The 125,958-nt window shown below is 37.8% G+C and overlaps 14 protein-coding genes across 24 annotated transcripts; 8 read left to right on the top strand and 6 right to left on the bottom strand.

Annotated features, from left to right (window-relative positions):
- Window positions 1-11,299: 11,299 nt before the first annotated feature.
- On the bottom strand, window positions 11,300-19,107 carry LOC105198527 (J domain-containing protein CG6693). Its single transcript, XM_026137170.2, has 4 exons — window positions 18,893-19,107; window positions 18,470-18,784; window positions 18,057-18,223; window positions 11,300-11,901 (listed from the first exon to the last, which is right to left on the bottom strand). Exons 1-4 carry the CDS (start codon window positions 18,984-18,986, stop codon window positions 11,662-11,664), a joined length of 816 nt encoding a protein of 271 aa, XP_025992955.1. The 5' UTR covers window positions 18,987-19,107; the 3' UTR covers window positions 11,300-11,661.
- Window positions 19,097-21,072, top strand: LOC105198518 (60S ribosomal protein L18). The gene is given in 5 exon segments (XM_011165253.3): window positions 19,097-19,261; window positions 19,264-19,293; window positions 19,433-19,519; window positions 20,138-20,344; window positions 20,598-21,072. Coding segments are annotated over 5 exon segments (744 nt in total). The 5' UTR covers window positions 19,097-19,111; the 3' UTR covers window positions 20,868-21,072.
- Window positions 21,073-21,454: 382 nt separating this feature from the next.
- LOC105198515 (cAMP-dependent protein kinase type II regulatory subunit) lies at window positions 21,455-45,246 on the top strand. 2 transcript variants are annotated; one of them, XM_011165250.3, is made up of 8 exons: window positions 21,455-22,322; window positions 29,498-29,589; window positions 35,110-35,193; window positions 35,825-35,931; window positions 36,208-36,469; window positions 36,693-36,851; window positions 36,965-37,067; window positions 37,339-45,246. In XM_011165250.3, exons 1-8 carry the CDS (start codon window positions 22,106-22,108, stop codon window positions 37,467-37,469), a joined length of 1,155 nt encoding a protein of 384 aa, XP_011163552.1. In that variant the 5' UTR covers window positions 21,455-22,105; the 3' UTR covers window positions 37,470-45,246. The 2 variants fall into 2 exon arrangements, with proteins under 2 accessions (XP_011163552.1, XP_025992954.1); XM_026137169.2 differs by lacking the exon at window positions 21,455-22,322 and adding an exon at window positions 25,684-26,677.
- Window positions 45,247-45,498: 252 nt separating this feature from the next.
- LOC105198513 (transcription elongation factor, mitochondrial) lies at window positions 45,499-47,742 on the bottom strand. Its single transcript, XM_011165247.3, has 6 exons — window positions 47,381-47,742; window positions 47,048-47,193; window positions 46,725-46,944; window positions 46,459-46,605; window positions 46,176-46,347; window positions 45,499-45,930 (listed from the first exon to the last, which is right to left on the bottom strand). The coding sequence occupies exons 1-6, from the start codon at window positions 47,438-47,440 to the stop codon at window positions 45,611-45,613; spliced, it is 1,065 nt and encodes a 354-aa protein (XP_011163549.1). The 5' UTR covers window positions 47,441-47,742; the 3' UTR covers window positions 45,499-45,610.
- Window positions 47,743-48,058: 316 nt separating this feature from the next.
- LOC105198514 (kinetochore protein ndc80) lies at window positions 48,059-52,411 on the top strand. The gene is made up of 2 exons (XM_011165249.3): window positions 48,059-48,505; window positions 50,295-52,411. Exons 1-2 carry the CDS (start codon window positions 48,277-48,279, stop codon window positions 52,013-52,015), a joined length of 1,950 nt encoding a protein of 649 aa, XP_011163551.1. The 5' UTR covers window positions 48,059-48,276; the 3' UTR covers window positions 52,016-52,411.
- Window positions 52,412-53,206: 795 nt separating this feature from the next.
- Window positions 53,207-57,818, bottom strand: LOC105198512 (E3 ubiquitin-protein ligase MSL2). Of its 4 annotated transcripts, none has more exons than XM_011165244.3 (4): window positions 57,055-57,818; window positions 56,680-56,918; window positions 55,992-56,192; window positions 53,207-55,914 (listed from the first exon to the last, which is right to left on the bottom strand). In XM_011165244.3, exons 1-4 carry the CDS (start codon window positions 57,638-57,640, stop codon window positions 55,642-55,644), a joined length of 1,299 nt encoding a protein of 432 aa, XP_011163546.1. In that variant the 5' UTR covers window positions 57,641-57,818; the 3' UTR covers window positions 53,207-55,641. The 4 variants fall into 4 exon arrangements, with proteins under 4 accessions (XP_011163546.1, XP_011163547.1, XP_025992936.1 ...); XM_011165245.3 differs by having other exon boundaries at window positions 55,992-56,189; XM_026137151.2 differs by having other exon boundaries at window positions 56,752-56,918.
- A 104-nt stretch (window positions 57,819-57,922) lies between these two features.
- LOC105198509 (laccase-1) lies at window positions 57,923-75,812 on the top strand. 6 transcript variants are annotated; one of them, XM_039456139.1, is made up of 14 exons: window positions 57,923-58,149; window positions 59,574-59,944; window positions 65,213-65,780; window positions 66,475-67,194; window positions 69,501-69,568; window positions 69,838-70,127; window positions 71,041-71,251; window positions 72,225-72,502; window positions 72,880-73,003; window positions 73,104-73,324; window positions 73,437-73,623; window positions 73,866-74,072; window positions 74,147-74,365; window positions 74,454-75,812. In XM_039456139.1, the coding sequence occupies exons 4-14, from the start codon at window positions 67,190-67,192 to the stop codon at window positions 74,816-74,818; spliced, it is 2,175 nt and encodes a 724-aa protein (XP_039312073.1). In that variant the 5' UTR covers window positions 57,923-58,149; window positions 59,574-59,944; window positions 65,213-65,780; window positions 66,475-67,189; the 3' UTR covers window positions 74,819-75,812. The 6 variants fall into 6 exon arrangements, with proteins under 6 accessions (XP_039312073.1, XP_039312076.1, XP_025992935.1 ...); XM_039456142.1 differs by lacking the exon at window positions 65,213-65,780; XM_026137150.2 differs by lacking the exon at window positions 57,923-58,149 and having other exon boundaries at window positions 59,546-59,944.
- On the bottom strand, window positions 70,029-79,526 carry LOC105198511 (BRISC and BRCA1-A complex member 1). Its single transcript, XM_011165243.3, has 2 exons — window positions 78,258-79,526; window positions 70,029-70,226 (listed from the first exon to the last, which is right to left on the bottom strand). Exon 1 carries the CDS (start codon window positions 79,246-79,248, stop codon window positions 78,280-78,282), a length of 969 nt encoding a protein of 322 aa, XP_011163545.1. The 5' UTR covers window positions 79,249-79,526; the 3' UTR covers window positions 70,029-70,226; window positions 78,258-78,279.
- Window positions 75,954-78,247, top strand: LOC105198510 (zinc finger protein Xfin). Its single transcript, XM_011165241.3, has 2 exons — window positions 75,954-76,571; window positions 77,237-78,247. The coding sequence occupies exons 1-2, from the start codon at window positions 76,455-76,457 to the stop codon at window positions 77,813-77,815; spliced, it is 696 nt and encodes a 231-aa protein (XP_011163543.1). The 5' UTR covers window positions 75,954-76,454; the 3' UTR covers window positions 77,816-78,247.
- A 699-nt stretch (window positions 79,527-80,225) lies between the features above and the next one.
- Window positions 80,226-84,186, top strand: LOC105198506 (DNA repair and recombination protein RAD54B). The gene is made up of 10 exons (XM_011165236.3): window positions 80,226-80,998; window positions 81,068-81,167; window positions 81,260-81,352; window positions 81,425-81,554; window positions 81,640-82,193; window positions 82,288-83,041; window positions 83,128-83,287; window positions 83,359-83,485; window positions 83,559-83,786; window positions 83,881-84,186. The coding sequence occupies exons 1-10, from the start codon at window positions 80,685-80,687 to the stop codon at window positions 83,953-83,955; spliced, it is 2,535 nt and encodes an 844-aa protein (XP_011163538.1). The 5' UTR covers window positions 80,226-80,684; the 3' UTR covers window positions 83,956-84,186.
- LOC105198507 (enoyl-CoA delta isomerase 2) lies at window positions 83,828-85,813 on the bottom strand. Its single transcript, XM_011165237.3, has 6 exons — window positions 85,264-85,813; window positions 85,011-85,162; window positions 84,809-84,929; window positions 84,639-84,728; window positions 84,359-84,499; window positions 83,828-84,267 (listed from the first exon to the last, which is right to left on the bottom strand). Exons 1-6 carry the CDS (start codon window positions 85,360-85,362, stop codon window positions 84,112-84,114), a joined length of 759 nt encoding a protein of 252 aa, XP_011163539.1. The 5' UTR covers window positions 85,363-85,813; the 3' UTR covers window positions 83,828-84,111.
- Window positions 85,814-86,799: 986 nt separating this feature from the next.
- On the bottom strand, window positions 86,800-89,796 carry LOC105198505 (acyl-protein thioesterase 1). Of its 2 annotated transcripts, XM_011165235.3 has the most exons (7): window positions 89,617-89,796; window positions 89,209-89,240; window positions 89,063-89,128; window positions 88,930-88,977; window positions 88,595-88,841; window positions 88,368-88,532; window positions 86,800-88,276 (listed from the first exon to the last, which is right to left on the bottom strand). In XM_011165235.3, the coding sequence occupies exons 1-7, from the start codon at window positions 89,662-89,664 to the stop codon at window positions 88,229-88,231; spliced, it is 654 nt and encodes a 217-aa protein (XP_011163537.1). In that variant the 5' UTR covers window positions 89,665-89,796; the 3' UTR covers window positions 86,800-88,228. The 2 variants fall into 2 exon arrangements, with proteins under 2 accessions (XP_011163537.1, XP_039311668.1); XM_039455734.1 differs by having other exon boundaries at window positions 89,209-89,793.
- A 7,880-nt stretch (window positions 89,797-97,676) lies between these two features.
- LOC105198504 (ribokinase) lies at window positions 97,677-102,407 on the top strand. Its single transcript, XM_011165234.3, has 7 exons — window positions 97,677-98,363; window positions 99,842-99,974; window positions 100,131-100,257; window positions 100,564-100,728; window positions 101,218-101,309; window positions 101,438-101,626; window positions 102,080-102,407. The coding sequence occupies exons 1-7, from the start codon at window positions 98,314-98,316 to the stop codon at window positions 102,254-102,256; spliced, it is 933 nt and encodes a 310-aa protein (XP_011163536.1). The 5' UTR covers window positions 97,677-98,313; the 3' UTR covers window positions 102,257-102,407.
- A 30-nt stretch (window positions 102,408-102,437) lies between these two features.
- On the top strand, window positions 102,438-108,586 carry LOC113004280. Its single transcript, XM_026137147.2, has one exon. The coding sequence runs from the start codon at window positions 105,535-105,537 to the stop codon at window positions 106,294-106,296; it is 762 nt and encodes a 253-aa protein (XP_025992932.1). The 5' UTR covers window positions 102,438-105,534; the 3' UTR covers window positions 106,297-108,586.
- Window positions 108,587-125,958: the final 17,372 nt, after the last annotated feature.

Here is a 125,958-nt window from a genome sequence, read left to right as displayed (position 1 = left end):
CTCTACGTCCCTCAATACTCGCGCCACTGTTAGCGTCTCTCGCTCTTCTCTTCTTCGGAACCACCTCATCTTCGCAGCCCAGACCGAGCTAAGAGACGGCACGAACGGAGCGAAGGCAACGGGTTGAAGAGAGAAGAAGGCAAAGAGGAAGAAAGAGAGAAGGAGAGAGAGTGGCGCGCACGTAGCCGTCTCAGGGAGCGAGCATCAAGAAGAGTAGTGAACAGAAGGGTCGGAATGGAGCAAGGGGAAGGGACGGGAAGAGAGCGAGAACCCAAAGGACCACACAGGACGCGGCACGCGCGCGCTCTACCGGGTGGGCCAGCACACGTCGGCTTCGGGCATCCTCGCGCCACCTCGGCTAGGCTCGTGCGTCCTCGGTCGGGCCCCGTGGTCGGATTGCGCCGAGGCCACACAGATCGCGCACGCGCGAACGCTTCCTGGGTGGCATTCGCCTGCCGGCCGGCAGGCCGAGCATAAGGTACTTCTCTTCGTGGGCCGTACAACCTGTTAGTATCGTGCCGTCCACGCATTATGCCTCTCATTCTCCTCGTCTTTCACAGCGCGTCTACCGCCGGGGCCCTCTCCTACTCTCTGTTTCTTCTCACCTTCCTTTTCTCGCAGCCCGTCCGTCGGCACAGACTGGCAGAGCCCCTCCCGTCTCAGTTCTACCGGCATCACGAGCTTCTAATAAGATTCCAATTTGTCAATTAGGGGGAGGACGGGCCCCTGACGCGCATCTCCCGCTACCTTGACGGGCATTCCTCTCCTGTTCTTCTCTCTCCCTTTCCACGTTGGCACCTACCTGCATTAGCAATGCGCAATCACGACGCTTTACACAGCTGTCGCATAAAGGTGCGCTCCATCTTTTTATCTTTACCCATAATCACGCATATCACTCTCTAGCTTCAAGAATAGATGAGAACTCGCTCCCTTATTGATATTGATATACCAAATATACACACCTACGAATCTCGTATGTGACACGAGAATGTGATTGAAAGTTGTAACGACCAAATATACCACGATTTACGAGATACTCAGTCGCAAGCAGTCGTTACAACGTGCATCACGCATTCTTATGTACTCGTTGGACGTAATGAGATGTAACGAGCTTCGACGCTCCGGGAAGCCCGAAGATTTTCACGACGTAAGCCACCCGCCGCGACTCGTCATCTCGTCGATATCGCGCCGTAGCTTCTCCACAGCATTGATTCCTTAACACGTTAAGTATCAGTTTCTTACACAGCATGATCATACGTTGAATTATAAATAATTAATATCCTACTGCGACCGAGAAGTGTATCAACAAATTTAAATTGAAATGTGACCACACCGGTCGCAGTAGATCTTGATGATCAATAATAATTTCCTAAGTGAATTTATATACAAGTTTTCCTAAACTGCGCTCTGCATGTTTGCCAGACTTTAAAGCGCATTTGTTAGGTAGCAACCAGAAATGTAATATCACGAAATTAACTCGCTAATCAATTTGATAATTTTAATATCAATCTCTACGATCCTCCCCTCCCCCAAAGTCCCTACAAAATATAAATGATTATATATCTTAACTTATAAAATGAATTAATGAGACAGCGACAAGGTCCAAAAAACAAAATTTTCGCGGATTTCTCATTAAACGTGCATATATTAGAATATCAAGAATCTTATGACAATCGATACTACCAGGTAACAATAAAAGTATCAAGTATCAAAGCAATTACATAGACTTACGAACCTTTGATATTATTTGTTGTTTCAAACGCCCACCAGTAATATTTTGACGCAAACAATCTTATGATGCATCTGAAAGGTTCATCTGCGTTTTCGTTTTTCTTTTTTTCTTAGACGGTGCCGAACTAGGAGTATAGCTCACGATGCCCACGTGGGTGAATCCTCGCGTACGTGGGTCCTGACGACGTGGGGTCCCTCCTGGCCTGCGGGCGGACTATAAAGTTTCATTTCTGCCAGGCGAATGTCTTCGAATTAGCAATAAAGCAGCGATTCTCTCCCCCTTCGCAACGGACAACGAGGCCGCGCCGCGGTGTTGGCCCCTTCTCGTTTTTTGTTTACTCACCAACGAACTGGTTTTGCGGTATACACCGTCCGTTCTCCTCTTCGTCTTCGTCGCCCTCCTCCACACCGTCCTCTCCCGCTGTCTCAGGGAAGCCCAGAGCTATTTCGGGGTACGCAAATACACCCGGGCCCGTGTATGCGAGGGGTGCCAAAACGAGCGAGCCGTGGCGGGCGGCTCACTCGTGTAATATCATCGACGAAAATCAGCTCGTGATACGAAATCTCGAGTTTTTGTCCACCTGTCGATGGTTCGTCAAGAAAATGTATCGAATTTCGCGCCTAAGGCCAAAAACCTTTGGACATTATTTAAGGACCCGTGGCTGTACTACTTGGCTGTACGAGTCTCTCTCTCTCTTTCTCTCTCCCTCTCTCTCTCTCTTCTCGCCGGACGTTCCACAAGATCCATATCGTGCGGTGAAGAAGAGAAGCCTCTCGGCTCCTCAACTCCTCAAATGATAATTATACCCGTGGGTATAACGTGCGCGAGGCAAATCGAATTAACGCGGACGTAACTCATACCGAGTATATCGTCCGAGACAAGAACCTCCTCGGGATGGCCGGAGGGAATATCGCGGCAGAACCCTTTGAAAGCGCACGTGCACCGTCCGTCTGTGCGCGTTGTTTCACGTGTGCCTCGTCGATGCGGCTCGGGTGTGCACACGCATATCACGCGTCCGTATGCTTGCCTCCGCGCATTATATGCTATATATGATCTAGATCCGTGCGCGCAGAGACAAAGGAATGCTTCCTTCTCGCTCTCGCTCTTTCCCTCCCTCCCTCCCTCCCCCTCTCTCTCTCTCTTTCTCTTTCTCTCTCCGGAACCTCCGGCGTCCTTCCACCGATCCTCCTTGGTACCCTGACCGAAGAGGGTACAAGGAGCTGCGAAGGACGGCGCGAGGAGCGGGGTGCGCCGTGAGGGAGCGTCGAGACGTTGGTGAGGGAGGAGAGGCTCGCAGGAAGAAAGAAGAATAAGAGGAGCGAGAACCAAAGGAGGAATAGGCCATTCTACTTATACGCTGCTCGGATTCAATTAACTCTCCACCTTCTTCCCTCCTTTTTCTTCTCATCTCGCGGCCGGCATGCCTGGCTGCTCCGTCTCGCCCCCTCCCTCCCGCACTCACTCTCACTCTCTCTCTCTTCTACTCCTCCTCCCTTGTCTTATACAGGGTGTTTCTCGGGACGTCTGTACGTCATCACTTAGCGTCTCGATCGGAGACTTTGATTTCAGGATAAGTGGTACTCGCGCAAGCCCCATGGGTATATTCGCAAGCCGCGCGGCGAAAGTCTTCGCACGCCGCCGCGTTTCCTCCAGGGGGATAAAATCGTCTTCGAGCCGAGCGCGAAGAGCCGCGCTCTTCGCGGCGATTCGGTGTGCCCCGCTAATTGCGAAGGTGTTGGATTTCCGCGTGCCAGTTACGGTATCTCTCTCGCGGCCGGCAGGAGATCAGGTGCTTGCGTGTCATCGCGCCGGCACGATATCGCCGTCGTAATTGCCGCGCGCCGTCGACGCGCCGACTCTTACGACACTGGTAATAATAATGAGGCGCTTTATTGCCGTCGTATACGGGCGAGGACCTGTCGTACCTGTCGCGCGCTAAGTGGCCGCGAAGAGATAAGAACATTGTTACCAGAAATTGAATACGTACGCACTCCTCTCACTCGCATAGAAAACGGATACGGATACACGGAAGTATCTCTTTCTCTCTTTCTCTTTCACTTTCTTGTTATTTGTTTCTATGTTTAGTTTCTATACTCGATATCAAATTAGCTTGTCAATGCTTTATATTCTTAGAGAGCTTGCCCTAGAATATCAATAAACGCTCAGTCATCGGTCAGTCAATCAGTCAGGCTCTTTCTCTTAAAATTTCGCGCGCTCGCAACGACTTACACGTAAGAAACGACTGCCGCGACGTATTATCTCAAAATCGTTCTATTTGAGTATGTCAGTACGATGGTGATTAGTTGACAATATTTCACGCTGCTGTCCATTAACGATACGATTTCTTCATAAAGTCGAGAGATTATCGTTCGCATTAAAAGGGTTGAGAAAGACCGAGTGATTGGAGAGTGTCGTAAAACCGATATCCTTCTATGAGAAACAAACGGAATTTGTTGGTCACATCGTGCTTTTTCATTAACTCGTACATGTTTGCGTAAAGAAATTATGTAAAAATGCGAATGGAGCGGTGCTCTTTTCTGCGCCATGTCCCGACTCCAGGACAACCTTTTTATCGCAAACGATGCGACGCAAATAGAGTTTGATTGTCGGTAATGATTCGACGCCTCGTGAACATATCATTATCTCCTCTTGACTCGTTCGTTCTTGACTGAGAAGCAGTTGCCCGAGACCTTGTGCGGATTCGCTCTAAGGGTCGATTCACAGGGCCCGCGGCAGGTTCTCCTCTCGTCCTGGTATCCCTATGCTAAATCGCGTCGCAGCGCGAATAAGAATTTTGTAACGCGACGATGATCACGAAACAATTATCCATCGAATAATAGCGAGCGAACGAGATCGCGAATAAGACTTTTGTAATGTGGCAATAGTAAAAAAAAACCTTGTACAACACAGAATAGTAAAATATTGCTGCAATGTTTCAGCAATATTGCAACAACGATAAAATATCCGCTTTAAAAATATACGTATTGATACGTAATGCTGCAGCAACGTTAATACAATATTATACATGTTGCTGCAACATTACGTATCAATACGTATTGTATATTTCTGAAGCTGATATTTTATCGTTATTGCAAAATTTTTGAAACATTGTAGCAATATTTTGCAAAGCTCTTTCCGTGCTATATCACTGATTGAATAATATCGAGTAAGAAAGATGAAATCGATGCTGGTCGATCGTCATATGTTGTTGCGTCACGTTGCGAGAAATCTTCCGTCATTGGATTACAACCGAGATCATTGTTACCCGATTTGCCTTCGCTAAACGTTTCTTCAAGGGGCGGTTTTCTTTATCGCGACCGCACGAGTTATCGATATTGGCAGCGCGGTAATCGGATTACGCTGAGTTGCATTATTGCCGATGATAACCGTGGCATATGATGCAGCGATTGTTCGCGTGAAACTAAACAAAAGACCAAAGACAAGTGCGAAAGCGATCGTTGCGTCATCGCTTATTGCTGTAAATAGAACGTCCAATATCATTGTCTTGGATTACATTTAATCGCTGACAATTGATTCAATTTGCGAGATTTAGATAGTTTTTCTTTTTTTACAAAATAAAGCACAACGCTGAGAGAAAAAATTACTAAATATTTGTTTGAATAATCGCAACGAAATATTTACTTACGATACATAAATATTTACCGAATGAAGAAAAAGAAAAACAAAATTTAAATAAAAATTACAATTTTTATCAAGTACATTGTAATAATATTTAATATAAACTTTCTTCAATAAAATTTGCTGTTTTAACAGGTATTTAACCCATATTTTAAAAATAACTAAAAATGTAATTCTATCATTGGGAGATAAAAATTTTGAACATTTATTTAGGATTGAATTAAATGACATTGTGATAAACACCATGGAAATAAAATCGTCTAATCTAAACTGCCTGCCGAAGATAATCGAGATCAGTTTGTTTCATAAATCTCTGTACGTAATTAAAAGCATTTCCACTTGACACGCGCACGAAGATCGGCTGCACTTTCCATCTTCCATTTTCCATTGATTTAGCTTTCAATTGTAATTCTATTCGAATTCAAGCTCGTTTCGAGCGGTATATGGAGAAAATGGATTTTAATTAATTTAAACGTTCGATTCTCTCGAAACTGCTTAGAACACGCGAATCGAGGAGCACCGTTCAACTCATAGGGTAGTGCAAGAATAGTAGGAGAAATCACACTCGACTCGAAAGAGATTTATAAATTCGGTGACTCGCCGTCGTGGTAGCGCGCCTCGGCAGAAGCCTCCACGATCTTGTCACACGTCGGGGAGATGAGAACGGTGCCTTAAGGCCCGCAACCTCTCCTCGAGACGAGATCTTTCTCCTCTCTCTCTCTTTGGTTTCCCACGAGAACCACCGCCGCCGCCGCCTTCTGGAATGTCGCTCTCCCCCCCTCCTCCTGCGGCTCTCCTCCACACCATCCTCCTCCTCCTCCTCCTCCTCCTCCTCCTTCTCTTCCTCCTCCTTTTCCTCCTTCTCCACTACCGTCTCTCAGCTACAACCACCGGTCTTTCCCCTTGCTCCACCGACCCTTGTGCAACAGAGTGTCTTCTCTCGCTCTATCACATCGGCGCAACCCCGCCGCCAGCTTTCCCCTTTGTCCTCCGCCCACCTCCTCGTCTTCTCCGCTTATTTTTCGGATGGGGTGAATTTCGCGATGCACCTCTCGATGGGTTAGACATGGTTAGAAATAGAACCGCATTACACGGTACAAAGCGCAAATGGTATTCTACGATCGGTTTCTCCACTCTTTACGAAGCTTCCTCTTCTCCTCTGTCTTTACTGTAGTAAGGGGTGTATCGTGTACGTCACCTATCTAATGACGATTCTCGAGAACATCGAAGATAGGAGCATTGTTCGACACGATCGAAGGCGCGCGAGTTCGCTGTAGCTTCCTCCTCTACTGCGTCCACTTAGCGAGAGAGACGCGCGCGTCATCGACGTATCGCGCTCGCTGAGCCTGCACACACTATCCGATAGTAGATCCTACGAGAAGCGGAAATAGCTTGCAGACACTTTACGCCGTCTTAAATGCGTTTCTGCGTTTCCCATTTCTGCGGCTTAAACGACGTGTGAAAAGGGGATTCCGTTCAACACGCACATGCGACGCGATGATTTACGAGTCGGTCTTTCTGCAACGTTACGTCTACACCCGCGAGCGTGGCCGACGTGTCAACGTTGGGCTCGTTCTTTTTATGCTCGCACGTATTCGCAATCCTCGATCGGCGTTAAATAACAGTAACCACGGATCGTTGCAAAACTCGCTTTTTCGAAACGCCAACGAGTCGGTGCTCGAGCGTAATGTGCAGACGTAGTACATACGCGAGGTCGAAAGAATTCCGCGAAATGTCGGGTTGCAGTGTGTCGCGTTAGATTTCCACGCTCATCCCGCCCGTCCCATCGACGGTGGTTCTATCGACAGATTTATCGATCCATAAATGTATAATAAACATTCCGCGACGGCCTGAGAACTCGAATGCTCGACGCTTCGCTAATCCGATTTCATAATATGGCAAACCGCTTGTCTTCTTGCACAACTTGCGGTTCATCTGTTTCGTTCGCCGGAGCACGAGCACCGGCTTTTCCCCGCGTTCGTTGCGTATAACTGCGAGAACGTTCTGCCAACAATCGCCAACAGGTCGCGATATAATTGCCGCTTAATGAGGCGAAAAAATACGAGCCCGGTAACTCGCCGGCTATTGTGTTACCATTCTTTGGTAAACTTCGATCCGACCTCCTATTACATGTCTGGCTAAAAATAATAATGGTTTACACTTTGCTACCTATGTTTGCACCACATATCCATAATTGCCCGTACGTGATTCCGTCAAAGTGTGCGCCAATCTCGTGTACATGCAACGGGTGACCCGTTTGCCGAGCGGTCCAAGTTTCGTTTGACGTTTGCTTTTCATCGAGGCGTGTCGAAAAACTATAACAACCCGGTGAAAAAAAAAATTACTGACATCATCTCTTGCTTAATAAGGCTTTTTATGAATTTTATAGATTTCACCGTGATGCTTTTGAACCGTTGATTACTACTCTTTGAACTTAATTTTATATCAAAATTAGACTTGTAATTTCACATTATTAAATTGATGTACAATTCAGATACTTTTGATGATAATAAACACCGTGTAATTTACGAGGAATTTATTATAAAAACTATCACTCTAGTTAGAAACCTAGTTTGGAAACCTAGACTTTTCTAATTTTTTAAGACGAACGTTTTGAACCTGAACCTGAACTTTCCCTGAATTCGATCATTCGAAACTCGATGCGATATTTATCGCGACAAATAAATGTTAGAAAGGACAAAAATATTTCTTAATCGATACAGGACATTAAAAGTAAATGTGCCATGTACGGCAACGTGCGCGCCCGGACAACATGCGCATCTCGCTGATCTCGTGTGAAAAGAAAGGGGTATCGACTGGAAATTGTGTCACCCGATGTGCACCGTGTTGTCGCACCGGCCAGCCCAGACGTAACACGAGACTGACCACTGCGAGGCGGCCACTTGCCTTAGTGTACATACCATCTCTACTAACACCGATTTGAGAGCACCATAACACTGTGGTCACCATGATCACCAGCTCGAGCCGCACGAAGTACGAGGGACGCGCAAGCGAGAAAGAATAGATGCTCGGCAGGAGTCTGTGTCCCTCTGTCTTTCCCTTTTTCTTTTGCCATCTCGGCCTTTTCCCTTCGTTCCATCCCTCGCGAGCTATGTGACCAACGGTGTGACTGACACATTGCCTGTACTTATCGATGACCGTGACACTAATGATCCGGTGCTATCTAGACCACCGAAGAATTTGCATGCAGTGCGAAGACAGTGCATTTTTTCCTAACTATTAGTTTAGAAATTTTCAAATGTTTATTAGTGACATTTAATGTATTTTGCAAATATATTAAATACGATCTTAAGTATGACAAAAATTAAAACTATGGGCACCACAACTATAAAACAAAAAATAAAAAAGCTATTAAAAATATAATTATAATTATGTTGCACTAATAACATTCTGACCAATTTATTTAAATATTTTTCTGTCCTCAAAGTATTACAGAAAATATTTGTACTTTTTTAATGAATCTTTGTTGCAATCATACCGTTTGAACTTTGATACCATTTAACCATTATTATTATAATAACAGATTACCAAAAGAAAATTTCTTTTTAACTTTTTAATTCTGAGGAATGTGAAATATTTAATGATCAAATTAAATATTCTTTATATTTATTTATATGTTAAACAAATATTATATGGAAACCATTTATCATAAGAAAATAATTAATTTTAGGAACTTTTAAATTTTTATTTTGTCGTACAACGGTAAGTTAGTACTTGCGAAAGTAGATCGCAAATGTGACGAGAAAATACTTCTAGCGCAATCTTTTGGAAGTTATAGCAATCTATCTGATCCTTTCCTCAGCAATATCGATATGGAAGAATTACTGTAACTACTTTATTAAAATACAAGTATAACGTATATTTTTATTCAAAAATTATCATTAAAATATCTAATTTTATTAAAAAATATATAAATGAAATATACATATATACATATGTATATACATATATGTATATAATTCGAAATTCCATATTCTTGTTTGATAAAATTAAAAATTATTTACATGTTATTTTATTTTCAAGATATTTTTTCAGAATTATCAAACGTCAATGAAATATACACATAATGCCGCGAATGACGAGAATGACGAGATGTTTTCGAAATGTACAGTTAATTTTAAAGGCAGGTCATCGATTCTATCGATATCCGGAAGACAAATGAGTTGTTTATAAGCACGTTGGTTTCAAGATCGCAAACATGGCATAGCGCCAGAATGCGGCGCACCGATTAAATTGCCTACACCTAGACTACGAAAAAGCTGTGATCCAACATTCTATTAATAAGAAGGTACCTTCCCGAAATTTGTGATTTTCATGAAGTTTTGCATGTTTGTTTACGTGAAACTACATAAATAAATTTAAACGCTTTTGATCATAATAAAAAGAAGAAAGAAAATTGCTTCTTTCAATATTTGAGATATTAAAACTTTTTTTATAAGATTTTTTTATTTATTATTTACTATTATTATTAATAATTATTTATTGTAATTATTTACTATAGGAGACCCAGCTCCGATTATCTTGACATATTATGTTGTCAAGGTCATCATCCTGAGAAACCTTCAAAGAGTTTTAGTCGGCGCTCGTTATGTTCATTAAAAAGTTATTAACAAATAAAGTTGACAATGTAAATGTGTATTTTATGCAAAGTTATATACAGTTTATTCGAAAGATCTGTTGCAAGGAAAATAAATGCTTGAGTGGGGAGGAGAAACAAAGTCCTGGTGAGTGTTCGGAAAAATTCGGACACAGATTTCGAACAAAAATGGATTCAGGCGGATAAAAAAAAGAGGAAAAAAAGAAAGAAATGTAGTTAGTATTTTTCGGAATGTTATCGGATTGTTCATTCCGATTAAAACTCGAGAACGGCATGGAATAAGGATTGAAAACCTTGTCTGGACGAGCCTCGGATTCGATTGGATTGGGCTCACGGATTGAGAGGGATTGAAAAAAATTATCAGAATAAATTTTGGGTTCATTCGGATTGGACTCCGAGGATTAAAGGGATTGAATAACTGTTTCGGATTCGTTCGGATAAAATATGGAGTTGATGCACGGATACAAAGGGTTACAAATTTGATTCGGTTTAGAATGGGCACAGATTTCGGAACTGTTCGTAAAAGTCCGGAAAAGTTTGTATTAAAATCCTATCAGAAATAATTTAATAAATACATTCATTTATCATTGAAATCATAAATGATGCATTTACAGGAGGGAGAGGGAAGGAGTGAACTTCGCTTCGCGTAAAAAGTCGCAAATCCATATGAAATAATATACCCCCTCTGTTTAGTTATAATAAACATTATATTGTTAAACTTATTTTGTTAATAACTTTTTAACAAATCATAAGCGCCAGCTAAAATCTTTTGAAGGTCATTCAAGGTGATGACTTTGACAACATATGTCAAGGTCAGAATGATTGAAACTGGGTTCCCTATAGTAAATAATTACTCTTTTCTTAAAAAATCGGAAGAACTCACATCTCGCAGGATACATTGACATTCCAATTACTCATTAAATTGTTAATTTTTTTTTAAATCAAAAGTAACATTTCTTTTTATAAAATATTTGTATCTAATGCAGAAAAAGTTAATGTTTAAAAAGTCATTTTTCATATGTAAGAACAAATGTCGTGAGAGAAAAAAGTATCGTTTACAAGTGTAGCTAAATCAACTGTGGGAATCATCACTCAATTAAATTATAACAGCAGTGTATGGCCCATATATAATTCAGCGGATCTACACTGCTAAAGTGTACTTACCGTACTAAAATATTTACCTCTTAGTTTATGTTTGATCTCTCGCCCTTGACTAAACTAGACTTTAAAATAATTGGAAAAAAAGATATTAAAGAAATTCTGTATTTCTATTTCACATATCTTAGACGGAAAATAATTAGAGAGGCATCTTGGTTTCTCGAAGGTATCATTTATATTATAAAACTCAAATACGGCATTTGTTTTTTATATAAAGTGTACAATAATTCTACGCCGTTGTGCATACTTATGAGAAAATGTTTAATTCGATACAGCGGTTTAATTTGCATTACGCGCGATTAATTGACGACATTTATATTGGACCATGCATTGTTAGTCCATTCGATCAACGCTTTGATCAGCATTTAGAACTTATATAAAAACTAAACACAACCGTCCACATTACGCAAATCTATAGCGAGTCCGTGCTTTGCGATTTAATGTTAACGAGAGGATGAAACTTTCGAAGATGCGGAGCGGACGCGCAGCAGTTCCGGCACAGCCGTTTATCTCTCTACGTCTTCTTTTTGGTCTTCTTCGTAATCTTTGAAGGCGAAGCTTTCTTCTTAGTCGGTTTTTCGGTCTTCTTGGCATATTTGTCGATCAGAGAGTCGAAGAAACTATCCGACTGATTGGCGCGTGCCTTGTTGCGATTCTGTATCACTAGCGCGAGATCGTTTGCAGCTGCGTTTTCCTCGTTCTCGATCTTCAACATCTTCTCCAGGCGCTCGGCTTCCGCCGCTTCCTTGGCCCACTGTAATCAGAGATGCCAATCAGGCCAATTAACATGAAAAGTCGATGGCTGTTTACTGTCCGACTGGAGAGCGGCTTAGTCAGCGCGTTTAAGTCTAAATTGATAATTCGATCCAGACTCACCGCCGAGAAGGGGATAGATTTTTCAGAACAGATAGCAAGCTGCTCGCGAGGCGTACAAGCACGTTCCCTGTTAACAAGATTGATTGCAGTCCGCTCGTAATAAGAGCGAGAGGCGCGGACTACGTATTTCTATGCGCGTTACGTATTTCTATTTCCGAAACGCGCCACGCGCCGTCGTTCCGCGCGAGCATCAGGCGCACGCGACTTCGCGTTCGAGCGGAATGAGGCAGGCTCTTTTCTTTTCTTTTTTTTTCTCGAGAAACAGCGCAGTTTAACTTCAACGAGGTCATCGATTTTATCGATGGTCGAAGCGGCGGGATGTGCATCGCTTATAAGCGCGACTCACGGTCGGGCGCAACGAAGACGCAGTACCAGCGTGTGTAGGTGGGTCTACGGCATCCAATCTACTTGGGCTGTGATACTATGAATCGCGTCTTGGCGCGTTATTCGTACTATTCAAAGTTTCCGCGGATGAGAAACTTTGGATTTACTTTTCGGCAACCTCCGCGCGATCAGGCTACCTCCGAGGTATACATAAGCGTCGATGACGCGTCATATCGCGCGTGACCTACTCCATAATCCGCTGCTGAAGAAATTCCGTTATTTATAATTTCTGGCAAGTACGTCTAACTGGCTGCCTAATGTTGGTGCATTGCACAACGCCACGCGGCATTCTGACTGTACCGAGACGGCGGATTCGTCATTCGGTTAAAAACGAAAGAGAGAGATCTTATGTTACTTTGTCAATAGCGATAGTCTTGTAACGAGTTGGGACCTTATTTGTCGAACAAGACTTCCTTCATCACCCGTCTCGCGTGAAACGCGCGATTGACGAACGACAAAGTGCACCCTGTCATTACAATTGATATTTTTCTGTTTTTTTTTTTCTCGGTCGTTTCTCGAATTTCGTCGATCTCGAGGAGTGACAGGAACATTACTCGGACACGCGGACAAGGAGGATGCTGCTTTTGCGTAAATACAATATTTCGAGGGAGATCTTTGTGCCAAGTATCTCCCGAGGCCGTCAACACGTGCACACGTACGTCTACCCGAGTTGAAGGCGAAAACTTTTTTTCCCGCGACCTTGCAGCGTGGTCTGAAGTCTATATTGATCGAAATATCGCGTGACGGCTCCAAGGAAATCGCGTTAAATAATTGACAGCTATCGAAGTAGGGATGGCGCGAAGTTTAACGCGATGATCGTGTCATCGGTATGGAATCCCACGGATAATTGAACTGCGACGCGCATGGCCCCCCTCGAGCCTCGGGAGGGAGGAAACTCTTGGAAAACATGTGCGCGGAAATGCACTACGCGCCTAACGAAGAGATCATATAGGAGATAGATCTCACGGACATAAACGCCGCTACTCGTTACAACGGATCGCTTTATTAACGCTTTGTTCAAGGCTGCTCGACGCGATTTCCACGCGAGAGAATTCTCGCTTTCTCTTCCTCGTTCGCGTTTTCCCTCTCGTTCCGTCTCGCGTCTGGCGCGACCGACCTCGGCGGATTCTCCTACACGGCGAGATGCACCTGTTGCACGAAGAATGACGGAAGCTGCCGTGTGCGAACTTGACTCCCAACGGCGACGCCTTTGAGCGTATATTTAACGCGTTTCGCGCGGAGCAGCATCGAATGACTCGGTTGCAAGGTCGTTACGTAACGCGTGACCGCAAGAATGGGCGATGACACTTGATAATTATTTCATTACCACGCGACGACCGAGTCGCCGCTTAATTGCAATTAAAATCATTTCCCGACACCGCACGCTGCGTATACCCGCGCTCCATTGGCTTTTTCACTTGGCAAACGTTTCACGACGTTACAACATGTTACCGCGCCCCGAACGATTCCGAGAAGCAAAGTCGCGTTCGATCGAGATCAAAAGATTCGCTAAGTTTAGTAGTAGCTAATAAACTTTGGCAACCCTTTCGATTTTCCTCGAAAATCGATTAAATTCAACCCAAGTTCGAGGCTCCATCGAAAAAGTTACATCATCAGCTCTCGCGATTCCCGCTCTGCAGAATATGAAAACGCGACGGCAAAGTTTAGAAAAGAGCTTTCGCGTATACGCACATCTAGACGAATCGTTGGAAGTGGGCAACAAAATAGATTAGAGAAAAATATCAGAATCAATTTTTTCTAAAATTATTTTTTTTTTCCGTGATATCTACACGAGCAATATACCTACGCATCAGGTTAAGCTGGCTCTGCCATTTCCGGAGAAGAAAGTTTTTTTTCAATTCCGAAGAAAGCTTCACCCCGCCTCGACCACTCTCGTTAAATTATCTGCATCTGGTTAATGATCCTATGAAGCGTCTTTGGGGAAATGCCCGGTAGCTATGAGAAAAAGTTACGACGAGTTAAATACGTAAATGCGCGCTCAGAAGTCCAGGTCACAACACGGTGTTTGGATGCGTTCCTTAGATCGGCGAGACGTCAGTTCGATTCCTTCCTACGTGGCCTAATGTTAGAATTTATCTCGCCGATCCAGGTGAGGCGCGCTCGGGACTAAAATCTCTCCACGACGTGCCCGAGGACAGCGATGACGACGCACGTCACTAGTACGGCGGTCGATCGGGTCGTTGATGCTGAACCTGGACATTCCGTATATGGACTCTCCGTCGTCAACTTTTGATAATTTTGCGGTGGATGCGTGTTCGTCGATGGTGAGTATGATGACAAAGGTCTAACGTAATGTTCGCTGGATGCCGTCATAATCTGCGATCGATCGTGCTCAGCAGGACGATCCGTGGCGACCAAGACGTCGTTGTCGATCTTTAACGGCGATTCTTCGACGATCATTTTACGGGGATCGTGTCCGTAATACGGCGTTTCCGTCGACGCTCTGTCGTTCTCCCCGGCAGGACGGCGAGATTGCTCGTGCCGTTCCTGTGTCCAGGACGAATCGACCGAATGTTCGACCGAGTCGTCTGTGCCCCAAAGAATCATTTCTGAAACATCGGACGACAGGTGCGTGCCTCGAACGGATTCATGCGGCACTCTTTCCAGATCGTCGAATGTTGTAAGCGGATACGTTATGGTATATCCATGCGATGGTCTCTCGGATTGTCTCATCGTTTCGTATTCTGAAGATCCTACGACTCGCGGTCTGTCCGATGTGGGATACGATGAATAAGGTATCGTTTCGTGCGTGGGAATGTACGGCGGCCTGTCGGTTCCCCTGATGTCCTCCGATATCGTGGGTGGTGTTCGCGATCTTTCCGGCGTTGAATATGACCAATGGGGGGGAGTCGTTTCGTGTGTTGGATGTGGCGAATAAGTTAAGGTGTGCTCCGTTCGCGATGATTCGTCAGCTTCTGACATCTTGATGTCCTCCGAGGGCAATGCTGGTGGCGTCAACTCCTCCGAGGGTTTCGGAAAAATCGGTTCCATTTGAGGAATGGGTGACTCCTGTTGCCTCGGTCGCACAGTCGTGGTCGGTGGTCTCCTGTGACGTGGACGGCCATGCTCCGAATGGCTCGGATAAAAGGACTTGTCTCTCGACAAGTAAGGTCCTTCCGACTCCTCCGGACGTGGTTTCCTATCAGGATGCAACCTTTCGCGATGCGCCGGCACAGTCTCCCTGTCTTCCTCCACGTGGCTCGGTGGAACGTGAACGTCAACCGTGTCACTGGCGAGTTTTCTCCACTCGGGATCCTGTTCAAAAGTAACGCCCTGGTTCTCGAGAAATTTGCTGACGGCGTGTGGACAGGCGAATTCGGAATTCTCACCGAGGAATATGCGCTTCAGTTCCCCGAGGTGTGACATCTCGTCGAGGTTCAGGCACCGCAGTCGATTTCCCGAGATCCTGAGGTCCACGAGATTGGGTAGATTCTTGTAAACACCGTCTTCAATGTCGCGTATATCATTGTAATTGAGATCGAGATACGTCAGATAGTCGAGGCCTTCGAACCACGATGCTTTGACAGTAGTTAAGCGATTGCTGTCCAAGCTGAGTTGTTGAAGATTGACGAGGCGTCGAAAAGCGTCCGCGTCGATATCGGTAATCTCACAGTCCGAACAACTCAATACCCAAAGGTTCCTGCTGAATCTCGCGAATGTATCAGCGGTTATTCTGCGAAGTGGCATTCTAATGATCCGTAGTTTCTCGGTTGTCTCGGGTATGGTGGTCAAATCAGCGGGGTGACCACCCTCGCAAGTATATTCCAGCATCTCCTCATTCGCCACCTTTCTGCACGATGCCGTGGCATCGGGGACGAATGAGATTAGCAAGGCGAATAACACTAAAGTTGCGGCACTATCCATTTCTTTTTATCGGCGTGAAAAGGAGATTACAGACGAGGTAAAGCAAATCGTTTCGATTAATAGTAATAATGATCGCCGTGAGAAGAATAGACCTCAATTGTATTCATTTCGACGCTCAAGCGGAACGAAACATGACAGTCATCACGAGAGGGATTTTTCGTTCGAGAGAGCTTTACGATTAACGGCAAACGGTCGAACTAATTGTAACGCGGACTGAAGCGGTTCTCGCATTCGTAGGTTACTTATTTACTAGACCTTCCCCTCCTATCGGTGCCTCTATTTCTCCTACCACCCATCCACCCATCAAGCTGTACAGTCGATCGGTAAAAATAGAGAAGCTTGAAAATAGAGCGGCGGGGCGTTAAAAGGCTGTTGAAGTGACATTTAGCAAGAATGTGCTAACGTGATTTAAAATTCGCGCTATGGCTGCACGCGGTCGATCACGATTCAAGATCGATATACACGAGTAGTATTTGAACACGGGAAAAATCGCAACGGGTGACAAAATAATGTTTCACAATCAATGCCTTCCTTACATTACAATTCAATTGTCTCACCAACTAATTTTTAGTTTGAACGTTTTAGAAAAATTCCAAATTAATAGAAATATAATAAAAATACAATAGGTATAGAAATGCAAATTTAAATAGTTGTGTTAGATAGACAGAAAAATCATTGATGACAAGATTCTTTAAACGTTGAAATAATATTAGAAAAGCAAGCTATAAACATTCAGTGATAACAAATAATTTTGAAAATTTTGCAAATATATTAAGAACTTTAAAACTCCTTGAAGAATCAAAATTCTATCAATAACATCAAAACTTGAAAATATGGAATGCTATCTCTATAACACATCTTTATAGCTATATAATTTATTTTTTGTCTTTAATAATAGCGTAGCTAACGTAATAGTCTAATAAGTTTTATTTTAATTATTTTAATTAAATAGTACTTTATTTATTTTAAAATTAAACTAGGAAAAACTCTGAAGAAGTGAATCAAAATATGAATTAATATCATGACAGCCAACATGAGATGTTCATGTGTGAATTAATGTAATTAGCAAGCAATTATTATCACAGTACAGACGTTTCGATCCTCAGTTTTGGATCGTCTTCAGTGTAAAATTATTACCATTCCACATGCGATGGTTGATAATCAAGCTTGTATAGCGCAGGTACAAAAAATTGGTATGTCCAGAGCCAAAAATGATGCAGTACAATTGTGTAGACAATGTGAGTTTTTGTTGATACATTACGGTCCGCGTCATTGCATAAAAAGTTTTTTGAATAGTTATAACGGTAAAGACCGTTGTTTAACAAGTAGAAGCGGATGAACAAACAGCAATGTGGATGGAACGAAAGGTCACAGAAAACCTATTTATTTTACTTTGATGTCTCTTATAGTAGCAAAATATTTAGAGTTCTGTTATTCTTTTATGTTATTTTACTTTTTATTTGTTTCACTTTCTTTCATTTTGTGCTCACTTTTATACTGTTTTTGTCTACTGGTAAGCCTTATAGCAGCAGTGTTGCTGACGCCTAGCCAATTCTTTATGTTGCCTTATATTGTTATTTAACTCAATATATTTTAAAGTATACTATTTTACACAATAAAATTTATTAAATTAAAATATATCTCATTTTAATTGTTTTTTTTTTTTAGTTATGCTGCAATTTTGAAACTTATATTTCTGCAGCAATTTTTTTTTAAATGTTTTTTTTATGATATAAATCGAAGACATTGAATTTGATATCTTACCTTTCTTCTCCTGCGCTGCTTTTTCTTATCATTTTCATTAGTAAATGCTGTATATTCTGGAACTTCACCTCTCTTTATCAGATCTTCAATTATAGCATGCAGTCTGGGTTCTTCGTCACAATTTGTGAATGGAACAGCTTCCAAAATATAATCCATATCCCCTTCACCTAGAAAAATATAAATATTTATAAACTATGTACAAACACATATATGCACATATATAAAAGCACACACAAAATATAAAAAAAAAATGTCAATTTAATTTTATATCCGAGTCAATTTTAAACTAAATCTACTTGTCTTTAGAGAAATGCCTTAATCATTAGTGTTAAACAATTATTTTTAAGCCAATGAATACGACAGAATGATTCTAAAATTAATGCTTCTAAAATTATTTATAGTGCAAGACTTACTGTCTGTGTATGCTCTCTTGAGATCTTTGATCTCAGTCTCTGATCCCTTGTAATTCTTCTCATAATTATTAATATCTTCGACAGTGATTTCCTTAAACAATGACCGCCAATAATCTGCCCAATTGCGCATTATGACCTCCTCGCTTTCCTCGTCATACTCGCCGGACTCATCGTAAATCTTGCGCTTATCGTTGTCACTGAGGATGGAATGTATCCTACCGAGAACCTTGAATTTCTCCGTAGCCTCCGCCTTGACGTCTTCCTCGACACGATCCGGATGCACAAGCAACGATAGTTTGTGATAAGCCTTTTTAACTGATGACAAAAATAAGTGTTATTATTATTAAAAAAAAAAAGATTCGAAAATCGAAATTTGCAGAGAGGTTATGACGCGTCGCCAGTCAACGACATCGGTTCACTTACCTTGCTTGTCGTTTGCAGTCTTCGGTATTTTCAACACGTCGTAAAAGTTACGGGCGCCGAAGTACTGCTCACATAGATCCAGTAGGCTCGCCATACTGATGAATCTTCAAATAAATACTGGAAATTTGAATCAGTCGATTGAAAACACAAGCGAACGTGATAACGACCCGGTCAGCTGCCCCAGCGGGTTTATACACAATTTGATCAAAAGCGACATCTATGCCAAGGCGCATCAATATAGGACTCTTTGCTTCGTCGATAACAATAACCTCAACGTTACCCGAACGCGTCGCCTCTAGCGCCAGTACCAGTTGCGTCCTCTGTTATTTCCGCTGTTTTCGTCCGCACGACTCTTTCGCGTGTAGTTTCTCTCGTGGTTTCTCTTCCGGTTTGTCAAAATGGTGAGATAGTTTAGCGGTGTCTGATTTTATTGAAAAATCGAAATTTGTTGTGTCGCTGCTTTTCAATCACAACGAACGAACGCGACCTTTGGGTATTAAATCGTTTGAATTTAATTAACGACGCTATATTTCTTTTCAGGGCATCGATATTAATCATAAGCATGATCGGAAAGTGCGGCGAACGGAGCCCAAGTCGCAGGACGTGTATTTACGGCTCCTCGTCAAGGTAAATGTCTTGCCTTTCGTATTATTCGCCAGCAAAATTGTGTCGGACACTCGTAATTCCGTTTCACACAAATTCTGTTAGAGATAACGCACGCACACAATAGTCTCTCAAGATGGTTTCTCATTGAGGTTATGTTACATACGCTTACACATGACGAAGTTTCGCGTTACACTTTTCTTTAATCTTTACCCACTAAACGAATGAAATGAGACTTGGTAATCGTATGTGGCGTTTATCTACTTTAAACTGTCAAGATAGCGAGCTGCACTCTGTGTCAGGTCTTGCATAGACTGATTCAATTTGAAAGTTCGCTAGAAAAACATTCGTCAACTATCCTATCTCGCTTATTTGCAACATAAAAGGGCGATTATTATAGTTGATACATGTATTAAACAATATCTTTATAGTTTTCAAACCTTTGTGAATCTCTTTTTGCGAGAACAAAATTTTATTACAGAATTTTCATGAGATGCTTGTAGATATTTTTGATATTAAACTTCTTTAAATAAGTTTTATAATAAATTGTGTACTTTTGTGAAATTCCTGAGATGAAACTACAGGTTTGAAAATTATTGAGTTTATTGGAATTACAGTTAGATCATAGAAACTTTGTTGCAGCTATATCGGTTCCTGGCAAGACGAACAAATTCAAAGTTCAACAAAATCATCTTGAAACGATTGTTCATGAGTAGAATACACCGACCACCGATTTCAGTGGCACGAATCGTGAGGTTCATGAAGAAACCTGGAAGGGAGAATTGCGTCGCCGTGATCGTCGGTAGCGTCACTGACGATGCCAGGATCTTTCAAATCCCGAAATTAACGGTAATTAATGTCCATTTCCACTAACGTAAATAAATTGATCTCAGTTTAACTTGCTCTTTGTCTTTTTCCAGTTCTAAAACTTGGAAAAAGTTAAACTCAGATTAAAATTTACATTGATGGAAATGAGGATGAGAATTAGAAAAAGATAAAGAGTACGTTAAATGGAGATCAAAGTCAATTTGCATCGATGAGAATGAACATAAGTGTACATCTAAAATTTAGATTTGCATTACATGGCAATTGTTATTTCTAGGTATGCGCTTTACGCGTAACCGAGAAAGCTCGGGCACGTATCCTGAAAGCTGGCGGCGAGATCATCACGTTCGATCAGCTGGCGTTACGCGCCCCGACTGGGAAAAAGACGATCTTGATGCAGGGACGGCGTAACGCTCGCGAGAGCGTCAAACATTTCGGTCTGGCGCCTGGCGTTCCGCATTCCCACACGAAACCTTACGTGAGGTCTAAGGGCAGAAAGTTCGAACGGGCGAGAGGCCGTAGACGCAGCTGCGGTTATAAGAAATAAGATGTATCACGCACTTGGACAGAGAGATTATCTGTCAGTCGTAATATTTTTTTTTTCACGCAGTCAAGTGGCTGAAAAATAAAAACATTGGCTTCACAACAACTTCCCAATTTTCCTTTCTCGTCGTGCTACACACGTCTAGATTTTGTAATTAGAAACTGTGTATTTCATAATTTACACATTAAACTTGTAATTTTGCATTTAAAATGGTTTATTCAAAGTTTAATGCGTGCAAATGTAGAGTACATGTCAAACATCGAGTTAAAAAATAAATAAACGCGGGTGACGTGAAATTTAACAAAATATAATTTCTTAAAATCAACAATAAAATTTAACGATTGACGCGCAGCCCGGATGTGCGCCCAATTTGGCGAGACGAGACGAGAGGCGCATTCGGCATTGGTTCGTTCGTTTCATTCTCGAATCGAACTCTACCGAGAATAATCGAATCCGACTCGATTTGAAGTTCGCGTGAGTACCCGCACATCCCGTCGTGCGATTCGCGGCGCGATGAGGTGCGGGTGCGGGTGAGTGAGGTGAGTGCTATCAGTCGCCATCTTAGCGACCGCGATCGGTTCATTCTCCGTGTCCTCGGGATCCCCCGATCCCCGTCGTACGTTCGGCGCGACTGTGCGCAGCGCAGCAGCGTCGTCACGGTAGCCAGCTAGCCCCACCGTGTCGATAGTCAGCGTGGTGCACCGGGAAGCGAGCGCGGAGCTTGCCAACGGCGCGGGTGGCAGCGACGACGGTTCGCCGGTGCACGAACGGCCGGCGGTGTGGTGCGGTACGGTGTGCGGCGCGGCGCGGTGCGACGACGACGACGACGACGGGAGAGCGGGCCATCGGCGGCAACGGCGGCGGCGGCGAAGGTGGTGGCGGAGGCGGCGACGAAGCAGCAGCGCGCCGAAAGTGGGCGGCGGTACGACGACGCGTCGAGCGTTTCTCGCTCTCCTCTCCTGGTCTCGTCCCAGGCCCCGGCTTTAAAACTCAGCTTCGACTCCGGATTCCAGCTCCGGCTCTAGCCTGAGGATTCCGCGCGACTTTATCACTCTTTCTTCTTCGATCTTTGATCCACGCGAGAACCCGTGAGGCGCCCCGAGAGGTGTGTGTGTGTGTGTGCGCGGCGCGCGTGACTGTGCGCGGCGTTACGGAGGTGCGGAAGCTGCTCCGCTGCGGTGGGCGAGCTCCGTCGAGCCCCGTCGAGATTCGACGATCGTCTTTCTGGGGAACGAGAGAAGATGAGCTGCCAACGTAACGCCGGCAAGATCACGGTGCCGGACGACCTGCGCGACGTCCTCCTCGAGTTCACGATCAGCTACCTGCTGGAGCAGCCCGGCGACATTATCGACTACGCCGTGGACTTTTTCACGCGGCTACGCGACGCACGGCGTACGCAGCTGATCCAGACGGACGGTCAGACCTGCTCGTCCACGCCGGACGAATCTGTCGATGAGGGTGAGTCTCTCTGTCTCTCGCTTTTTTTTCTTCCTTCCTGTCTTCGCCTCCCTCCCTCCCTCCATTTTCCTGTTTCCTTCTCCGGTGACATGTCACAGTTTGTCGATTCTGTCAATGACGATTATCCACAGCTAACCGAAAGGTCTAAAAACAAGATGGATAAGCAACGTAAATCCACGATCGAGGTCCATTCTAAATGCAGCTGCATGATCGAAACGGATTTTACGAATTGTGACCTTGTTACATTTTTCAAGTGGAAGACCTTTCATTTTTAGTATTCTCTCTATGCGAGAGCATAGATTGTTTCCTGGGAAATCTCAATCTCGAAAAGTCTTACGCATCACGTCGTATTCGATAACTACCGAGTTTTTACGAAGAAAGAAATAAGAAGAACGATATCAGTCAAATTGATTCCTCAAAATCTCATTAACTCACGAGCCATCGACTGCGCGTTCGCTATCGTCTCGATTAGATGAATAAATGAAAAAAAAAGGGGGCTAATCGGCGGAAAAGATCGCGCAAAAGGACCGATAGCGAGCGTTTGATTGTCCCCTCGAGTAGTCGAGAGATCACAAGTGGTTCTCTCTGCGTCTCTCTTTCCGAATTGTGAAAAGGGATCGGGCATTGTTTGTGCAGGCCTAAGCTCTCTCTCTCTCTCTCTCTATCTCTCTATAGAGTGACGGATAGCTCGGTTAACTGGTCTTGATTGCTATCAATCATAATGTTAGTAGAGTTTAAGCTTGCGAGCTAGTCGAGAATTGCACGGATCGATATCGGTTGTAAGTTAAGTGTGCAGTGGGTCGATTCTCCACCAACGTCAATTGACTCGTCACCGCGGTTTCGAGTCTCACTTTCCTTCCGGGGTTGGGGGCGGGTAACGGACACCGAGGCAGGCAGGCAGGAGGGAAGAAGGTTCGTGTAATTCCGGGTGTATAACACGGAATAAAACCGTAATGTCGGTGATTTATGTAGCAGCGGCGTGATAGACGGCGACGGATAATAATTTAACAATACCGAGCAATCCGTCATTCATTCCGTTTGTCCCACGTATTTTCTGCTTCTTTTTCCTCTCATTGATTAATTAAACAGCGCTTGCTATTATCTGTGTAAAATTATCTAGATGAAGAAATGGTTGCATATTGTCTTTATCTAGGGTATTATAAAATGTCTTCATTTTATATCTTTATCTCATTGTTAGATAAGTGTTAGTCCTGGTGAAAAATTCTGTTAGAATTTCTGTATAATTTTATAACTTTTTTAAATTTTTTTATACGAATTAGAACACTCCAAAAATGCCCAGACAGTTTTTTCAGAATTTTTCAAATATGTTAATTATAAAATATCCTAAGATTTCCCAGATTTGTTTCTGATAAAATGTTATAAAATCTAAAAAAGTTAAAAGTACTTTTTTTTAGAAATCGTGGGATGAGAAATCTCAGAAATTCAGAATTCACATGTATGAAAAATTCTAAGAAAAAATGTAGACTCCGAGGAGTATTTCTGAAAAATGTTTCAATTTAATGAAAATCATGAGAAATATTGTATTTTTTTCCAGGGATCTTTGCCAAATTATTTAAGCTAATGTCAACAATAACGAGAGAGAAGCATTTTCCTCAACTCGCAAATTACCATTTAGTAATTATTGCCACTTAAAAATATTCTCCTAACAGGAGAATATTTTTAAGTGGCAATAACAGGATTACGTTACGAAATTCACTGTCAGTACTGAAAATCTGTAGTGTACGTAACGTAAACTATAAACTTTTAGTACTGGCAGTGTATATCGGAACGCAGCCTAGATTGCACAGATCGATAATAGTGCAATATAAAAATTGTCCCGAAACTATAAAACGTACGAAGAAAAATTGTAAACTGCTGAGATTGAATGCTAACTTTTACAAGAAATTTTGTAAATCGTTGTATAATGCGCATTTTATATTCCCTTTACTTTTACTTTGGATTTTTATTGATTTGCGTATTGATTCCAATTCAAAGCGGGATATTTTTTGTTAGATTAAACTCTATTTTGAAGAACTTTTATTTTTAAGAAATAAAGATTAAAAAATAAAAATACGAACATATTTTTACATTCTAAATTGCTTTATTCAATAACGATATTATCTGAAAATTATCTAGATAAAATCATGCATAATTCTATTTTGTATTTAAATAAATTAAAGTTAAATAATTTTTACCTTATCTAGGACACATTTACGTGTAAATTTATTTTCACATATTTCAATAGATAATTTGAAGTTGACGATGATTCAGTGAACGTCGACGTGTGTCGATCGATCGCCTGAATTTCACCACCGACGTGCCGACGAATTCTGACATTAGTCGAACCGATTTTCCATTTTCCGAAATGAGAGCATAACATCGATGACGTAATATAAGCCATTACGTTAGATTAGCGCTGAACGATTAATGGTGAAATCGCCAATTTCCCAAGCAAACCGCGCGCGTAATGCGAAAATGTGCATTTATAATGTCTGAACAAGCGTCGGGATGTTCCACTGAAAAATGCACGGCGCGACATCGAGCGCTTCTATTAGCACGCAATTTTGAGTCGATAGTCGAATTCGATGAGGCTCGGAGCTCCTCTTTCCCACTCTTCTCCCTTCTTTTTCTCCTTCTGTGACACCGATATCCGTTCTTCTATGAAAAACAATACCGCTCTCCTTTCTCCCCTCTTGCCCGGATTAATTCGATTTTTCCTTCTCTTATCTGCTCAGGAAAGAAAATCCCTCGAATCTCCTGTGGAAGAGACTCGCGATCGCAAGATAAATACCTTTAGGATATTATTGGATTTTCCCCCGCGACAAGAGAGATCTTTCCGATCTCTGCCCGAGTCACGCAAAGTTCCTTTTTTTCTTCTTTTTTTCTTTCATTTTTGCAGAATTGCATGGATTACCGAATCCTCCCTCATCCATCTCTCAGTTGAGATGTCTCGGCATTTCGAGGAACAACTCCGCGCTCCGAAGTGACAAAAATAGACGTTCGAACTAATATTTCTTCTTCCTCATCAATATGTATCTGGAGGAATCCCGTTCCTATTTCTTCCAGCTGCCTTTCCCCATCGCAGCAGCACTGCCGCAAACAAACTTGTTCACGAGTTATCTCCAGCCTTGCGAAGTTGGTCCGTCGTTGGTGCGTCAGCGCGCGGGGGTCCGTCGAAAACTAATAAATCATTCCGGACTCGCGTGTTTCCTGGTCTCTCTCTCTCTCCCTCTCGCTCGGAGAATCGCGATTCGGAGAATCGGTCGCGGTGGTAGTAATCGATCGAGATCCCCTCGGAAATTCTTTCACGTGGGGTTTCCGCGCGCGAGAGGCGGTGGAGAGCACCATCCCCTCTATCTCGAACCCCCTACACACGTCGAAAGCGGGACTTCCACATACGCCGCGATGGTCGCGTGGGGTTGAAGGGGGGGAGGAAAGGGCTGTGCTTCGGCCTTGTCGAAGATGCGCGTCCGAGGAGGCTCTTTGCGATAGCGGATAGAGGAAAACGAGCGTGCGAAGCGGGACGACGTTGTTGTTTCTCGTCTGGTTCGAAGTTTTATCGAGAGTCCGAGCGAACGCCGTCGCCGCCGCACCGGCTTGGCTCGTACGTCTCTTTTCGAGACCTGCGCGCGATTTGGGAAATCCAATCGTTCTCTTTCACTCCTCTTGCCGCGCTCTCAGTCGCGCTACAAGTGCTACAACGCGGTCCAGTCCGATCCGGTCAGGCGCTCGTCAGTCGCGAGACGTGATTCTCGACTGATGCGGCGCGGTGCTTTCGATAGTTCCTCCAGCCCAGTGCAGCGCGCTTAGCCGGCACAACGACACCGCGACACTCGGATACGTGATTCCTCTTCCTCGTCGAAAGCGAAGCGAGCGTGATATCAGTGGGTGTAATCTCCGTGCGCGGCTTTTTTTTTCTCGTCCAACAACCGAACGAGTCTGTAACTGAGGGGAAAAAAAAAAGCAGAGCCCCTTCGGGAACATCGGTGTGTCCCCCTTTCGACTGTTCAGTTTCTGGCCCGATCGTCGGCTAAAGTGAAGTCGTAGAGAGCAAAGTGCAGGGGGGGAAGAGAAGCGTCGCATCTACGATTGTGCTTTATTGATGTTACGGAGTTTCGGAGTTGCTTGCCAGGCTTACTCACCTTTCTTCTCGTCGTAGCGTAGCGTTGTGACAAATTTGTGTCTGCGAATCACGTACTTGCGACTGGATATACTTGTTTCGTGTCAAGTGTGCGTGTCAAGTGAACGTGCTGCCAAGGAGGAACGTGTCCTCGTGCACGTCTCTGCCGCGTGTTTCTCTCCACCCGCGGACCAAATGTCGCTCATCTCCGTCCTCGAGCCAGTGGATGACAGAGGTGCGAAAGAATGAAACGCCGCGGAGCTTCCGTTGTCCGAATTAGTAGCGAGTGACCTTGTAATGAATGCAATAGGAACGCGGATTGTAACTATAATTACGATAGGATCCCTCTCTGATCCCTTTTTTTTGTTTGCCTTTTGCGATACGAGTTTTGCACAGAAAAAAAATTAGTATCAAATCAACGATTCATTGTTTCATATATAAGCAGGAATATAAAATCTTCTTGGAAGAATTTATAATCTTAAACAGACTTAATTTGCTCGCGTGAAGAAAATTTTTCTCTTCACGTAAGCAAATTGTCTGTTTAAGATTATAAATTTTTCCCACAAGATCATATATTCTTGCTTATATATGAAACAAGGAATTGTTGATTTAATATTAATTTTTTTACGTGTATAGATACAGGATACGTAGATTTAGGCCTTGGGTGTGAGTCGGATGGATGAGTGAATTAATTAGAATGTGTATCACATCTCAAAGTATTAAAAATTTTAAAGTTTCATAGATTATTCTGTTATTACGATTCATTATCTGTAAAAATTTCAGCGTAACTCTTTTTATTGATTTAAAAGTTGCTGCATTTTTTATTTGCTTCTAAAATAAAATCGTATTTCATATTGTCGCAAAACTTGTTTGCAAATTTAATGAGGAAGTGGCATTACGAATTAAATCAACTTTTTTACATATAGGCTAATGAAACTCTAATAAATGTTCGAGCAAAAATTCATTTGGATCCTTACTAGCTTTTTATCTAAAACTGCAACAGAATATGTCATTTTCGCTGCGTAAGTCATTGTAAACTAAAGTTTTTTGTTTTTTTTTACCGTCAGTTTCAGAACTAAAATTCAGGTATTTTTTGTCGTTAAGAAAAGAAAGAAAGAATAAATCCAAGTCCCTGCGCACAATAGAGAAATATTAGATACTAGGAATGGGAATTAAAATCAGTTTTCTTAATGAATATTAAACGTAACGCGCAGTAGATACGAATAAGACGTGAGACATAAATGTATTTCGTACAATATACAACATAATTTATTATTTATGTATAGTGTTCATTGAGGAAGCTGTGATTCTAATCTCAATTCTTATTCCTAATATTTAATATTCCTTTGTTGTACGTAGGGCTTAAAGCCCAAATTACACTTAGCGATTGACGATTGCGATTGACGATTGCGATTACTTTTCAACTAATCAGAGCAAAGCAGTCGGCGGCTGCTTTGCTCTGATTGGTTTAAAAAGTAATCGTCAATCGCTAGTGTGATTTGGGCTTTTTTGAATTTCAATAGCTTCTAGCTGGTATTGTAGAACCAAGACATTCATAAGAATCAGGTGTAAACCAAGTCCCTTCTTAACTAAATGTTATAAAGCTGAAGTAATAAATTATGTATGTAATAGCGGATGACTAAAGCCCAAATCACACTAGCGATTGACAGTTGCGATTGACGATTGGCGATTATTTTTTAAACCAATCAGACCAAAGCAGTCGGTGACTGCTTTGCTCTATTTGGTTGAAAAGTAATCGCCAATCGTCAATCGCTAGATGTGATTTGGGCTTAAGGCGAGTTTCTGGATAATCATACGACAGCTTTCGCGACATTAAAAACTTTGTCGCTTTTAGAGAGTAATAGAGATATACAAACTTATAGCCATTAAAAAAGAAAATAAGTACCACGACTTTTTTAACATATTTAACCGCATAAAGTTCCACTGTTCTTCTCGTAACCTTTGCGTAATAACGCGAAAGAAGAAAAGGTATTGTTAATTCTCAAAAAAATAATATTTCAAGAAGGAAAGAATTGTTATTTTTTAATCTTCAAGCTTAGTTTTCTTGGAAACGAAAAGATTTATCTTATATATGTCTTCGACTTATCCTCTTCTTGTAGAATTACTATTCCATTACCAGACCTAGTTACCGAGAATCACGTGTTGCGCGCGGTGGCGAAAAAAATACGTTTGTAATCGAGACGCGAGGATGGAATGACGATGGAATATAAAAATTTTTATCTCGCAAGTAGAAATTCGCGTCTCTCGAAGAAAAATAGTACGCCGTCGCGGCCAATATATATTCGCGCTCGATTTACGCGGGGTGTGTCAAGACGAAAGGTCAACACTTGAGAAAGACGTCGACGTGATGCGACATTACAGAAAAAAAAAAAAAAAAAGTTTCAACGAGTCTCTCTATCGCAAATTGCGAAGTGATCGAAGATGAAACTTCCGCGCAAACTTCTGTCACGTAAAACTTAAACTAAAGAGATACGTCACTTCTTTCGCGACATCGACATACAAAATGCTAATGTCGAAACTCCGAAAATCGCTGTTGCCTCGCCGTTCCCTTTATTACCGTCGGGGGGGACCGGATTTCGCTGCAGCTAACGACTGAAACGAGCCGGCGCGCGCGGTCTTTCGCATTTGCATAATTGAACGACAGACCATTTTTTTACGCAACGGCTTTTGCAATCGACGAGACTTTTCTCGAAAACGCAATCGTCCAATTACGTAAACGTCAAACTTGACGCGCATACGATTGTCATCTCTGTCATAAAACACGGGCCTTCGGTTTATTATCGCGATAGATAGCAATGTACGTTTTTTTTTTTTTTATTTTTTTTAGACTCGAGCCAATTGACTAAACTGAATACCATTCGACAACATTGTCAACTTTTATATTATTCCTCTCGTTAAGTAAGCTGCGCCGTTCTTCACCCTCCTTCAATTAAATCTAGCTTTACATTTTAATCGACGTTCAATCCATTTAATTGAACTTTATATTTCATTCTTTCACCAGTTTAATCACGATTACGTCCCTTTTGTATTTTAGAGCCACCAGTCGGCCGGTTTGCCTCCAGAAGGAAGAGCGTTTTCGCAGAGACTTACAATCCCGAGGAAGATGAGGAGGATGACGGCTTCAAGGTATATATCGTGCATGTGTTATTGCCGCTGTTTCATAAATTATATCGCGCACGTGCGCGATAACAAGACCACGCGAATGAGACATCGTTTGCGACGTGCGTTTCGCGTTCGTGTTTTTCCGAAAAAGAAAATTCTATTCCGTTTGCTGCCTATCTTCGACCATGTTCAAAATATATCAAAATGAGACATTGGAAAGCTGGAGAAGATCTCGTAGCGGAATAGGTATACAACTGAACGACGAGAAAACATTCTCTACATTTCGCGGATGATCAGGTGGCCCAGGATAAAGAGGACCTAGAGTTTATGGCGGTCAGACTCGTAAAAGAATATGAGGAATGGGGTTTGATGGTCAACCAAACAAAAACCAAATGCCTATGCATCAAGCGGGAGAGTGGAAATGTACACGCGAACGAAAACGAGACGGTAGGAGCTTGTGACAAATTAACAGTACAGGGCGAACAGAACAGAACAGAGAATCTTAAAAGGTAGAAAGGTCATAGGAGACTTGAACTCGATTCTATGGAAATTGACAATACATTATTATTAGATGTATAACGAATATAAGAAATAATAAATTACATTAGTAAGATTAATGAAGATATCGGGTACAACGAATACAAAAGAAGAAAGGAAATAAGTACTTTAAAATAAATTAAATAAAATTCACGAACGAGGCACAAGCGGAAAGTTTAATTGCAATGAGATGCAATATGTTGGGTGAGCTCTTGGCGAAACGTAGAAAGCTGAGACAGCAGGCGTTTAACAGAAGGCAGAATATTGAAAAATTTTAGGTGTAGGAGAAGGCATCCTGAAATTTCGATGTTTTATGCATTGGAAATGCAAGTAAATGTCGATGAGTATCTGAAAATGAATCGGAATGAATATCCACGTTAAGACGTATCAAATTTCGGAGTAGGCGTACTGGAGCGAAGAACTTTGAAAACGGTACAGCATAGGTGAATAATAAAACGTTGATAGATATTTAACCATTTGGAACGCTGAAAAGAAAGAGTAACGCGATGATATTTTCTGACACCAAAAGAATAATGAAGACCTGAATTTTGATTGAATTTTGGGAAACGACTAAGACAGGAAGTCACACGAATATTAGCATAATCAAACAATGATGGTACAAGAGACTGTGTGAATTTTTGAGAAACAAAGAATGACGCAAAGGATACAACAGACGAGAATAGGCAAGTCTACAATTGACCAAAACAGGTTGGTCGAATGTCCAAGACGAATCGATATGTAGGCCAAGAGTTCTCACAGTAGAACTTTTACTCCTTATTCTAGATAAGGAATAAAAAAACTTGTTGGATACCGAAAGATTGAAGATGGCAAAGAAGGGTAGGAGAACCGACTATTAGAAGGGATAATATGCAAGCCATTAACAATCGACCACTCACTAATCTGCAGAAGGTCATTATTCAAAGCAGCTGTAAGAGAAGTAATTTGAATGTTTTAAAGAGAAAAACATCATTTGCATACGTGTACAGCACAGAAACAATAGGCATAAGGAAGCCAAAGCGGCAGTAAATAGGTTGAAAAGTAGCGGACCGAAAATTGAGTTACATCAGGTCTGTCGACGCAATCGCGTCATTGATGATCGTAAAATGATGCTATCTGCTGGCGTGACGTTCGCTCGAACGATCGCAGATTCGATTGGTCCGAAAACGCCGTTTTCTCTTCACGATGAGTATCTCGACACGTCCGTCGCATCGCCGTGTCACTTTTAGACCTTCTATTAACGGATGTCGCAACGCGGCTGATATTTTTTTTCCAGCAACGAAGCCTTGACAGCGTACACTTTTTACGCTTGTCACGTCTGTCGAATTGGCGAAAACCGATACGTCGTCGATTGTAACTGCGTAAATAATCGCCGAGACCGCAAAACGTACGTACTTTTGCACGCCGAGGCGAGTCGCGTGTCGCCGTAGGAAATTTGCCACGCGCGAATATTGGAGCTTAGAGGAGGAATTAAAACGACTCGACTCGACTCTCGGGGAATAGCGCCTGGAACGATAGAGTGAAAATTTTCTTGGAGATTAAAATATCGGCATCGATCGGCCACTTTTGGCGTGTGAGCGCTAATCGTTGCGCGCTCTTTACGCGCTTCTTCGTTAATTATCTTCGTAGAGCGATTCTAAAATCCCGTTGTTCTCGTCGTCGTCGTCGTCGTCGTCGTCGTTGGAAGACGTGGCACGAAGTAATCACGCGATCGAGCAAAAGGACAGGTTTTTATATAACGCATTCGCGCTACATTGCATTCGCAACATAACTCGTTATCGCGCGGGATACTTCGCTTCGATGAAGAGAGCGAACGACGATGACGAACACAGAGGCAGGTTTAGGTTTTTTTTCGGTGCTGGTAGAAAATAGAGTCTCTCTCTCTCTCTCTCTCTCTCTCTTTTTCTCTCCCCCCTCCCTTCCCCTCCTCTCTCCTTTCCTCCCTCTCTCGTTACGAAATGTCGTTATACGTCGCGCATGTATATGTGTGTATATACGCGAGGTACATAATATATATCACAGTCTATTAAAGCATAGCTGGCGCGCAGTCTCTCTCTCGCTCTCTCCTTCTCTCTCGCGGCCTGCTGCCGCGCGAGTGACGAAACGCGAACGAAGAGTTACTTTGCTCGGCGATGCGAGGTCGGCGATGTACCTTTGTGACGTCAGGCCTCGTGTTCGATAACCTGGCATGGACGTGATTTACATGTATATATGCATCCTCACCGTGTGTACGTATCGTACATACGCGCACGTGAATGAGGGAGAAAGAAGCGCGCACGTTGTATACGTGTGTATATGTGCGTGCGCGCGCGCGCGCACGTGTGTATGTATCTGCGGGGTAGTAAGGGGGGTTCTGCGAGGGTTCGCCGGCGGCAACGACGACGACGACGACAACGGGTCGGGTTCGACGAGAGAAAGAGAGAACATTTTCACAAAGATAGCCCTGGTGAATCCGATTATCGCCATCCCTACGGTGGCTGGTTACACGAAGAGGAAAATCGGTTGTCTCTCTCTCTCTCTCCCTCTCCCTAGACCAGGTCGACCGACCGACCGATCACATTTTCTCTTCTGCATGTTACACGACCGGGACAATAGCTGAGAAAACTGGGACAGTTGCGATTTTTAGAAAGGTCGAAACAAGACTACTTCGACTACCGTACCAATCTTCTTAACCGTTTTACGATAAAAGGTACATCGGGTACGCACGATCTTCTTCAACCGTGAAATCCCGATTTCAAGTAGATTTTTCCTCGGCGAAGATGCTCTTGTAATGTTAGCGTTATAAGCGAGAGAGAACAGCTTTTCACGGATCCAAAAAGATTCTCGGAGCGCTGAATAGGTAAAAAAAAATCTACATTTTTTATTTCTTTATTTTAACTTCTTGTGCAGCACAACATTGCAAAATATTGCTGCAATAAAAAAACGTCCGCTTCAGAAATATTGATACGTAATATTGCAGCATAATATTGTATTAACGTTGTTACATCAGATATCAATATTTCTGAAGGAAACCCATACAGCACACTAATATTGTATCAACAGCAATATTTAATCGCAAGATTGCAAATATTACAGCAACATTGTGAAATATTGATACAATATTAATGAGACATTGCAGCAATGTCTAATGTAGAAAAATCAACATAGATTCAATATTGAAAAATTTTTCACACTTGAACGTTCAACATTGCAATGTTTCTACAATATCTCTGCAATATTGCATTGCAATTGCAACATTGCTACAATGTTGCTGCAATGTTCTGTGCTGTATGGGAAATATCTCTGAAGGCATTTTACCATTGAAACATTGCAGCAACATTGTAGCAATGTTACAATGTTGCAATTGCAATGCAATATTGCAGAGATATTGTAGAAACATTGCGATGTTGAATATTCAAGTGTGAATACTTTTTCAATATTGAATCTATGTTGATTTTGCTAATTAGACATTAAACATTGCTGCAATGTCTCATTAATATTGTATCAGTATTTCACAATTTTGTTGTGTTTTTGCAATGCAGTAGTATGGGTTCAGTTTAAAAAAAAAAAAAATATATAATATAATATGGAAATACGATATATTGAAAAAATAATGTATGAAAACTCCGAGTTGGAAGTATAAAGAAAAATGGATTTCAATCTCGGCACCAAAAGTTCTGTCGTTAAAATGCAAAAGGCGTGCGAGAAACGGGATATCGAGAGGATAACGCGCGCCGAACGTGCGCGCGCGACAAAATAACAGTTTTGCAGGTGGCAAACGTCGACAAGCGGTTGACCCTCGGCGAAGTTGTAATCATACGATACACGCGGCCCGGTCGCACAATGGCGCGGCAGATGGGACAGGTCGGTAATGGGAACGTGGAGTAACGGTTCCCTGCGAAATTGATCGTTTCTGTGTGTAACAATTGGCGACGATAACGAAACAAAAGAACCCGCCGGCTCTTGTGGAGAGACCGATTATCGCGTGTGCACTTGCTGCTGCTGCTATTGCAAGCGAGAGGGTATGGCTGACCGTAATAATGGCTGCAGCGCAAGTCGTTGCCGCCGTCGTCATCGTCGCCCTACGTAAAACCTCTCAAACGAGAGCGTGCGAGCTTTTAAAAAGCGAAAAATTTAAATAGATCAGCGAGCGGAGGGATTAAGATGCTAAATGAATGACGCTACGTAATATTAGCAGCGACGGGGGCGAGGAATGGAACTTCTTAACTCGAGGGCCGTTTCCCTATGCAAGAAATTTATGGTGATCACGCGCTCCGTTCTTAGATGCTTCTAGGCATTATAAGCGTGCTACGTAGATATTAAACATTTTAAACTTTACGCTGCTGTCATGTAAGAGAAAAAAAAAAGTACGTAGCAGAAGCTTGTTAATTTTTATACAACCTCGGTAGCGTTTCGGTTATTAATAACTTTGCTAAGGATCCTACGCGAAATCGCGTAGCTCGATGGCTCTTAAAATCAGAACAAACAGTATGTTTTCCCTCTCTGAAATAATAGCGAGTGGAGCGTGGGAGAGGTCAAAGTTCACCGTACCAGGTCCAGCGTAAAGGGCAATATTTCAAGTCTTCTAGTCGGACTATCAAATTTGCTCGTTGTAGCTTTAAAAGAGAATTGCATTCTTACGGCAGAGCTTATTGCATCATTTCTCCGAGTTGAAAGGAATAATCTAAAGAGAATAAGTAGCAGAATATTAAACACGATAAATATATCAATTTAACGAACGAATTACCCTCGGTAGAAAATTCATTAGCTTGTAATGCTTTTTTGCAAACAGAATGCGAATGTTGTTCAATAAATCAGAAATTAACGAAACGCCGTGCGTTTCGCATAATTTTGCAACTTAAATCGCGTTAAACCGTTTTCTAATTATTCATCAAGGGAGAAAACTTTCTTGCGAAGATAACGGAGAGACGATGTCTCAATTACGTGCTTTAATAATGAACCTAGAAGTGTTGCCTAAGCCGCGTTTTATCTCGAGTTTCATTTTGTCTTCATACGGCTCATTGATTTTAGATGGTCCATCCAAAGAGTGATGAGCAGCGACAAAGGCTCAGTGACAGCGTCAAGAACATACTCCTGTTTCGCGCTCTAGACGAGGTAAGTTAAACATAGTGCGTTCATCAGCCATGATCGCAAATAGGAATAGGTGTAACGTCGGCTTGGTATACTCCGCGCCAGCCGGGCGAAATACCAAGAAATCCACGAATAATCTCTTATTAGGAGCAATCGTTTTTGCCAGGAAGACGACTCGCATAGCTGAGATAATTGTCTCTTTCGTTAGCGACTTGTTGACGCATTCGAGTATAAATTGCTTGACTATTAAATATTATGCGTTGGAAATTATTACATTATTTTTCAATTAGTTCTCTTTTAAAATAATCTTTCATTTTTCGAGATGCACATTACTCACATCAAATTATCTAATTGAAAATTGAAAAGTGACGAGGGGATGGGTGGCTAGTCTAAAAATTTTCATTTGATAAAAATCGATTTCATGGTCATGAATTAATTACGTTGAGAGGAAATGTGTAATGATGAAACACCTTTGTATACGTATATAAACGTATTTATGTATTTTACGTAGAAGCACGTACATCGATTATCACCGCGGTATTAACGTGACTCCCTCTGCTTGCGTACTACAATTTTAAAGTCGATATTTTAAATCTTGGACGATAATATCGCGTTAAAACGTATTTATACGTGTATAATAAAATTACTTTTGCAGGAACAAATGGCGGACGTACTGGACGCAATGTTCGAAAAAATCGTTCAACCGGGAGAATTTATTATCCGACAGGGCGACGATGGTGACAACTTTTATGTGATCGAGAGGTAATACTTTTTCTTTATATATTACAGTTAACGTATCGATAGGCTTCTCCCTTCAGCGGGAAACTCCAGTGAACCAAGAGGGAGGGGATGAGCACAGTCGATCAGTGCTTCTACTCGAAGCTGAAAATATTCAAACAATAATGCTTAGTAATCTGATTATTCGATTGTTCGTTTCTCGTTGGAGTTTAAATTTATTAGGCGAAACACGTGGAGAAATGCGCGATTGCCCTACAAACTTGAATTTTCCATCTATTTTCATCGCGTTTCGTGTTTCAGAGGAAAATTCGATGTATATGTCAAAGATCCCGCCACAGCAAAAGATAATCACATTCACACTTACGATAATCGCGGTGCTTTTGGAGAATTGGCCCTTCTATACAATATGCCCAGAGCAGCCACTGTCAAAGCTATCACAACTGGCACACTTTGGGCCATGGACAGGCAAACCTTTCGACGTATTCTCCTTAAATCCGCGTACAAGAAGCGTAAAATGTACGAGCAGCTTATTAATAAAGTACCGATGTTGAAGTCTCTGGAGGTAAGATTTTCCAACTTTTTACATAATTGCTTTTCTAATAGTTTACGAATACATTTGTGCTTTTTTTTTGAAATCTTAAATTTGCACTTTAAGATTAAATATAATTGCATATCTTTGTTAAAGCTATTTTTTCTCTTCAATTTACAAATATAAAAAAAGAAATAATCTTTAAAATATCAATTCTTACGAGATTTATAATGTATTAAATCGAAAAATCTTGCAGGCTTACGAACGAATGAATTTAGCGGATGCTCTTGTACCGAAACAGTATTCCGATGGTGAACAGATAATCAGGCAAGGCGACAGCGCAGATGGAATGTACTTCGTCGAGGATGGCGTCGTCAGAATCACCAGACTCGGCGAGCACGGCCGTGAAATTGAGGTACATTTATATTATACATTAATCTGGTTCACCAAGAAATGATCCGATTAGACCGACGACGAGAAGCGCCAAGAAAATTCTCTCCTTAACCCGCTATCTTTAATATTCTACAGATTAATCGTGTTCCGGCTGGCGGTTATTTAGGCGAGCTGGCACTCGTGACGCATAAACCACGCGCCGCTTCGGCCTACGCTGTGGGGGACATCAAACTGGCATGTAAGTTTATTTCATTACTGCCCACGATTCCCGAATTGATAGGTAATCAATAACATTGCACCGAGTAATTGCGGATATCGATATTTACCGCAGTAATCGGACTTGTTAAATGACAACGGAAGATGGCCGCGATATCTCTGCGCATTCAATCTATTTTGAAAGTTTCTATATACAGGATATGCCACACTTTAATGGATTTACACAAATAACAATTTTGCTTTCCTCAAGTAATTATTTCATTTATTCAAACGGACATTTCTTACGCTTACAGTTTTGGACGTTGACGCTTTCGAACGTTTGCTCGGCCCGTGTATGGAACTTATGAAACGTAATATCGACGATTACGAGGAACAACTAGTCAAAATTTTCGGCAGCAAAACCAACATCTCTGACATTCGATGAACTGTTTTTGGGCAGAGCCACGTCGCCGTGCTGCTGTACTAAAGGACGCGACACTTTCGTACGGCATATAATGTATTACGAGCACAAAAGAACTTGTACCACCTACTTCTGAATCTCATCCCGCGTGTTTCGGGTATCATCTCGGAGTCAACAACTGTTTCGTATGATTGTTCACTTAGACGTATACTGATTAAGATTCGTCGATAATAGTTACCAAGTTTATACCTACGACACACATTGAACAAAGCTATAGGCTGCTCGATTATATGCGCGTGTACAACGTATAACAACATATTAATGACTATTCTCTAAGACTGTTGAATCAAAAAGAGAGAGTATTAGTGCATTCTGTTACACGCTCGATCGTTTGTGAAATGAATACTTTATTTATTATTGCCCCAGTGAAAGATTGGAATAGAATATTTCAAAGACTACGCGACACAAAGTATTACTATAATATTTAACTTGTCCCCAAAATGAGATTCAAGTTTATCTCGATGTATTCAATCTATATGCTCATATAATTCATGTGTACTCTCGTACCATATATCCATTTTTCAACAATGGCTACATTTGTAAGGCATAGTAAGAGTCTAGAATATTCGAAATCGAATGCTCTTTTAACGCTACTCTCTGGCAAAGGATAAATTACAAAAGAAACGACCACATTAGTAATTGAATATTGACATTGATTATTGAAGAATCTCTTGCAAGATTTCTACGAAATACCCTATATACATATATGCATATCACTCTTTCGGAGATAATGAAAGTAACATTGCCATTTTTAATGAAACAGAACTGTACAATATTCTTTGATACACTCATTTAACAATGTAATATCTTAATAAAATATCAGATCAGACAATCAAGATTTTGTCTATGATTCGCGGCAAGTAATAAATATGCACCTTGCGAATGAATATGCACATACACGTACATGAATACGCATCACATGCACATAATGGCGAGATTATTTTCTAATTCATAATGTTAATTTAATGTCAATTTTTTAAATATAAATTTGTTGACTGTTGTATATAATTATTTTTTCTGTATATTAATATATCTTTCATGTTGAAAACAATTTATATTAAAATTCACAGAAGATGTAGCTTTGTACATAATTATTTATTAGTACATAGCTTATATCACATTAATAGATTTTTACTAAAAAAATGGATTGTTTTTTAGTAATAGAAAAATAAATTCTGATAAAAAATTTTATATATGTTATTATTATCTATTAGTAAAAATTGTTAAACTCCAGAGTCGTTCAAACGCATTCTATTTCGGATATAGAGTACTCTCAAAAAATGCGAGAAAATTCAGGATTAAAGGAGCCTTAAAATTGACTTAAATGCGCGGATATAACGATGCAAAACGAATGTGTACGTTGAGCGTGTACATGTACAAAGTAATATAAAAGAAAAAGAATATATATATAATAAAATGCATATTTAAATGTGAAATGAGAAAAAGAGGCATAACATTTTCTAATTGCTTTGTACTTGTATCAGATTAGGTAAATTTTAGCATAAAAGGATAACCGTGCGTTTAAGCCAACGTTAAATTCAAGTGTGTCTTGCCGATAAATAATGGTAACTCGAAGATCAATTACGAGAACCCGACAACTTATTTTTATTACATGTGTACAAGATACGTTATGCATATGATGATATACGTCTATCATCGTGATAAAGTCCAGTCGAAAACCAATTCGATTATAGTATGGACAAGTGCGAATACTAGTCACTTTTTATGGCCGTGTTTTTGTCACGCTCTCTTCTGACAATTACATCGGTCGCGGAAAAAAAAGAAATGATACTTTTTATTACGTGAGTCGTGTATTTACTACGTGACTGAAACTCGCGATGGAGTGGCAGGGCTTTTTAAATAATATCACAATCGTGTGAGGGAGAAAAGGGAGACTAGTATGAAAGTGTAAAATAAAGAGAGAATAGCATAAGAATTCTTAATAACTGGTGTATTATCAATTGCTCTTCACTTGTGGCATTGACGCCTTGCATGGTCTTAAATTTTTTTCTTTCCATGCATGCGGCTCATTCTCTTATAAACAGTTTAATCAAATCTCGTGGAATTTTTCAAAAATGGTTAAATTAAATGGATATCAAACTTGAACACAATCTGAAGATAATTCACATTTTAACGTTAACAGTTGAAAAGTTTGTTTGCAATGTAATATCAATATCTTTAGTCTTCCACTGTATCTCCAGGCTGTGATATTATTTTCGACTGAGTATTTCATTCCTTTCTTGTAATCTCTTACAAGAAAAATAAAAGAATATCGTAATCGTTATCGAATTCGCGAGGCATCAAACTGAACTTATTTTAAATGATTCAACCGATGTATCTCTTATATATGTAAGTACGACAGAGATTTTAACGAATTAACAAAAGTGACTTGTTCATTGTTGGACACGAGAAACTCTACACGTATCGCAAGAGGAAAAAAGGGAAAACACAAAAATAAAAAAAGAGCTGATTCGCATACTGAGTAAACTGGATACGCATAAGTACTTACTTGTGTTAGATTACATTTGCTAAATTAAGTGTGAAGTATTGAAGTTAGAATCTGTCCAATTTGCATTGCTGTATGTATCTATCATAAGATTTATCTTATGTGTTGCGTGTTGTCATTTATGTATGAGTATGGATGTCTTTGCATGTGTGCGCGCGCGCTGTGTGTGTGTGTGTGTGTGTGTGTGTGTGTGTGTGTGTGTGTGTGTGTGTGTGACGATCGAGCTAGTAATTTGTTAATTTATGTTGCTACTATTGATAGTTTACATTCTCCAGTAATTGTATAATTCATGTTATCGTCATTAAAGATAATGCAATACACCGAAATATGTCCTACGGTTAAATATTGTAACAGTAGTATGCCTTATTGTGCCACTGGATCTTCGTCTTTCTGCTTTCAAAGGGAGAAAGATTTATGAAAAATCGAAGATACAGATTTCGTTGTACATCCACGATCTACACTGCTGGATAAAACGATTAGACACTTTAGTGAATTTTCATAAATGCCTTTATAAGTCAATAACTTTAGCGAATTAAAAGTTAGATTTCACGTAAGCGACAAGACATTCACAAAAGGGTTATATAAGATAACTAAGTAAAGATTTACTTAAAAAATGATTGAAATTAAAAAAATAATTTGTGAAGTAACTTTGTTATTAATACAAGAAGAGTATTAAAATTTTATTTTTATTTATAAACGTTTTTCTAAGAGGATATTTTATAATTTAATCTAATTAAAACTCCGTCAATTCTCTTTTAGTTAAAAATTGATTGCAAATTTCACTTATTGAAATATTTTAACATTGATATTTTTATCTGCTACAATAATGGTATTTAGTGTAAACTTGTATCTCAATAATTTTTCATGGTGTTTTATCATTATGTCCAGCAATGTATTATATATCTACGTGTTATATCTAACGATGGGCATTCGATTCTCCTTGCAAGTTTTCAAGCAATTCAATTAACATAAAATTTCGAATAATTTTGAATATTATTATAGATTATGAATTTTAGTAAATCTTTAACATCTTAAAGAACTTGCTAGTTTTAAGGAATCTTTAAAATTTTTTAAATTCTTAAAATAATTGTCGAAAATCTTTGATTTGATTTTAATTAAAAATCCCCAGATATACACATTTCGTATATATGTCGTATACATGCATTTATCATATTAAAAATTTTTAATAAACACAAATAAGCACACAAGATACTTGAAACTGAGAAGGTTTTTAAAGCTTTTATTTTTCACTAGTTTTTTTATTTCAAATAATATTCGAAATAATTCGAAACTCTCGTAATGGATTCTAAGCACTTGTTTTATTCCATCACTAACTACATCGCGATTCTAGTCCAGAGTGGCATGCGATATAAAGAAATATTTCCGACCAAATAGCATGTATCGAATCCAAGTTGACGGCGTTAATAACATTCGTAACAGCTAATAATGTGCCAGTAATACTTAGTTTTCTCGTTTGATTCATGTTTTTCTTTGTGCAACGATATATTTTTAATGTTTTTAATTTATCAAATGTAGCGTTAGTAGCTATTGTGTATATATTAGCAATGTGTCATTGTGCACATAACAGTGCACGTTGCATCGGACCAATTTCAAGGAGCAATTGGGCTTGCGACTATCTTTTCTTGCTTTTACTCGTATTCCTTTTCACCGTTTATAGCTTCAGCGTATATTCTTCACTGATGTAAAAACCCACGTATGGAATTTCAAACTATCATGCATCGCTAATAACTTTACTGTCCCTGCCATAAATCACGGTGATTTTAAACATTATTTTTATGCATGCCTGCACCGCGGCTGTAAACTTTATATGAAATTAGAGCTGTATACATGGTTCGACAGATATTTGCGAAAAGGAAATTTTCAAGTAATTCTCAAATCTCTGCATTAATTAAGGAAAGCAATACGAGTCTCAAACTCGATTGCGTGCTGACAATCGTCCGGTGTCATCATACGAAAATGTTTGTATTATCAAAAGTATTGTCGTATTTTCTGTCTTTATTTCTTCTTTTAGAAATATCTATTAGCATTTAAATATTGATACTCTCTTCGTTCTTGATCCGCACCGCACTTTTTTCTCCATACTTGGATGCTAATAATATTAAATGTTTCGCCACGGAAAAAAATATGCTTTTAAATTTCTTCAGCGACAGCGCGTAAGTGAAAGCGATGTTAGCGAAGCGTCGCGGATGCTTACGTTCAATTAGATGATTAGAATGAAAGAGAAGAGTACACCACTTCCTATATGCAATTAGGTAAATATATATATATATAAATCGGGCAAAAGTTAGGACGTTCGAAGGCCCAGAAGTATGTACGTCTCTCTCTCTCACTCTCTTTCTCTCTTTGCGTGTTCCCGTTGTGTCCCATTTTTCCATTACGTCTTCTAATCAAAGCATGATAAAAGAGGAACCTCTCTGATTGTACTGTGAATGTTGAATAAATTTAGAACATATAATTAGCCTTATAAAATGTGTCTGTGTACACGTTGCTTGAAGCGTGTTATATACATATAGCAGATAACATCAGAATGGTTCTCCTTGTGTTCCATTAGCAAAGTAAGTCTTTTAGCGAATTTTTCAGATGAGTTGTATCGTTTAAAGCGAATGTTGTGCCGTTTAAAGCGAATCGCGTCAAAGTTTACAGCAAAATGTATTTTTCATTTTGTAATCTGTTCGACGACGTATCCGTCTAGTGTGTTGAAATTCTTTATATCCGCGGAAGAAGAGAAATGACAGGAAAAAAAGAGACACACACATTGAGATACGTAGCCGTTCTTCAAGAGAATCGGTATATCCGCATACATATCGCTTATTTTATATTTCAATAAAACTCCGCAATGTTTCTTTTAAACGCGCGTGTATAGCTATATTATTGTTATTATCCAGTCCGTACCCCATACGTTTAATAATATTGTTTGGAGTGCGGCCCTCCCTCCTGTATATTTAATAGATTTTATACACATATGCGCATACGTAGGAACGTTACTAGGTATAACAAACTGTTGTAAATTACAAGATAGCACGTACTTAACGCCCCTTTGTTTCGTAATGTGTTATAGTATTGTATGGCGAAATATGTGCATATATACATATGTGTATGTATGTATATGTATATATACATATATAAAATACATACGTGTGTATATATGTGCGTATACCTATAGTATATTGTACACAATTGTTTTATATATATATATATATATATATATATATATATATATATATATATATATGTATGTATGTATATATATAGCATGTATATCTAAAGTGCATATACATTGTACACATTGGATATGCATGCAAATATACGAATATATATAAAATATCAGTATATATATGTATGTCGACACTCGTTTCCAGCTGGTCTGATCGGGTATCATTCTAATAATTATAATGTGTTGACCTGATAGCGATACGATTCGAGGTAATCTGGAGCCGAATGCGCAATCGCACGATCCGATTTATTGTACGATATGACGCAGATGTATGTCCATATATAATTTGTTAATATATATCAAGAAGTAAATAGATTTTACTAAAGATTTCTGTATGCTGAGCAGCAGGTTTATCTACATACAATAGATGTAAACCGAGGGTAATATCGATAATCGAAGGACGAGGGCAAATCGAACGTGTATTTGTGCGCACGCTTTGTATAAATTTGTAAGACGCGCGATCACATGTCGTCCAGTCTCTTTTTCTCTTTCGATAATACAAAAGTTGATTTGTACAAAGAAATCTCGTTGCAGGCGCTTACAGACTTGTAATAACTATTATGCTTATATTATGTGGGCCAAGATGAAGCAATTGATACATGAAAATCAGAAAGTTCGCCTTTATATGCCTGTATCTCAGCGACACTTGTCAACTAATTATGTTTCTTATTGAATTATTTATGATCATTATATTCGACGAAGCAAATGGCAATGTCTTTAGACATATTTTTATCTAATATTCATATTCATTAGAACCAAAGATTCGAATCTCTTATTAAAAAATGATCCTAATTTGAAAGATTATAAATTATCATGCCAAGTTCTTTCTCATTGAATATTTTATAATTAAATATCTTTTCTAAATGTTTTCTGCTCGATACAAAAGTGGGAAACAGATTTCTAGCGGTATATCTATATATGTTCAACGACACGTACTAGTATTGGCAATATTGAGCCACATTGAGAAATTGAAATTATACGAATAAGCTTGTTCATGCATACAGCTGATGTAATTATTATTATACTCTTCTCGTACAGAATGTCGTAGAAAAGTTGGACGCTGTTTTAAACGTTGTGCTTATTGAAATAAGCAAAGTAACTTAAAGAGAAAAAAAATCAAGTCTCTTAAATTACGTTATAATTGTAATTTTTGCGCCTTTTTCATTCTCAGTTCGCTGCCGTATGAAACTTTTGCTATCGCAACGTTCCATTTAAACAGCTTCCAAATACTTTCCGCGACGTGTACACGTCTCGTCACGCGTAAGCTGAGCTCGGACGTTTATGTGCGTATTTTCGCGATGGAGCCTAAGCGCGGTTGTAAACCAAAGTCAAGTCTCAGATGCATACAATGGAAAATAAATATTTGGTGTGTCTCCCTTTATGCTTGATCAGCTAACATTTCGTACACGCTTGTCACACAGCGTCACTGCCCGAGATTAAGTAGCGGCATTTGATATATCCCCTGTGTAACACCATATTTCACAGTCGTCGTGATTTTTCATACATCTCGGCACAAAGAATTCTATAGAAGGATGTATATTCAGTTCGCCAGAAAACTTCTCGTGTCCCATTCGCGAGGCTTCGCCTCTTGCTCTCATTCGGTGGTTCTGCAAAACATCGTCCGGGTGATCCTATTTTTTCTAGCAAACGCCCCGGTACGTTGTACAATCTTATATGAAATAACCGGATGCGAGTTTGTATTCGAGCAGCGAGCAACAATATACACTTGGTATACTATGAATAGATAGCATAATAAAGTGAGAATATAATAAATGAATGGACCTGTACAAAAGTCTATTATATTTATTATTATTATTATTATTATTATTGGTAACTCACGTTTACGCACAGTTACTTTCGATTCTCATCACTATGAAAAACAAACTATTTTAAGTGAAATACGAAGATAAATGTTTTGCGTACTACGAGAATTGCCAACATCCCTGTTGTAATTTAAAACCACTGAAATTAGAATTAAATAAAGTCAATATAAATAGAAACTTTTTTAATATTGGTATTTACCTGAACAAGTATTAGAGAAAATAAAAAATTCCTTGCAAATCTTTTGCTTTAGAAGTTTTTTTTTTGTTGTATTATAAATTTATGGCATCGTGTTCAAATAACTGTAATTGACAGAGTTGCTCTGTTTTATAACAATTTTTTTCCTTGATTACGATGATACGAATATAATAAACTTTATAATATTTAGAATTGATGGTTTATTTCCTTTTTTATTATATAAGTTAAACAAATTATTAGAAAAAAATCTTTATTCACTTTACAAAAAATTCATTGACTATGTTCTCTTGGCAGGATTATTTACTTTTTGTTAACATTGCTATCGATAATAGGTAACATTATGCTTTACAATTTCTGTGGAACCTCACGAAGAATCATATCAGTTCTTCTATGTACAATTAATTCTATAAAAGCCAACGCTATTAATAATGACCAACTAATTTGTTCTTGATAAACAGAACTTTGTGCGTTGTACATATCTCTTAAATCTGTCCTTATTAACACTTTAGGTTCCTTTGTTTTTATTAGTTCGTCACTTTCCTGCAATAACTTTTGCACCATGTATTGTGTGGAGATAGCTTCATTATCAATTATAAGTCCGTATATTTTTCGCAATACATGCTGCCGAAGTATAAAGATATTATTTGCCACAAATCCTGTGGTGTCTGAAAAATTAGTAATAAAATGGTTAGACTTTTATTTCTCACAGTACATAACAAAGATATTAACATTAAAACAACACAAAAGTGCACTTATTTTTCGAATTGTATAGTTATGAAAGAGAAAACTTTGTTTTTTATTAATCGACAATTAATTTTTATTTGATAAAGAAAATAACGAAACAACTAAATACTTGATAAATTTCAGACTTTGTAACATTAATACGACTGATAAAGTACAATGGTCATACCGTTAAATTTACTATCCATTATTGTCAGATGCGATAGAATGATAGCGCCTATTATAGACCGTTGTACAAAATTCTGATAAAATTGGCGATTTTGTATACGGCCTACATCACCACCGGTTTCTTGCATTACATACCGATCAGCCTTCGGTAATTTTCTAGCAATTGGTATTGTCTAAATGTAAAAAAAAGTTGTAAAATATTTGTCCTACGCGATTGGTGGCAACTAAGATGTTTAAATAATTTATTTCACTAATAAAAAAAACTTTAATGCTTCAATATTTACTGTTTGGAGTAAAGAGTGAATATTTTCTTTTTTCTCTTTTCGCTGAAAGGATTTATAGTCCCACTGTAATACCTCGCAATTGCGGTCTAATAATGACCAACTTATCAAATCATATCCTACATATATACCTAACACTGTGTTAATATCCTATAATAAACAGATAAAATGTAGAATTTATCGAAAATGTATGAAGATAAGAAAAAATTATTAATATATACTTTTTAATCTAATCTTTAAAAACTTAAGAAATATTTGGTTTTTCATACTTTTAAATCAGCTTCGGTATTTTGTGGTGTTACAACCAAGCCTGACATAATCTTTTTAGGGCTTGCCTTTCTCTTGCCACATATAATTGACTTATAAAAATTATATACCCATTTGTTGTTCATACTCTGTACTTTTAATAAATCATCCAGCGATTTAAAAGGCCCGTCATTCGCACGGTGCAATTCTAATTTTTCTGCACGTTTCTTAGTAATGGAATACCTTTGCAAAAGGAATTTTAATGATAATAAATTTATGATCCAAAATTTATAATACATCTAGCATGCAGGTTCAGGAAATTTTCTTATGTAAATGATTCACTCACTGTAATAGATCCTTTGTGGTTTTGTTATTTATCACTTCGAGTATTTTCTCCTTATCTTCTGGAGAAAGAAGGTTCATGTCGAAAGCATTGGTACACATGCTGTTCATTTTAAAAACAGTCGCATTTTGTGCCCAATGCTTATAAATCTGTAAATTGAGGAATAAAACTATTAAATTTTAAAAAACTAAAAAAATTCTTTAGTAAATTATGACAAAAAAATATAAATTTAAGTTTATATAAAATATTATTGTAAAATAATCTATATACTTATCATTTAAAAATTACTAATCTAACCTTTATAAACGCAAAGAATCTACAGCATAAAAATCTTACCTGCACTCTTTGGTTTTTAATAATTGTGTTAAAAAATTTCATCAACATCATGTTCCACATTTTGTTATAACATCATTAAGACAAAATGTAATACAGTTGATTATTAATCATTTCATTATTATACACTCGGTGCATATTTGTATACTTATATATTTAACATTACAAGTGTGTCCGATGCAATTTTAATTTGTAAACGATATAAATAAATCCACATGTAAATAGTGAGAAGTCTATGCATGATTGTTTCTCGTTTCTTATGCAATGAAATAGATATATAAATTAGACATTGGAAAGAAAGAGAAAAGATGGAAAGTACATAAAGTTCAGTTGCAAGGAGCAGAACCGCAGAACCCAAATTATCAACCTAACCTAATCTGACGTGTAGCGCGAAAAGACAATTCTAGTGATATTATGTGCACTTTACGCGATCAAAACAAACGCTGTGTATTATACATTGTGGCCTTGGAAGAAAAAAGCTGAGAGGAAATATAAAAACTGTAATAGAAATTCAATATCTTTTTAACTTTTTGTATTTAAAGTAAAACAGATATATAATTAAATATTAGGGAAAAAAATGGTAAGTACAGAAAGTTCAGTTTATAATCAATTTTCTAGTGCATATCTTAATACCAAGTTGGCCCAACTGTCAGAACACGACAGAGAATTTTGTCGTTTTGTATTGGCGACGCTAAAACCAGTTGTATAACAGAAAATTCAAATCTTACCTCAGACTGCTTCGGACTTCACTGGATTTCACGACAGTTCATGTGTTCACAAGCATTTGCAAGAGTTTACAAGCGCTCACGACGACCAATGACTCACAAGTCGTCGTAAATTCCAGCGGGAAAGATTTTGGAACTTCTTTCGATTTTACGTGTTGGCTGATAAAAGTAATCATGCATCAGAGTTCGGCCAAACGTAGATCGTCCAGTAATCCCGTAAGGATATCCGCTATCGAACGGGAATCCAGCTTAACTCGGAACGATCAACGAAGAGCACAAACCGGACTGAAACCAAAGGGAATCTCGATCGGTGAAACCTCTCACATTCCCAGGCCTCGTTTTAGAAGCTCGTCCAGTGACAGAGCGGGATCACTCGGCAGAAAGTCGTACTTGAAAGTGCCAGGTAAATCTCGATTTTTTTTTTTCATTGTAAATTAAACATGGGTTCTCGAAATACGAGTTACCTTACCACTGTAAAACTGAAGCACATGTAGGATGAGGATTGAACTCGAACTCGGAAACTTGTAACTTACTACAAATTAACTGTTTTCGCACTGAGCCACGTGCCATCCCGCGAGTCTTCTTTTTTTTTCTTATAATTTTATACGAACCAACACAAGATAGAAATGTGTCTTCAATAGATTCCATTTCACGCATAATGCACATGGCACATCATGTGTGAAAGGGAACATAGTCAGAACCGGCAATAGACATTTTGGCGTCCAAGAGAAAAGAAAAAAAATGTACTTGAAAAGTCTTTCTTTTACATGTAAGTTGTAATAAGAAACAATAATGATATTTAATATATTAATGTAATGTGAACAGCTTCTTTTTTATTTGTACAAACATGGGTATCTCTAATCTGACCTATTTAAAAATAATTGTTTTTTAATCTTTAAAAATTCATGAACACGCAAATTTTTAAAATAAGCATTTGCACTTTATTTTGGAAAAAAATAAAATATATAATTTTTATTTGCTTTCAAAGTTTGAAATGGAAATTTATATGAATAAAAATTGATTGTCCACTATGTTTGTAAGGTAAGAATTAATTTAGTAATAGCGAATAAAATTAAATATAAAAGAAATTTATAAGTATCTCATTGATCATGCCCTAATCCAGGCTCTAATCTGTAATATTTTATATATATATATATATATATATATATATATATATATATATATATATATATATATACACAGGGTGTCTACAAAAAGGGTCACATATTTTGATAGCAGATAGTATTGATCAAAACAAGAAGAAAAGGTCTAATTAACATGGTCCTAAAACTAATATCTTTAAAGATACAAACTATTTTGTTATTCGAGCTCTTTGTCATTTTCTTATTAGTCGTGTCATCTTTAGAATGTCTCCTGATATTTACATTTGCAATAGATACTACAAGTCAAACGACATTGCGTAGGTCTTGACGAATGTGAGCAGCCCTAGTAAACAAAAGAGTGTTTACTACTGTTGCTATACGAGAGTTCGTCAGTACAAGATTAATCGTCTTAGTTAGCATTAAAATTTTTTGTTTTTTGTAAAAAAAGGAGTTTTTATTTTGTTATCATGTACGTACATTTAGTTTCTTTATTTCAGTTTTTTTTATAGAAGATTAATGATTACATTTCATATTAAAATAAAAATTATTTCTTTATCTCTTTTTGTTTATTTTTTATTTTTTAAGGCACCTAGAAAAAAGATATCTCCATTGTACCCTACTCTTTCCTACTCCTTTGTTCATTACATTCTAAAGATGACCCGACTAATAAGAAAATGACAAAGAGCTCAAATAATAAAATAGCTTGTATCTTTGAAGATATTAATTTCAGGACCCATGTTAATTAGACCTTTTCTTTTTGTTTTGATCAATACTACTTGCTATCAAAATATGTGATTCTTTTTTTAGACACCCTGTATATATAAAGCAATAATTTAATTTAATACATTTAAAAATTAATGAAGGGCTGATGAAGGGAGCTAACATAATTTAAAACTCAATGAGTTTATTATGAAACACAAGTTTGAAGTCTTAATTTATACATAACGAGCTAGCTTGCTTTAACAGCTCTTTATTATTGATTTTTAAATGTACTGAGCTTATATATATTGTTTAATTTTCTATTTATTTAATTCAAGGTATTTCAATTTTTTTCTATTTAAATCATTTTCAACGTATGTATGTTTGCAGGTAAAACTCCAATATGTCAACCAACAACCCCAATTACTCCACTGAGACTTTCCACCAAGCTTCAACCAAGCATAGTACTTACAGCAAGTACGAGCAGACTTAAGGCCCCACTACCAATGGGTCGATCACCATCTGGCGATCGTAGCATCGTGGTCTCAAGTAAAGGTCCTAGAAAGGACACAAGGCCCTTAACAGATAAGACTTATCAGATGACCCTATTGAATAAAATAGATAGCTTCTTTTATACAAATCAATGCTCATCGATACTAAACAGCAATGGCAGTTTAAAACCAATTACATTGAAAATGTTCGTGGATGTTTCTAACATACTATTGAAATACCTTGATATCAAACAAGATTTCACAATGACAAATTACATAGACGAATTACCGAAATGCACGAAGAAGCTACATTATCCTGGCACGGTGACCAAAGCATGGTTAAAAACTGCCAATGCGATGCATTCGTGGCCCAATGTTCTTGGTTGGATTGGCTGGTTGGTAGAAGCGTGCCAAGTAAGAGAAATCGCGTTTAACAAATTCGAATTGGCAAACTTGCCATTCGTAGGAACGGAGCAGCAGGCTCAAAGTTCCAGGATGGAATTTCAAGCATTGTTGGAATGCTATAGGGCTTGGAACGACGAAAAACTTGACGAAGAAGAAAAATTATTAAACCGATATTTGCAAGATATTTTGGTCCAACAGGGTATTACTGATGATGATATAACTCAGGCACGTAAAAAATTGGAAGAAGAAAAAATGAAGTTACAAGTGCACGAGAAAGAGTCAAAAAAATTGGATGAAAAACTTGAATATCTGCAACATAAATTAACATCTTTGCGTGCTAAGGAATCTAAAGGATTAGATAATATTACAACTATCGAGGTTTATTTAAACCAACTTTCCATCGAGAAGAATCAATTAAGTGCAGAGTACCAAGCTTTCAAGGAGCAAATTCGAATAGGAAATATACAATATGAAGAATTAATCTTTATTGTGAAAAATCAACCAATGTCCAAGATGGAAGAGAAAAACATAATTACAAAATACACGGAAATTCAAAACTATGTTCATCAATTTATCGAACATTTAAAAGATTATCAAAAAGAAATATACACTTTAGATATACAATTAGCATCTTCTAGTAATAATCTCAATAAAAAAATATTAGTGTATAATAAAGAGGTTTTTATGCATATCGACAGTGATGTTGGCGTTAATTTCGATGAATTAAAGATCCCGGAAAAAGGTTTGTTGAATCTGCAGATGATGGAGATAATGGAAGACAAGTTCGCTTTAATAAAGAAATTCAACGAAACATTGTTGGAGCAATGCAATGAGATAAACTCTTTAATTGATTCTGAAATCACAAAATTGAAGAAACTGCAAGAAAAAATTAAATTGTTGCCGGATGAAAACAAATTTAAGCAGGATATGTCTCATATCAATCAGATGAAGGCAGATGCGAAGAAGGAAATAACCAAACTAATAAAACAGATTGAAGACCTAAAAAACGAAATTAAAGAAATGCAAGATGCGATACCAGATTTAGAAGCCATAGACCTCGAAATAGAAGAGGCACAAGACAAATTAAATGCAGTTATAAGAAGGAAGACATTTTTAAAAGAAGCTGCCAAAAGATTTTTCAAAAGATTGTATACAATCATCGGCGAACATAGAAATGAGCTTTATGATATTTTAACAAAAGATAGAACGAAATAGAATTACATATCTGTACATAAATATTTTTATAATTGTAAATTATCTATTATCTCTTTTTTTTGTATAATCTATTATACACACCATATTGTGTATTATTGTGGTTTCAGTAAAATATTGTCGCATCTTATTAAAATATAACATGTACAAAAAGTATGTATTTCAAATAAAGAGTTTATAAATATGTTTTCATTGTAGAACTCTCATGCGCAGGATTTTCATTACTTGTATACAAATAAAATAGATATACGTTCTTATTTCATATCTTTTTCTTTTTTCTTCTTTTTTTACAAAATGATGCAAATTCTAGTATGTAAAATATTTTTATTCTATTAGCTCTATATGTCATGACAATATGCAACTTGCATTTTCCTTTTTTTTTTCTCTCTTTTTTTTTAAGACAACTTTTAACGTCATCTCTGATAAGTTACATAGTTGAAACATATGTCCCTTAACTCCACAATGTATATGATACATCAATAGTTCATGAATAACAAAAGAGATATTAACGAACACTGTATATATTACATACATACGCTTGAATAAAATATTCGCCATTCGCTGGGAATTAATTATATTTTACAGTGACATTTCGTATTTAAATATGAATAATTGATCTTCTATTGAGGAGTAACTTTAATTAGCTTTCTATGTAATTTGAACTTCGACAATCTTGATATTAAAAATATTAAAATAAGTTTTATTCGAAACATAACACGTATGTACCTTATGATAAGACCTCGTGCTACAACTAAATATTGGAATGTGTGAATTACACATATGATCTATATCATAATTATTTGCTACAAATATTATGCATGTATCAATGATCAAATTATGATCATTCACGTCTGATATTTTAAAAGTCACTCCTCAACTACGCCTCAAATATGTTGTCATTTAAGCTGTAACTAGGTCCCAACTGCTATTTTAATATGTACATATGAAACATAGTATTCAATATGCAATATTAATCGAAATGCATCGAGATATTTAATGTAATTGGTTTCAAAGAATTTGCAATTCTTTCCAGTTGGTTTAAAAAATGGGTCTTTAAATAATTCGAATATATTCGTAATTATTTTCACTAGCTTTACATAAGACAAAATTAACGAACGGAGAGATTTAATTTATTTGTATATTTGTGTGTAATTCGCAAAATTATGGGCTATGTGAATTAAAATGGCAATAACATGCAACTTGATATTAACTTTTATATGTATAAAAATACAATATATTATTAATTTTATCTTGAGTTTTATTGTATATTGCCTTATTTTTATATAACGTGTATGTGATCGTGTGCTATGTACCAATCTTTTCGTTTTTTATTATTTTTTTTTTTTTTATTTAAAGAGGAATTAATCTATACACTTTGTGCATTTACTTCACAAATTTTTTTTCTTTGCACGATCAATGAATTTTCTTATCGCAGACTACCATCAGATATAGCTATGAGATCACACAGTTACATACTATGAAAGTATATCCTATTGTGAAAGGAGAGAAAAATGTATGTCATTTGTATTTAGTTGTAATTACAAAGACTAATTGATGGATGAATTCACAAATGCTCTAAAAGAGCCCACGTACGTATACGCTCGTACACACGCACTTATAGTCGTCCGCAAAAATAAAAAGTACCTTATATATATTTAGTAATTTTGTACTAATGTTTCGTATGCATTAATGAGTGATCAATAAATTGAATTATACTCGCGTGAATAGAATGATATTCCGAAATTTGCTATAATATTCATATTATTTCTATATCATAAGTTATAAATGATTCAACAGAAATATTTTTAGATACAGTTTACAAATCTTTGAATACCTTTTAGGGTAATAAAAAAAATAAGCTTTATGTAATATATATAATAATCAGGGTTGGATTTAGCTGTTTGCAATCTGTAGGCACATAAATATATACAGTACAACTCAAAAGAAAAATTATTCACTTATATGTATATATACACGTATCTGTATGTATATATATACTGGAAGAAAAAATATATTTTTGTTGTAAAAGTATATGTGTATATACTTTATTTTTTTCTGCTATACATATATATATCAGAAAAAAATATATATAATGATAGCTTACTAGTTTGTTTGCCACTCTTTTTGATGTAATTTAAATTATAACTAATACTAAAATATTAAAGAATATTACTTTAAAAAAAAGCAAAAATTATTAAATATACAGTATATAAAAATAATTATTCTTCTTTTCTTGAAATATGACAACAAAATTATATTTTTATTAATATTTTTTTATTAAAAATAGTAAAAAATTTCTGTTCTAGGCCAATACCTATATTGCCCACTGATAAATCCAACACTGATAGTAACGCTATTGAAACCATTTTCAATTTCAAGTTTTAGGCAAATAAAAACTTTACGTTTATCTAAATAAAATTGTGACTTCCTATAAAATAATATAAACAATTTTTATATTCCATATTACGTATAGACCTCCTCACTTTTCGATTTATTTAGATTCTTTGTTAATATCTAATATATACGCGGTTCACGTACATTATTTATTATTATTTCGATGCAATCCTAAATTGTATAATTTAACAGATTACTGTTTCACATTTTTTATGATTTATACTTAGAGATAGTAAAAAGTATGCAAAATAGATAACGATCTTTTTGTCATTGTATGTACAACTGGCAAGTTGAACGAGATATTTTTTAATGCGTAAATATTAAATTTATTGGCTTTTGCGTATTTTAATTTAACTCGCGTTAGCTCAAACAATTCTCATGGATAATTCGTATATCTGTGGTCTCAATAAGCTAATTTATTATAAATTCACAATTGTTGAACGTATGAATAAATATCGTTCAGCATTTATAGATCAACCAAAAATATACTTTAGTATATGTGTATTCACAAAAAATGTGTATAATTGTATCATCAGCATTATAAATATACAGAGTATAAAGGAAACATATTTATCCGTTATAATTATTGGAATCGTAATATATAGTCAATCAATACGTAGAAAATGTTTTCATGTTCTATGAAACTTGCCTTTTATACTATACAATTAAGCCTGATTTATGCAGACCGACTTGTCGAACGAAAGTATTGAAATTCCACAATATTAAACCTTGCTAGTTTCGACACAAGTTAACGGTTACGATCTGCATAAATCAGGCTTTAATCGAATAATGTTCATATAATTTTAGAAGCGCTATATAACACATCATATGTAACAAAATAATAGATGCTAAATCATAACAGTGATTAATATTAGGCAAAATTGACTGTTATCATGATTAAGCATCCAATATTTAATTGAATCTAATTAAATATAATAATAGTATCTAATTCAATATTTGCATTTTTAATATTATAATAAAATATTTACAAATATACAAATATTCAAATATAGTAAATCATATGTAAACCCCCATTTTTTATATACGATATTTCTATAAATTACTTTACCCTTGCAAATTCGTAATTATGTTTTTGATTTTCGTAATTGTTTCTGTTAAAACTTTGTTCTAATTGAGCTATTTACATAATGTGTCTTTGCTTATTAAGACGCAGTGTCACACCTTGATAATCACTGTATGGTATGGTCCTTCGCGATATCTGTTTACATACTTTGTCATGCATCAATTTGTATATCACTGTCTTCCGCTTCACTTTCAGTACTTATCATAGCATCTTCCCCTACTAACAAGGCAGCGGGTAAGTTCTGTGGTACATTGTCAATGTCTAGTCTTGGAGTAGAATACACATTTAACACTTGTATCGTTGTAGGAGATGTAGAGAGACACTGCGGCACGGATCCTAGAGGATCTCCACTTAACGCGTCGCAATCCAAAGAAGTAGACAGTTGTAATTGTAAATTATGAAGTTCAGGTATATGTGGACGGATCTGAAATGTGTAAGAATTATATAAGACACAGAACAGAATTGAATACACAGTGAGTTTCAATCAAATAGACACAATACCTTTAATCCATCTGCCGTATGAGGATTTCTGCAACCTCTACATCTACACTCTACGCAAGGTTTACTTTCCACATAACAAGGACACCTCTGACCACAACAGGTGAGTTTCCCAGGTATTGCAGTGGCATTACCACATCTGCATCCTTTTCTCTTACTTCTGGCAGAACTTGACCTTGGCTTTTTAAAATTGCCCGAGGACTGCTTATAACAAAATGATTTACATCATTTTCAATATTAGTGAGAAAACATCAATATAATTAAATATTACAGATCGATGCAGAAGTCAAAATTAAAAGTTTGATCGAATATTCTTTGAAAAGAATATTCATTCTAGTTTTAAAAATATTCTCTCATTTTTTTTCTTCACAAACATCTGCATTGATCTTTCTTATGGGACCTAGGTGAATGTATACAATATATACACATATAATATATTACATAAATACATATATATGTCAAGATTTCTTTAAAACTAAGATTAGTACAAAAATAAGAGCGATAAATATGTACAACTGTTAATTAAGCTCAACTATGATTGTTAATAAATGTAAGTCAGAAAAATTATTATACCTTACAAGAAGTGTTAACGAAGGATAGACTTATTTATTAGGCATTTAAATAAAGATTAAAGTGCAATGTAAAAAGTCCTGTAAGGCATAAGATTAAACCGAATATCTATTGAAATTACTTTGCTGCTCTTTGAAGATTTTTTCTCAGAAGGGGTCCCATATTTAAGGTGGGAAGACGGAATGCATTTTACCCCTCCTACAGAGCTGTGCTGACTTCCATCAGTCTCCTGTTGCCCAGTGTTCTCTGTGTCTTCTGTAGCTGCCGCTTTCCGTTTTATCGTAATTTTATTACCAGATCCAGCGTACATCACGGAATATATGGAGGATCCATTCGATACTGTACGAATCGTTGGTGATTCTAATTTGTGACAGAGCAAAAACCCGATTGAAAATATTACTTGCACGATAAATGCTATTTATCTTACATTAATACAATTATGTAGATATTTATTTGTAAAGACTCATTTCAAGGAAACATTTCTGCATTTACATACCAGGTATACTCTGAGACATGGCCTCGGTGGTCTGGATACTATTCCCCTGCGTCTGAGTGGAGGTAGTACTGGTATAAACGCACGGTAGGATACTGTACGCGGATTTGGACAGGCCGGCGTTGCTCTTGAATTCGTCCTTGAAACCTGCGCCTTCTTGGATAAGCTCCATCAGGCTGGTGGCACCGATGGTGGACGGTGCGTTGGTGGTGGCATTGTTCGCGGACGTGACGGTGATCAACAGGGTGCGATAGATGCCGGTGCTGGTTAGGTACTCGCATAGCTTCTTGTAGCACTGCAGCAGTATCCGTAGCTGCACGTTCTCCACGTACTTGTCGTAGTCCTTGCACCAGCCGCATGACGGCTTCAGCTTCTTGCGGCCGCCACGGCAGCCGCGGCACACGTGATGCTGACAGTTGGTCTCGGTCGGCGTGTGCGGCTCGATCAGTAGATTCGAGCAGACGGTGCAGCTGAGACTCTGTCGCAGATACGGCACCAGTCTGTAGAGATCCGTCCAGGAGTTGGGGTCGTCGGCGTCCGCCTGTAGCACCAGTCGACACGTCGACACGTACAGGCTCGTCGCGTTCATCGCGTCACGCGCCACTTGCCGCGCCCGAACTCATGCGATCCCTCGCTACCTGCTCACCCTTTCGCGATCGCGAAATATTAAGACCTAAACTTTACAACCGCCGTCGTACGCTCCGCGCGTAACCATCCTCCTCGCGCACACAAACAAAACATACGCCATATTTTATCGGCGAGTTCGCCGCTTCCGCCACGTTCTCACAGAGGGCGCGTCGAGTATCTTTCTTGCGCGACCTGGCGTGACTCCCTTATCACGTCATTCACGTCAAGCTAGACAACTTTGGAACGATTCACGTCAAGTAGTCGAATAGCAAAGTATTTCTTTCTTGTTTTCGAATTTATATCGTCCTGTTCGTATTTGTATGTAAAATAGTGAAACGTGCGTTAAGAATTTTCTTCGCCTTATCTGCCCGCGTAAATTTTCGTTTGAATTTTCTTCTTCTATTCTTCTTTATGATATGGGAGATTAAAGGAATCCCAACGAAATTCCAACGAAAAAGTGCAATATGTTTGGTAATCTCGAATAAAAACGTTTTAAACGTTATTTCTCAAAGGCAATTTTTTTAGAGGTTTGACTGTAAAGAAGTATGTCATTTCGATTCCATTATTTAAAAAATAATTCATAATATCTCGGATATTATTTTACAATAAAATTGTATTTTTATCCGTATATGCGAGGGCCTACAAAACAAACCTCTAAAAAAATGTAAATGTAAAAAAAAAATGAAGATTAGAAATATATGAAACCAAATAATTTTCTACACAAGGTTGATTCAAGTTAACATTTTTTCTTTATTAAATTAAGTTAAAGTTAATGGTTTGTAAAAAAACAATTTAGTTACGTTAGGATTAAATGAACTTTTGTATTAAATTAAGGCCCGGTTTTTCATTATCTGGTTAACTTGTAGTTAAACTTAACCTGGTGTTTCAACCAATGAGCTTCACTTATGGCATCATCATGAGTGAAGCTCATTGGATAAAACATCAAGTTAAGTTTAATCACAAGTTAACCGGATAATGAAAAATTGGGCCTTAAAGTTAATTTTGAAAAGCATCATATTTAACCCTAAAGGTATCTTTTATTGGCTCAATCATGCGTTTCTTGCTTTCGACTACTTTTACACCTATTTGAAGTTGTCAAAAAAATATTTATTAAAAATTCATAAACATATTTCCAATTTTCTAGAACAAATATTTGTATTTTTTGAAAAACAATGTAGTATGTTTTAATTACCTTCAAAATTTCGAGAAACTTCAAAAGATATAAACAATCAATCGGACGCGGGATATCCATGATTGGGCTTTAAGGATCATATTAAATTAAAATGTAATTTTTCTTAATTATATTACTCTAAAATAATTACAATATAGATTAGATTAGTTAGATAAGATTAATATTTTGTTCTCTAAATTAAGTTTATACGAAATAATAAAGGAATATAGCTTCTTATATGAAAATACTAGGAGGATCCCAGTTGCGCACAGACCCAATTGGACACCACCAATTATAGCGGCCGATGCCTAAAATATTTCCGTTGATTGGGTTAAATTAGATTACGTGATTGGTGGTATTCAATCGGGTCTGTGCGCATCTGGAACCTTCCCAAAATATTTATATTTTTTTACAATTTTTTCTCTCTTTTTTACAAAGATACATTTTAACTTAAAAAAAAGAGTTAATAAGTTTGTGCTGCAAAAACATAAGTCCAATTAAAGTTAAAAATAATTCCGTTTAAAATTAACTAAGTTAAGTTAAGAGTCATTAACTTTTTATCTTTTTAACTAATTACTATTACGCAACCTTGATTTTCTGCATATTATCTTGAACATTATGCAAAGTTCCGTTGGTATCCTATTCACGTTCACCTTATTGATGTTTCATATACGTACGTGGCAGCGAAAAGGGAACTCAAATAAATATTGTCCGTTCATTCTAGGTGCTATATCTGTTTTGGCGAGGTATCGTTCTCAATAACATATCGAACTGGCGAATATAGAGAGGTCATCGCGAGATGCGAGAAGAAAGGAACTTATTTCTATGAGGAAAGAAGAATGACGGTGTGACATGACTGACAAGTGATTCGCTTGCGGTGCCGGGAGGAATGCACCTTGCCGTCCTTGCACCTTTTGATACGTGATCGCGCATTTCGTTTTCGTCAACGTTACGTGCATCGTCGTCGAGACTGGACAATCCGGGCTGGACTTTCTCTCGTCCATCGAGATGCAGACTCGTTACAGATGAGATTGGATTCCCGTGAAGAATTGATTCTAACACGCGCAACTGGATATAGTTTAAACCTCATTATAGGTAAATATGAATGAAATTAATTTCGCGATGAGTATCAGCGAAGAACGATGATAACGCGTTTTGATAATGAATACTATGAAACCATTAAGAATTATAGTTTATTTATTGGTAATTTAACAAAAGAAGTTTATTAGAGGAAAAGAGGGTAATATGGCAATCATTTTCATTTTATTGAATAATTTTGTTTATAGTTAATATTTTTTATTGAAACTTGAACGATTACATTCGTCAAAGTGTTGTTTGACAGGTTTTAGACTCAAAGTATTGAAATGTTTATTATTTAGGATGTGATTTATGAAACTCTAAGCCACTGCATAATTAGTGGAAGAAAACAAGTGGTTGTAATATGGCTATCCATAAAAATAATTTTTAAAAATTAGTTTAGTTTAAAAAAAACACAGTATCTTGTTGCAAAATTATATATTTTTAATTTTCCATTGTTTAGAATTTTCCTGAATTAGAATTCTTCAGAAACTTTAGAAATAGCATTAGAAATTTTATTAGAAATATTATTTTATCTTCGTTTAATTAAATAACTAGCATAAAACAATGTCTCTAATGTTTCTAAACACCGCCACCATTTAGAATGATAATCGATTTATTGCAGAAATATTTCAACATAAAAATTTTGCTTGAAAAACCATATTAACAAAACTCCATGTTATTGTTTTAACTTTGTATAACTCGAAATGTGTACAGCTAAATAAAAAGTTAAATAATAATAAAAAACACTCGGAGTGTATGTATGCCTTATAACAATTATTAGTTATTATGTATTGGTATATTAGCATCACTAAAAAATGGCGGGCTCCTAAACAAATAACTCCATAAGCAATTGTTAGAATACGTCACTTAATAACGAAGAGATAATAGGGATAGCCATATTGTCGACAGTAACTATAATACCTTAAATTTTTCTCCTCTAGTAATTTATTTGTGTCAATCGAGGTTAAAATAATCGAATTTATATGTCGAAAAAGATTATATTGTTATACATTTGTGCGTATTTACATATATAATTTATTTTAATCTGATCTTTTTGATACTACTTATTCTACTCTTCTTTCTTCTATCGATTCTTAAACGTAGCGTCAGGAATAATTGAATAAAGTTTTAGAGTGAAAAAATTTTCGTTTTCTATCTTATTTTAAGTACGCTAAAGAGAAAAAGTTACCCGATTCAAATAAATATGTTGTAGTATTGCTCAAATAACTGTTTTACGTCAAACTATAGTAATAATATTTCTTTCAAACCAGTAATATTTACTACAAACAAGTGTTACTCAGTATTTCAACAAATATATAATATTTTATAATTATACAATATACAAATATGTAATATTTAATAATTATACAACATTTAAGTCATAGAAATAACCCAAACGGCACAAAATCTAAAATCGAGACATAAGACGTCTTTAAGCCATCCAAAAGAATTCTTCGAGGCTACTTTTGGAAATATGTCTTAAAGACATTCTTTAGATGTCTTAAAGACGTCTTATATCCCAATTTTAAACTGTGTGCTGTTTGAGAAAAAAACTTGAACTGATATGTGAAAAGACACAAATATATAAACCCTAAAATTTATAGCTAGATCTTATTGTTAGTATTGCTAATATTTCTTGTGTGTAAATAAATTATTTGAACAATAAAAAGCTTAGAGAAACGCTCGTATTGTGATTAAACACATAATATAATAGACGGTCAGATTAACGAGCCAAATTAAATAAACGGTTTAATTCCAGATTTTAATTTTTACAATAAAATAGTAAACAATTATGTAGGAACATTTCGGCTCTACTTAGCCTTCATCAGCCTATAAGATTCAATTCAAATTATAATACAATTAAAAGTCATTTTTACAAAAAATTTTTTCCTTTGTTTAAATTATTTGAATAATACTAATAACATATTTATTTGATTTAAGTAATCTTTCTAATCAATGTAATATTAGTTTATACGCTCGTTCTAATACGGGAAACACCCCGTGTGCGGCATGTGACGCGTTATTTGACGCAACTGCTAAATGCATGGGCAGATTAATTATTAGAATTATGTATAGGTATATTCTCTCTGCGATCACGCGGCTGTGGTAACGTGCAGCGATTAAAATTGTATGTACATTACAGTTGATAATTCTTTCGCGAGGAGGAAAATTGAGGGAAATATCGCGCGCGGATGTCGATCCGCCGCGCCGTTTCGTAACGCCGCTTCTGCATCTACACATGCGTCATATATGTGCATCTGCTTTCCATGGCTCTTGGATTTTGCGGCCATGGCCCATTGCGCGGTTGGTCGGTTGGGTAAGACTGCCTCGTACAATGTAGATAATTTGCCTCTTGCTCGCTTGCTCACACAGAGTCCCCTGCCTCACGTATATACTAGTCAATTCCCAGCGAAAAATGATAACGGAATCGACATCAAGTCGATGTCGATTCGATGTCAATTCCATTAATCGCGTTCATCACACGCTCGATCTTTGCCACCGGGCTCGTTCCAAATTATGTAATATGCAGCAACATCTTTCTCTCTCTCTCTTTCTCTTATGATGTTTCCATCTGCTTTTATCTGTAGTAACGAGTTTAGTTCATGGAATCCATTCTCCGCTTACTTTAGCTACACTAGCTTCCTTTATGTACTATACTCTTCGAAGTGTAGAAGAATAGTCAAGGTAATTGTAATACGCGCGCGTAACGCGAAAATTATGGCATTTCTTGTCGAGAAACGATAATTAATCGTGTAATATTCTTCGACGAACTATAGAGAAAAACGATCGTTTTAATTATAACAAATAAAATCCGATAGTAATCGGTCGAAAAATTCGTAGATGAAGTCTACAGAAATTATTCGTTTACGTCATGAATACGTCATCAATACCATAATAGACGAACAACAATGAACAAACTAGTAAGTTCTGGTAAAACTCGACCTCAAACATCATCGATTGACGCGAGCTGCAACATTACCGGTTACCCGCTTTACGTTAACCCGACCGAACGGGGAATTCCCTTCGGAACCTGTTTCATGGGACTCTTGCCAAAGAAATGTGATCCAACGTCCACATACCTATTTCAACTGTCTTATTTATAAGAACCGTGCCTTGAAGAATAAAAATATCGTTTGACTCGTGCGCGCGTGACACGGAATGCCTCTCTTATTTTCTCTTCCGCCTGCATTAATTTTCGAAATGCTGGCTTCGTGATGTAATCCAGTACCGGATTTTGCATATATATTGCATTTCAATATAAGAATCGACACACCTTTTGCAAAATTTAAATGCACATGGAGATTTAATTTATTGCGCTAAAGAACGATACAATGAAAAATCTCAACGAAACTTTTGTCTCGAAAACATCTCTTAATCGTATCTTATCTCAAGAAAATGACGTGCACATATAAGTATATCAATGTTTATCAGCTTATGATCTAGCTTTCTAATATCGGAAGCGTTTCACAATTGAGATACGAGTGTCACCATGCTGTCTCTAGAAAATTGCAATATCGTTTCACATGTAAAAAATGACAAATAATATAGGGAATTAATATATTGGATTTGATAATGGAATTGTTGTGTCCTTGAGATGCACATAAACATTCCCTAACAGCACATAATATCGAACGAATATTGTGATATTTTTATGATTTTTAATATACGCACGATATTGCACGAATGTTCGTACGATATCTAGAGTATTCCAGAATATTCATACGATATCTTGTGCTGTTAAGGTTCGTTTTGCGTGTACATCAGGTGAATTAAAATACACTAAAAGAAAGCTCATTTTTATAAAGTCTGAATTTTTTATGTTAAATAAAATCTTAAAAAAAAATACTTTAAGAATATTTTGAGATTTCTGTGTCTTAATTTTTTTCAACGTGTCAGCATTGATATTCACGATCTTAAATGATTATATTATCTTTAATCAAAGATATTTATCTATCTTTTTATCTAATTTATCTTTGATTTATCAAAGATTGAAGATTAGCATAATTAAGTACATTTTTGTGTACAGAAAACATTGTTCAGCCATTCGTATCTTGCGAATCTTTGCTTTACGAGAGCTAAAGATTTCGAAATGATTAAAAACTCATGGAGTGTAACGGGAAGTGGATTGCGTCATTCCTTCTTTTTTGCTTGCATTTTTTACAAGGCTTAGTCCGATTAGCAGGTACTTGAAGTTTATATATAAAAAAAGCCCCTTATCAATCGCACGACACAAGTTTCGTGAAAATAAAAATATACGAATACTTATTTGTATTTCACTTCTTATTGCGATTACGCAAGCTTCTCGGTTCGTATCGTAAGTACCAATTATAATGTAATATATTACGTAATTGCCTCATTAATTAAAACATATGTCTGCGAGGTAAACGTATATCGAAGCAATCGCGCATACATTTACCTGCGTGCGATCGCGAAGCACGCGCTTCGTTCTCGCAATTCACGAAAATAATCAGCGATACTGCACGTCTACAATTGATAATGTACATTTTGTTTTATAATTTATTTTACGCACCATCCTCATGTGTATACGTGTGTGTGTGTGTGTGTGTGTGTGTGTGTTTATGGTGATGTGCACAGATCGATCCTAGGAATTCAATCTCGGTTAATTCATTGCATTGACAAGAATAGAATTCATTGTAGATAATGTCGATAAAACACGTCATTCCGACGTGCGCAATAAAACGCGAGAATAAATGTAGGTATATCTGATACGCTTTACGTGTCCGAGAAAATATACATGCATTTACATGCACCTTGAGAATAAAAAGATAGCAATTCCCGCACTGAATTACAAAATTAATGGAATAGTCGTAATAAAGTTGCCAGTTGTTATAAGGAAATATATCACTTTTACTGATTTTAAATCTGCAAAGTGTTTCGTTATAATAACAAATCAATTTTTCTGTATTAGTATAATAACGATCGCAGCCATAAAAAAATGCCATAAAATGTTTGCTAAGAGCAAACTGTTTCAGATCAAATTGCAGATAAATCCACTCGGCAAGTTTTTCTATATTCATTCAACAAAACAATTTATTTAATAGTGATTATAATGTATGTAATATAATAGCAATTGTGATAACAATTTTTTTTTTACATTAAATAGAAAATTTTTGTGGAAATTGTTTTTTCTTTGTGTGTGTAGGTATATTTCTCTACGGGTCACTTAAAAAAATCTTCATATTACATATGTGAATAATATTGAAAAATAAATATACATATAAATGTGAGCCTCTACATTGAATATTCTATAATCTATTTTAGGGGAGAGGCTCGAAATAATGAAAATCATGCCAACATTACGTGCGTGCGAATTGATATGGCGAGATGACGCGACACATCTAAATCCATCTGGAATTTGCGAAACCGGCAGTGTACTTATCACATTCGGCGAGTATTAAGTCTGATTCCGTCAAAGATAACGACGATTTTTCTTTCGAATTGAATATGTAGCGTATCGCACGTTTCAAATTCACAAGTGAGTGCGTTATCGAGTCTTTAAAACGCGTAACATCGCTCTTCTTATCCTTCTTCTTGTCTTCTCTTCTTTGTCTCCTTTCTCTTCCTCCTCCTTCCTTTTTATCTTGCCCTAACGTTTTTCATATTTATTTTTATATATAACAACGCGTTAAGGTGTCAGTGATTGACGAACCATGAATAGCGTCACGTTAATCGACAAGATAAATCATCGGTCCACAAACATCAGCCAACACATTTACAAGACAGAATTATCAAACTGCGAACCTCAAAGTGGGAGTTGCAATGTGTCACGTAGCTGGTAAAGCTGGCTTTTTCCAATTACGGAAGGATCGAAATTCAACGTGTGCCGAAAGTGAGAACGATCAAATTACCATGTGTAATATTTTATCAGAAAACTCTTGTTCGGTCTAAAGTGTTCCTGCAAATGTTTAATCGTTGGAAGATCTTAAAACTAATCGCAGATTAAAGCGATAATATCACAAAAGTAATATAGATGTAGATGATAACGTTGCGCCATTTCTTTTATATATTTACGTAAGCTACTTTATATTTGTGTAACAATTCGGTTGTGTGGATACTCTCGGGATAATTAAAATGCATGTTCCAAGCATCAAATTTCTTATCTCTTAGATCGATAATTATCTCTGCCTTTCTGCTTTTATAATTTAATGAATTTACAAGTTGGTTATTAATAAGAGATGATTCAAATTTTGATTAAAATTTTAGATTATACTTTTATACGATATTTCCAAACAATTATAGTTCTCTAGATTTACATAAGAGTACTCTTTCAAAATATAAAAAAATAACTTTGTTTATATTATACCACGATATGTTATGTCTGCATAATAATTGGTTAATTACATTGGCTAGATTGCATTAAATTATATCTTTACTGCGCGTTTACTTGGCGCGAGACACGACAGTGCCTCTTGATTTTACAAAAAACGACTGATTTTATCACCTGCAATTTATTTACCGGAAGTCTCTATTATTTTCATTATTTATTAATTACTTGTTGTAAAAACATATTAATTTTCTGTAAGGAGGCAGATGTCGAGGATACCCCGGTGCTCATCTCACACATGTTCTACACGTGTGCACACTGGTCAACGAGCCTCGGATAATGAGTGGAAGGTCTTCCTTTTCTTCGACCTTTGGATTTCCAAAGTGGAAAGTCCACTGACGAATTCACATTCGGGGAAATCTGTGGAGCATGCCTGAATTATTTGACGCAAACCATTTGAACTTGAGAATTGCAAAAGAGAAGAGACCTGTGAATAGCCTGTGTCTTGTGTCATCGTCATCGCATGTACGTCTGTACCTGACCGTAGGCAAGGCAAAAGAGACCCCTCTCACAATCAGTTAGCTACTCTCGTGGGGTACGCACGTTCTCAACGGGAGAAGAGAGGATCTCTTGCTATCATATAGAGGAGCGAATGGTCGTGACGCCGGTCCAGTCCTCTGTAAAGCGTTCACGTAAAACGTTCCGGTAGTGGAGATCCTGGGCATCGCGTATCTTCTTTTTGTCACAAAGAGAAGAGAGGAGACGCGGCTTTCATTCAATGTAAACGCGTGCGTAGCATAGTGCGCCCGAATCTCGGTCGTGACCAGGAGAGTTGAATGCCCGGAGGCACGTATCGCGCGCATCGGCTGCAATAGTGCTGCAATAGTGATTATTTATTTTTGCGTGTTAGCGCTCGTCATTCCCCCGTAAGCGGGGATCAATATTTCGAATCATTAATCGCGATTGGAAGCACAATGCGGTAAGTCGCGTTAATTCGTTTGCATTTTTTTTTCTTTTTTGAAAAAGAAAGAATTGGAAGCACACTATTGTTCAGAAACGCCTGTTTAAATTGATAGAGTGTACGTCCCGTTAATTTGAAAAATTAATGGGGGACATTTTCAAAGATGTTGGCGCACTTCTAAATCTTTCTTACGAATTATTTTTTAATGCTAGCGATATTAAGCATCTTCCCACACAGCGCGGCACAGTATTTTCATTTATTTCAACAATATTGCAAATGCTGCTCTGCAGTATTCTGTGCTGTAGAGGTTGTATAGGATTCAGAAATGAGTAAATGTCAAATCTTTTATTTTACACTGCCTGACTAATGGTTATTACTTTAAAAAAGAATGACGTAGGATTCGGCTTACTTAAATATCCTTGAAATTCCTGTGTAGTTAACGACTATACTTTGAGGAAGAACACTTTGAGGTAACGTCGTGAACAATAAAAACTAAATATAATTAACTGGCACATTAACTATGTTGACACATAAAAAGAATTTTCGTGTCTTTCGTTATTTCGTTAAAATCACGCGCGTTGCGATATATTCAAGAATTTGATTGCACATCTCGATTTTGCACAATCGCGACTTTAAGATGCGCAATCGTTTAATATCACAGTCGCTCGTATTTCTTGTTGAGAGAATATTTACACTAGGTAATAAAATAAACAATCGAAACGTATTAGAAAAAAATCAATACTATTTTGTCTTGAAAACTAGTTTTCAAGACAATTTTTCATTCTTTTAATTTAATCAAAACATTTTTCATTCTTTTAATTTTTATTTACAATTCAATAATAATTTAATAATAATAATAATTATTAATATTAAAAAGTGTTTTGTGAGGATATATATTATATTAATTACATTCTAAAAATTAACAGCTGACTTAACACGTCAATACTTTAATAAAGATAGTCTTGAAAATAAATAGCTAATGTTTTAATAATTAACATGTATTAAAGATACAGATCTATTTACAATTTTAATATTCAAAGTTGCTTCGTCATCAGAGAAAGATTAAAGAAAGCTAATAAATTCATTGGAATGTTGATTTTTGTGATAACAGAATGATTATTGACAATAATTGTAAATAATAGTTGCGCCTCATGCTGCAATGATGCAGGTGCAAAGCGTTGCGTCAAATTTATTATGACACATATATGTTGCAAGATGCGTTAAAGATTTCAACATTACCAATATCAACAATTTCTCACTCGAAAGGTTAAACGCTGCTTTACGCATCTGTGGCAATTAAACGAAATATATTACCGAAACAACAATATTTTTATTTAAACAAATGTTTTGTATAAACATATGTTGTTTCAATTGAATAACTTTCAGTCAAATAAGTAAGGATTATTAGTTCCAATGAAATCTTTTTCTCTGTATAGCTGTAGTAAGATATGAGCAATATCGAGGCTTGTACAACTAAATGATGATTCTCTGCTATTTTGTTTGAGGAAGAATATCGTTGCACGTTGACTAATCGATCGTTAAAATTCACCAGAAGTAGGACATTCTGTACGCGTGCTTACTGCTGCTTTATCGTTACTTTGACGTAAGAAAACGTAAATAAAGATTTAAAAAGGCTCGATTATTCAAACGGAACTCTGAGTGTTGAATAATTTTCAATTTCTAATTTCCTGCTTCTGAAAATTGTGTATTTACAGGAAAACTGCGATTATAACTTTATATAAAAGTATGAAATAAAATGCTATGGAAAACTAACTTAAACAAGATAATTTTAATAATTAAATTTGTCAAACCGCGAGGAATAAATCATTTTCCTTTGATTAATATAAATGAGACAGACTAATGCAAATGGAAGAAATACTATGAACACTATTTCATTTTGGGGAAATTTAGAAAATTGAATTATCATTTAATTGCTTTGCGACATACATATACAAAATTACTGATTACTACACTGGAATGGAATGGAAAAAATAAAGATCCAAATATCAATCTTTTTACAATTAATTTTTATTTCCAAAGATTAAAAATTAATTATCTCTCGACTCTTTTAGTGACTCATAAGTCTAAAATTAAGATATTGTATAATCGTATAAAAAAAAAAGTAAAAATCAGTTCGAAGCGTCGAACGTTTCACGCTCACGTATTACATAAGGCACGAACACATAACATCTTTTAAACCTGCTCGATTATCTCTTCGCCAAGTCGCTATCTCCTTAATCCGCAGATTTCATAAAACGTTATACATGTAATTGAATACACGTTATACTCGATGTCTTTCTGAATTAGACTATCCTTTGTTACAGACCGAGAATGATAATTTGGAGCGTCTGGCTTTTCCTGCTTCAATTGTTTGTTCACAAAAGTCGAACGGGTAAGTGATGCTTTTCGCGGTTCTTAATTTTGCCTTGCAATTAGTCTTGTGATAAGTATTGAACTGGAGTTTTCGTTTTTATTTTATTTTCCACATGTCAGGATTACATTGACGTTTCCCCTCTCTTTTAATTTTACTACTTTCGAGTTTTTATCCTGTAATTGTACGAAGAATATGTTGAAACATGTCGTACTTGTTTAGAGTAAAATAAAAAAAAAGATTTTAGAGGAATCCTTTTTTTTCAATCGGCGTTTGTTGTTGGATTTTAGAAACGATAATAACGAGGCACAATGACTTCGGTTTGACGCCGATCGATCCGGAAATTGTCGACGTCGTCGACTGGAAAAGTCACGCGTGTCGGCGAACATGTAAGGACGATGCACAGAGTCTGGACTGCTATTATACTTTCAAGCTGGAGTCTTATCACACGATGAGCAAGGCGTGCTATGATTGCCCCTTCAACATCACAGACTGCTTTCGGCCTCATTGCATCCCGGCGGATGGCATGAAACGGTCTCTCATGATCGTAAACAGACAACTGCCAGGCCCACCAATCGAGGTGTGTAATATTGGAAAAAAAAACAAATTTCGTAGCTGTTGGATTTTTCCTTGCTTCCAATTCCTCTCCGAGCTCCCGTTTCATTTACTTCGGCACCATCTTTATTCAACAGAAAGACCACGAGTCATTCGAGAATCTTTTTGTTCACGAGATACAATAACAAATAAATATGAAAGAATACTTTATTACTAAATTAAAAAAATAAAGATTGCTAAGCTCCATATTAATTATATAATTAAAATGCACATATTTCTCCATTGATCGTCTGAGTTTCTTAAATTTTACGAATGTAAAAAGAATTATTTGGAAATAATCCGGACCAATAAGAATTGATCGCAAGGCTTATTTGATTGATAATTATAACATTCTCTTAGTCAATTAGATTTTTTTTAGTTCGCTCAGTAAAACGGAAAAGTGATTCATCGCTTGATCTGCAATCTTTCGCAGGGAACTTAATTGCAGCTCGCCGATGCTTCCTCATTATAATTATGCAATGACATCATGAGAGCAGCATAGTGGGATTCACATCGCATAGATATCCTATTCCCTACAATTTAATACACTTTAAGGAGAAATCTTGTGACGACTGTTTAATGAGCACTCCGCGTGGAAATACCCGCACACAACGATTATTTTACTCGTTCACGTAAACAAACGTGACACGCATTCGTTCATCTCTTACAATTCCATAGTAATTAGATAGAAAAATAAAACAGTTTGCGGTGTATATGGAAATATATGATAATTTAGTCACGTGAGTGTCGTTTTATTTTAATCACAAATTTATTTTAATCGCCGATAACGATGTCTACGATCGATAAGCAGGTGAATCGACAACATTTGAAAGGGGAATTACTTTAATTACAAATGTGATGATAACGGGGATTGTAACGGGGAATCACTTTAATTATAGGTGTGCCAAGGCGACAGGATAATAGTGGATATGATTAATTTATTGCACGCGGAGAGCACTACGATGCACTGGCACGGCCAGCATCATCTCACCACTCCGTACATGGACGGTGTACCCTACGTATCGCAATGCCCTATTCATCCTGGAGCGACCTTCCGATACAATTACATCGCCACTGAAGCCGGCACGCACTTCTGGCACTCTCATACAGGTAAAGCCATCCTAGATGTTCGCGCATTTGACATAATCTGTGATAAGTTTCAGAAAAAAAAAACGGTTTAAATTAGCGAACTCACTTTATTTGCAATAATTACTGATGCAGGCAATTAATATATGTCCAATGAAACAAATTTATTTAATTTATGTTTATTTCCAACAGGGCTGGTAAAATTTTGCCCAACCCAGTTAAATCCACCGGGTTAAAACCGGTTTTAAGTGAAAAACCCATACTAAAACCCACAGAGGTTTTATTTTACTATACATTTTTAAAGCCTAGGAAAACATAAATAAAATTAATATCTAGATTGTAAATCACAAAAAAAAAAACAAAAGTTGCGTTTTATTATTTATATTTAATATATTTTAAAATTATAGTGTTATAGATATTAATACATATAATATATTAATAAATAAAATAAAATTATATAATAAAAGTAATAATACTTTTCTAAGTTTAATTAATGAAATAAATTAAGAAAATAAAATATCGTGAACTAAACTCTAAATTTAAATGTAAATTATTTGTATTGAGTATATGTAATATACATTTAAAAATGAAATAATATACATTTATAAAGAAATATACATTTTCAAAATAAAGTCTCAACATGGCACCAGACCAGATACTTAAATCACAAAACGTTTTAATTGCAAATTAAATTGTAAAGTAATCTTAAATGTAAATCGTACGTTTATATTAGTTTATAATTAATCCACTCTCATAAGTCATATAATTAATACAAAATAAAGTAAAACAAAGAAGTTATAACTTAATACAGTTACGAATTTTATGAAAAACGGATTTAATCGGGCAAAACTGGGTAAAACCAGTTATAACCGGATGGGTTGGATTTAATTTGAAAAACCCGGATTTTTGCCAGTCCTAATTTCCAAATTTTTTGTTTATTTATTTCTAAAAATTTTGTTGTTTGTAATGTTGTTTTGTATCGCATGTCTGTCTGCAGGATTTCAGAGAGGAGACGGCGTGTTCGGTCCATTAATCGTTCGTGTACCTCCTAAAATAAACTGGCACATGGATCTGTATGACTACGACGAGCATACAATAGTAGTCGCCGATTGGATTCATGAGCTGGGTCTCACCAAGTTCCTGGCGCATTACCACGCGGATGGTCATAATAAAGCGCCGAATTTGCTGGTAAACGGCCTCGGCCGTTTCATCGCTATTGAGAACGAAAATAAGACGCTTGCCGATATGCCCATTACAACGTTCGTCGTAAAACCGGTAAATTTTAGTCACACAAGAGAAAGTGTAACATAAAAGTCTGACAGATGTCAGCGAGATGTTTACTCTCGTTGTGCTATTCAAATCTATTTCAAACTGGTCTTCGATTTTGAAATGCAGCAACTGTTGCGTATTACTTTTAACACTTTCAAAAATTGTTATTTTCTTGATTTCTTAAATGTGTATTAAATAAAAAGAGAGAGACAGATTTAAAAAAAATGAGATATTTTATCTAGCTGTAATTATATCTAAAACATTTTCGATATTATTAAAAATACAGAAAACTTAAAAAATTCAAAGTTAATTAAATATTTTACAAATCAATTTTTTTTAACGGGACAATTTTTTTATTCTTTATATGCGATTTGTGCTTGCAGAATTTCCGATACAGATTCAGGCTCATTAATGCAGAGTTCCTGAATTGCCCTATAGAAGTTTCCGTCGACAATCATACATTGTACGTAGTCAGTTCAGATGGGCGTGATGTTGAACCGGTACAAGGTACGATTTCACCTTCACATGTAACTATTTCTTCATAGAATCATTTATTGAAAGCGTCATATATTTTTTTATATACCTGTACGTTACGTAACGATTGCAGCCGAATCGTTAGTAAGTTATGCCGGCGAGAGATTCGACTTTATAATTGAGATGGACCAACCGGTGGACAATTACTGGATGAGATTTCGAGGATTGATGGATTGCGATGAGAGATTTTTGAGCGCCTATCAAGTCGCGATATTGCGATACGACGGCGCAGCCGAGGAGGAACCGGCAGTAACAGTTTCGTATGATCGTATGAGAAATGACTCCTACGGACTAGTACGTATATACGATGTCTTTACGGTAGCTTTCAAACAGCTTCTGAGACGTTACTTTACCTTCGTATCAGATTTCTTTAGAAGAAATTAAAAGAACATTTCTCTGGTTCTAGCAAGTGAACGCCCTAAACGAAGGAACTGAATCGAATAGCAGTATCAGTATGCCGTTGTTGGACGCAATGGACGACGATGATACCTCGAACACCAGAGAACCTGATTATCAATTCTACATATCGTATGATTTTTACGGGAAAGATAATCCGCATTTTCACCGCAAGAATTTGTACGGTTTCCATCAAGGTAAATTTATTCAAATATTAAAAAAAACATAATTTATAACAAAATATATTTAAAAAAATTAATAAAATTGTAATTTTTCACCTCTTTTAAATAAATTTATGTCTTTTAAGTGTCTAGAGTGTATAACTGTTTGTTTAATTATTGAAGAAATATTTCACTTATTAATACTTCCAATTGTTCTACTTATTCCAATTGTTCTACTTGATTGTATAAAAATGTATTGTTTCATCATAAATTTTTAGTAAAACAACAAGTGTTCACGCCGCAATTGAATCACATATCAATGAAGCTACCACCGTTTCCACTTCTACCGGGAAGACACCTTATTAAGCCGAATCAGTTCTGCAACTCTAGCACAGTTGAGGGATGCGAAAAAGATCATTGCGCTTGCACTCACGTGCTTCAGGTGAAACTCAACAGCGTAGTGGAACTGGTTCTGATCGATGAAGGTGTGCAATAAATACCTCTTTCGCAATTATTTAAACTCTATCTAACCTTCACGATAACTAATGATCCTTGACAGGTGTTCCGTATGACGCAAATCATCCGTTTCACCTACACGGCTATCAGTTCCGTGTAGTGGCTATGGAGAAGATAGGACGCAACGCTACCGTCGCTGAAGTGAGAGAACTAGATAGACTAGGTTTAATACGCAGAAAACTCAAACGAGCACCTCTGAAGGACACGGTGACCGTGCCCGACGGTGGTTACACTATTGTGCGATTTTATGCCGACAATCCAGGTAATATTTTACAATAACATCCATATAAATAGCAAAAACAAAAAAAAAAGAAATGAGACATTAAATCGAGCTTTTCAATATTCTTCAGGATACTGGCTGTTCCACTGCCACATCGAGTTTCACGCCGAGATAGGAATGGCGTTGATCTTCAAAGTGGGTGAAGACAGGGACATGCCACCTGTGCCGAATGATTTTCCTAGATGCGGTGACTGGAAACCGACGGGCGATGAGAATGAGGGAAAGACCAGTACAGTTTCGACGATACCCGAAGAAAAGCTACCAAAGAACAACGAGTTTCTCGCGAACGTGATAAAAAACTTCTCAGTGTACATGGCGTTTTTTGAACAGCTTTTGAAATCCGTGCAGACATCCTCGGCATCTAGTTCGAGTGTAACATTGCTGCTTTTGATCGCTTGTCTTTCGATCTCTGTGATTAACGTGCGAATATTTTGAAACGTATATCTATATGCGAATAGCCCTGAGTGCTCAAGTCACATTATAGAAGAGCTTTACAGTAAATTTACTTCGATTCGATGACGAATTTGCCGGCAAGTATTTTCTTCTTTTTCACTTGAATAAACATGTGACAACCATTGCACATGATAAGTGTATGTATAAAAACGTGATCCTAAACAAATTAAAATGAACGATCGTGTGCCAATAGACAGACGTCTTAGTCATAACTAATTATTACAAAGTATTAATATTTATAGGAAACATTCGTCCGCATTTTCATTATCGCCGGCGGTCAGATAAGCGCTTTCACGCGAACTTTAGACGATATAAATTTTTCAAATATACTTCGCGCGATTATATGGTGAGCAAGCGGACATTATGTTAACAAATGACTTACATTTCTGTGATATAAAAATAGATAATAATTATTCTATAATTATCAGGTTGCCAACTACACTATCCGACAGCATATATGCATAGTGCTTTAATTTAATTCACTTATTAATTTCAATGACAAATCAATTTTATTCATACAACAGAATCGAACCTCGACAAAAATAGCATTTGTAGTTTAAAAAAAAAAAATGCGAATTGAGTTTCAGAGAGAAGAAATAGCTAATGAAATTATGAGTTTCAAGTAGATTTTTCTTACATTAGATAGAATTAAAAATTCCACTTATTAAGACTAAGTATAATTAATATCGCCGTGTTTTCTTGGAAAAGAAATTAACCAAACTTCTAATAGACCAAAGAATCTTAAGCGTTTTTTAAATCATCTGAGATTTTTATATTGATACATTGCTGTAATTATTACGACATTCGACCGCATATTGTATGTACATACATATATCATTTAAGCTAATCGATAGGCAATTTATAAGTGCGTTATCAACTGTATGATTGTGTTTCTTTACTTTGAATATGTGTATGTGTTTTTCCACGGAAAACGTGTATCATTATTTTTAAATATAGAGAACATCTTTAAAGCTAATTGAGAAATCCTCAATTGAACTTAATTTTAAAAATTACTGCTTAATATCCCTAATTTTTTTTCAGGAAAGACGCGGAAAACACGTATTTTATACTATTCATAGATATTCGTGAAACATATTTGCAGTCGTAGCTGTAGCATACGTATAAACTCATCATTCACAAAAAATCCGAGTTTGAGAATTGATCGTAACTGATGCGATCTCAAATATACAAATCTCAAATCTACAAATATCCATTGTCTCCAAATGAATCTCTATGCGAGATTGAGTCTTGATACAATTAATACTTATGATACTTGTAAAGATATTCTTTCTTATTGTGCGTGCTTTATCTCTTCTCTTTATTTAGAAACTAGTTCTGCATATATACGTGTATGTGCAATGTGCATCTGTAGTTGTTTGTACGCATTTACAACAGATGTTTGGACACACTAGTTGGGTATTCCCCGATGAGCACTTCCACTACGCCACAATCGTATAATATCATCCATTTCACCGAGGAAATCTATGTCATTACTCAGACACATCGACAACGGCAAATTCGCTGTTTTCTAGTCTAGTGTTCGTCTAGTCGTACTTCTACTTTCGTATTTTTTTCTTTTTTTTTTAAGGACGCGTACGTTAATAATATTCGAGAGAGTATGTCGTGCAATGCTCGAGGACGCTGTCATTTCTGCTGCAAGAGATATACCGTGCCCGTATTCGGAAGTGACGAGACGGCACACAAATTTCTACAAAAATTGAATTCGAGACTCGTGGTAAGCAGCACATACAACACATATAAACTGTAAACGAGTGTCGTATCAATTTCGATTAATCTACAAGATATAATATCGATTTAATCTTTCACAGTTTGAAATTTAAAATCTTTTATGTCTTACGTCTAAACAAACAACAATTAAAAAATATATCTACTTGATAATAACTAATGTTATCAGTTACGAGATTTACTTGTACTTTACGATAAAATTTTATTACATCTTGAGGATTTAAGTTCCGACGTCAAATAAAGTCATAAATATAAGGACACCGATATCTATACGATTATTAAAAGAATTTTTAACAAGTTATAATCTATCTGCTTTTTTAGGATAAAAATACAAATAATGTTACAGTAGATGAAATTGTGTAATAAAGAAATTTATTGAACTATTATAACCTTTGTAACATTTACTTATTGTATTTATATATATTTATTTTAATAATTTAAAAACAACTTGCAAATTATATCACAATGTTACCTCTAGAAACCATGAAAAGTATCTCATGTTAAAGAAAATGTATTTTGCAACATGCAAAATTTATACTTTAAACTTTAACGTATTTAGAAAAATTGATGGGCAATATAATTACGTTTGTTATCTTATCTTATTGAGTTTTATGTACATTTTTATAATTTTAATATTCTGCTTTTATATTATAGGTTTTGAACACAGTTTGTTCTCCTTGTATCATTAAACTCGAAGATTATCTCAAAAGGAAATTTCCTAATATACATTCACCTTTCAAGGAAACAATCAAGAAAATTCACATAGAGAGCCCAACGAGATTTACTTATCAAAATACCAACAATTTAGAAATAATGGAAAAGTCGCAAGTCAAGGAAAATGTTGAAACGGAGAAAGCTGCAGAAACCGTCGTTAAAATCGAAGGAAAAGTCGATTCAATTGATATAGAAAATAAAGCTGGCACCTACAATTCGCAAGTTCGCGAAAATATTGGAAATATAAGGAAGAAACAATTAACGTGCGAGTTCTGTCAAAAAGAGTTTAATCACGCAGGGGATTTCAACAAGCACAGGAGGAAGCACACCGGCGAGCAACCTTACGCGTGTGATACATGTGAACGAAAGTTTAAGACGTCGTCTAATCTTGTTAGACATCAACAAGTACATCTTGGAATAAAGCCATTCTACTGTCAGATTTGCGGGCGCACTTTCACCCGAAAAAGCAAACTGTCTGCTCATTTAATAGCGAATCACGAAGCTTTGATTAATCAATGACATTAAATAATGTAAATTATGAAATAGTGAAATACAAATGAAAATAATAGTCTGTAATAAAACGTGAGATTTAGTAGAAAAAAAATATAAAGGAGAAAAATAGTAATATCTTTCAGAGCTTGAGATTTTATGTAAGTATCAACTTTTTAGACACTGTAGAATGCTTTCAATCTGCAAGAGCAGACTTGCTACGTAATGTTCGATTATTTAGACTATTTTGTAAATCTATATAAAAAATGTTTTATTTGAAGACATTTTGAACAACAATATATAATATAAAATTATTCCTCTTGCTATATCTTCTCTAATAAACACAAATAAAATCTTTTCAAAGATGTTACTGGTTCAAGTAAATATGACATAGCCTTTGAATTGTATCGCATTGACAAGGTAGATCTGATACGATGGAGAATACGTGAAGTTTTCCATGAAAATAAGTTACCTGCTAACAAATTTACACGGCACTATACATTAGTATGTACTTCTTGATTGGCTGTCATTGAATAAAGAGTATACGAAGCGTCCTTCTGTGGCGGGCGCTGCAGGGGATGCGCCAGGAGTTTCGCCATGTTGTCGTGTATCTTGGCGGCGTTTCTGCCCACCTCGAAGATATACGAGAAATTCGTGGTGTCTAGAGCCGCGATCTCGGCGTATACCGCCTCGCACATGTTGTCGTCGCTGGGCGGCTCGTGGGCGAACAGCACGTCCAAGAAGAAGTACGGATTCTCCGTCAGGTTTGTCAGATATTTCTGGCCGGTGTGGAACTTTGGGACGGAGTTCGAGCGTCCGTATATCAGGATCACGCGCGAGGTGAACATCGGCTGGCTCCTCGCCGGCGTCGCTATTCGCGTGTGTATCACCTCGAACAACGAGCCCAAGTCATAAGTCCTCTGCTCCTCGTCCGGCACATCCTCCGCGATGCTCTCCAGATGATTGAGAATGGTCTTTGTGTTGCTGGTATAGTCGCAGAGCCAGGAGGCGCCGCGCGAGTTCAGGATCATCAGCGCGTACTCGTGTACCCCAGGCTGTATGGTGGACTTGGCGCCAACGAAGTTCTCCACCACACGTTTTATCATGAACAGCGGCAGGTACGTCGCGCCCGTGCCCAGTTTGAAGGGCGTGCATTGCGGCTCCCTTACCGTGTCGATCACAAGGAGAATTTTCTCAGGTAAATTGAGTTCCGGCACGCTCCTCATGAAGACGTTATCATCCGCGGCAGTCGCGGCGGTGGATGTGGTACCAGCCTTTTTGCTGTCTACAGAATGCCGCGTCGTACTGTTATTGTTCTTTCGTGGACTCTTCCCCTGTTGCTGCTGCTGTTGTTGTTGTGGTGGTTGCGATTGTGCATTATTGTACGCCGGCTCGGTAGTCGTGATAGTTTGGAGTCTCTCGGAGATTATCTGAATCTCGTCGCTCGTCTCTTTATCTGACATGTTTATACTCTACGAGTATCTATGAGCTGCGGATAAATCTAACCTCTTTTCGCGCCGCTCGAAATGACGACGTCGCGGCCTCAAGCAATGAATGTCCGGGTCCCGGAGAGTCTCGAAACAATTGAAATATTTACATAGCACAAGTAGATTTCGTGTAATACTGTACAGATAATTTAAAACTGAATTGTGTACCCCTGGTCCCTGATGACGCTACATCAAACAGATCTACCCTTGCAACCACTTGCAACTTGCAACACCTTGCAAATGAACACGCCACAACACGCCATCCAACTGATCCAACGCCATCTAGCGACTGCGGTGTGGATTTGTTTCTAATCTTAGGGGGAATTCACACCTTGGCGGAAAAGCAGAAAGAGAGCTAATATTAATATTCTATTTTAATATTAAAATAATAATATTTAAATTTATATTTTTATTTAATATTTATTTTATATTCTATTTTTATATTTATTTTTTCTTTTTTATTTCTATTTTAATATTCTGCTACAGACTGTCCGTTTGTTTTCTATTCCTGAACTTCCTGAATTAGTGTATACTTAAAATAAAATAGGTAGATGTTTGAAAATTAGCGAAAGTTAGCGTTTTTCATTGAGAAAACTAGTGCGCACTGAATGTGCACTTGCTGCAGGTAATTGGACGTTTCCGTTAGCACCGTCATCGCGCGAACCGAAACGTCCAATTGCCAGCGGCGAGTGCACACTCAGTGCGCACTAGTTTTCCCAATGAAAAACGCTATAAGAAGCAACGTTCCAGTGCAGTCTAGTACAGGAATAGAAAACAAGCCTTGTATCTGCTTATTACCAGCGTGAATTCTGATTAGCTCTCTGCTTTCTGCCAGCCTTTACGATGTTACAACATTGCAACGGACCAATCAAAGAAGAGAATATATGATTTTTTTTCTTCTTTGATTGATCTGTTACAGAGTCGTAACAACTTAACGACTGTATTGTAGATGACGTTTTAGCAGTTCAGATTTTAGAAATAAATCTCTGATTTAAAATTTTATAAATTTTCTCACAGAATCGCAATTTTAGTCAAAGATTCTCTCATTTGATTGCGTTTCAATGATTCCAATGATTTCTAGAAATTTTGAATTTTTGCGCTTCACAAAATAGGCTTGTTCGTGTTGCTGCCCTTTTTGAATTAATTTCTTTGTCGTCTCTCTCTTTCTTACGATCGAATATATATTTATCTCATCTCGAGTGCAAAAATTTTTGGAGATTTCAAGCAACTAGAACAAACCTCGACGAATATCTCGACGAATTGCCAACATTCGGGAATTTATCGAATTTTAAGGTTGGTAATTTTAGTCAACCCGTCATTACGCTAATTTTGATTCTGTTCGACACAGTTCGACACGTTGTTTCGCGCCTTCGGACGAGTGCTGTCGTTAAATTGATATGTATTAAAACAAAATGTATCGGAATAGACCTGTGAAGGGATTCGTATCTCCTTTTACCGTTCAATCGCAAGTGAGCACCGAGAAACGCGAGAAAAACGAAAACAAATCCGCGTGTCGAGAAGAGCTACCGAATGATTTGGTAGAGAAACCTTTCCGAAGCAACTCGCAAATTTTGAATTTTTTCGAGAAAGTGACTCAAGAAAGTGAGGTCGACTGCGATGACGGCCAAGTGGATGATCCAGATGATCCATCGAAGAAGCAGGAAGCTAATTCTCCGATATGCAAGAGAAAATTGGTTGTTGATTCGCCCCAAACAACAGCAAAAATGTAGGTGCTTAAAAGTGAAGATCAATTCCGATTTTATTTACCGTAAATAAATATCGATATTTTTTACAGCGTTTTCAACGTGATGTACGGGAAGATAACTTCTAAGAAACATAAAACGTGGGATGATGATGGTTTACTAGAAGTGATTGGAAAAAGTGCGATTCTTAAGGTAACTAATGTAACAAATTTTTTATTTACAATTTGCATTAGTTAACTACAAATTTCTTAAATTAAAGATTGTTATAATTTCTGATATAATAGAATTTGGATGGTAATGTTATTGGAAGAAGTATCATCAACCCAACTAAAATAATAGAAGGTTCTACGTTAATTATAGCAAATAAACAAATTGAGGTAAGGGTATGCACTATTATTTGTTTATGTAGCATATGAAAAAATCTAACAGCTTTTAATTCTTAATTCTAGATTTTAAATCAGGCATCACAAGAGGTATTTGTATCAGAAAAGAATCTTGAAGAACCAGTAGAGGAGTTGTCAAGAAAAAAGTTTAAAGTATCCAATACAAATGCATTTGTACCTTTATCTTTATCAAAAGGTCCTACAAGTTCATAACAGATGAATCAATAAGCAGGTTAATTACATGTTAATCATTGATTTAAATTTAAATATTTCTACTATAGGATTAGCATTAAATAGCGAGCCTATAGTGATGCCATATTTGAATTCTACTGAATGGATGGACCAAGAAGAGCAGGAAGTCTCGGTTGATCCTTGTCTAGTGGCAAAGCTTAGAGAACATCAACGCTATGGGGTTGTATTTCTTTATGAATGTTTAATGGGACTAAGAGTACCAGATTATTTTGGTGCAATTTTGGCTGATGAAATGGGCCTTGGCAAAACTTTACAATGTATTGCATTAATTTGGACAATGTTGAAAAAGGGTCCATATGGCAAACCAATTGTAAAACGTGTGTTAATAATAACACCTAGTAGTTTGTGCAACAATTGGGAGAAAGAATTCGTGAAATGGTTGGGTAGCCACAGAATATTTCCATATGTTGTGGGTGCAAAAACTAAACCCAAAGATTTTATCAAATATCCAAAGAATTCAGTAATGATTATTAGCTATGAAATGTTCATTAAATGTCATATGGAGATTAATGAAATCGTTTTTGATTTGATTGTGTGTGATGAAGGCCACAGACTGAAAAATAACAATGTAAAAGCAGCAAAGGTAATGATCCATTTGAATTATATTGTTTACAATAATGACTTATTAATATAAATGATAAACACATGAATATTTCTGTATTCTATGTATTTTGCAGCTGTTATACGAGGCGAATTGTAAGAAACGAATTATTTTAACGGGTACTCCTATACAGAATGATTTAAAAGAATTTTATGCATTAATTGATTTTATTAATCCTGGCATACTTGGCACTGCTACTGAATATAAGAATTATTACGAAGAACCTATTGTTGCATCTCAGTGTCCTCATGCCAATGACGATGTTCTTAGTCTAGGAAAGGAAAGATCCACAGAATTATATGAACGCACTAAATCTTTCATTCTAAGACGTACACAAAGTACGATAAATAAATATTTGCCACATAAATATGAAATAGTTCTGTTTTGCTCTTTATCCAAGAAACAAAAAGATCTATATTCTCTTGTTACCGATGCTTGGTTTAACAAAATTTGTCTAGAAGATAAAAATAGTATGCATTTTTCTATTATTATTGCTCTTAAAAAAATTTGCAACCATCCAAATCTGTTCATAAATGAAAAAGAGAATGTGCTATATAATGCTTTATCAAAAACATGTATGTCACAAATAAAACAGGACAACAACTTTAATGAGTATTGTGGAAAAGTCACAATTCTACAGACACTGTTGAGAAATTTGAAAAAGACTGACGAAAAGCTGGTGTTAGTCTCTTATTACACACAGACGCTTGATCTTCTCGAGATTATATGCGACATGGAAAAATTAAAATTTTTAAGATTAGATGGTTCTACTCCATCCTCTGTTCGATTGAAGATTACTGAGCAATTTAATACACGAACTGATAATAGTAGTAAGTTTTGTAAAAATCAAGAATCGTATCGTGCACTTAAATTGTATAAATATTAATAATGTACTACAGAAAAATGATTTTTACAGAAGTTCTTTTGCTAAGTGCAAAGGCAGGTGGTGTTGGTTTGAATTTACCTGGAGCATCTAGGCTTGTATTATTTGATTCTGATTGGAATCCTGCCTCTGATATGCAAGCAATGGCAAGAATTTGGAGAGATGGACAGAAAAGGAATGTTTACATTTATAGGTTTGTACTAGTTTAATAGTACAATGTATTATTTAATTGAGGTATATAACTATATGTGATCAAATTTGTAGATTATTGACAACAGGTACAATAGAAGAGAAAATATATCAAAGACAAATTAGCAAAGCCAATCTGAGTGAGTCTGTGGTGGACCTAAATCACCTTGGATCTCTAAAGTTATCAACTGCAGAATTAAAGGTACTTTTTACTATTTCTAATAAAATTTTGATAATTACGAAAATTATTACTTGAAATATTTTTCACTTTTTAGGATTTATTTACATTGGCAAACGATACAATTTCATTAACACATGATTTAATGAACTGCCCTTGTTCTGGTCAGAATGAACATTTACCTTCTGAAAAGTTAAGAGAGAAAGAGCAGACACGAGACTGTCAGTTTACATTGACTGAGAAATCATCTCAAAAAAATTTAACCATAAATCAGCTTCAAGGTTGGCAACATTATAAGCAACCAATTCCATCAGACATTATGCAGGTAAGCTATTTGACACTTTGCAATATAAGGATAAATAAAAATTAGGATTTAAAATTTGTAATTTTTATTTTACATATGTACATTTGCTTTATAGGACATTATGTTAACAGAAAGAAGTGATAATATAACATTTATATTTAAAAATTCTATAATGCAAAAAGCTAATTAAATCATAATAAATGGAATGACAATTATATAAATCATGTTGTAAAAGTTTTGTTATAAAATTATATATTTTGTACAAAATTTATATTGTGAATACACTTTAAGATATTAAATCCATTATTTGCAGTTTATTAAAAAGATATCAATTTTTCCAATTATTTTAAAGCTTATTTTTTCGTGACAAAAAATTCATCATTCTTTCGATTAGATCAGGAGACTCAAATCGTTTTTGTACTTCTTTCATTTCTTCCTCATTAACTTTTAATAAAATCTCTTTATTCCATCTACTCATCAATCGCTTTGTCGCCAATATTGACTGAAATTTATCAATTTTATTACAATTTTGATAGTATAAATATTTCATAAGAAATTAATACTGCAAAAAGCATTAATAACAAAAATAATACCTCTGAAGAAAGTGTAGATATTGATCTCAAATAATTCCATACTTCCTCAAGAGAGTTGTGATTATACACTTTACTAACTAAACCATATTGGTTGGCTTCTTGAGCATTCATCTTGTATCCTAAATACAACATATCTCCAGCCTAAACAAATATTTTTACAATAAAATATTGAAATTTTAATTCTAGAATCATTATAAAAATTTAACATCTTAAAAATTTTAGATGCAAATCTTAACACTAACTTAATTTACACAATTTGATATTTTTTAATGAAACATACTTTGGAATGTCCCAATAATCTTGGGAATGTATACGTAGAACATCCTTCAGCAACAAGACCCAAAGAGCTGAACGGCGTTTGAAAATATGCCTTTAATTTACATAATGTATTAAAACATAATTGTAATGTTTAAAACAATTCATACAGAACAAATATTTTTGCGTCAGCACCTTATTTGAAGCATAAACTATATCAAAAATCCCTAATATTGTAGTAGCTATTCCTATTGCTGGTCCATTCACAACAGCTATTAAAAGCTTTGGATACATAATTACAGCATCAATAAATTCTCTGTAAAATTTTTGCCAATTTAATTTCTGTACATACAAAGATAGAAATTTTCAGTATCTCATTTTGACTCATGGTGCTTACTTGACTAGACTGCCAACAGGAGTCGTAGAATTCATGGAAGCAGTTATATCATTGCCACTGCTGAAAAAATCTCCATTTGCTGTCAGTGCAAATATCAATACATTGTTGTTTTTAGCAGATTCATTTAAAAGCGTCGTTAATTCCTTATACATCTGGAAGAAACAAACAGAAAATCGATATATGATTATTTTGTTTTGCCTATATTTTTTTGTATTTTAAATATATCAAGTATTCTTTAGGCATTCACATTTACCTGGGGCGAAATTGCATTCTTTCTGGCGGGTTTATTAAGCACTACTTTTAGAATTCCGTTTTCCGAAGTACTCAGAATAAATGAATTTGCGTCAGTCATATTAAGAAAGAGAGATTTTAAATTTCTTTAAAGCAATTTATAGAATTTGTACGAGTCGTCGAATTTATAACCTCGTTTTTACTGCTTATTACTATACTTGTCCACTTAAAACGGTAACGATATAATAGAAAAATGAAAAAAGAAAGTTAAATAAAACACCGTGTGGTATACTTCACAAAGCTATCAATATCTTTTCGAAAAATTGCTGACTCAAAGATTGTCTGAGATAAACTGAGAAACAGTCTATTCATGCTGATAATTTCATGCTGATCATTTCGAACTTTAACCATCAAATTTACTAGAAAAAGATAATAAATTTCTAGGAATAAATACATATTTAAATGACATATTAGTAGCTATTAGTAGCTATGTTCACTTTGCATTTACAACTTGTAAACATCGTTCTTCTTTAATCTTTGAACTATGTTAAATTGTCTGTTCGAAGATATTAATTATTGATAAACAGCAGACTGCTATCATGTGTTTCTGCCAATTTTACAAATTTCTTATAATAAGAAATGTACATTTCGTATTATTCTTAATTATTCTGAATACTTATAAATAGAAGAAGCAAAAAAAATTTTTAATGTAAAAATTAGCAAAACAAATCTCATATACAATGTGTCTCTAAAGTCCTTATCAGGTTATATACAAGGTGTCTCTATATAAAAACTATACCACTCACTATATTTCGGAAACAATTCAAAATTATGAAAAAACTGGAATACATATCTGATCATTTTGAAAAGCTTTTTAAGGGGGAAATTGTCTCCTCGAGAAGTAAATCCTAATTGTAAGTCTACCTGAATTCAAATATTTCAAATGGAACTCTCCATATTGTAATATATCATTTGAAAGAGTATAAAAAACAAGAAAATTTTTTGTACAAAGCGGAGATTGATGTGTTGACTTATTCAAGAGTTATTTAGGCTCAAAGTTCGAAAAAGGTCAATTTTCAAAAAAATCGTTACTTCTAATTTTCAAAAAATTCTAAAAAGTTAAAAACCTGAATCATAAAATTTTCCTAACAATAAAATATAACAGCACACCAGTAAATAAGAGTTAAAATGTGTAAATGAGATGTAGATGAAAAAATACATAAACATTGCGTTAATAAAAATGCAAATGGTAAACCTCATGGGACAATGTTTTGATCATCTCATATTATGCATTCTCTATGAATGACAATTTGAGACCACTGCAATATTTGGTGGGGACAAATGACATACGAAGGTACTCTGAATTTAAAGGGCTTCGAAGAAATTATTGACAAATAAAGTTTCAATAGCGGTCTGTAAGATATTACAGTTTAAAAATTAATATTTGATAAACAATAAAGATGAAATACTGCTCAAAGCGCTGTAAGCGCCAAAACGAATACAACCTTTGAACGTTCAGAGTACATATTAGTACCGTGAGCATAATTATACAATTAGAAAAATTTTGACAGGTTTTATTTATATTGGTAAAAGTTGTTACACAACTTACAAGCTATATCCTACTTGTTACTAGTTCTAGCGTAGTTGTAAATAAAACTCATGAAAAATATTGGAGCTTATTGTTCTTTCTTTACTTGTTATTTGTCTACTATAGAATAGTGTGTTAATACTCGATAATACAATAAATTTAGCCGAGTGTCACAATTTTATATACATTTTAGTATAATTTTACAATGTATTAATATTGTGTTTACACTATTTTATGATATATCACAGGATTTCCCAAACTTGACATACATAAAGATACTTTTTAAACATTTTATTTTTTCTTTTGTATGAAGATAACTGAAAACGAAAATATTAAAAGCATCGTATATTATTTCGTGCGATTCTAATAAAGCTGTGCAAATGTTAGTTAAAATGTGTGACTAAATTCTTCAAGAATTTGTTTATTTTCTTAAGAATCTGCGCGGGATTATAAAAGAGTTTAGGAAACCCTGATTTATGTTATTCTGATAACAAATGATGGACTTGGTGGGTTTCGACAATACGATGTGTAATCACAGATTACATGGCCGTGTCACTGTCTTCTAGACAATACTTGCTACAAAAGTGATTTATTAGCAGCAACATTTTATGTTACATCGCGGGTCTAAATCATGTAAAATAGAAATTTGAATGCAAAAGGCTCGCAATTTTTGAAATGCACGAATTATTTAATTGCTCGTGGACGTATTTCGTATATTCAAAGAATTATACGAAACCTAATTTAGGCGCGAAAAAATTGGAAGTTTTGTAAAGAGTTAACGCAAGAAACTCTTTACCTTATAACTTAACATTATCTTAAATCTTACACAAGTTTATTTGTAAATTTACTATTGTCGCAGACTTAAATCGCAAAAATGAATAAACATCAACTATTCTTCGTACAATTTTTCAATAATTTATCGCCGCATTAGTGGCATTACAAATAAATACAATGCATTTGTTTGATACATACTTATATACATATGTGTAAATATATGTATATTTAGTACATGCCTAGACATAAATAAATAAATAAAAAAAAAAAAAACAGGAATGCCAATTTATAGATGCATTATTACAAGGATTAAGGACCGCATGGATTAATCCATAGTATTGCTATACGAACGCTTTGATACATTAAACTATGGAGAAGAGTTTGAATACACAGATACAAATTATAAAGATTGTAAATAAATATTCCTCTAGAAAGTATTTTTCCTATGTAGCACTGCAGCTCAATATCTTGGAAGATTTTTCAACGATTTTCTCTACTTAACGTTTTTAAAGTTCATATAATTTACTCAATTTAAATAATCGCAAAATTGGAATTATTTCAATATAATGTACAATTAGATGCTTGAAGTAACCGATAAAATATTAATATATATCAATTTGATCTATTACGGCTTCAGAACCTTTTCAATGAATTTCTTTATGTCACGCATTTCCTGTGAAAATAATGAAAAGGAGACAAATATTATTTCCTTATGAATGTAAGAAAAGATTCGACAATATCTTCCTCGATCAAAACTTCCTTACCTCCTCGGAAGATGTATGCATCATTCCTCGGTATGTTTTGAATTCTGTCTGTGTCATGAATTGTTTTAGAAGAGATGCTGTCATTTGACCCCATCTATATGGCACAATTGGATCGCAATCACCGTGACATTGTATCAGTGGAGTATTTCTATTTCCTATTGCTTCCTGCAAATTTGTTTAATATTATAATTATAATTCTACAAATGTATATACGATATAATACTTACTGCCGGAAACTTTTGATGTAAAGGAAGCCATGCGGATAGAGCTATAATGCCAGCTAAAGGTTCTGGGAATGTAAGGGCACTGTACATGGCTAGTGCTCCACCTTGACTGAATCCTCCGAGAACAATGCGGGTAGTGGGAATCCCAGCTGCGACTTCCTCAGCTATTAATGAGTGCACCGTTTCAGCGGCCTTACGTATACCTTCTTCATCTTCAGGACCACTGGAGTCCAAAGAGCGCAGATCGAACCTAAATTCGCAGGATGCAATAACCATGTAAACATCAACTTGTAATCATTTAGAAACTTTAAATTTCTATGTTCATCTTTTAATGTTACCAAGAAGGCATTCTGAACCCTGCATTAAACGTTACTGGCATTGTGGGCCTGAAACAATCAAAGAGTGACATTAAGAGATACTGTTAACCCGTTTCAAAATAAGAAATTTAATGTTATCGAGAACCACACGTACGCAGTAGGGCAAATAACTTTAATATGAGGGGATCGTACTGCACCCATGGAACTAGCCCAGCCATGTCTGAAAACAATATGTATAAAGTGTCAACAAGATCATTTTACAACATACATCATAAATTGCATTCATATGCCACAACTTACCCTGTATCACCCAAGCCATGGAAAAATATTAACTGAAAAACATGTTTTTTAGTATAAAATGAGAGTAAATTGATTTTATTCACAAATATTTGAAAAAAAATTGAAATTTTAATCTTAAAATCCACATTCTGAAAGAAAGTTGTTTGATCAGTCTCGGTAACCACAATGACTCGTGGAAGACGTGCAATAATAAAAAAAAAAGCCGACAATAAACCGGTTCGCGAGTATCGAAACAGAACAGCGATGCGTTCGCAGACGATCGTGCCGGCGAAGAGAGATGGAGTAAAAAAGCGTAACGAGATTAGAACTTGCATCACGTAAACGTAATTCATTTATGATCAATTATGATCGCGAGTGATATAACCAAAAACTGTCGATACACCCGCAAAAGGGTTTCGATATATCTACCGTCGCCGTGTGCTTAGCTGTGGCTGAGATCACGACCGGGCCTGCCATGTCCTGTCGCTTTTTTGGACGGCCTGAAACAAGTTCGAGCAATTAATGTAACAGTACGGAGCACGGCGCGCGAAAGAGAGATAGGGAGAAAAAGTGACTCCTCTTCGCTCTATACAGAGTTCTTTATAAGCAATGAGAGAGGGGGAAGGATTGAAAGGAAAGGAGAGCAGTGGCGTCAAACGCGCATTCGCGTAAATATTCAATTTACTGACACAATTTATACATATGCAGCTTTGTGTTTGATTGTTTTAACCCCTTGATTTTCAAAATCGGCGTTGTCATTGATTACGCAAGTTTGAAACTGCGTTAATCGAAATCAAATTTCAATGATTATTGGTACGTGAAAATGATTTATATTCCCATACACAGAGAGATTGCAGGAACATTGCAGAATGATTTCATTGAAACATTGTAATATTGCATTTTGATTGCGAAACATTGCTGCAACATTTCTGGAAGATTGCAACAACATTAAAATGTCCGCTTTTTGAAATATTGCATTGAAACATCCTATTTTTCCAAAATATTCACATAAATATTATTACATCACATAATTCCAATAAACAAAACAATATTTGTCCCAAGCAGAACAACAAGTCAAAATAACATCAAAATGAATCGTAATTGATTAAAAAGTGACTTTTAATGATCATTTTACAGTCACTTTGACATCATTTTGACGTCGTGATGACTCCCTGTTCTGCTTGAGTGTGTAACATTTTAAAATACATTTTTCGCAAAAAAAATTTCAGGAATATTTTTTCGAAAATTTCCAAGCAGTCACCCATCTAAGTCGCAACTCCGGTGAACGTTGCTTGACCTTCGTGATCGCTGCGAACTGATTCTTCATGATGAATACTTTATGCTGATATGTGTATATAACTTGGTAAATCAAGTCAATATACGTTATCAAAAAAATGAAATATGTATAATTAAAGCACAATATTTATATAAATAAATATAAAATTATAATTTTTTTTACTAATTTTGCAAATGCAGAATAGCATTTGGAATAACTTTTTTGTTATTTGTTTAAATAAAATGCAATTAGAAAATATATATCAATATAATACAATAATTAAATTAAATATAAAAAAATTTTTATTAAAAAAACAATTAAAAAATATTGTTTGTTCATTGGGCTGTAGATCAAGGTTTCTTCATATATGGATCTATTTCATCTATTGATATAAATATTTATGTTTCTTAACAATACTATAATGCACACAGCACCACGGGACCGCATGCCTTTTTCTAGACGTCTTAGAGTCAACATTTGAAGAATGTCTGCAGACCTCTATGCAAAATCGATTTGCAGTCAACTTTAACAGCCTGACTTGAATGAGTCGACTTACAATCGATATATGGACGGTTGTACTTTTAGAGAATGTAGAGATTCAACGGAAAATTTAGTAACGTCGCCCGACCTTAGTTTGCTAAATGCGGATGAATAATTATGGATGAGTTGAATTAATATATTATTATACGCGAATATTCTGCTTTGGCTCTTTATTGCCACTATTTTATTAAAAAATTATGATATTGCAATGTTTCCGGAATATTACTGGCATATGCCATGCGATGTTGCAGACATATTGTTAATTTATGTTTCTGCAATGTCTCCGTAATATTACATTGCAATCTGCAACATTGCAACGTTGCTGCAATGTTGCTGGAATTTTCTGTGCTGTATGGGTTAAGTGAATTTTTAAATTCATTAACTGATCAATCGCGTTATGCACAAATGCAGCTTGTACAAAATTAATTTGCATTAATTCAATGAATTAAGAAACTCGCCTATTCTCTTCGAGATGAATTTGGAGGAAAACCACTTGATACAAACCTCCGAACAGCAAATTACCCATGGCTGTTTTAACAGCGCTGTGGTAGTCATCGATTTCTCATTGATTTTGAATTAAAAGCTTATCTTTCGGGTGATTGAGAGATTGAAACAATGCACTGGTGTTTGCTTGGAAAAAAGAAGCGATTAAACGTTAATTTATATATTCGGTTTTTGCAAAATTGTCCGTGCGAGTCAATCAAATCGACAATAGACTTCTCTTCAATCAAAATACTGAAACTTTTGATTCGGATGAAGTTCGCGACGCATGTGAAAGCCAATTCAGACGGACTCATTTTATCAAGTCAAATTGATCAATCGCGCGCCGCAATGTTCTCTACATCGGACGCGTGATTGGTCCTTTTCACAGAAATATTCATGACTCCGTATGAATGTATCTTAACGTGCCAAGAAGGACAATCAATGGAACGATTCAATTAAATATACGTTTTCAAAACCGATCTCATCATCATTGATTAGCTCGATTAGCCAATTAAATATAAGAATGGCCAATGCAAAATTCGGGATTGTTTGTGTAAATCCGGTATTACATGTGTCGTATGACATATTTTTTAAGCGTGTTGATTGGTTGCAGATAGAAAATTTCTAGAAACTCGAAAAATTTTTTATTCTGCAGCCAATCAATACGTTTAAAAAATTTGTCGTACAGACACGTGTAATAATACCCTTAGGGCCACTTTCACTAACGCCGATTAACTTAATCGCTGATTAGTCTATCGGAATTGACCAATCGTATTTGTCGTTAAGTAAAAACGACAAATGCGATTGGTCAATTCCGATAGACTAATCAGCGATTAAGTTAATCGGCGTTGGTGAAAGTGGCTTTTAGGAAGCTATTACACGTATCCGACAAGTTTGTCGGACGTAACGATTGACTGTCGACAAGTATGTATTCAAGTGAGACATCCGTCGGATAGTTACCCAATTTTTGTCGGACTGAAGTCGGGTAGTGATAAACTTTATACGACAAATTACATGCGTCCAATAAAATTCGTCGTACGAACCGACGCACGCGCAGTACTAGCCAATTACGTCCAATATCGCTCGTTGTCCCTAAGGGTTGATTTATAATAGCCGTTACCGTAAGAAATTCATCAATCATAATCGACTATTCTTCTATAAATCGATCATAATTGGCCAATTTCTTATGGTTACGGCTATTATAAACCAACTTTTAAGTTTGTTCTACAATACGTCATATGTCGGTTGCATAAGCTGTAAGTCGTAAGAATTGACCAATCACAGTCGAAGGGGAGAAGAGTATTCAACTGTAATTGATCAATTCTTGCGGCTTACACGACCGCAGCTATACAACCGACATATGACGTATTGTAGAACAGGCTAAAGAGTTGGTTTATCATAGCTGATAATAGCCGTTACTATAAGAAATCATAGTCGATTATTCTTCTATAAATCGATTGTGATTGGTCCATTTCTTAGGGTAACGGCTATTATCAGTTATTATAAAGCTCTAACAATGGGCATCCCGGTCCCAACCTTTTTCGCGGGATCGATTAACCCCGTTTACTAACGCCACCAAACGTTTACTTTTATATTTGATACTACGTATTACATCCATTTTGTAACGCTGCCGATAAAAATGTCATGTCAAAAGTGGATGTAATTTGAATCCTGTGAGTCTGTGCTAAATCCATATTTGTGGGATAACTTCTTTTAAGCCCGTATCAGACTAGGCATTGAAAATTGAAGATTGAAGATTAAAGATTGAGCTTTGGCCAATCAAAATAAAAAGAGTTAAAATTTCCTTGTTTTGATTGGTCAAATTTCAATCTTTAATCTTTAATCTCAATCTTCAATGCATAGTCTGATACGGGCTTTAAGATTTTCTCTGACAGATGCAGACGGCAAATACACCGTTTATTTCGATACTTCGATACATTTGAGAGTTGCTATTGCTACAGATTTCGAATAGTGGAATAGTATATTCTAGAGAACCTCTAGGGCCGGTATCCATAATCGATTATTATTTTAAGATTGTCTTAAGTAATGAATGACTTAAGATGCTAATGCGGCTCTTTGATTGGTGGCATTTTAAGATGATATTTAAGACGATCTTGAAATTAAAGCCTTTTGTTTACGTTTGCATTAATCAGTTAGCCGCATTATTCAAATGCGATTGGTTAATTCTGTCTCTGTGCGAGCTCGAACTGATTTTTAGCATTGTGGATACAAAACTTAAGAATCGACTATGGCTACGTTAAACAGACTTAACAGTTGAGTGAGCGCTCGCTGTTATTGGTGTATTCTTCTAGTTTTAAAGGTTTGATTTAATGATCTAGAAGAATTCACCAATAACGGCAAGCGCCACTCAACTGTTGAGTCCGTTGAACGCGGCCGCTAAGGGCCACTTTCACCAACGCCGATTAACTTAATCGCTGATTAGTCTATCAGAATTGACCAATCGTATTTGTCGTTAAGTAAAAACGACGATACTAAGTTCATCAGTCTTTTTTAAAAATTCCCGTACGTGACGGGTTCAAAATAAGTTACAAATAAAATTACAAAAAATTTTCTCAGCCGTGCGACCCCTAGGTCATGGCCTATGTTGGCCTATTGGTAAATCCCCCGCTGCATCATCCGCTGTGAGTGGTGGTGTGCTATCGAGATCCGCCCACAGGTTTTATAAGTGATACAAAAATGTATGCGATACGACGCAAGCAGGCTACCCATGACGATGATTATTCAACCTACATACGCAACACCTGCCATGACCGTTCGGCTATATTCGTCGACGTTCGGCAATGATTGCAGAGTCATCGCCGAGCCATCGCCGCGCCGGCACTGTCCATAAAGGCCGCAGCACAGACTTTGCATAGCTGCATAACCGTATGGATAAGGATTGATCCGTTAGCACATGCATAATGGATCAATCAATTTCTTTATAGACTTTCTACAATAAGCTATTAGTCGGTATCATAAGTCATAAGTTATAAAAATTGATTAATCACAGTCAAATATAAAGAGAATATTCGACTGTGATTGATCAATTCTTATGGCTTATGACTTATGATACCGATTAATAGCTTATTGTAGAAAGCCTGTTATGCATACGGTTATGCAGCTATGCAAAAGCTTGTGTTGCGGTCTTTTAACTACCGCTGCTGCTACCGCCATTGATTGATTCCTCCACCGCGGGTCGAGCGGTTGTACTTATTCAGGACAAGGGCCCAAGTCTTGTTTAAAATCTCAATTTAAACATATAGTACTAGTGTCTTCGTACGAAAACCTACAGTACCGACGTCAAATGAGTTCACCATCACTCCAGCATCGAGAGACAAATTTAGACGTATAATTAGGAATGTTTTTAGGTATAAAAATTAAGATATAATTAAAAACTGATACATCATTTGAAACTACGTTCAATGTAGAGTACAAAAAAATTTTTATCCATTTGTTTTTATTTCAATAACGTAATCTAATATGACAGCGAAGTTAGGCTTGCACCGCATACCCAGTCAAACGGTGAGCACGAATAAAAGTCGTACTATTAATCTGAGAGCAAAAACATCTTTTTTTTTTTTTTTTTTAATGAACGGACTTGTGATTTTCGCCTGAACTAGAATTTTTTATATTGCAAGCATATTTGCAATATGGCGATAGTTTAAAAAAAAGCAGTTTCAAATTTATTCATTTTTTCTCTTATTTTGTAAAAAAAATAATAAAAAATCAACGTAGACTATTTTATCTAATTTGGGCAATAATAATGTTGGTTGAGCATAACTGTAAAAGTAGAAGCTAAACGGATAAATAGTTTCTTTGGAATCGCGCTCACTGTTGAAAAACATGGTTTCGAAAAAAATGCATTTATGTTTGATAAAGCACTTTCGTGATAATATTTCATGTCGACATTTTTAGATTTACCTTTAATCAGCTATTCCATAAAAGTCATCTTTCTTTTCTTCATAAATTTCATTTTGTTATTACTTTTTTTATGTTTTTTAGTAAAGCGGTCCTATACACCGCGTCACTTTATGCTGTATATCTTGGTCAATTTTTATTTTTCAAGAAAAATACTTTTGTGACATATTTTTAAGATTATAAACTTTTAAAAAATACCAAAAAATCGATTTTTTGAAGCTTTAAGATAAGAATCCCTCTTTAATAATTTAAATCATAAATAAACAAAAATGACAATTATTTTAACAACATAGGCTTAGACTGTTCTTGCACAGCAACGAGAGGGACAGAATAGAATAGAATAATTATTTAGTTCCAATAACTGTTTACAATGTGATATTTATAACTAAAAACATATAGCATTAATATTCTACATAATTAGTCTAATTAACATATCTAAAAAATGTTAATACTTATGATGCTTTTCTTCAATTATCACATATTATATACAAATAAATATAAAATATAATTGAAAATAGATTATCAGTATATACTCAGACACATACTCATTAAATCACATTTTAGCTATCACGCACTGAGAGAAAAGACTTTGTTAATTTAACAAAATTTGTAGATATAATGATAACAAAGTAAGATTTGTTGTCACTATATGTACAAATATTTGTTACAGATACTGGACATTTGTTGAATTAGCAGTCTTTTTTCTCAGTGCGCTCTCTTTTCTTTATATGTATATTGTGCTAACATTCTCCTGAAATTTTGTATCCCTTGTTCCCTTTTTAATTCTATTGGCCAGCTATTAAACATTTTAAATTCATCATATAAAAGCATTCTTTACTCCTCTCTTACATTTATGCATGAGTATATTATCCTTTTACCTACTGTATACTTCATACTCTTGATTTGCTCGAACTGATTCGTCGTTGCTGTGCGAGAATAGTCTAACAAGGGGAGCTCGCGATCAGGGCATCACGGATTTTAATAAAATTTTATGGATGTGTAGTATTCACTTATACATTTACTACAGTAAAGCCGTAAGTTGCGAAAATGAGGCATTTTCAAGAAAATGATGATTAAATATTTCTAGCACCTATAGTATCGTTACAAAAAAATGATTGTCGAGTTAGCGGTTCGGCTTAAAAAAATTGTCATACCTACAAAACAATCTCCGAGTAAAGCTGTTTTGTTATTGTTTTTGTTGTCTATTGTTTTAGGTCTTATAAAAAAGCTAAAAGCTGTGACAATTGAAGGTACTCGACAATTTCATGCTTTCTTACCTGTTTCAAAAAAAGTACAATAGAATGCAAAATTGTTTCATGCTAAGATCAATATGTTTCACCCGCAAAATTATACAATAATTTTTTTCAAAGAAATAATATTTTTATCGTTATAAATGGTTATATTTGTAATGTTTGACACTTGATATTTATATACCTACTATTTTGTTAATTATTGGTTGAGACATCATATTGGTACTGTACTGAGAAAGATTAATACGTAGACAGAATAGTTGCAATATTTTTTTTTTGATGGTTTTCGGAATGCAGTCTGCTCACTGAGAGATTGAACATAATTGGTTCTTACCTATGGAGCTAAGCAGTTGCGTTCGCCGTTCGATGAGCAAAGGTGTGTTCTAAAATCTATCGAAAAAAGTGTTGCAACTATTTTGTGCACCACTGTACAGTTTAGTGCAACATGAGTCTCGTTTTCTGCACTAGACTGTATTGGAACGTTCCTTCTTGCTTTTGCTAACTTTCAACATATATCTATTTTATTTTAAATGTACACTAATTCAGGGAATTTGGAAACAGAAAACAAATGGATGAATTCGGTGTCAGTGAAAACCGACTTAATTCATTATAAGAAAACCCAAATTTTCCCACTCTGGCAACACTGTGAAACACGTAGTAAATTTTAAGCTTCGAGTAAATCTACCAATCACTCGAGAAGTCAAGCCTGCTATTTTGAAAATCTTGAATTCCGGTTGGCCGAGCTGCCTTATTACTCACGTCTTATGTTTCTTTTTAATTTTTTTAATATTATGCAATTACATAACTCGTGCGTCAAATTGTAATTATTAGTAACAATAGTTAAACAATATCGCTTCAATGTACGCACATAAAAAAAAGCTGAAGATCGAATTTTCACGTGCACGATATGAACGACTATCAAATTCTAATAATGTAATACGGACAAAACACTTGCCACAAGTCGGAGCTGCTCATCTATTGCTCTAGATAATGCATGCCGATGCCAAATACACATATGTACGTAAACGTGTGTGCATGTGTGTACGTGAGTGCACACATGAGTGCGTAATTTTTTTCTCCCGTCGCGAGATTTATATGCGATCGTCCGGTAAACGCTTCTCTACTCTAGCGGTGCAAGTCGATGCGAAGTTCCGATAAAACGTCTCCCACATAACGTGTAACTTCGTCTCGATATACAATAAATGTAAAAAAAAAAAAAAAAAAAACAAAGGCGAAAGATAACCTGTCCCCCGTCAAGGCAAACGCTGCTGTAAATAACGCCTCCTGCCTGTTTTTTCTGGCTCGCTGCGATAGAGCCGGCGGTTTAAATTAATTCGCGTGTCTGCGGCATTTCTCTCCGTGCCGTCTCGACCCCGCGGGGTCTCTCTCGTCACGAGGCCTGTCCTCACGCGGTGCACACGTTAGGTCACGCGCAAAGAAAAATAATCCTTCAACCGATAACGTCTCCCGAACTCATTGGCTCGCGTTGGCTCGCGTACTCGTTGAATGACAAACAGTGATAACGTAGGTTATCCGCAATAACCGCTCCTAGAAGTAATCGAGTATCAGTTAAAAGTAACGTTTGCTGTAATATACTGAGAGCCTATATTGCTCGCAAGAGAACCGTGTGAAACGAAGAGAGAACAAAAGCCGTGCGGTATGGCAACGAAGATAGTCGTTGTCGGTTCGTGCATGATTGACTTTACCTGGTGAGTAAAGACGAAGCTTTTTTTTTGCAGGATTGGACATTTAATGCGTAAAATATAAATAATTTACATTGGGTATATACAATGTAAACTATATTTTACGTATCATCTAATGCAAACAATAATAAAGAATTCGGATTTTATAAAAAAATAGTAGAAATTATATTCTGTATTTTTAGTTTTAATATATAATTTTTATATTATTAATACTAAAGTCAAATACATTAACAATCTTGTAATTTGATTTCTTTTTTTGTACTTTTATTTAAATGTAATAATTTATATTAGGTATGTACAATGTAAACTATGTTTTATATCATCTATGCAAACAATAATAAAGGATTCGGATTTTATAAAAAAAATAGTAGAAATTATATTCTGTATTTTTAATTTTAATATATATATTTTTATATTATTAATACTAAAGTCAAATACATTAACAATCTTATAATTTGATTTCTTTTTTTTGTACTTTTATTCAAATATAATAATTTACATTAGGTATGTACAATGTAAACTATGTTTTACGTCATCTATGTAAACAATAATAAAAGATTCAGATATTATAAAAAAATATATTCTGTAATTCGAAATTATATTCTGTAGTTTTATTTTTAATATATATTTTTATTTCATTAATACTAAAGTCAAATATATTAACAATCTCATAACATAATTTCTTTCTTCTGTACTATGTTATCCAATAATTTATAATTTTATATGAAAAAAGTTTATGCAACCATAACGTAGACAATACGTAAACAATTCGTATAGACGTGATTTTGAAATTGTACGACCTTGCTTTTTTGCGCGTAACAAAAGTTGACATTCGTCGATAATTTATCAGTGATTATTACATTATTACATTGTTACAATTGCATTGTACTTTGTGTATAATAAATATGCATATTGCATATTGACTTTGGTATTAATGATATAAAAATATATATTAAAAATAAACTTATACAATATAATTTCTATTATTTTTTAAATAAAATCTGGATCTTTTATTATTGTTTACATAAATGACACGTAAAACAGTTTACATTGTACATGTATATTTACAATAAAAAATTATTATAAATTGAGCAAAGAAAGAGGCTCTTTCTAATGTGAATTTGTGCTGCAATAATTTATAATTTTACTCAACACAATTATAGAAAAAAAGTAACGAATGTGAATCTGATTATAAATACACTGAGAAAAAGTTCTTTAACGTTTATTTGTGAGATATAAATTTGTTTCACTGAAATAAATTTTTATTTACACATAAAAGTGAAATAAAAGTTTATCCCTAAATAAACCGATTATTGAGAAAGAGACATCTTTCACAGGAATGTATATTTTGTCATCATAATCAAATCTTAATAATCAATATCGAAGATAACGTGACAGTAATCATTTGCTTGCTAATATTTCATCTTTTTTCCTCGATGCTGTTATAATCCGTTGTCATTTTTTAACGCGTTGTCGCTTTTTAGTTTCTCTCCACGGTTGCCCAAACCTGGCGAGACAATAATCGGGACTAGATTTGAACAAAAATACGGTGGTAAAGGCGCTAATCAGTGTGTGGCAGCTGCTAAGCTTGGTGGATCCACAGCACTTATTGCTTCAGTAGGCATTTTTTTTTTTTTAAATAAACAAGCTTGTCAGATCTGAATGACTTAAATGTTCATTTCTCTTTTATTCAGTACGTTTGTACTGTTTCTCTAATTACTTACGATTTTTACATTACATTTACATATCGCAATTCCTTATCTCTTATCGCAGTTAGGCTCCGACACGTTCGCTCAAGAATACTTAAAGATTTTAAGAAAGGAAAATATAGACGCATCTTGCGTGAAGATACAGAGCGATAAGCACAGCGGTGTTGCTCACATTGTCGTTGCTGAAAATGGTATGTTTTCGATATGTCGTAAAATATAAATCAGAATCTTTCTAATTGCTTTGAAATTTCAATTCACATGAAAATATCTCCGATTAATCTGACGCCCGTTTGCACCAATGTGAATCAACTTTAATGCGTAAAATTAAAAAGAGATAAAATGCAAGTTGAAGTCAAGTTTAAAAGTAATCTACGTTGATGCAAAAGGGTCCAAGTGTCGCGAATAAATAATAGCATTAAAACCAAACTCCCCGCTAAGGCAATCCCGGTGATTTTCTTTCGCGCTGCAAATAATCGGGGTGCTTAACGCATTCGCAGGTGAGAACAGCATCGTTATCGTGTTAGGTGCGAACGAATCGCTGACTCCGAAACATGTGGATTCCGCCGTTGACGCGATCAGAAGCGCGAGCGTTTTGTTGTGTCAGTTCGAGGTGCCGCTGGAAGCCACGCTGCATGCGTTGAAGTTACATCAGGGTCACGGGGGTTCGTTCCTCATTCTTTTTTTTTTTTAAATTAAATAGAGAACTTGAATCGAGATGTGAGAACGCAATATAAACACCTTAACAGTTCTAGCTGCATCTTAACGCTGGTATTTATTGCGTGATTTTATGTACCTTTTCAAGTTCACTAAAATATCAGCACTGAAATGTAGCTATGACTCTTAGAGCACTTCATTTATATCGTGGTCTCACTTTTTTGCTTTATGTAAAAATGTTCGCCATACACTCCTCCTTTTTTCAGAGCCGAATTATCGCAAGTCCCTGAAAAGACGAGCTTTAAAGCGTTATCGCCTGCGTAATCTTGCCGTGTCAAAATTTATGTGTGAAACGTTTTATCTCTTTCGAGCGCGAGCGGCTTGCGGTAGAGAAACTGGACTCTTGTGTCGTCTCATACAAGGCGATTTGCGATATCGCGGCTCCGAGAACTGTAGCTACGTTTCCACATAAGGCATAACGATTACGTTCCATCAAGGACTTTCGATTGTCAACGGGGCGCCCGCGCTGGAAAATCCTGACCCGGAAATTCTCAGATTATGCGACATTTTCTGCGTCAACGAGACGGAGGTACGATTAGAACGATCGATAAGATAATTAGCGATTCCTTCCTTCTGAAATCCCGTCGTCCGATATGTTAGAGAATAAATTTGCGATGCTTGAGATACACTTGAGGGACATGGATTACGCTTTTATAGGCGGAAGTTATGACGGGCATTCAGGCTGTAAACCCGTCGAACATACAGCAAGTTGTGGATAAGCTCCTGGCTAAGGGGTGCAACGCGATCATCCTTACTCTCGGACCGCTCGGAGCTGCGTACGCGTCGAAGGTGGACAGAAACGTCACGCTGATTTCCACTACCGAGGTCCAACCTGTAGATACTACCGTACGTATCGCGACGGTGTCGCAGAGCTGTCGTAATCGCGTTCGATTCTACGACCAAGTGAAATTTTTGAGTCATTATTCAAATTGGAGAAATTACTCTTTCGAAATAACTTGATGTACGACAGTTCTGAAACATTTTTTGTAGCAAAGTGGTTTTTTTCTTCTTTTTTTTTAATTTGACGCGGCAACTTTTGTTCCATTCTTCTTTACGCGTGCGCGATCCGTACTTTCCTCTTATACAAATCTTGTGAATTGATTCATGACTCGTTCGCACGTTTATAAGACGGGTGAAAGTATTCAATGGTATTTTCCGGTCTACGATCTTCTGAGAGAACAGCCCGGCAATTTCCGGACCGCATTTCAAGGCTGATTCACTTAGTGATTCATTCAAATGATTGACAGTTTAAGACCAAATTGCCTCAGGCAACAAAGTGTAAGGTTTGGTATGCGATAGGGTGCCGGCGATGCATTTTTGGGCGCGCTCGCATATTTCAAGGCGTATCATCCGCATCTGCCGATGGACGAGTGCATCAGGAGAGCTTGCACGGTCGCCACGCGGTCCGTTCTCAAGTCCGGCACGCACGCGAGTTTTCCAACGAGTAACGATTTGCCGGGAGATTTATTTGTATAAATAAGGAGGCAGTTACCTCGCGGTGTGTTATTTACAAATCTGATATTTTATATACACATGTATGAAATCTCTGTTTTGTGAAATCTTTTTAGATTGAATATTTGCAGAATATGTATGTATATATAAAAGTAAATATCAAGAGTTTTATGTACATGGTGCATAAACATATAACGTCCCAACCAACTTTTCCCAAAATCCAAAATACTTAAAAATATCACAGTCATGCGTTTTAATAGAAAATTAATACAACACAGATTAAATGGGTGACGGTAAAGTATCATACTTAGAGAATGTGTTTACATATGAAATATAGAAAAATCGAATTATTACCCTATATACACGTCTCATTTATTCACCAGTGCATATAGGAGATTAAATCTTTTTTAATCTTTTAGAAAACCGGTTCCATTGTTGGTCTTCTTTGCATAATTTTTTGCAATATCGTCGACCAATATATCAATTTTTTTGCGGATAAGTAGGACTCGTCCAAAGATGCGAAGATATGTTTAAATAACAACAACAGCATTAGCATAACATAAATAGTGTTGCAGAACAAATTTCTACATCAATCTTGCAAAAAATGAACGGACTTAGAAAAAGTTAATATTTATTCTGGAATATTAAATTTCTAATCTGCGAAATCAGGGATCGGCTTTATTCTTACATTTCTTTTTCTCTTTGTAGTTTTTCGACAGCCTGGTACCATCTGGCGTTGCAACTAAATTCCGAAAATAAAAAAAAACGGAATTAATGTATTCTTATTTAATAACTTTAATTTTTAATATAGGAAAAAGTAAAATAATTGAAATTTTGAAAAAGAGAAAGAAATAACGACAAAACAGCACGAATAAAATTTCAAAATAAACAATAATTGAGAATCCAAGAATAAATCGAAAAAGAAACAAAAATTGTCAATGTCAGCCGTCGCAGTTATTGATTCGTCGAATTGATGTATTAAAAGAAAGTTTAGATATGTCTGAATTATCTTTCTAAACAGTTCTGTTAATATACACTTTATGCATCCATAATCAGCGGCTCACACTAGCAATTCACTACAAATAATTGAGGAAGAAAAGCAATTAAACAGCCGAAGAAGTAGACATAAAAATTCAGAAATTCGAGGACATTTTCTAAGACCAAAAAAATGTCTAGGACCGTACACCGTGCCATTTAGACCGCGTTAGGAAATCTCATTTTAATATTACGCGCCGTAACGAATAAATTAGTACCTTTTTCGAATTTCAGAGATTTTTATGTATCCAAATATATTCGAGCACACACGCTAGACGCAAAGTAAAAAAAATAACGGTAGGTAATGGTATAGGAGTTGGTAAAAATTCCAAGCACTTTCACGATTCGCGCGTTGTCCAAAAAAAAAGGAAGGCACATCCGGGAACCCTGTCGAAGGAGAGTGCCCAATGATTCCATCTCAACTGGTTCACGCGACCAGAACGGCATTATTCAAGAGAGTGAGAGCGATGGAAGGGGCATACTTGCATGCAAATGTCATTTTAAATACTTTCGCAACGTGGTGGCGACTTTTAATTTTTTGGTATCGGCCGCGTCGCGTCGCGACGATAGATCGCGACGATGTCGCAAACTTTCGCCTAGGATAACGGAGCTTCCTGCCGCAGCTCCGTGCGGAAGAGGGAACCCGCGAAAGAAATCGGAAACGGGATGATCCGATCTCCGGTGCTTAATTTTCCGCTTAAGTTTCATCGGTAAATCCCCGCGAGGTGCGCCCAGTCTAAGGAAGAATTGTTAATTAGTAACTGGGAGTTCTTTCCCTCAAAATAAGTACGTCAGTACTCGTAACTCTCGCATACCATTGTCGCGTGCCAGCTCGGCCAGGTCGACGGTGTCCGAGTCGCGCGAGCGTCAACGCGGAAAAAATTGTGCCGCGCGTAAACGTCAAAAGGGAAAGGCGTTGCGTTACTACTTTCAAAGTAAATTCTGTTACGCGTAATCGTCATCGTCATCGCCATTCTCACGATGGCGTACGTGAGCCATCCCACCGAGAGGATGGGATTCCGCGAAGCACGAGACATTCGGTGTCTTTTCTTTCCGCTACAGGTGTGCATTACATTGAGATGTGACGTCAATGCCCGAGGATAACGATACTAAATCCATGTTTAAGGGAACTGTCGGCGGTGTAGCAAAGGAGATGGCGATGACGACGACGACGACGTCGACACCATCGCGACGACGACGACGACGACGACGACGACGACGATGACGATGACGACGAGCGGCGGCGGCGGCGGCGGGGCTCCATCGAGAGGGAGCGAGCCGCTCGTGACGTCAAAGAGTAGGGCGAGCATCCTCGAAGAAGAGGGAGCCGCCACTCCGCGAGTGACCAAAGAGATTCTTCTTGGGGCCCCGGCCCCGACACCAACACTCAGGGGCTGCACAAAGTAGCTGGACAAAAGAGAGGGGGGAATTAGTCACATCTTCGTGTATACCGGCACGCGCAAGCCCCCGTTAAAGTGGGGCAACACCACCCACGTGCACGTTCGCGGGCAGGATAAAAAATCCTTCGAAGATCAGGGAATACTCAGTTTTGAACAAGCCATTAAGCGAGACGATCGAGCCGAGACGAAGAGAGATCATATACCGTCTCGCTTCTCGATCTCACAAATCCCGACGAATAAGCTCGCGTGAGTGAGAGTCCGCCGAAGGAATCTACCGGGAATTCAGAAAGGCCGCTTAGACACGCGCGTATATCTTGCGCTGGTCAGTGTTAAATTTCGACTGGCGAATCATCACAGAGAATCGCGCGTCGTCTAGACCAAAACACAGCTAGATTGTCAAAATATTTTCGACTTACGTCACGTAGTCGAAGGAACGGTCGAACGGTCGACCAAACCTGAAAAATTCCCATTTGAAATACCGCGTCGCATATTTACATCTTTCAGTGTCTCTCCGACATCCGTATCGTCAACTTGTCGAACTTTAAGGGAAGCTCGATAGACGAAAGAACTCTCGAAGGTAATCGATTGAGAGCCGAGAAAAATTATTCGGAGTGTTCTGGAGATTCTCCACTGTGATTAAAAAACGTGATAGAAATAAAAGCAACAAATAAAACAAATTTATTGCTTTAGTGCGTTGAAAAAAAGTATACGTGATACGAAAAGCGAATCCCGAAGGAAACTGAGGTCGATCTCGTTGAAGGCCGAGGAAGAATTAAAAAAAAAAAAAAAAAGGCTATATCATCGATAAAGATTTGCAGAGGTCTTTTCGTGCAAATTTCGGACTTCGAAGATCGACATTGAACGACAATGGCGATATTGAACGTCATGTTTTGCATACTTGTTGTTCTCACCTGTGTCATCGTCAGCACGACGCTCGTTCAAGGTCGGAGTCTAAGACGACGGCACGGGCATCACGCTCTCTCCGATTATCTCGAGAAATCGCTGCCGCGAGATCTGTCGGAACGTCTCGAGGATGATCTGGAATACTATCCCGATTTTTACGGACAGGCGAAAAAGCGCAAGCATGCCCAACTTCTGGATCATTCCGAGTACGAGGAGTACGAGGACTTGGAGGAGCGAGTACCACCGTTTCTCCTTCGATACGAACACGAAGACGGATCGAGAGGTCGCGAGTCCTTACGACGAAAGGAGGATTTCCTTCTCAAGCACGACGACTTCGACGCCTTCTCAAGAATTGTCGCTAGAAGAAAACGTAACAACAAACACGGGGGCATGAGAAATCAAGACAAGAGGAACCTGCAACATCGTCGCAATTTCTTAGAGATGGAGGTGAAGATGGCGCAGAACCGCTCTATCTGCAACTACACCGTGGAGTCGGTACCGGACCTATACGGTTCCCGGATACCGAGAAATCTGGAACACGTGAGATGCAATCACCTCGGTAGCAGCTGTCAGGGCACCAACTCCTACTGCTGCATACAGACGTACAAAAATATCGAGGTGTCCTATGGCAACGGCCACAATGAGACAATGAAACTGTACGTAGGCTGCGTGTGTGCCTCAAATTCGCATTCGTTGATACAGTCGCTGGCACGTCTTGACGATTGACATCGAGAGTTCGCGAGACTAATTCGGGGAGTAGGGGAGTGAACGGGGGGATGACGATCCGTTTCGGTGACGATAAATTCGCCTCGGTAATGTCGGCCATCAGCGGCCATGATCTTCGAACCGGCACGAGTCGAGCGAGACGCGTCTTCGGAGGAGACAGCGATTGAAACTAAGAAACGCAGCTTGTTGTTGTCGCATTTGACGTTGCAATCGATAATCCATGAACGGACGAACGTCTTTCTTTCCTTTTTTCTCTTTGCGTAGAACTCGTTTGAAGATTGCGCCTAGTGACGCGCGAATACTGGGAATTTAACAGATTTACTCAAACGTTTGACGTTAGAACGGCGATTTACTGGACTGCGGCGGGAAGGCGAGAGAAGAAAGTTGAAAAGGATCGGAATAACGACGCGAGAGCGTATGAGATCGAAGCAGTCTCTCTCTTGTCAATCTTTTACCCTCTTCGTTCCGATACCATTTGCATTCGACAACATATATTGTGCATACCCAATTAAATCGCGATCGTCTTTCCGTCATCTCGTGCCGACAATAAAAATACGAAACGCGACGTATCGATGTAAGGACAATAGGTGATAGCCTGGTAGCAAAAAACGATCAAAATACTCATTGAAAATTCACGACTCGTAAGACATAAATTCAAAGTATCGTAGAAAAAATGACAAAATTAGCAAATACATAAATAACTGTTTTTAGTAGTAGAATTAAAAATGCTTGTAGCTGTGCCGATGAGGAAGCAGAAATCGGTAGAAAAATATTACAAACCGTTCCGTTTTTCTTTAAGCCCTTCCTATGGGTCTCGTGTCGATTTGCAACAGGGTTGGCATTTATTTTAAACAATACGTTTAAAACTGACTTGATTAAAATTTATTTAAAACAGTTGGCATGTTTTTAAACATTTAAACAGTTTTAAATTATTGTCTAACTATAGTAGAAGATAATAAATCTGAGAAAGAAATATTTGAACGCGTCTGATTTCAGCTGCTATGTGACCTTCTTTGTGAAAACAAGAAGAAATTCTTAGTGTTATTTTCTCTTCTCCCATTCGACTCAAGGTCTTTCTTGTCTTAATTAGTGACACTCGTAGAGATAAAGATTTCATCCTAAGTATGATTAGCAGATGATTTGTAACTTGGCCTTACAGTTAACAAGATACTCAATATCTTCCAATTTGACGCTGACAAAAGATTTAAATATTCAAGCTGGAACAGATTGAAGTTAGCAAATATTTCTTTTTTGTTTATTTTAAAATTATACTTTTTTTGTTTAATATGTTCTTTTTTCGTTACTTGACACAAATACAGAAAACATTGTTTTTTAAACAAAAAACAATGTTTTTTTTTTTGTTTAGAATGGAAAACAACAAATTTTTTGTTAACCTTAATTTGCCTTAATAAGGTCTGAATCACATTCTGCGGATAGTCCGCATATAAGATTCAAGTGCCGTAATGTAACATCGTGTAACGTTGCCTAGTAGGAATAAGAAATTATTGTTTACGCTTTAGGTATTTATAGATTCTCCCGGCCGTGTTGTTGTCAAACAATGTGATAAAACACGTACTCGATCACAACCAATCGCTCAGGTAGTGCTAAATCCGGTCAGACGTGCACGTAACACGTATCCGAATGTAATTATCATCACGTGCATCGTTTAGATGGATAATGATTGCATGAGTGAATCATGAATGTCCGTCGCGATTGACGCACATTATCTATTTATTGCATACGTCGCGTACCATCCCGTCTATTTATTTTCGCCAACATTTTCATCCCATTCACTTGTATTTATCTATTTATTTATTTATTTATTTATCCGTTTATTTATGCAGGTATTTATTTCTAACTGTTTATGCAGCATGTAACGAGGACTTATTTCCGATCTATTCAAAGCGATATAATTTGTTTTGCGAGGTAAAAAACGGGAAACAGCTCTGCGATAATTCCGAGCGACGGAAATCGTGTACTTGTTGAAATTTACATACATTAATTGACAAGTAATGTGATTGATGTAATTTAGGCTGAATCAAGCGTGATTTGTATGAAATTTACTTGTGAATTTTTTAAGTGACTTTAAATAGTTTAGATCTTTTTATATGTATGCACGCCTGTGTATTAAGAGACGAACAGTATTAAATACCGATAATTCGATATTGACTACGAATTTGTAATTGTAAATTATCGCGCGTACTTTTATATTTCTATAAAAGATTTTACTGCTGTGGTTTAATGGAAGGCAAACAGTATTAAAACAAACATAATGTTTCTCTCTAATAACGCGTTTCTTCTGTATTTTTCACACACATAAACCTCCCTGTATTGTATTAAAATTGTGGAAAAAAATATCCAAAAATATCCATATAATCCTTCACCTTTTCAAGATCAAAGTAGCATAAACACAAGGATTGTTTATGATGCACGACGGTTTATACAAAGTTGTATGAGATATTTTATTTGGAAAACGTTACTTTATGTATGTTTTTAAATTATTATTAATTTGATTATAATTAATTTTGATTTAAAAGAAAATATTTTAAATTTAAATATCTACAAAATACCGTGGTGAAAAGAGAAGAGATTTTTTCATGTTTCCTTCCTATTTACTTTCGTACTCCTCCACTTCCTCGTATTATTCCTCTCATTCCTTTTTCTTTATCCAATTTTCCAGGTTTCTTGTACGTTTTTTTTTTTTACCGTGTTGTTCATCAGTCTTCATAATATACAAAAAAAAAGAACACATACGATTACATCGAATGTTACAGCAAGATTATGATAATCCTCGATTCTCTCGGTAAGGACGATCGGACTCGAAGGATTCTCCGCTTCTTCCACGAAGGAGTCGGTCGACCGAGCCGGTCTCGCCGACGTCAGGTAGCCGAGGGAGTCAAGCGGACAGACGGTCGGTCTGTGACGAATACACGAGTACTCCTCCTCTCGCAGGTGGAATCCTCTTGTATTGCTACACACTCCGCAGCTCTGACGTACGTCAGACGGTCTCTTAGTTGCGCGGCGGTGATTCACGGCGAATTCCTTGTAGACGCGCGTCTTCCGATGAGGGATTTCCCTGAGAGGTCTTGACTCTCGGTGCCGGGGCCCCTGCGGCCTCTACTCGAGATCGCGAGTCACGGGTTACCGATGTGAGTGGCGGCACGTATTGGTAACCCGTGCCGCAACATAATCACCGGCCTGAGCCATAGCTCAGGCATCGCGCGCGTTGCATTGCGAACGAGAAAAAGAAAAAGAAAGAGAGAGAGCAAGAGAGGGACTCTAAGGGAGAGGGCCCTGACGTGGAGGGGCACGGTAAGTCGCTAACGGAAGACGCGCGATTTGAGATATTGCAAAAATTTCCGATGTGTCATCGCGCGGAAATGCTGAATTTTAACGGGGTATCTCTTCCCCGCGTCTCTCCTCTGCGACCGGCTGACATTGTCGCGCCGCGAAGGTATCGTGCGACGACGACGACGTCTACGTCGACGACGACTACGACGACGACGACGACGACATTGGCGGCGGCGGCGTGAAGGGAAGGAGGGAAAAAGACGTAAAACCGCAAAGAGGCGAAATGTAGCGCTCAGCGTCCGAGAAAGACAAATGGATATACGCCTAGAGTTTAACCCAAGCGCGCGCGAAAGCGCAAATTCTACGTACGGCAAATAAAACTGCAAGTAAAGACGGTTTATATCCTTTCCCCCCACCCCGCCCCCTCTTCTTTTTTCATTTTCAACTTGAAACGTATTCGTTACATCGCTGTTAAATTTATGCAAACAGGTCCGGCAGCAGGCTTATTCTATTGTACAACTATTGTACGACAGTTTCGTTACAATGTCGTTGCGTCAGGTATCTGGCAAAGAAAAGCTATTCTAACGATAACGAAACTGTCGTTAAGAGTTACAGAATAGACAGATTGCAATATAATGCACTTCCGTCCGCGAATGCACGTGTAAGAGAAAATAACGGTGTTTGCGAATGTGCCGAAGGTGCCGTTAACCTTTAGCAAATTTATTTGTTATTCCGCGTAGTTCTAGTATCGTCTCGCGTGTTAGACACGAGTGCCGAAATCATCGTTATCAGCATTGCAATTTCAGATTGTGAGAGATGGCGTGCGGCGTTTGCGTTAGGTCGCGCGATCGCGCTCTCGAGCTTCGGTTTCTACCGAAAAAAAAAAAGAAAAAAAAAGAAAAAAACTGCTAGTAGCTAAACTGCAAAGAATTTTATTTACTGATCTTTCGCGAATTCCTGTAAACTACGGTATTAGTCGATGTTTAAATTTTAACGATTTGCATGAGAGCACGAAGAATTTTTATAGTCCCGATGGCGGACACACTAGCGGCTATTGACAAGAATATATTTACAGGAATATATTTACGTATACTTGAAGTATAACGATCGGCTTACAACGGCGGCACAGCCGACGGTACATTTTACACTTTAGCAAGATAATGAAGTGTAATCCTATATTTTCTTCGCAAGAATAGGAACGGCTTTTTTTGCAAGCTTTTTGCGCGAACTTTTCCAGCGGTGTAAGCGGCAGTTAACAATGGCCGATCACTTTTTCCTTTTCCTCTCAAATTAATGAGCAGGGAAATATCAAGTTTTTCGAGAAACCACTGATTTTAATATAAACTTTCGATTACACCGAGACATCACGCTCGTCGAGACGAGGGCCATTGTGAAAGATCGCTGCGCGCGCGATTTACAATTCACATAAGAGGAATAATGACCTATCTCGCGAAAGCGGCATTATTTACGATACAATTCTTCGGAGAGGTCGAGCAGGTTCACACTCCTGTCTCGGGATAATTTTGGCGTCCTATTTTTGACCCAGACGCTTTTAAAAGTGCTAATTTTAATATTAAACACGCAACACCCATATCACACGCGCCGTCGAGAATCAATAAAAAAGAACGTTTATGCTAACGTTTTTGTGCGTCCGCCCGACGCACGGGCGCTAGCGAGCCGAAATTGGCATAATGTCATCTTAACACTTCTGCCTATGATCGGAATCTCGGGTGCCTTGAAAAGTCGCCGGTGCAGCCGGTTTTAACGAGCGTGTCGCATTATACGCTTTGAGATCTACGGCCCCTTTGCACCGCCAGCCGTCAAAGTTATAGCCTTTGCCAGAATGACATTTGGCGTGGGACGACGATTGCGTACAACGGAATAGAGAGAGATGTTAACAGGTGATACGCCGAGGGATGCCCCGACCGTGGTTTCTGATTTGCATGCTCAAGTCACTGCGAAGGTCGCCCGCGAGAGAGCAAAAAAAAAAAAAGGTATTACACGTCGCATGTACGCTTCTACGCAATGCGCCGCTAATAATGCTAACGCTTTTATGCGCGATAACGAAAAACTTACTGACTGACGTGACTCTGCGAAATATCGACGGACGTCAACCCGTGCAAGATCGGATAGCTCTCGGCATTTATTATTCAAGACGTAAAGAGAAAAATGTTCCCCTCCAGCTCTTGCGCGTACGTACGTCTGATGCATGAGCAATAAAATTGCCGATGGGGATCAGTCTACGATTAGAGGGAGTTCAGGGGGGAAAGAAATTAATTGCTCGAAATAACTTTACCGCCTAACCTAACTATTCTAAACGTTTATATTTAACTAATTAACGGAATGAAATATTATTGGGATCATTTTTTTTCTACAAATAATTTCGAGCATTATTGCAAAATCTTTTTAGCAAAAACGTTTCCTTTCAATATTTCGATCGATTTAAGCACAAGTACAAAATGCCCGTTTGAGTATAATTCCGAATTCTTACAATATTATTTTCGAGAAGAGAAAGTACTATTGTGCACCAAGTGACGAGAATGTTTTTGAAAATGGAAGATGAGAACGTAATAAAGATATATTACGTATTAAAAATAATCTCACCCGTACGTAGGCCCTAATCTTCGTCTTGATTATTAAAAGAAGGATATATATCGCTTTTTTCAACTAAATAACGTTAGGAAACTTTGATCAAAATTAATTTATGAGAACGTCTTACTTAATTTCGTAGCAAGAAAAACAAAAAGAATGCACGCGTTCTTCATATCGTTTTTAATATCCTTACAAATACATGTATTCTTTCGCGTTTGGACGGAGCAGTGTTTTTGATATTAATTCTTTAGTCGACGTTGCATGTGTCGCCCGGTTTACAGCAGCACGTCCGGCGGTAGGATTTAATTTCGCATTTTTTTGTTATTGTTCACAGCAGAACAAAAGCAAAAGTTTTTTTTTTTTTACTACTCTCGTTGTTTTTTCTCTTTTCTTTTTCGCCGTTTCTTGATCCAATTAACGTCGCGGCTCCGTTTCGTAATACGAAACAAAATGCCATGACTGACGTCAAATAATCGAATGCACGATAATTTTATCGGTATTTATCAATGTTATGAACATTAAAGGTTACAATGCATGCTGACGTCAACGGCAAAGAAATTTCCCGAGCCCAATTAGAAAGTTTCAAGTATCGATTGACGCCCTCAAGAAGAATCGAAATTAAATTGAAAGATAAGATACTTTCCCGATTGGAATAATATGAGATATGTCTGCGATAACACTATCGTAAAACATATTGCAATTATGTTGCCGAATAAAGGCCTTGAGTTGAAGAGAGCGAGCCGTATAAAATATTTTCAATTAATACAACGCTTTACATAACGCTTTTCGCTTTAACGGTAAATTTTAATAATTATTTTAATCGCTCATTTCTGTCAAAAATGTGAAATTTTTACAGAAACAATAAAAGTCTCATACCAAAGAAAAGTACTTCAAAGTCATACATATATGAGTGCAAGTAAACGTCACGTGGCTTGAAAAGATTTATGCGCACCCGAAGCGAAACTCTTAGAACATTTTCGTTTCCGAAATTCGACGCTCGTAGTCAGATTCGTTCGTTGCGGATCGAGAGTTCCAATGACTCGAGAATTGCGGCGTCGCGGCGGTAACGAGGATCATCGATAAATTGCCGGAACAAGCCGGACGGTCGCGATCCGGCAGCCCTTTTTTCAGACAACACACGGCTACGATACGGAGGGACGCGGTGGTGGGTCGCGGACCCAGGCAAAGCTCAGTAGGACGTAATCGGCTGAAGGGATTTCGTATTTATCGTATACCACGCGCACACGTACACACACACACATACACACACACATACGCATAGTTCGCGAGCGCGCCTATTTCGTTGCCGCGCGAAGCTCCACGGATACGTGCGCCTGTAAACGCGCGCGTCCACGTGTGCACGTGGAAGGAAACCCGGCGCGCGGAAACCGAGGAGAGAGAAAAAGAGAGAGAGAGAGAGAAGAGAGGGATGGTACGTATTTCGAAGACTATCAATCATTGGTAACCTGTAAAGGATCTAATTATCCTGGAGCTGACTGGGCTCCGTTCGCTGCACCCACCGCTCGTCTTGTCCACCCCCGTTGGTGGTAGCGCTTCCACCCCCGATGCTCCGTTCCACTCCACCCCCCGCTCCCTCCCACTTTCGGGAGGCCCCCTTTTTCGCTCTAGCAACCACCCTTTTTCACAGGAGAGCAAGGCGGACGAAGACAGAGCGGCGGCGGCGGCGGCGGCGGCGGCGGCGAAGGAGGAAGCGGTGAGGGGTTGAAAGGGAAAGGGGACGGGGATGGAATTAGAGAGAGAAGGATCGCAATCGAGAGAGCGAGAGTGCAAAGAGCGAGCTCCCACCGAGAGAGGGAGGGGAGGGGAGGAAGAAGAGAGAGAGAGAGAGAGAGAGAGAGAGGAAGAGAGAGGTGGCGGGTGTCGGTGCGCCGCCTTTTTTTCGTACACGCCGGCCCCATGTCTGGCGGCGTGTGTGCGAGTGCACACGTACGTGCGCAAGTGTGCGTGCGTGTGGGGCAGGTGTATAATAGTGAGTGCGGGTAGTTGGTTAGGTGGCCCGGTCGATATATCAGGGCTCCGCTGCAGCTGTCTGTCAGGCTCGCGAACTCAGCGCTAGACGACGGGCTCGGGGTCTAGAGAAAAAAGCGACGGGCTCGTTCCTTCTCTCTCTTCTTCTCTTTTTCTCTCTTTCATCCCCTCGCTCTCGCGCCCCCTTCTTTTCTCTCCGTCCTACGTTCACATCCTCAACCCTTCTCTCGCTCGGTCGCTCCTTCTCCCTCCTCCTCTTTTCTCTCTTTCTCTTTCCCCTTTTTCTCCCCTTTCATCCCTCACTATTTCTCTCTCTTTTGCTGCTTCTGGGTAATTTTTCATCGTTGCAGCGGACGACAGAAGCGCCGCGACGGCGGAGGCGGCGTTGCCGCGGATACGCACACGAAGACGAGCGTGGGCGCGCGCGCGCGCGCGCGCGAGCGAACGCGAACCCGAGACCGCATGATGGTGCTGGTGCACTGATACATGTGAGTCCGCGAACGTACAGTGCGCACGATTGTCGGATATATCGTCGTGACGCTCTGAAAAATTTAAGAGCGAAAAGGAACGCACTGTTGAGACGAGTTCACGTTCTTCCCTTAATCCTTTCCCACCCACGCTGAAAGCTTCACGCATCTTCTTACGCGCGGCGATCCGACGAAGGTTGCCTATTATCTATTTTAGATGCAACATTTATGCGCAAATAATTATAGGTGTTGATAAAGTGTTCTACCGGCAAACGTGATCCGACAGCAGAAATACATTTTTAATGATCCCTGTTAATCTCGCCTCTTGGGGTGACTTTATCATTCCTCTTAAGGCGGCAAAAGTATTGTCTCTTTGTATTAACGTAAAATCAAATCTAAAACTATGAGTAAAAAATCTAATACAAGTGTATTGCATTTAATTTTTCTGCATCATTACATACATTTTCATTTATTTTTAACAGATATTTATTGTTATCAACTTTATCAACTATTTTACATGAGGCAAGTAGGTCTGGCCACTTTTTTCGATAGCGAAACGAACGTTCGAGAAGAACTTTATAGAATCAAACAGGAGAACATCGGAGTAACCTTTAGTAGAATTTTTTACTTCTCTTGTTCGCCATCGAAAGAATTATATTATCTTAAATCTTTCAATATTTTTCTATTTTTTTAAGATAACAATGTAGGATCAATTTTATTTATGACATATTTATTTTTTTTAAATATTGGTACATGTAATAATAATGCAAGCGGCGCTGATGCGTTTCACTTTTCATATAAAACTTTATACACGTTATATAATTATCATATACAATTTGAGAAAGACGAATGTAACATTTTATTATGAACTTTTGAATGAAGAGTATTCGATAAATCTTTCTGTTTTATTTCTTTGGAGAATCAGCGAAGTATAGGGGTGTAGGTCAAAATTTGTATATATTTGTGTATAATTTGTGTTCGCTAAGTTTAAATTCCAATGAGATACCGGAGGTAGAGATTTCTATGTTTATACAACAATAGAAACTCGAGATAAAATGTACTTCTGCCACGTGTGCAGCATAGAAAATTGAATTGATCAAAATTATAACGATTTTGAGCAGATACTGCACGATAGCGGGGCGTTTTCCGCTGTCAATGAGGCGCACTGTACGCAGACGGAAACCACCGCAGCCACGTGGACCAACACACGCGGAGAACTCGCGAAAAAACTGTCCAAGGCGTACGCATACTCGCAAACATACATACATACATGCACACAGAGAGAGCATACGCGAGAGCGTGGACACGTATGAAATGCGCTCGCGCTTTACACGGGCAGTGCCCCACGAACACCCGCGAAAAATCCGCTCAATCACACTCTCACACGACCACACCGCATATCTGTCCACGTGCATCCACATGCGCTTGTCCTCCCTTCCCCTCTCGATGGGGCGCAAGAGCGCGCGCGCGTGTACACGCACACAGATACGCGTACGCGCGCACACACACACACACACACAAACACACACACACACACACACACACACACACACACACAGCAGACACGCGTACGCGCACACATACAAACGTAGGCACATACACACGAGCATGCTCGCGAAGATCCAGAGATGTGGATACACAGAGACAGACGCGATGGTAGGTAACCCCCGCGAGACCCCCTGCGCAGTCACCCCCGTCTCTCCTTCCTACACGTCCTCTTCCTCCTCCTCACCCCATCCTCTCTCGTGGTAGCAAACCTCTCTAGGGGAAAAAGTAGGAAAAGAGTGGGGAGGATCGATTTTTACTGGGGCAACCGCCCCTCCCCCCTCCCGCATGCACCCTCCTGCATCACCGCGCTCCCCCTTCCACGCTCCCTTCTCTTCCCTCACATCCTGTACTTTCCTGAGCTAGCCATGCCATGCCCTGTCCCGGTCGTAATGCACCGTCTCCGCCCCGGCTAACACCCATCCACTCCTTCCTCCCTCACTGTTAACCGACCCCAACCCTCAACCCACTCACCCCCTTCGGCCTCTTCTCCCCAACGTCCGTTCATCCGTCCTCGTCTCTCCGCGCGCCCTTCGGTCCCCGCAACATTTTTCCTCTTTTTATTCTGCGAAAATATTCAAGAGAGTTTCGGATGATGGTGCATGACGATCTTTTACCTCGATGCTTGCCTCCCGACTTCCGTCGGGACGTTAAACGCCACGGCGGTCAGGCCGGAGGGTGACGGGGGATGGGGATTGGGAGCGAAAAAAAATTAGAAAATGGCTTTGAGCGGTTTCATCGTGGCTCGCGGACCGACGGTAGCGGCGGCGGTGGCGATGGCCAACCATCGGAGAATTCGGTACCTACTACGTGGCTAAGCGAGGGGAAACAAAACGCTGCAAGTGAGGAATCGCGAGATTTCACGAGAGCATCGTGCATGCCGAGGGGATTGCGCGCGTCCCGTGTTTTATACTGAGGAGAGGCAAAATAAAAGCGCTCTTGAAACTCAAGCGTCAGTAACTTGGTTAATCCCTGTTAATAATCGGTAGTCTCTTACAGATATAAAAATAATTTAACGTCACGATACGAAATTTCTAATATATTCGTTACTTTTATTTCTATTAATTTTATTACAGATATGCGTTCTATTTTGTCTAAGGTCGTTGTGTCAAGATTATTTATCAAATTCACCTTTAATATGATTTTCTGATCTCATTTAATTGAAACATAATATCTGAATTTAAATCACACATCGTTATAAAATTGGATAATGTGCCACTATTAAATGCGAAAATATAAATTTCAGAATAAACTACACGTGAAAATTAAACGCAATGGGATTGAGTTAAAGTATTACAAGTGTAATTCTCCACCGTAACGTGTAAATAGTTGCGCATGTTTCAAGTGCTCTACATGTAACTTTACTGTAAACATGCTAATTCAACAATTATATCACATAATTTATTGCTTACCTATATAACGCGCACACATCAGTGATACTACTGTTGGATATAGAGATAGGTAATATAAATTTTTAAATATATCAATACGTGTTAAGGAAAATGTGCTTTTCTAAAAGATGATGCCATATAGGTTGAATGACGTCAAGTTAGCGACATAAGTCGGTAATACTTAAATTAAAATCATTAATATTCTCGGACAATTTCCAGCTTACAGATATCGTAATTTTACATAATTACGGATTACGTATGATTTTACGTCATAAGCAAAGTTATCATGCTTGACAGAAAGTTCTTTCTTCGAAAGAAAAATCATCTTATTTTTTTCTAGCTTATCTTACTTTAGCGATGATTTAAAGTGTTAGTTTCATCATTTAGCGAAAGTCATTGACTTATTAACCTCGCCCTGGTGATTCCGTTCTACCTTACGCACGTTCGTATTATCGACGCGTCCCGCGCTGATTCTCTCCCTCGCATCGTTCTTCCTTTTTTTTCCCAGCGTGTTCGTGCTTCTCTTTTTGCTAACGGCGGCGCCTCTTCAGAATGACAAGGTCAGTAGCTGGCATCGAAGACAGGTCGGGGCGATTGTTGAGGTTGCGGATCGGTGTCAAGTAGGTACCCTATGCCATGTGCGGCGGCCCATTCAGTCGTTCGTTCATTCAGAAATATCCTGCCTCTTCTCCCCCCTTCATCTCTTTCTCTCTCTCTCTCTCTCTCTCTCTCTCTCTCTCTCTCTCTCTCTCTCTCTCTCTCTCTCCTCGCCATTCAACAAGTAGATCATCGAGCCTATGCGGCACCCTCTACCGTCGGACCTACGCAACTTCCAAGGGTTACGAGCTGACTGAGGGGGTTGTTATGCAATAAATCCGAGTTCTCTCGAGTCTCCTTCAGGGGCTCGCTCGTCCTGTGGGACTTTCCGCATCTCTCTTTCTCCCTCGTCCTCTCCTATCTCCTTCTTTTTCTTTAGCCCGGTATACCGGAGTACGCCGGAGAAGTCGACGACCCCAAGACCGTTGTCGGGAGAATTTTGAGGGGTCGTCTTGAAGATTGAGGAATCCCCGCGTATCGAGTAATCGTATCGCTGTCGTTTATTTTGAGAAGAGACCGCGTTATAGCGACCTAAATAGCAATAGCGTCTTTCGGAGTCTTTGGAAGATGATTTGATGACTTTTAATTGAGTCTTACGAAACTGACATTAGTTAAAAAATGAACAAAGTCCACTTCTGATGTTCCATGTGACTTTTTTGTTATCAGATAGGAAGAATACACAGAGCAAACAATGAAAGCAAACTGCGGAGTATATATTCGAAACTCGAGCAAACTATTCAGAAGTGATTTATTCAGAAGTTTCGCAATGCTTAATTCAGCTTGGATGATAAGGAGCAATTAAGAAAGCTTTCGTGAAGGTCGACTTTAATGGCGAAATAACTATATCGATGGAAAACAAATCTTTGCATTGGAAAATTATGGATGCGTCAAAGGCATCACACAAGAGTATCAAATTGTACGTAAAAAAAAAAAAATGCAATGCACGTAGGAGTTTCTTACCCATAATATTAATTACATGCAAGACTAGCGGCAAATGTGCCTTATCGTTTCCGCGTCTCTCTAATATTAACGCGATACGGGCGCATTCGCGTATCACATTAAAATCTCGCCTCAGCCGCAGTTTTTTCCGCGCCAAGCCGTTAAGCTCGCCAGCTACCAGTTTTTCCCGTTGCGGGTAGAAAGGGTATCGCTGGTATTTATAGATTTCAGCATAAATTAAATGGCTTGGGAGAAAAGAATGGAGCCAGTGAGCCGAGACTGGCAACCCATCCGGACGATGTACGAACGAACGAACGAGCGCCGGCGATTTTGCGCTAATCACTAATCAGAGCAAGCTTGCTGTCGAGAAGGAGAGAGAAAGAGAGAGGGAGAGAGAGAGCGAGAGAGGAAAGGGAGACGGCCAATATAGTGCCTGCCCAACCCCTTTTAGCACTATGATGTCAGCCATGGCCAGCACGGCGCAACAACAACAACAGCAACACAACAACGCGGTCGGCATGATTATAATAAGTGATCGCTTGGATACTCGATGTGTGCCAAACTGGAAAGCTTTCTGCCAGGTGGAATAATGGGCTGCTCTGCACAGTCGACCGACGACATTGCCACTCATCACGGTCTCATCACTGTCACTGTCTACTCGACAAAGCCCTTTTGTCCATAACGGACGCGGTGCAACGGCGGCGGCGGTCTGAACCCAGCGCCCAGCAGCGCACGCTACCCCCGTACTCCCCAATAAACGCGAAGCGAAGCTTTTTTATGAAGCGCATTACGGTCCGAGATTGCGATAATTCTCGCCTGCGCTTGCTAAGTCGCGCGCTCCCGTTCACCGAGTTGTTTCAGATAGGCGGAACGCGACGGCGTTACGCCGGGCGTCTCGTATCGATTTGTGAAATATCGCGGTACCTAAACGACACGAAAAAAAAAGTATATACGTTATAATGCACCATGACATATAAATTAATCATATTCTTACACGCATCAGACGATGCATATTTCATTTTTTCAATACATATATATATATATATATATATATATATATATATATATATGCACATACATACATACATACATACATACATACATATATAAAAAGTATATTGTCTTATCAAATGCATAGCATCCTTTGATTTAAACAGTGAGATTTATTGGAACGTAATTACTTATGTACATGCGAGTAAAGTTGTATAAAAGACTTAAACTGTGTAAAATTTAGTCACATTAATAAGTTAATAAGTAATATTGCAGTTAATGTTGCAATACGGAGTTACGAAATATACAATTACGATATTATTGATCGACCACGCGAAGAATCGCGGCACTTCGCGGTATATCGCGAAGTGGTGAGTCACGAGTAAAGTGAAAATGCATATATACGTCATAAAATAACTTTCGGAAACACCGAGTAGATTTAAGTTTATAAGCATGAGGAAAGAAAATATTCGCCGTAAGGCTTGTGACTCGTCGTGCAATCGATACGCAATCGGATAACGCAGTCTCGCGATGAAAAATTATTTTTTCTTTGACGCCCTCTGATTACGTTTGGGGTGATGCAGCTTCCCGTATAGTTATACTATGAAATTATACTCTCTCTAAACGATGAGTAATGAGAAAACACCTGCGATGAGGAAAACAGTTGTGGAAAAATTCACAAATGATTAATTAAAAAACCAGCTCCTAATTCTCGAAATAATTTTAGAACACGGTGTCATTTCATTGATGTTTAATTCACATCTGAAGTGTACGACTCGTACACTCACACACGCATGACACGCATATATATTTACACGCCACTCCCAAGTATCTGCAACTCTCTTTGCTTCCTCGTATCAGTGTTGCCTATAACAAGGCGCCTTCGGATTTATACAAGTCGTTTCAGAATTAGAATGTATTTACATTTCAATTCTGTATATAATACTGTAAAAGCTGAAGATGATTTTTTTGTAAGACTGAGATGCGATTGATGTAATTAATTAAAAATTTATATTATTTCGCGGATTAAACCTATTATTTTTAACACGCGAGAAATACGCGAGTTTCAAGTTTTAATGGATTTGTAAAATCTGAGATGCAAAGATCCGCAATTATATTAAAAAGAATTATATTAAATTATATTTTTAAAAATGTAATAAAAATTCCAAAAGGAAAACCGAAAATCTCGACATCCGGAGATTATGTTGTCTAACAATAAGAATCATAACACGGAGGTCAATGACCTTAGCGTTTGTACGTACCGTTTCTAAATCCCTAGCGTCCGTGGCATGACGAGGAAAAGGAGGATACGCACTGGAACAGTCAGAGAGACGAACAACGTGTGGCGCTTTGCAAATGCATGGGGGAGGAACGTCGACAGACAGGAAGAAATGTAATGGCAGACAGCGGGACAGTAAGAGAGAGAAGAAGAAGTCTAGGCCACTAGTGGTGAAAGCTCCCTCTCGTCCTCTCCCTCCCGCGCCGTCTCGCTTTTTCGCTCCTTCTTTCTCTCTCTCTCTCTCTCTCTCTCTCTCTCTCTCTCTCTCTCTCACGCTGATTCATTCAGCACAGTTGCCGCTGTACGAGGCTCCTTTGCGGAGGTGGAAGCAAAACAACTCGAGTGGCCCTGAACTCCATAATGGCAGCGGTCCATTTTTTTCTCCTATCGCACACTTTTCCGCGCATTGTTCGGCGGGGGAAAAAGAAGAGAGGAGTGCAGGGGGAGACTAAGACTCTCATCTAGTCTGTACTTCTTCCGTTCATCCTGCTGACCAACTTCGGCGCGAGTTCGCCTTTCCTCGTCCACCGAAGGTCTGCCTTTTTGACTCTTTTAACCTCTCTCACCCTCAACCCTTTCTCCATCGCGCGCTTATCGACGATTCTTCACGAAAGCCCATGAATAATTTCCTCGTTGACGAAATCGGCCGCGCGTCTATTAACGAAGCAATATAAAGTTTTACCATATACAAAACACGCTACTGTTGCAAAAAAATTCATAATGTCGAAAATGAGGAAACAATATTGCAATAACAAGGGCGCATTTCCAAAACGACCGTTTACTTCCAGCTGGTATTTCCGGGCAGCTTTCTCTACTAAGCTACGTAAAAAGGCGAGAGAGCTTCGTGTGTCTTGGCAAAAAGAGTGCCTGCCGACCCTCTGCAAATTAATTAAGGCCGTTATGTTATACCTTGGCTTCAACCGCTATCCGACGCAAGTATGCTTGCTGCGTTTCTAATTACATCTCATTTCGCGGTTCCTGTCTATTAAATATATGCCGTTGTGACCAAAAGTACTTTGCATTATCTCTACATCAATATCTGATTTTATTTTCTAATCGAGCACGTTGCAGAAAGAATTCTCAGTTACAACAGAATTTTCTTGTAAAAGTTATGCGCGTGAATATAAGCAGTATTAATTTAATATACCGAATAGATAATTAATGCAAAATTATACTAATTGCAATTATTCAATTTAATATGCTTGCAAATTGCAGAATTAGTGTAGAAATTTTAAGTCCGCTATTTGTCCCGCGATGAACGATGGTCCCGTTCATATATCGGCGTCGAGAGATTCTTCTCTTCAATCGCGCTTCGTCTTTATACGTGATGACAGTGGATAGCCGTTTTTGCTTGTGACACGCATTTGCATACGTGACATTTCCATGCCAAAAAGGGAGGTTCCAGGGAGCCGAGGGTTAAACTTTGCACAGTTAGTCACCGTCCACTGCCGTGGCTCCGGAGGTTGATGACATCTTTCCTCTCCTTTTTGTCTGCTCCTCTCTCTCTCTCTCTCTCTCTCTCTCTCTGTTCCTCCCTCCCTCCCTCTTTCGCTCTTTCTTCCTCTCTTCTTCTTCGTGTACCTACCTCGTTTTCCTTCCCTCCCGCGGCTCCGACAGCCGCCTTGTACGTGTGCGAAACGAATCGGTCCCGTCGTTTCGCGCTAGTCTCGTTTAAATTTGCTTTAAGTATTGGCCCGCGACTCTCTTCGAGCGATAGCTAGTTCTCAAGTCGCATAAATGTCAACCTTTTGCTGGAGAATTATTGCCATAATTAACCGAGATTGACGATGTTTACGCAGAATTAGTTCTAAGTAACTTCTAAGTAAATTAATGTTGTAAAACAATAATATTTGTTTTTGGCTATTTCTCTTTGCGTAAATATTGAAAATTGCAAACTGCGTTAAAGTGTACGTTGAAAACAACGTATAAGGTCCTGTCATTTATGCACATGTCAAACTAAAGTCTCGAAAATCCTATCGTTTCGGATTACTCGGAAAAGTTTCTCATACTTATCGTATGTAGTCGCATCAACAAAAACAAATAACATTCTTGTCTCAAACATTTCCCGAACACTTTAAAGACCACAAAATCAAATTGCGCTGGTGTCCCGAAGCAGTTACCACGTAGTCACGTGTTATCGTAGCTTTGCAATTAGTAATGTATCCTAAGTGCGAGTAGATGACCAATAAGGCACGATGATTCGCGTTATCATTTGTTGTTGCGTGTCATCGTTAACGATTATCGCGGTTGTTACGTGACTGCGAATAAGATACGCAGAAGTGACATGGAGCCTCGACAAAACATCGTTGCGGCGACGGAATCCTCTCGCGCCATGTGCTTTCTCCCATGCAGTTTGGTCAATCGGCCCTGACACACAGAGTGAGAGAGAGAGAAGGATAGAAGGGGCCTCGCAAAAACAGAGCAGGAAGAATGCCGTTAGGGAATAAAAGAAGGCGTGCGAGTGAGAGGAGGGTATAGAGAGAAAGGGAAGGTACACTAGCGCGGTTCACACTACTTTGTCTCTCGAATCGCGGGAGGACACTCGTTGGAACGTGATTTGCGGTCGATGTTCCGTGTCTTCGAAGCCCATCGATCTGCATCTCTCTAGGTTTCGAGTTTCGAAACGAAATTCCATCCGAATACACGCTCGTTGACTTAAAAAAAAAAAAAAAAAAAATCAACTGCCGACGATATGTTTTGTGACTTTGTCATCTCAGAACTTTAACTCTTTTTACTCGTACAATATGAATTCGGATTTCGGGTGGATTAATATAAAGCTTAAATCTTGTTTTTTTTTTTACAATATAATCTATTTTTAGAAAAATAAATCATCGCGCTTTAGGAGCATCGTTAAGTTTCTTACAAATTTTGAATTGTAGAGCATGCATCATAAAAAAAAGCTACGATGTTTAACCGACGCTCGAGGATGTTAATAAGTATAAGCGAACATTTGCATGATTTAATTAACGATTCGTTGTTCGTTAAGATATTATAGAACAGCTTTAGCGGAAAAAATGTTCTTATAAGTACAATGAAAGATATGAGGTCATTCGAGATAGTTTAAATGTGTGAGAAAAGAGGCAGCACAGTGACCGTAAAAGAAACATGGGTAATTTTATCGAGTAACATCAAAATCGTGGCATCGCCGACAATCTCTTCCACCCCTTTACGCTCTCCTTTTTCCTCCTTTTATTTGTATCTCTCATTCTTTCCTCCTTCCCTCATCCTTCGTCCTTTCCGTCCACCTCCTACAAATCCTCTCCCCCCCTTTATCTATCCCTGGCCACGCTGTCCGATGAGAGAAGCCGAAGCATCGCAAGAGCAGAGAGACGACGGAGGAGGTTGGCGCTTCTCGTAGTTGCTGTCGCCGATGCTGCTGCTACTGCTGCTACTGCTGCTGCTGCTGCTGCTGCTGCTGCTGCTGCTGCTGCTGCTATTGCTGCTGTTGCTGCTGCTACTGCTGCCGCTGTTGTTGCTGCTGCTGATGCTGCTACGGCAGCAGATACGCGGCTCTTCTCGAAGCGCGCGCGCGGTAAACAAAAACTCCAACTCCGGCGACGTTGTCGGTTCTTCCTCCGCTCGCGGGGTTCGGGGACTTCCTCCCATTGGCCACCGCCGGATTTTTGTCCCTCTCTTTCGCTCCTCGCGCGCTCAGCCTCACCCTCTCCCTCCCGCCCACCCCCTCCGGCTTCCTTCACTCCTCCCGATGCACCGCTCTCTCTACTCTTCCCCCTCGTCCACCTGCTACCACTCTCGAAACGGCCCCACGGTTGTAAGCCGGACGCGAGGGGGAGGATGGAGGCAGGAGGGAGGACGTAGAAGGGTAACGCAGCGGGGAAAGGGGGTTGCCACGCTACGGACAGAGGAGACGAATGGGGGGAGGGGGGAGGCAGGACGGGGGCACACAGGAATTCTCTCCCTCCCCTACTTTTCACCCAGGTTTGCAGCGCATCGTCTCCGACACGCGCGCTCACACGCATACAAACACACACACACACACACAGAGATACGTACACATATATATACGCGCGCGTAACACGTTTGTAGCACGCTCTCATATACGCTTCAAGATCGAGAAGCGCGGTTCACATACGCATACGCTCGCTACGTACGCGCACTATATCCCTCGAGTATCCTCGTGGACCATGCAGCATACCCATGCACACGCACATGAATCGGAATCGAATACACGTGGCCATCCGAAGTGGATACACGCACATTTACATGCGCACGCACGTGTATAATGCACTTATATACACAACACAACACACATGATACACACACACACACACACACACACACACACACACACACACACACACGCAAACTCGTTCCATCGCGTCTCCTCCTTTGCTCTCTCTCTCTCTTTCTCTCGCCTCTCCCCTATCCTCCGAACCGTCGTCGGTCGGACCAGCGTCGTCGTCGTCTCTCTGCCTCCTTGTCCTCCTCCCTCCTCCACCCTCCCTCCTCCCGCTCCCGTCTCGGTGGCGAGAGCACTCCCTCGCTAACCTACCGTACACTTTTGTATGTTTAAATTGGGTTGCGTTCTACACTCGCGCTTGGAGCGTTAACCGAATCCTTA

This window comes from Solenopsis invicta, chromosome 12, assembly GCF_016802725.1.
Source record: "Solenopsis invicta isolate M01_SB chromosome 12, UNIL_Sinv_3.0, whole genome shotgun sequence".
In the NCBI taxonomy this organism is placed as follows: Eukaryota; Metazoa; Arthropoda; class Insecta; order Hymenoptera; family Formicidae; genus Solenopsis; species Solenopsis invicta.
This window is presented reverse-complemented; position numbering and strand designations above follow the sequence as displayed.

Bases quoted from the DNA above. Each gene is read 5' to 3' on its own strand.
- LOC105198527 (XM_026137170.2), bottom strand. From the start codon at position 18,986: ATGGCGAGCCTACTGGATCTATGTGAGCAGTACTTCGGCGCCCGTAAC. The intron at 18,785-18,892 runs GTAAGTGAACCG...TTTTGTCATCAG, and splicing joins GACTGCAAACGACAAGCAAG to TTAAAAAGGCTTATCACAAA. The intron at 11,902-18,056 runs GTAAGATATCAA...CTCTGATTACAG, and splicing joins AGCAGCGCAGGAGAAGAAAG to TGGGCCAAGGAAGCGGCGGA.
- LOC105198515 (XM_011165250.3), top strand. From the start codon at position 22,106: ATGAGCTGCCAACGTAACGCCGGCAAGATCACGGTGCCGGACGACCTG. The intron at 22,323-29,497 runs GTGAGTCTCTCT...TTTGTATTTTAG, and splicing joins GGACGAATCTGTCGATGAGG to AGCCACCAGTCGGCCGGTTT. The intron at 35,932-36,207 runs GTAATACTTTTT...TTCGTGTTTCAG, and splicing joins AACTTTTATGTGATCGAGAG to AGGAAAATTCGATGTATATG.
- LOC105198513 (XM_011165247.3), bottom strand. From the start codon at position 47,440: ATGTGGAACATGATGTTGATGAAATTTTTTAACACAATTATTAAAAAC. The intron at 46,945-47,047 runs GTGAGTGAATCA...CCTTTTGCAAAG, and splicing joins ACCACAAAGGATCTATTACA to GTATTCCATTACTAAGAAAC. The intron at 45,931-46,175 runs GTATGACCATTG...CTAATTTTTCAG, and splicing joins AATGGATAGTAAATTTAACG to ACACCACAGGATTTGTGGCA.
- LOC105198514 (XM_011165249.3), top strand. From the start codon at position 48,277: ATGCATCAGAGTTCGGCCAAACGTAGATCGTCCAGTAATCCCGTAAGG. The intron at 48,506-50,294 runs GTAAATCTCGAT...GTATGTTTGCAG, and splicing joins GTCGTACTTGAAAGTGCCAG to GTAAAACTCCAATATGTCAA.
- LOC105198512 (XM_011165244.3), bottom strand. From the start codon at position 57,640: ATGAACGCGACGAGCCTGTACGTGTCGACGTGTCGACTGGTGCTACAG. The intron at 56,919-57,054 runs GTATGTAAATGC...GTCACAAATTAG, and splicing joins CATGTCTCAGAGTATACCTG to AATCACCAACGATTCGTACA. The intron at 56,193-56,679 runs GTAATTTCAATA...TTTTGTTATAAG, and splicing joins AATCTTCAAAGAGCAGCAAA to CAGTCCTCGGGCAATTTTAA.
- LOC105198509 (XM_039456142.1), top strand. The intron at 73,004-73,103 runs GTACGATTTCAC...TAACGATTGCAG, and splicing joins TGATGTTGAACCGGTACAAG to CCGAATCGTTAGTAAGTTAT. The intron at 73,325-73,436 runs GTACGTATATAC...CTCTGGTTCTAG, and splicing joins GAAATGACTCCTACGGACTA to CAAGTGAACGCCCTAAACGA.
- LOC105198510 (XM_011165241.3), top strand. From the start codon at position 76,455: ATGTCGTGCAATGCTCGAGGACGCTGTCATTTCTGCTGCAAGAGATAT. The intron at 76,572-77,236 runs GTAAGCAGCACA...TTTATATTATAG, and splicing joins AATTGAATTCGAGACTCGTG to GTTTTGAACACAGTTTGTTC.
- LOC105198511 (XM_011165243.3), bottom strand. From the start codon at position 79,248: ATGTCAGATAAAGAGACGAGCGACGAGATTCAGATAATCTCCGAGAGA.
- LOC105198506 (XM_011165236.3), top strand. From the start codon at position 80,685: ATGTATCGGAATAGACCTGTGAAGGGATTCGTATCTCCTTTTACCGTT. The intron at 83,042-83,127 runs GTAAGTTTTGTA...TGATTTTTACAG, and splicing joins TACACGAACTGATAATAGTA to AAGTTCTTTTGCTAAGTGCA. The intron at 83,486-83,558 runs GTACTTTTTACT...TTCACTTTTTAG, and splicing joins TATCAACTGCAGAATTAAAG to GATTTATTTACATTGGCAAA.
- LOC105198507 (XM_011165237.3), bottom strand. From the start codon at position 85,362: ATGACTGACGCAAATTCATTTATTCTGAGTACTTCGGAAAACGGAATT. The intron at 84,729-84,808 runs GTGCTGACGCAA...TGTAAATTAAAG, and splicing joins TAGTTTATGCTTCAAATAAG to GCATATTTTCAAACGCCGTT. The intron at 84,268-84,358 runs GTATTATTTTTG...GATAAATTTCAG, and splicing joins TATCTACACTTTCTTCAGAG to TCAATATTGGCGACAAAGCG.
- LOC105198505 (XM_039455734.1), bottom strand. From the start codon at position 89,540: ATGAATTACGTTTACGTGATGCAAGTTCTAATCTCGTTACGCTTTTTT. The intron at 88,978-89,062 runs GTACGTGTGGTT...TGATTGTTTCAG, and splicing joins AAAGTTATTTGCCCTACTGC to GCCCACAATGCCAGTAACGT. The intron at 88,533-88,594 runs GTAAGTATTATA...ACAAATTTGCAG, and splicing joins TACATCAAAAGTTTCCGGCA to GAAGCAATAGGAAATAGAAA.
- LOC105198504 (XM_011165234.3), top strand. From the start codon at position 98,314: ATGGCAACGAAGATAGTCGTTGTCGGTTCGTGCATGATTGACTTTACC. The intron at 99,975-100,130 runs GTAGGCATTTTT...CTCTTATCGCAG, and splicing joins CCACAGCACTTATTGCTTCA to TTAGGCTCCGACACGTTCGC. The intron at 101,627-102,079 runs GTACGTATCGCG...GGTATGCGATAG, and splicing joins TCCAACCTGTAGATACTACC to GGTGCCGGCGATGCATTTTT.
- LOC113004280 (XM_026137147.2), top strand. From the start codon at position 105,535: ATGGCGATATTGAACGTCATGTTTTGCATACTTGTTGTTCTCACCTGT.